Consider the following 136,029-nt stretch of genomic DNA (forward strand, 5'->3'; position numbering starts at 1 on the left):
TTCATAAATGTTTTGTATCGGGACTATATTGTATTGAGGAAAATACTGTTCACTTGAAGAGAAGTAGTCAATGTTAGCTATAATGCGCACAATCTTCTTTTGCAACATGTAGACCTTCTTAGTGTTGCCTTTAGTTGTTGTCAACCACACCAAATTGCAATAGTTAATGTAGGAGAAGAACAGCGCCTGATATATTTGAAGTTTAGTGTGCACTGGAAGTAATGAGCGGCAGCGAGATAAGGCCCCGGTTGTTTTACTGAGTTTTGCGCAGATATTGGTGATGTGCGAGTCCCATGTTAATGAATCGGAAAACGTCAGTCCTAGAATCTTATGTTCTTTTACAACTGAAATTTCTTCACCATCACAGTGAAGAGTGGTAGCCAAGCTTACTACTTTATTTCTTGGCCGAAAAATAATTACTTTTGTTTTTGCCGGATTAATTTTCAATCGGTTATTCTTTGACCAGAAAACCAATCTTTCGAGCAAGTCGTTACATTGTGTTGCAAGACTGTTTTCTTCTGGGCCAGATAAAAGAATGCTACTATCATCAGCATAAATAATAAATTTTCCCTCTAACCCAGTCGTCACAATGTCATTAATATATACATTAAAAAGGAACGGCCCTAAAATACTACCCTGTGGAACTCCAGTTGCAATGGGCAAAAAAGAGGACTGTCTGTTACCTAAGTGTACGCACTGACTTCTGTCTCGAAGGTAAGATCTGATAAGGTTTAAAGGTGTTCCTCGAATTCTATACAAAAATAATTTATCTGAAAGGATGTCATGACTGAGTGAATCAAATGCCTTGGAAAAGTCAATAAATAGACCAAGAGTAAGCAACTTATTTTCAATATTCTCTAAGATGTTCTCTTTGAGAATCAGCAGAGCATGCTCTGTCGAGCGCCCCTTTCTAAAACCAAACTGGGCATCAGAAAAAAGCTTCATCTGGTCAAAAAATTCTGTCAACCTTACGGATAAAATTTTTTCGAACCCTTTTGAGAATATTGGTATAACAGATATTGGTCTGTAATTTTTAGTGTCATTTTTGTCGCCGCCTTTGTGTATGACAGTTACTCTAGACTTTTTCATTTCGTAAGGAAACTCGCCATCCTCAATGATCAAATTGAAAATGTGCGTGAGAACAGGAGCAATGGACGGTAATACATACTTTACAGGTTTGATTTGCAAATTATTTATGTCAAGAGCTTGGCTATTCTTAAGTTGCATGAATGTTCTTGAGACTTCTGCCTCTGTGACAGGGAGACAAACAAAACTGTTTATAGGGCTATTAATGTCAGGGGGTGAAAATGGGAGGCTATGATCTGTCGTTATGCTGTCGATAAATACTTGATTGAAGTGATCAGCTAGAGCTTGACCAGAAAGTTCACGATTATTAACTAATATCTTCTCAGGTGCGGTGTTCTTATTCCGAAGGCCAAGGACCTTATTTATGGCTTTCCAAGTGGCTTCTGGTTGATAATTGGTAATATCAGCGAAAATATGTTCAAAATATGCCGTCTTTGCACGCCGAAGCTCAGAATTCAATTTATTTCGAGAAGCCTTGAAATTTTCGAGCGCCATCTGCGTACGCGCATTTAGAAATGCATGAAAGAGCTTATTTTTCTTTCTTATCATGCGTAGGTGAACTGTGGTAGCCCACGGCTTTTTTATCTTTTTTGATGGACGGAAAGTTCTGAAGGGAAAGTGCGCAGCATATATTCTTACGAAAATTTCAAGGAAACTCGAGTAGGCGTCGTTTGCATTTCTTTTCAGAAATATAAAGGACCAGTCATATGTGCCAATGTCTTGCTCAAAAGATAACAGAGCTTCGTTTGAAATATATTGCATTGTAATGAAATCAGGGCGACTTTTGTTTGAGCTTGTAGGGGAACGATAAAACATAAAAACAGGGCAATGGTCACTGATATCTGCAGTGATCGTACCGGCAAGGGACACGGCTGTTTCAGTGTTTGTGATAAGTAAATCAAGGGTGGAAGATGAGGACACTGTAAGACGGGTGGGCGTTGTTATAACATTTGTGAAACCATTTGCACAAAGTCTTGTCTCAAAATCATGGACACTGGCATTGTCATCCTGCATATTCAAATTGAAATCTCCACCACAAATCAAGTGAAAGTTGTTCGTGCGCAGGTATTCTAGGAATTGGTCAAAAAATTCTATAAACACTCCGTACCTGCCATTGGGGGGACGATAAACAACAGCTAAAATCTCAAGATTATGTCGAAGAGTTACAATTTCATAATCGTTGGTGACACGGCAATTATCAGGTACAGTTTCGTAATTCAAATCGTCTTCAATGTAAATGGCTACTCCACCACCACGTCAGCTTTTGCGATTAATGGTGAAGTTTTTGTAACCGTCAATGCGAACCATATAACAACCATCATAATACCAAGTTTCTGTAACCATTATAATGTTATATTTGAAAGAGAACTGGGTCAGCAGATGGCTAATGTTATCTTCTTTATTTATTGCGGAGCGTGCATTAAAGTGTAATACAGAGTTATCAGAGGAGCAAGGCGGTTTTATACAGTGTGGAAGAACAAGTTCTTTGTAATCCATTAGGAAAGGAGCCGAGCGCTATATGTGCTTAGTGCGCGCAGATGTGCTTAGGTATCGGGAGACGGTGGTTTGTCTTCCTCGTGCGAGGAAGAAGAGTCGAGGGGCTGTGTAGAGACTATCTTGACAAGATCTTGCTCATGGGCTATATGAATGCTTTTTGAGGTGTCACTTTCTCGAGCGAATATTTTCCCATTTTGTGTCCAAACTGACTTCCAGTGCTGTTCTTTCTTACATTTTATTGTTATTCCAAGGAGTCGTTTCAGATAGGGGCAGAGGTGCTCATTAACGTAAATGGCAGCTTTGCTGTTGATTCCAATGTCTTCGTTGTTGATTCTAGCCTTTCTTGCTTTTTGAAGAGTAGTGTCACGTTTCGCCCGAGACTTGAACTTAACTACAATGTTTGGTGTGTCATGTTTACGGTTTGGTACTCGATGACAGGCTTCAATATCACAAACATTGATTGGCTCTTTGATGAGTTCGCCGATTTTGGTTAGAATTTCTGACACGTCCTCATTGTCAGTTTTTGCCACTCCTTGAATCTCCAGATTGGCGGATCTGGAAAATTGCTCCAAATGTACTAACTGCTTTTCTAACCCGACAGCCTTGGTTTCCACCGTAGAGCATTTAGCTTGCATCGCCTCATTCTCTGCTCTGAGCGTTGCGTTTTTTGCTATTTCAGCATTTAGCTTCTGTCTTAACTCTTCAATATCTTTATGTGCATACTCAAGACTGTCTGTCAAGTTTCTCTGTTCTGTTTTTAATTCCCGGATTTCGTTACGGAGATCTCTTTCAAGTGCTTCCCGCGCTATTTTCAATTCCAGCTTTATTTCCTCTTTTAGCTTCAAGAAATCATTTCTTATCTCTTCTTTACATTTTGCAAAGTCCTTTGTCATTGTAGGTCTTTGGTACGTGGAAACACGTCACTTAAAAACACAGCTTGGCAGCAGCGACGACAATAATAACACGAGGATAACAAAAAGTTGCTGAGCACCAACCTGTAGCAAAAATCCAGAGCAATGCTTAATCCCTGTTCACAGCGGCCGTCGCCACTGCCAAGTGATGCTCCGGGAGCCTCGACAGGCCTTTTTGTAGCTGGTGCGGTGACGTAGATGCTGACGTACAGATAGCCAATGTCGCTGTATCGTCGCTAACCGCCACGCTGCTGATGTAGATTGGTGCAGCTGATCCTTGTCCGAGCAGGCGCACACGGCTGGTCCTTGTCGTAGCTTTACGGTGACAATCTGTAGCAAAAATCCAGAGCAATGCTTCTACAAAATAGATGGTTTTCGAGTACTAGTGGTTCAAAATGTTTTAGATCAAAATGCCACCTAGTTCGGTAAACATGCCGGTTTAGAAACGATGTTATTTAAAGATTATTCGAAGGCGACGTCTCACACTTTGCGTGGTTGCTTGACACACCAAAATCAGTTTAGCATGCTGGTGTTAATATTTCGGAACCTGAAATGCATATTTGGACATCGTGTATTCGGCCTTAAGCTGCGGCTGCTCTATTGTATCTGTATTTCATTGATACGGTCCTCCCTCAGTTGGCATGCACACATCTCACAGCGAAAATGCGGTCTTGTTTGGACCGTATTTAGAACAATCATTTTAAGATAATTCTTCTTTGGTGCCAAGCAATATATCGTAGTTTCTCAAATTACTACTAATAATTAGAGCTTAGAGTTAGTATCTATCTCAAATGAGCTAACTAAGATAGCGACTGAGTCAGTCAAAATGTGAGGGACGCCAACACTAACGTCCACTTCCCAAAATCTTTTCCTCGAGCGCTGTATATTGGTCTGCTGTGACGCATGGTTATAACGTTTTCTAGGCGTGTGGTTTCCAATGGACGGCTGGATGGATGGATGGATGGATGGATGGATGGATGGATGGATGGATGGATGGATGGATGGATGGAACATAAAAGCCTTTCCTTTGAAACTGGGCGAAGAGCATATCCATCATGCTCGTGTTGTTTTCCTCCTATATATGTTGAATGCTATTATTTCGTCACACATTTCACCACTGAGGTTACAGTTTTATTTCATGTGAATGCAACTCGACCAGTGCTCCGACCGAAGAGATGTAGACTTTATAAGCAGTGAAAGCACTCGTGGTACATGGCCACTATATGGGTTGTGATGGCAAGGAGGCCATAAGGTAACAAGACGAGGTAAAAAATGTCCTGATGATGTCTGTGCTGTTAATGTAAGAGGGCTGACTTGTCCACTGATTGTACTGTTGGCTTGCCATCAAGAAAGGTTTTTACGAGTTCAAATGCGAAGTCTTAAATCCAACAGCGACAATGTAATGAGTGTTTTTTGCGCAATGTCGCAGTGCTGATACGCGCGACTCGCAGTCCATTTGCTATTGCAAAGCACCTCTAGAGACGTGACACCTTTGACAGTGTAAGGCACGATGGTAGACTGATGCCTGCGCTGGAGGAATAGAGATGAGCTAGAAAATGTCGACATAGAGATCTTCTGGATTAGCATGATAAAATATCTGATGGCACTGCCAAGAACCTTAATTGGCAAGAACACACTGCAAATCGTAATATAAAGCAGTACGAATACACACAAGCATAAATGGAATTTGAGCGACAAAGTGATTCTTTTGTTTATAAGCAATGATCTCCACTGTAGGCGGTGGTTTCCAAAATTTTCCAAAATCGATCGTTGTGAGGAGCTATTAGTGGAGTTGAGTTGAAATATGTCAGAAACGTGCGCTGCCTAAGTACCACCGTCTTTCGATGATGACTTTAGATGCGATGCAAAATGTAAGGACGCGGAACTGAGAAAATGCCTTAGGTGAATTCTACAGAGTTGACTTCAAATGACACAGCTTTAGGCGACATTCTAGAAGACCCGAATACAGTTTCAGGATGTTGTTACTTTATATGTTTAGGAAGAGGGCCGAAAATTACGAGGGTAAAATTTGTGGCACTGATCTCACAGATGGAGGAAACATCTGAGGGGCCGGACGTGTGGTGCGGTTTCCTTTCCTGTCAAGCAATTGTTATGATCCAAAGAGCCTGCAACTCGGGGTGAACGGGATAATTTTGTGATTAATAATTATATGGTGCCCTAATTTCCAGGCAATGGAAAGCTTCGTGAAGTATTTGTTCGTCGTAAAAGTGAGGCTCAAAGTGGCGACCAAGGTTGATAAATCGGTGTTGAGCTGAGACGTGCTCTTTACCGCCCGTCGCTATTTTGCCTCAATGGTTTGAACGAGACAATTTGGAGCAGCGTTTTCGCACAAAAATACCCTTCACGGCTAACGTGAACCTACGCAGAACAAAATCTTGCGCAATATTCTTCCCATGCCCAATTTGGAATACCTGATACTATCGAGCACTGATATCATCACCACGAGTTCAACTGCCACAAAGGCAGGGCGAATGCCTCTCCCATATACTTTCATTTCATTATAGATGCATTCAAGTAGAAATTAATGACTGCAGTAGACACAGGACAGAGAGAGGTGTCGGCACAGGTTGGTACTTGCAATTGAAATTTTGTTGAAAACATTGAAGGCTTTAATTAGCAGGTGGCATGTGTGATCTTACAATCACGGAAGAAAAGATGATGAGCCAAAAATCGACGCAGGATCTTTGGTGAACCAAACCACAATCACGCGCATGTGAAAAGCATCAAAAGTCGCGTCATATATGATACAGGCTGAACTTCGAAAATTAACCAAGTTAAGAAATTGAAAGGTTACGCCCCAAGTGTAAACAATATGTTGAAACTACTGCAGAAAGCACCTAAAAGCACATAAAAAAACAAAATAGACGTCGTGCCTTGCGCTGGGAATGATTCCGTTGCCTAGTGGCGTATGTGTCGTTTGCACAGGCTCAATTTTCTGCTGCGCAAAACGGCAACTGTAGAACACAAGGACAGCAAACTATACGAAATAATTAGCGGTGCTTGTTTTCTAGATATTTTTGTTGGCATGCGAAATTTGTCTCCCAGAATGATGACACATATGAGCTCGTGAACTTCTTATATAGTATTACCCATTCCATTAAATATAAATCTACTCAATCAGGAAACTGGATACGCAAGGGTTTGTTCAGGCATCGTGACGCGTTCTCTCCGAATCTGGCAACCAGAACAATGGTTTTGGTGCTAGTGCCGGTGTTTTGTCTCACTTGATTTACCAGTTTGGGCATGCCTGGATGAGGCAAACGCAATAAAGTGGCAGACAGCAGTAATGTTTCCAGCCAGAAAAGATCTGAAAAATCCCCACCGACCATTGCAAGCTACCAGGGAAACCTGGAATTTTTCCTTTATGTTGCAGAGAAGGGCTAACTACAGAAGCATTTTTTTCTTCATATAATGCTAAACCGTGGGGCGACCTCCCAGTGATGCTTATTATTACCAACGGTATTATTTTTGTATACCGACATTTCCGGTTCATTGCTTCAGTTCCAGAAGCTAGCCCGTTATTCCTAGATATAGCTCACACAATGCACAAAACAGACGAGTAATAAACCTTGACCGATAGTTATCTGAGGATTAACTGGACGCTGTAAACTGAAATATTCGTGGAAGAAAAAATGTTTTTTTTTGGGTATATGAACTTGTACATAAAAGTAAGCGCAGTTTACAATCATTACGAAGGAAAATCAGGCCTCGTAGAATCTTTTCTCTTCAGTGGCAAAAGAGATTTTCGATACGAAAGGCAAGAATGCACTATATGTGGAAACCTATGAGGCGGCGAGCAGCGGAGATAGCGACTTCACCTTTAAATTCAAACAGCAATAGCTGAGAGTTCCGGCTCTCAGGGCCACTCGTGTACCCGGCGCAAGCAAACCATGGCGTCTTTTGCGTGTCCAGCCGTGTTGGAGGCCTTGGATGTGGGTACAATATGTGGTCGTCCCTACCACCATGGCATCAACTGTAAGGCACAGTAAGCATCACACACGGGGAAGTAAATTGTCATTGTTATTCCACTTAACCACCGCGTAAATCACCAGAAATCCACCAGAGCTTTCTCGGTGAAACGTGCCAGCGCAGTTGGTTTATTTATCGCCCCTTGTTCATGTACTTATTGATTTCAAATCATTTCACACTGCTGCCTTTTTTAAGGTTGGTCTTAATACATCTGATTGTGTATTAAATTTATGTTTACTTGTTTTTATTTGTTCATTGAATAAAAATGGTTGGAGGAATAACCAATTTGATACATAAGCAAATTTCGACTTTTCTAATAAAACCAACAAGGTCTCAAAAGCATGCTTAGGATCCAGCTTCAGCATCTTATCAATGTCTAGGTCAAGAGATAGCTCTAGACATTAATAAGGTGCTGAAGCTGGGTCCTAAGCATACTTTTGAGCTTAGAGTTGATGAGGTTGAACAGGTGGCCATGTCACTCTGTATTGCAAATAGAGTTCACGATTCTGATAGGTCGCGCTGCGTCCATGAGTCTTGGAAGTGTTTGAGCATGCAAAAGAATGATTGAAGGGGAAACCGTGCCCTATTAACTATATTACCAAATGAATGGCCTCGAAAGACCACAGAGTTATACTATCAGATAAGGAGGAGTATTTTACTATTTTTTCTGAGAATCAGTTTCAAGAAAAAGCGGAGACTGCTCTTAAGAAGAAATTTAAAAGGTCTCCTATGAAAGTAACCAGGGTAAAAGAGAGGGCTATAGGTTTACTTGGTGGTCTTGGGCTTCAACGGATACGTGAACAGGTGAAACAATGCAAGCAATTACATTTGGAAGCATTATTCTCGGCAAAAACCAATAAACGAGATGTTCCGTTCAGAGCCAGCGTGTCTCAGAAGAGCACGTGGCAGTGCCTGGTCTCCAAATATTTGCAGAAACACCTTTCCTCGTTGACTTTATCAGACACCCTAACGCTACCCAACTCTGAAGCCCTTGTTGAATTCCTGAAAGAACACAACCAAAAAAAATGCTTTGGCTTCAGGATGGATGTCAAGGATTTATATTATAGCCTCCTCCATGACTGCCTCTTTAAGCGTGTTCAAATGTGCATTACTGAAGACAATATTGAATATGACTTCATTGACACCTCAGGTGTAAGTGTTGGAAGTTTCATCGAACTATTGAGGTTCTAACTGCAGTCCCCCTTCTTAGGCTGGAAGGACAAGCTGTATATGCAGAAGGCCGGAATATACATTGGGTCGAGTATTGCACCTGTCTTGAGTGACATCTTCTTAATGTTCGTGGACAGACACCTGAAGGATAACTTGGAGGGCCTACATCACCCCACCTTCAGGTATGTGGACGACTTTTTAGTATTCACAGACTTTGAAGGATTCAATCAACGAATGTGGGACTTTATTGATGTTTTTATTGAGTGTGGATCTGAGCTGGAATTTACTGTTGAACAACCAGTTGATGATCGGTTACAGTATTTATATTTATTGATTCAGTTCGGTGAGGATCATGTTTGTTGGGAATACAACCCGAAATCGGTGAGGTCCATGCTAAGTTCTTATTCGCGACTTCCAAATTAGTGAAGAGTGGGATGATGAAGACATGCTTGTTATATACGTCGAAGAAATCTTGCTACCGCAGCATGAGCACCAGTTTTGAAAGACAATTGACAAGAACTTCAAAGGTCGGCTATCGGGAGTCGGTTATTAATGAGGCCAGCTGCCGGTTACTGAAGAGCCTTAAAAGAACGCTCAGACAGAAATGCCTGCCTAGCATGGGTGAGGAGGAGAGGAAGGTTGCGGTGGTAATGCATGGGCACAGACTTTCACATGGCCTCAAACATGGAGGCAAGAGGTATGGTGTTGATGTGGCATTGACTCCGCCGCTCGAGATGAAGAGGATTTGCCCGGCTATTCAAAGGGAAAGAGAATCGAAGAAGCAAGAATGTGGGGTGAAACATAGAGACCCATTTGTCAGATACAAGGCTGTTGTTGTGTACAGGTTTCTACTATCTTGTGGAGCCTGTTATGTAGGACAAGCAGGACGCTGTATTAACAAGCAACTACTGGAACACCGGAACAACTTGGAAAGTGGCAAGGACAAAACGTTTCTGGTCTCACATTGCCTTTCCTGTGAAACAATGAAGGTGGAGAACAAGAAGTGTGCTCCCATGTTTGACCAGGTTAGGATTTGGTATCGCCAAAAAGAAAAGTTGACGAGAGAAATATTTGAAGCATATTTTATTTCAAGGGACAATAAGTGTGTCAGCAAGACTTCTCTTGCTCTTTCAAGGAAAGAGATTTCTTTTTTGAGTTACTTTTTGTGCAGCAGGAGAACCAAGGGGTTGTTTCACGTGAAGCTTCGTTTTCGTCATATTTGTTTTTATCTGGGCCTTGGAGTAAAAGCTTAGGCTGAGTTGAAAGTCAAGGTTTATAGCGTGGATGCCTTTTATCTTCACCTGTGTCTTGCTGTTCGAGCTGTTTAAATTAACAATGGATGTTTACCAATTCGCCCAACAAAGTATCTTGGTATGCCATGGAGGACGCAACGGCTCACCACTCACGCAACAAAATGTTCAAGTTTCATCACAATTGAACATAACTTCGCGTCCCAGCAGGCATTTGAGTCTCATATTAATAACAAAAACAGTTGCAACGGTATCAATTAGAGCTAATGTAGATAAGCCTCAAACGACTACACAAACTTCTGACACAAGAGGAGGAATATCTATATAGATCCAAGTTCCAGCGGCCTTACCTCCATCGGTCGCGCTGGTTAGATTTCCGCACGAGGTGATTAGGACCGGCGACGAGGTGACACTAAGAGCCGCGCGCGAAGCGCGGGAGGAGCAGTGATGGTGCGAGCCGACACCGGGGACGAATTACGATGGGTGATGTGCCGCAGTTCTTCAGAAGGAGACCAGTACGGAGTCATGTAGATGCACCCTGGTAAGCCGGTTGCACTAGGAACATTGTTGGCCTGTATCTGTGAGGGCAACGGCGGTGGCAGAATTTTGCGATATGGCCTCGATTCTCTAAGCGGAAGCAAACCAGAGGGGAGCAATCAACGGTACATGCTTGCGTTTTTCATCAGAGCGACCAAAGGTGTGTGTCTGGTGGTATTCACCGGCGCCGGGACCCAATGAAAAGACATCACGCCGTGCGTTCTTGTCATGAACAGGTGGCAGTCATTCATAGTACCATTGATACTGGTGCGACCTTGGAGCGTTGTGTTATCGAGAATAGCGAAGTTTGCGGTGCGTACCTGTCTGCTGCGTAGAATGAAGAAGACTCTCTAGACCGCTGCATAGGAGTAGACGTGTGATCAGAAGAAATTGCGTTGTACCGGGACAATCCTTCTCGTAATATCCGGCAGATAGTTGAGGCATGGGCAGGGGTTTCGAAAGTTGTGTCAATGGCGCTACATTTGTCACCGTGTCTAAGCGACTGAAAGTTGGTGTTATTCGGCGCATCTTCGATTTCTCAAATGTTCGGCAATGCCTTACGATATCGGCGACAGAGTTCAGGTTTTCCTTGCTGATAAGGACCGTGTTGATGTACCCGGCGAAGCCAATGAGAAAATATAAATTTTTGTTCTCGTCGGACATACGACGCGAGACGACCATGCACAGCTTCAGTATTACCTTGATATACTGATTACACATCTCACCAGAAAGTTGAGCCGAAAAGCCAAAGTCTGCTCATTCCTCTTCCTTTTCGCCGCGGAATCACCAATTAATTTTGATAATTCTTTCACAAAGCGAAGCCAGGATGTCAAGATATACTCTTCATTTGAATACCATGTGAGGGTCTTATCCGTGAACAAGAAAACAAGGTTCGCCAACTGGTCGTTATTTGTTACTTGTTATAGCGGCTCACTCGCTGATAGTGGTGAGCAATTCGTCCACGTCATGACCAGCTGTTCTCGGTAACGCTGCCAGGAACTAATGGAAGCAGGCCTAAGGGTGGCTTTTCCGTCCAGGGACATCTCGGACACGGAAGTTAGTAGGCCAGCAAGACGTCGACTCCGAAAAAGCCCGGGTTGGCCTGCTGTTAATTAGGATGTATCCAGCAAACCGCTACAGATGTAACGGCGCGAAACCTTGGCTCAGGACAGGGTAGCGCCTGACGTACGAAGAGAGATTTTATCGTTCATGTAGTCCATATAAAAATATTGCATACCGAATGGGGGGATTGGCTACGACCAGGCGTTGATTTCAGAATTTGAGATTCCTTTCTGCAGAACTGCGATTAGAAATTTGAGCAACTCCAGTTCACTGATAGTGAAACTTGTGAGTGGTCCATGGGCTTGCTGAACTCTAATTATTGAAGATAAAAAATAAACATTGAATATTAGGATTAAATAAATAATTAAACAACGATTACACAATTAGGAATACCAAACAGAATATCAAGAATAAAGGTCAAAGAATATAACCAGTTACGATAAAAAACGTTTTCATTCTAAGAGAAAATTTTCTACGGCAGAGCATACATTCCCATCGGCACGTCCCAGCGTAGAAGCGCCAATAGACAAAACAACCACTGATGACAAGCGCAAGCTAAGTTTTTGTAATGGCATTTCTAACAACCGCCTCTTTATTGATGTATATCGGCGACAAAAGAGCAAAAAATGTTATATTGTTTTTAGCTCATCACAATATCTGAATTTTGGAGAGATTGCAATACCAAGTGTGTAAAAATTAAAATTTAGCTGAGGAACTCGAGAACGAAGTCGCTTGAATGCAACCTCAGGTTTGCGAGACCGTCAGGCTTCACTTATCTAATTCAATAGAAGTGATGAAAATCATCCAGGGAAGTAAGCGCTGAGGTGCCAAATTTTCTCATTAAAATACGTAAGAAAACGGGCCGCAATGACGATCGCACAGATTGGAAGGAGGTCAAAGATTGGACACTCAGGGCTGCTTTAGCTAAAGAATCAGTATACGCTCATTCAAATGAAGATCCCTGTGAACATGGACTCAAGAAATCCTAAGCTAGTGGACATTAACAGGGATGAGATATTTCAATGTGCGAACTAACTGCGGCTCATTAAACGCAGATAGGAAAACGCTCACAGGTAATGAGTCCGTAAAAAATAAATCTGTTCAAAAGAATTCGCGAAGTGGTGCAGCGAAAGAACTACTGCTATTAAATCCGCAAAATAAATTGGGTTGAAATGTGGAAAACGGAGAGAAAACGACCAGTCGATGTAATGAGAAAAATGCCCACACCTGCCTTTTTTTCTTCACTCACCGAGGCATCGGTCGAAATTATAATATGCCAGCGAAAGGTTATCAAGTAGTCCCGTAGTACGCCGCTTCTAGAAGGGTGAAGGTAGTTATTTGGCATTGCGTGGATAAATGTCATCGACGATTATTTTCACAAATAATGTGACTGATCCCACCTGAATAATTTCGTACATTCGCACATTTAGTGGTCCCAGAAGAAATTCTACGAAACAAAATTGAGGAGACTGAACACGAGCCAACCTTACACCAAAGAATTTTCCTAGATGAGTAAAGAAGAGCGGCATATGCCGCTCCCAATTGCATATTTTAAGAATGCTTGAACCGTCAGAAGCCTAAACCGCGTGGGAAGAAATGGTAATCATGCTCAAGATATAAATCATCGATAGAAACAAACTTAGGGAGTCCCAAACAAAGACAAAGAGCTTCTCTCTCTCTAAGAGTCGGAGAGGACGGAGCTCATAAGCAGCGGCTCTAGAAAACAGGCCCAAGCCAATTTCTAAACTTCCCAAATATACATTTTATAAATCATCATAATAGCGTGTCTGCGGCAGCGGAGGTTGCTCAGCGTAAGAAGCATTCCAACAGCCCTGACTCTTTTCACTGCACCTCGCTCTATATGAGCCTGAAAAGTAAGACAGGGGTCATACGTAGCCGCGAGGTACTTTATAAAGCCCACCTGTGGCATCACGTTATGCTTAAGACAAGTTGATATCCGTTACCCATTGGCCGATGGCATCTAAATATGCCGGCAACAACCTGTAAAGGGAATATAAGTCACCCGCTGCTGCAAAGAAATATATGTCATCAGTATACAAATATGTAGACATCAGGATTGGTGGAATAGAACTGAGTAAAAGCTCGAAAAGCACGGGAGAGAGAACCGCACCATGAGGCACCCCTCGTGCTTGTTTGAATTTGGATGAGGATACTTCACGTTCACAGCTGTAAAATTTCCTCTCAGTCAGGAATGCTGACACCCAAGAAAAAAAGCAACTTCGCAAGCCTAGAAATTAGTCTGGGCAGAAGGAACCTATTTTCAACATTTTCATACGCTTTATTTACGTCCTGAGTAATAGGTGCAGCATATTGGTAGTGGCGGCGGACTAATCGGATCTGGCTTTCTAGATCTGTATGCGCATGCCATATTCACCAGCCCGGCCGAAAACAAATTTTACAGGAAGAAACCATTCCCTTTTCGGTAATAATAGGTATGACTATAGCACACGTTACAGCAATTTTATCAGATTTGATGTTAAAAAAATAGGTCTAATATTATCTAAGATTAGCCCTGCACTTTGGTTTTTAGGCACAGGGCAACTTTTGATAGATGCCAGAGTCCGGCGTCCATGCAGTGCTAATAGAGTGTTTTACGAGGTACAGTGCGTCATCGGATGAGTCGAGAAAAATTAGTTTAATCATCTCAGAGGTGACCCAGACTGGGACAAGAGCCGAAGCAGGTAATTGATTTATAATTTTGGAGAGCTCAGAAATCGAGACTTCAACAAAGCCGTCGTAATGATTACCCACTCTGAGTGTATGATGAACAACTGCAGAAAAGCGTCGCTTCAGACCTCCACCTATTTCTTCTAATGACTTTTCGAATTCCGCCGGGGTCAAGATAACTCAGCCCCCTCGCCCGCGACGCGGGCTGAGTTGCGATGTCGACCTCCAGTCTAGGCGTAGGGTGAAGAGGGCTTTAGCGCCTTCCCCTCCTGCGTTAAGGGTACGGCCGCTAGAAGAAAAACTATCCTGAGGCCACTGTAGAACTTGCATTGGAAAAATGCATAAGCCTCAGCGTCGCTGCCTTGTCCTTGGGATGTGACAGTTGGATTCCGCGAGTGACAGATACCGCTGCCCAGGAGGGGCTACAAAGCACCCTTTAAAGGTCGGCTGGAGAGTGAAAATCCCCGGCGTCTGCACATGAATGCATGCAGTAGGTGTGCATGCACTTCTTTCATTTGTGTTACGTACGAATTACAATAAATTTAAGGTGCTGAAAATGATTTCAGGGTTGCCAGGATGTGAAAAACGGCAAAATATAACCCATTGTCACGTCTCAGCGCGCTGCCAGTCGATATAACCAGCCGAGCGTCGTGCGAATTCAGAGAGCACTACAAAAACTGTACATGGAACTAAGCTGAGTACATGAAAGCACGAAACCGTGATAGGGATAGGCAGCGTATAGAACTGTTCTGGGACAGAAATAGTCCTTTCCGTTAGGTACTCTGCGCTGGCCATGCGTGGCCGCTTGGGTTGGCGCTCAATTCATGCGTGTCCCTGAACTTGTGATTTGATCCTGCGCTGTCTTGCTTTTCACACCTCGTTTAATAAAACTCACAATCGTACTTTTTGGAGATACAGAGTCTACATACTGGCAAATCTCAAAGACATCTTGAGCGAGGACTACATAAACGTTTGAATTATGTCGCTGCAAAAGTTTGCGATGCTCGTCGTTAGGCACAAATATCAGTGAAAGCGCGCGGACCTCGTTTCAGCGATTGACTGCCAATTGCCTTTACCTTGTGTGCTTGCAGCTCTCGAGCGAGAAAGGTTGCCTGTTGCCGCAGTTGGGGACTGTACATATTAGATAGCACTGTCAGCTCATGAACGCGCGGTGCATTAAAAGAGCAAAATGCCATTGTGGTGTTCTTGGAAAAACATCTGCGCCAAATGCCATCTGTTGCTGTCTCATCTTGAAATTGAGTGACTGCTTTCCGTTAAATAGCAATAGTTCTAGGGGAGCTCTATTTGGTTATTCCCATCTTTTTGTTGATTGACTTACGTGAAGGTTTTATTTGTACAGCTGCACTAAAAATAGCACAAGGGACCATTTCCGTCGCGATCAGTAATATACACGTATACATAGGTGGCTGTACCTCATGTATTTTAAGTATCAGCCGGCGAGTGGCCAGACAGGCGCGAAAGGCGTTTCGCTTGAACCAATACCTGTATACATCTGATCGCCCGTGCCACTCGCACCGTAGTCCCGTTTCGTGCAAAAAGAGAGCATTAGAGTCGAACAATGAAATTGCTAACGTATTCGTGGATCCATACTAACCATGCATCAATAGCGGTGGTGACAATGTTGGAGACGGAGATCGGGAAGATCGATGGCGCATGCGTTTAACATTTCGTCGGAAGGCAGAAGGAGCGCTTTTTTTATTGGTAAACGTGCCGTTTTTTTGTGAAAGCAACACTAATCGTCCTTTCAAGGCGTCAGCGTAGTCCCGGCGGTCACGATGTTTGACCTTTGACCTTTAGACGACCTCCGAAGATGACGCCAAGCTGGCAGGAGCTGCCAACTTGGGTCTCTCGTTTCACATGGGACGTTTGTGTTAGAATCATCCTGCTAGGACCCTGGCATTCACGTTACCCCTATAGGCCACTAGGGCACGCTCATATCGGTTGGTTAAAGCGGGGCTTTATATGTGGGTTGAGGAAGAAGAAAAAGAGAAGAAGAACGCTCGATGACCCACAGCTAATGCTTTCGCTCAATATTTTGTTCAGCAGCGTTGAACTCTTATAATTTTATTTATTTATATCCATGATACATAACGAGCCTTTTCACGTTCAAGAGGGGTAGAAAGGAGCGCGAGTCGACGTAGAACGCGCGTGAAATACACGCTGCATCACAGGCAGAGCGCCGCTCTACTGCTCAGTCAGGTTTTTCTTCGCCACCATGAAGCGGCGCCACTCTTTTCAAAACACCAAAGCAATGCTCCCACTGCGTCTTTACTTTCCTGTAAACCGAACGCCGGTGGACTTTGATGCGCTCAACGGAACACTCGACAAGGGGCGCGCAATGTACCATTTGCAGCAGCAAAGCTCAGGCCTTCGCATTTCTATATTGCAAATTCTGCATGCTGCCGGAATTCTTTAGTGTAGAGTTGATTTATTACCTCTCTTTACGCACTTTCTAATCCTTCCCTCTCATTTGTGCACGCAAATCACATCCTCTCCCGCTAGTTCACGTTCAAGTATTTCAAATTTCCCACAACCGGAAGTTGGACTTACGACAATGGAAGACCAGGACCACGTGACCCCCTTTGGACGTCCACATTACACCTGTAATTACCTAATTGAACCACATGCACCAAAGTTTTTCCCAGCGATATTTTTTCATCTATCTAATGCAACAATTATTTTTATTGTAACTTCATTAAAAAGTAATCGTGATGACAAATTGTGGTCATAGGAAACTGACAGGTGACAGCAACCCCTCATGTAATGTCCCATGTAATTTCCTCAGGGGTTCCTCCTATAGCCAGCAGTGAGCACCTGTTAAAGCAGATGTTTTTTGTGTACTGTGCGACACCACGGACCCCGAGTATCCACGCTTAGCCGTGAGTCGAATTGCCATGTCAGGGGAAAATGGGATTTCGGTTGTTGAGCTAACGCTGAGTGTTAGGATCTCTAAGGCTCCTCGGCAGTGGCAACACACCACTTTGGCCCGCACTTCGCATACACGGCAGTTCTAGGCTGACCCATCCGGGGAAAATCGGCAGTCGCCTTTTCCTACCCTCCTCTTCCTTCAATCTTTCGCTTTCCTATCTACTTTCTTACAACTGCCCTGTCTTCTAACTTCTGCCTTTCTTCCTTTCTACAGGCGGCGATGGTTAATCTTCTGTGGCTAACCACCCTTTGTTACGCCATATTAGGTTATAGCCAAGGTACGCCGCTGGCATAGGCATTACTTAATTTACGTCCCGGTCGCGTCCCTTTGTTGGACTTCATGATGGGTGGCCGACACCATGGCCGAACAATAAGCAAATTATACGGCTTGCCCCTCCTCACCAACTGATCGCCTTTCCACCAAAAAAGGGCGCGACGAGATGACACCGATGTTTTTCCTAAAAAGGCAATCAACTTCTCACGATTTCAGTGATTCATTCTGAAAACACACAGAAAAGCGCAAGAAATCTCCCCTTTTTTAGTGGAAAAAATCCTCACTGACATTATAGGACAAAGCTTTAAGATAAACTGGCAAGTGGTGACATCCTCCTCTAAATACACAGCAACCATCAGTATGAGAAACTGCCAGCCATCCTTCGCAGAGATCAACATGACAATCAGCCCACACCGTTCACTGCATACCGTCCGCGGATTAATATTCGAAAGGAACCTGAAATACCTCTGTGAAGAAGAACCGTTAGACAGAAGGAAAGAGCAGAATGTGACGAACGTCTATGGAGTCAAAATCAGGGTAGATGACAAGCAAATTTAAACAAAATCTATGGTACTTACTTTCGCGTCAAGCATCCTTACAGGATCAATCGATCGAGGTAGGCTATGCAAGAGTCAAAGTTAGGCCCTACATTCCCAACCCACGCTGATGCTTCAAGTGTCAGAAATACAGCTATTGCTCTCACAGTTGACGTGGGCAACTCACATGTGCAAAATGGGCTTCCTACGAACGCCCTACAAGCACCTGTGTAGTTCAGCCGCTTTCTGTGCAAACTGGGAAGGGAGCAATCCGGCTTATTCACGCTCATGTCCATCCTGAAAACGGAAAAAGAAATAGTGATACTGAAAGACACCGAATCATAACTTACGAAGAAGTACGAAAGCAGCTTTAGCTACCACAAAAGTCGCATGACTCCGTTGGGGCGCAGCATCACAGCAGTCGTCGGTGACTGCCCGGAAAACACACAGTGATTCACGGGCGACGCCATCTGTAACCCTGGTGGCTATAGCTAGCGCTACTCCACCACCACACACAAAGCTGTCTGCGCGAGTCTCCAGGTCAGCCGGCCCAAAGGCCTCGACCGATGAGGTGAAGTCTAAAACTAACAAACCTGTGCTTTTTGCACAGTCATCCACCGCATCTGAAGATGCGATGGACAGAACGTCTTCACCCCTGCTGGTTAGGCGGCAAAGCTCACGTGAGCGAAAAACAAGAGGAAACATCCCCATAACAGGTCTAAAGATTGCAATATCTTAGCTTTTCATCATATCCCCAAATACCATTTAATTATGTCGTTCCTAGTTGATTGACACTGTGGTAGATTTTAAATAATTACACTGATATAACAGGTATTCTAATCGCATTCTGCGTACTAGCACTTTATCTCTTGGAAAGTAATTTAGGATCAAAGAACAAAAACATTCTCACGAAGTGCCAGGTCTTTCGCTGCGACTGAGAAAACTCAAGCAAGCTATCTGGAGGCGCTGCTATCGTGGTCCAAGTTGGTGTGGCAACTAGAAAAAATAATCCTAAAACCTCGTACGAAGCACTTGTAGTCCCATGCTCCACTTCATAACTGTAAAAATATGTTCCATATACATTGAACCTCACCTAGCCAGCACATGTGATCGACTAAAAACACGTTTATACAACTACTAGAACCATTTCGTTTATTTGGGGATTTTAATGAACACTCGTCTTTATGGGGAAGCTCACAAACAAACGAAAGAGGCCGACTTTTAGAAGATTTTATTCTTTGCAGTTATATTTGCCACCTAAATACGGGCAAACCCACATATTGCACTCCAAGTATTGGTAAAATTAGCTAGCTAGATTTGTCTTTTTGTTCATCAAGTCTTTTTACCGATAATAAATGGGACGTTCTTAACTATTCTTATGGGAGCGATCAGCTTCCTGTCATTATCAGTCTACCGTCATCACAAAAAACGCGGAGTTGGAAGCTAGAATAACACGAATAGGCATATTCAAATAAAATGCGGGTCTAGAAAAAATATATTCTGATGACCTTGATGTGTAAAAACTAAATGAACTATTAACAACATGTAGTATTGAAGCAGCTCACCTAGCCATTCCACGGATTTCGGGAGTGGTACGACAGAGTCGTAAAGCTTGTTACACGAAGGAATGTAGACATGTAAAAAGGAACAAAATTGAGCATGGGAAATATTATGGCTCTACCCAACAAATGAAAGCCTTATAAAATTCAAGAAGGCGAAAGTTCAAGTGGGTATATCCGTCGCACGAGTGAAAAAATAATCATGGCAGAACTATGTGTCTTCCACCAGAAGCTGAATAACGTCTAAAAGAAAGTGAGGGAACAGGTTCGTAAAGTAAATGGCCACTTTTTCTCTGTCGAGATCCCCTTTCTCACAACCCTCGTGCCCAGACAAATACCAATAAACAAGCAGACATACTAGAGGAGCACCTCTCAGAGGTTTCTAGTTTCTTACACAATACAGACTCATTTCAAAAACACAAAAAAACGCTGAAAAACAAAAACTTCTCATGAGTGGCTAAATAAATGAACCTTGCAATAATGCATTACCCTTCAAAAAATCGGTAGACTGCTGGCCCCTGGTAAGTGGACTCACTAGGCCCTGATGAAATCGGCTACCAAATGCTTGCCCATCTCTCAGTATCTTCAATAGAGCCATTTCTCGAATTTTTCAATAAAATATGGATTTCTAGAAGAGCACCAGAGGCTTAGAAGAAAGCAATAGCTGTACGATTCCTTAACATTGCCCCAGTAGTTATAGGCCTACATAGATAATACGTTGTCTAGAAAAGCCCTTCGAACGTGTCCTAAATATTAGGTCAATGTTTATTTTTGAAGCGAGTAAACTTCTTGATATCCATCAGTGCGATTTCGAGAAAGCATGTTCAACTGCTGAGCATCGTGTTTGACTTGGACACAATCCAGGAAACGTTCATTCACAAACATTGCTTAGCTCATTGCTCTTTGACATGTAGAAGGGATGTGACACCGCGTGAAGGTCAGGTATTCTCCGTGATTTAGCAGATGTGGGCATCCTAAGACGATTTTACACTGTTTGAAAGATTTCCTGTTAGGCCATGCATTCCGTGTACGTCTAGGTTCAATGCTTTCCAGGTATTTTCTTCAAGAGAATGGAGCGCCGCAGAGGTGCATTTTAAACAAGGTTCTGTTTTGTTGTAAATATGAACTCTGTTGCCGTAGTAATCCCAAAATGTATCATATATTCAGTCTATGCCGACGGCCTTCAGATTGCATACACACCCTCGAGGTTGTCAACCTACGAGAAGCAAATTCAACTTACAATAAACAAACTAGGAACTTGAGCAGACAGAAATGTATTTGTTTTCCACGCTCAGAACAGTAGCTGTGTTTTCTAACCTAAAAGAAACCTTAAAATTGTTAACTTAAAATTCTGAACCATCACCTTGTAAATTTTTGAGCCATAAAATGAGCTTTATCTCAAATAAACTTTGCATGGGGAGGATGTAGGCTTTGTCTAAAGTGTAGTGCTCAGAGGGTCTGCTTCTCTGCCACTTCGTGCGGCTTGCAGCGGATTTCAAGTGTTCTGGATTTCAACATGATTGTCATATTTTTGCCCTACCCTCTTTATTGGAAGAATTTCCGCTAATGCTAAAGCAATGCCACTACGCGTGTTGAAGCAGACCCCCTGGACTCTACACTTGACAAAGGCTGCACATGTCGGTCTCTCGGAATTTCATTTTATTAAGCGGCAAACATATCGCCGGTAACATTTATAATTAGTGCCTCAAGCACTTGCCCGGTCTTCGTAATTTCACAACTTACGTCATGTGCACACTGCACCAGACTAAGTCAATTTTGGCGCATTGTAAGTAAATTAAAATAATTGTTAAAAATTGTCCTGTACTTTCTTCCTACATAAGGAATGAGAGGTCATTGAGGCTTAAGAACAACTGTCTGAACTGGATACCCCTTCAAGTATTGTCTCAGCAGAAGGCATCCGTATCTTTATTCAGTATTTGGAAGAAATACACCTTTTGCTGATTTCAAAATAAGCAACGTATAGAGAATGAGACGCTGGAAGAAGCAATGAGCTGCGCTCCGTGGAAGAAAAATGCCTCAAGCTTTCTGAAGAATAACAATAAACGAACGGTTGATCAGTTTACTCCGTCCGGTATATCATTCATCGCACGAAACAAAGCGCGAACAATTAAAGAATAATACTCTGTTATGTGTCGTTTTCCTATACGCTGCTAGGGCGTTAAACGAGTGCCTGCCGAGTACGGCCACTGAGAAGTGTGTTTTTGTATGTACCTGCTTTTGTTGCGATCGTCTCCTTCATTATAGTCCCTAAAAAATCAACCGAGCTTGAAACGCCGATTTTCTAATCCCTTGTGGGGACGAAATATCCCGCCACATCGACGGTGACTGTTTCAAGACTCGCACCCTCGAAAACTAACGAGCATACAATGTGCAGGCTTTCCTTGCGAGAATATTAGAAGACCCAGGGAGGCAAATATTGACGAAAGGTTTTGTTGGCGACTGAAACCGCAAGCCGCCAAATATCTTGCGCGTATTACTATCACACTTCCGATGCAAGAGTGTTAGTAAATCTATGTCGGCGTAGATCTGTGGCGGCACTTATTACAAACATTTCAAAACTCACAGCCTTAAAAAATTAGAGCACGCCTCTATACGCTTTCAAGCTATGAGTTAGTAACTCAATGTAGCAAATATTCATGATGATGTTCATCATCATATTCTGCGGGACAGTGCCCACTGCAGGGCGATGGCCTCTACCATAAACCTCCAATAACCCAGACATGTGTATCCACTTCACCTCCCGAACATCCTAACCACATACACCCGCCTGACTTATTGCCGCCTACTGTTTTCTTTCGCTTGCCTTTCCTTGAAATCAACTTTGTTACCCTAAGTTCCCATCTGTTATCTCTTCTTCGTACTGCATAACCAGCCCATCTCATTTCTTTTGATTTGGAATAGAATCACAATAACTCGGTTTATTTCTCTGACATACTATCCACGCTTCTTATTTCTTATTCTTGCCGTTTTCTGTTGCATATCTCTCTACTTTGTCCTCAACTTAAGTCGAACCGTTTAGTGTAGCCACATTTCAGCCTCATAGGTGTGCACAAGTAAGACGAAACTGTTATATACTTTACTCTTGAGCGATACTGCTAAGCTGCTTGCCTTACCTTTTGTTACCGCTTAATTACCCTTGGCGACCATCAGTCATTCTATCTTCGTACTCTATAACCTGGTCATGCACAATTCGCCTTCTTGTTTTTAATCGATATACTAGGTGTTGACATTCTGGTGACAAAGGTTGCCCTCAGACACTGACGGTGAGCGTCTACAATCAGTGGTTGGAGTGTGAGCTTGACTTGAACCTTGTTATAAGAGCGAAAGCTCGGGGCATGGTTTTGCATGGTTCAGCAAGGTTGTACACGGTTTGGCAGTGTGAATTAGGGGCATGCCCTTGTTTTGCTTTAAAAGTAAGGGCTATGGCGCCTCTAACGCCACCATTTTGTCTAGCAAGAACTCCAGTAATGTGTAAATGGCAGGGCGTTAGTAGATTTTTACGTAAAGATTGCACAAAGGAATCGATGGCGCAGTGTTAACTATGGAGGCCTCGAAACATTACGAGCAGGCGGCTAGCAAGCTTTCGATGCGTCAGTATTAATGTCATATATGTAAATATAGTCCTATAGCACAGGCAGCGAAGTCATGAATTCTTGCAGCCTGGCAAAAAATGCATGTGCCTATGGAAAGTAATGCTTCGCTGGAGATAATTGCCCTGATTCTTTACTCCTCTCTGAAGCATCGTAGCGTCGAAAAGGTTAGGAGCATGCCGTTGGCACGTGCTAGTTTACAGAAGCAGACACCGCTTCTTTTCCGCTCCATGGTTTAAGCCTCCTAGCATCCGAATGTCGCAACATTGCTTGAGACTTGGGGGTATTTGGCAGTTTACCAACATCTTGACCATTGCAGAGTCCTCTTTTGGCCTTCGCCATGAAGCATGTAAACATCAATAAGGAAGCAGGCATGAAGGTGTCTCCTTCTCTGACCATAAGGGTATAAAATGCATTCAGATGAAAATTTCGCCTGAAAGAAATGTCGATGCTAACAAATCTGGTCACTTCAGGTAGCGTCAGTGGATTTTCTGCGGCCAAATAAATGCTTCTGCAGCGTGCATTATTCTATTAATCGGGTGTGAAGGCTATGGCCCTAAAATGGTCTCAAAGATGCACACGGATAATCGCTATTGACCTGGTGACTAAAAGTCGGCATTTCAAATTCGATTTATTTATTTGTCAATACAGAGAAAGGAGAATATCACAAAGAACGCAATTGCACGCACGAGTACACTTCGAAACGACCGCACTAAACAGGCGCTTTTTTAATGTCCTAGCTAGGTACATGAAAACGACGTTTGATGGAGTTTATTTTACGAATCATTCTCACTTTGCTTCGTGCAATGAACGATGAACCTGAAGAAATAAACTGATCATTCGGTCGTTTCTGTTTATTGTTTGCAAGCCTTGACGCGTTTCCTTTGCGCAGTATGCCGCTCATTGCTTCTTTCTCCTTCCGATTCTCTCTATGTCGTTTATTCTGAAATAATCTCAGTGAGTATGTTTTTTTACAAATACTAAACACCTATAGCAATGCCCTGTACCTAAATCAAATAAAAAAGCACCATTTACTGCAGACAAATATGCTTATGGTTTAATGGCCTCTATCATTCCTGTTGGAAGAAAAAAGCACAGAGTATTCCCTATAATTTTTTGCTTATTAACGTTGAACAGAAATTCTCTAAATTTCTTAAATACCCGCTACACAATAAGTGCAATTACGTTAGTTTAGAGACGAGGCAAGTTAAGTGAGCGACGCCCTAATTATAAATATTAGCGATCTACCTTAACCGCTCAACTCGAGTGGATACCTCGAAATTCGACCGTCCGCTAAAAATATACGAAATTGCTGGAGATTTATCCGATTCCTCTCCACGCTGGGCAAAGTTTGTTACGAAACACAGCACATAGGCAAAAGCTAATGGCTGGTTTTCTCACAAACGGCTGATCACAAAAGGTTGATTACAAAACAAACAGAAATGGCTGAAGTAATCGGTCGTATCATCAAAACCCTAAAACAGGTCATATTAAATCATCTGCATTCTAGCCAAAAGTACCTCATATATGGCGATCCCTATCGAAAAAAAAAGTTTCTTTCAGCCTAAAGAACCCTCACATCGTAAACCTACAACGTTCTATAGTTCACATCCACAACTCCAACAACAGCTCCGCCAAATCTATCACAAAGCGTTTGTCAACGATGAGGGTTTACATTTTCTATGGATAGCAAAGCATGTCAGCATTGCTATAGAACCATCCATGAGGCAGTGGTCGTCTTACCTTCGTACAATGAGGACCTTGAAGGTAATTTATCTATCATTACGACAAAATTGCTTGCTTAGTATGCTGGCGAGGGAGCTCGTACTTTCAGTGTGGAACCAGAGTGATTTCTGCTGCCGTCCGCCTAGCGCATGGGGCCATTGCGAGTATCTCCGCCTTTCACCTGCAAACCTCCACGCGAGGTTACATTACCAGTTATTTTATTTTACTGGCAGTGCCATCCTTCGTATTGGAAAGCAAAATAGCGCACTTCAAAACACAGACACAGGAAGGGAACGACAACACAGCGCTGTGTTATCGTTCCCTTCCTATGTCTGTGTTTTGAAGTGCGCTATTTTGCTTTCCAAGATGTTTTACCAACTAGCCCGTTCTTCCACCCTTTGCAAGTACCATCCTTCGTATCATGGCCATTCAGAAGCGGACAACAAAGCAAAACAGGGACCAAGATACTGCACAACGAATAATATAGCTTTTGTAAGAACTAGAAGAGGAGAGGCACGTCTCATACTTTAATATTGATGCGGTAGTACGCGAAAAGAAGGAATAAGAAGTTGTTCTGGGGTCGGAACGCTACTTATATATCTCTGCGGGTTTTCGGAATTTGTGCAATATATAGGTAGGTGTCGCTCTTTTTCACCACGACGATCAACGAGGAGACCACTGGGCCTCCTTAGCAACCAGGCGATTGACAACAGTCGCCCAGAAGAGAGTGTATCATCCAAGCGACTCAGGCAGCCAGGACACTGATACATCTTAGGCGCTCAGTGACGAATCCTCAACCGACGACGACGGGTTCGTACTGGTTGTCACTAAAAAAGCAAAACGCCGACTGCGCCAACAAGCCGCCAACTCGTCCACATCGAGCACAGCTACGGTCATCACGGCGCGAAGTGTACCTGCAGACACGGCCTTATTTGCACCGCAAAATGAGACGGACAGCCTGAACCATCTAAGCAGGCAAGCTACCTCTATGTATCTGGAAAGTCTCGTATTGGGGGGGCCATCAAAGACGTGAGGATAAACCCTTACAAAAATATCCTTGCCATTGATGTCGCTGAGCGAAGCGCACTCGACAAATTAGCCGCAGTAACCAAACCCGTAAATATCAGCGTTCGACCTTTTGTTTCCAAGGCAGTGGGACCACGGCTGGCGTCATTTACAACATTGACATTGGCATCAGTGACGCTGACTTACATCAGCTGGTCAAGCCGATGACTGATAGCATTACCGTAGTACAATTTCAGTGCCTTGTAAAGTCAACATGCATCAAACCTACGTTCAAGGATGACTGCATACCAGCACATGTTGAGGTCGGGCACTTTCGACATTCAGTTCGATCATTCATTCCTAAACCATTACAATGCAGTAGATGCATGAAGATAGGCCACGCGAGCGCTGTGTGCAGCCACCCCATCGTGTGCCCCAGAGGTCCAGAGGCACACAGCGCTGATGCCTGCCGAGCGAACGCCCTGAAGTGTGCCAACTGCAGTGGAACCCACAACTCTTCTTTGCGAGACTGCCCTCGGCCAGAGACTCAGAGGCTAGTACTGAGGAAAATGGTGCTGGATGGTTCCACGCACAGAGAAGCCACTGCAAAGGTGCGACCGTTGAATAGAAAGCTCCAAGTTCTACTATGGCTCGTCCAACTCTGCGACCACCTACAGTGAATGCAGATTTCCCACCTTTTAGTGATGCTAGACGGAGCCTGCCGCAGCTCTTTGTCATCACTACCGAAGCCTTCAATGCGCACTAGGCCAGAAATGTTGCTGCCATCTAAACGTACAACACCTATAATTGAGCCAGCACAACGACAAGACTCTGACAGCAGCCAAGCTCTGCAAGTGATATCATACTCACGTCCCTGATAAATGCCATGCGCAGTTTGCTGACGAGCCTGAACACGCCAGCAGCAAACAACGCTCTGCATGTACTGGACGCCGTACATTCAAATCTGGCCGCCTTACAAAATTAGGCGCCATGGCTCCCCCGCACTCACCTCTTCAGAAAAAAGTTGAACAAGCCATTATTTTTCAGTGGAATTCCCGTGGACTTCATTCTCGGATTTCAGATATTCAGCGCTATGTCTATGAAAATGAATTCCCTATTGTCGTTACTTGTGAACGAATATACATCGAAAATTGTGCGAATATCCGGTTGCGAGGCATTTTTTTCGCATTCGTGCACCAGAACTGGCAAAGTTATCATATATATTCGACATGAATTAACATACGTGCTTCATCCGGTTCCCAGTATGTTTGCATGACCGTGAAGAGACGCACCTTGACGTTCAAACTTGTGGCTGTGTACCTGGCGCCATCAAGCTGTTTTGACACCGAGAGGCTGAGTGACCTGATGGGAGTCACAAGTAGTCCATGGATTACCACAGGAGATTTCAATGCCCATCACCTTTTGTGGAGGTGTCAGGATGAACCTCAGGGGCAGAAAGCTCGTCTCCTTCGCCTCGGACCAAAATCTTCAATACCTTAATGACGAATCCCAGACGTATATTAGAGGAGTGAATTATAGCAGCTGCCTGGCTTTCATTTCATTTCTGCTGACTTTCATTTCACAATGCCTTACAAGACAGACGTGTCCGTTAGTTTTCAGATATTGAAACCCATGGCAGCGACCACATCCCGACCTACCTTACCATTACCAGCACCGTCAAATCTTCCTCAGCACCACGTGTGCGCTCATTGACTGGAAAGTTTTCAAGAAAGATATGGAAGATGCTTCCGTTGAAGAATTCTACACGGGTATCGAAGGAAAGATTAAGGAGACTATCGAAAGAGCAACCCGCTCCTTCAACCCTGTGGCGAACTACACGCATCTTGATACTGAATTACAGCGATTGCGATCGCTACGGCAGCGAGCAGAGCGTAGATACCGTCGCACGAATTTGCACCTTGACCTTCAGTATGCCAGGCGCATACAGAGAAAAATACAACGCAGCATTCAGACGCTTGAGAGATAACGCTGGCAGACGTTTTGCTCAACATTGGATCCACGGAAGTCCCTGTCACAAATTTGGAAGGTGATTCGTGGCCTCCGAACATCCCCTCAACATCACTACGCGTTCAAATCCCTCGCGCTGCACCAGCGACGCAGCGCGGTTGATGTAACCGAAGAATTCTGTGCACAGATGACTGACCTCCCAAACTCACCAGGAACGGAATATTGCTGTGATAAATAACAGTAGTACTTGTGAGTTGGCTAGTTGGCTATACGAGTCCGATGCCCTCCGGCGCTGCACGGTTATACACAGACACAATACACACACAAGAGAAATAAACCAAGACGTTAACACAATGATGATGCGCTGGCTACCAACTGCCTGTTTTTGTGGTATGAAAAAGAATGCATCACAAAAAACGTGGGGTTACAATATGAAGAAGACGTAAACAACAGATTCAGCAAAAACTGCGATGAAATTCAGAATTAAAAAATTAAATCAAAATAAAACGAAAATAATGACAAATTAGGTCTAACATTTTGTCACATTGTCAAAACGTCTTGTCACGTTGTCCAAACGGAGAAGTATCACTTCCTTGCAGTTGAGCGCCCCCGACGGAACGAACGCATTATCTGTGTTAACGTCTTGGTTTTATCTTCTTGTGTGTGTATTGCGTTTGTGAATAACCATGCAGCACCGGTGATTGTCAAAATGCTGCGATGTTCCACCATCGAGAGATTCTCGTATGGATCTGTTATTTTCTTTAGAAGAACTCGACGCCACGCTTGCTTGTTGCAGACGTCCGTCATCGCCGGGGCCCGACGGTGTGACGTACGCCGCGCTTGCCAACCTTGGCTAGGAGGCTCGTCGGCCTCTTTTGAACCTTTACAGCACGTCATAGAGCGACGGCAGCGTTCCCCTTGACTTGAAGACCAGCCGACTCATTCCACTGCTGAAACCCGGCAAATCACCCCTCTAGCTTTCATCATATCGTCCGATAGCACTTGCCAGCTGTGTTGGTAAAGTTATGGAAAGAATGCTGCTCACATGCATTGAGTGGTACAAGGAGAGATACCAAGTGTATCCAGGCTTCATGTCCATATTTCGACGTGGCCGTTCGTCCATCGACAACGTGGTTGACCTCGTCACATCCGTTCAGGTGCAAACAAATTTGAAAAGATTGACTGTGGCGTTGTTTTTGAACATTAAGGGCGCCTACGACCATATTAGACACAAGGCTATTATGGAGCATTGCAAACCGCTTAGACTGGAGGCCATATGGTCAGCTGGATCTCAACTATTTATCAGAGAGGTCGCTTTTTATTCAGACTCAGGACGGACCAACCTTTTTACACCGGTGCTGACGCGGAGTCCCACAGGATGGGGTGTTGAGCCCAACCCTGTTCAACCTTGCTCTCGTCGGCCTGGTCTATTTGCTGCCGAAATATGCTCAGATGACCATCTATGCTGATGACATCTGTATTTGGGCGTCAAGTCAGCCCCAAGTCCATGCAAGACTTCAAAGGGCAGCATCAATCGTGACGTCTTACCTACATTTCCAGGGCCTTAGCATTTCAAGTGAGAAATGCTCTCTTGTGGCCTTCACACTAAACCCAATGTCACACTATACTATATCTATAACGGGAAAGCCATTCCCTATGACAGAAGCCATCGCTTCCTGGGAGCTGTCCTCAACAGGAATCTCTCGTGGAGCCCATATCTGAATAACATAAAAAAGAGACTACTTACCATTGTCCATGTTCCCTCCTCGAAAAGTAAAGACGCAGTATACTGTACTAATGGGCGACTTCAATGCCAAGGTAGGGAAAAAGCAGGCAGGAGGCCAGGCAATAGGTTACTATGGCATTGGCTCTAGGAATAGCAGGGGAGGGTTACTAGTTGAGTTTGCAGACCGCAATAACTTAACAATAATGAATACCTTCTTCAGCAAACGGAAGAACCAGAAATGGACATGGAAAAGTCCTAACGGGGAATTTAAAAATGGAATTGACTTCATAATGTGTTCCACCCCCGCCATTATGCAAGAGGTAGAGGTAATCGGGAAAGTGCGTGCAGTGACCACAGGATGGTGAGGTCCTGAATTAGCCTAAATCTGAAGAAGGAACGCGACATATTAGTAAAAAAGAAACCCATCAATGAATTAGTGGTGAGGAGGGGAGGGCAGAAGAGTTCAGGATCTCGTTACAAAATAGATATTCAGCTCTAAACGAGGATGGCGAAGCAATGAACAATAATTTCAGAGATATCATTACTGAATGTGCGGCAGAAGTAGGCGGTAGGATAGTTAGAGAGGATACGGGTAAGCTGTCTAAGGAGACGAAAGATTTGATTTAAAAACGCTAAAGTATGAAAGCTTCCAATCCAACAGACCAGATTGAATTGGCCGAGATATCAAAGATAATCAATAAGCGCAAGGTGGCCGATATAAGAAAGTATAACATGGAGAAAATTGAGCATGCTGTAAAGAATGGGGGAAACCTTAAAGCGGTAAAGAAGAAATTGAGCATAGGCAAAAACCAGATGTGCGCGATAAGGGACAAGGAGGGCACCGTCATCACGAATATGGACAAGATAGTCAAAGTAGCCGAGGAGTTCTATACACATCTCTACAGTAGCCAAAGTAGTCAGGACCGCAAGGAGATTGGCGGCAGGGAAAAACAGTCAGGCGTTCCACCAGTGACGAAGGACGAGGTCAAGAAAGCATTAGAAACTATAAAAAGGGGAAAATCAGCTGGAGAGGATCAGATAACAACAGATTTGCTTGAAGGACAGGGGGAAGTCATGTTAGAAAAGCTGGCCACCCTGTATGCGCAGTGCCCGGTGTCATCGACGATACCGGAACCATGGAAGAATGCAAACATTATCCTCATTCACAAGAAAGGGGACTCTAAGGACCTTAAAAAGTACAGACCAATCAGCTTACTGTCTGTTACGTATAAGGTATTTTATAAGGTAATGGCTAATAGAATCAAGACAACCTTAGACTGCAATCAAGCAAAGGATCAAGCAGGTTTTTGGAAACGGTACTCTACTATCGATTATTACAATACCATCAACCAGGTGATAGAAAAATGCTCGGAATATAACCAGCCCTTATACATAGCATTCATTGATTAGGATAAAGCATTTGACTCAGTTGAAACCTCGGCGGTGATGCAGGCATTGCGAAATCAGGGGGTAGACGAGCCGTACGTGAAAGTGCTGGAAGATCTATATAGTGGCTGCGCAGCAACCATAGTTCTGCATAAAGAAAGTAACAAAATTCCCATAAAGAAAGGTGTCAGGCAAGGCGACACAATCTCCCCAGTAGAATTCACAGCTTGCTTAGAGGAAGTATTCAGAGACTTGGAATGGGAGCAGTTAGGGATAAGGGTAGATGGAGAATACCTCAATTATCTGCGATTTGCTGATGACATTGCCTTGCTAAGCAACTCGGGGGATGAACTGCAAGTAATGATTGATGACCTAGGCAGGAAACGTAGAAAGATAGGCTTGAAAATCATTATACAGACGACTAAGGTATTATTCAACAGCCTCCCGAAGGAACAGCAGTTTACGTTAGGTAGCGAAGCACTGGGAGAAGTAGGCGAGTATGCGTACTTAGGACAGGTAGTAACCGCAGATCCGGACCATGAAAAGGAAATAACAAGAAGAATAAGATTGGGATGGAGCGCATTTGGCAAGCACTCGCAGATTATGTCTAGCAGCTTACCGGTATCGCTCAAGAGGAAAGTATACAACAGTTGCATCTTACCTGTACTCACCTATGAGGCTGAAATGTGGAGGCTAACCAAGAGAGTTCTACTTAAGTTGAGGACAACCCAGAGGGCTATGGAACGAAAAATGGTTGGGGTAACATTAAGAGATAAGAAGCGTGCAGAGTGGGTCAGAGAAATAACTCAAGTTACCGACATTCTAGTGGAAATTAAGAAGAAGAAATGGACATGGGCAGGACATGCAGTGCGAAGAGAGGATAACCGAATGTCGATTAGGGTAACTGAATTCCAAGGGAAAGAAAGCGTAGCAGGGGGCGGCAGAAAGTTAGGTGGGCGGATGAGGTTAGGAAGTTCGCAGGGGTCAAGTGGATGCAGCTAGCACAGAACCGGCTAAGTGAAGAAATATGGGAGAGGCCTTCGCCCTGCAGTGGGTATAGTCAGGCTGATGATGATGATGTTCTCTCATTCCTCTGGGGAATGTCATCGGGCGCATCAGTATACTCGATGCTACACATTTATCGATCATTATTTATGGGGTACATACGGTACAGCCTTCCGATATTCAACAACATCGCAAAGATCAACAATCGAACTCTGTAAAGTGTGCGAGCGCATGCTCTCCGCATCTGCCTCGGTTTGCCTAAATGCACCTCAACGGTAGCAGCTGTTCATCTAGCTGGGGAACATCCTGTAACTAACTATGTTGCTGCCGATACCTGAGAACACACATTAGACACCTCGCACGAGTTCCCAATCACCACCTGGCAAATCTCCCGGCCACTAGACCACGTACTGCCTTTTCCAAAAGCATTCAAGCTCACTGCACTTATCTTCCCTCGCAGTTCACCCCTGCTTGACGACCATGCGCCCCCATATGGAGCCTACATGATCCCCAGATTCACGTATTAATTCCTGGCATAAAGAAGAAAGCTGGGATACCAATGCTTGCCTTGCAACAAATGACGCTGGAGTACCTTCCCTCGAAGCATAATCACCGAATACATGTTTACACGCCAATTTGTGTTGAACATTGTGTGAAGAAATAAAAGCCATGTTAATTATAATTTTCGCTCGTATATTTAGTATCAATGCTAAAAATTCGAATATAGATTATACGCGATAGAGCCTTTAACATCGCCTTCAGCAAGAGGAGCTGAACAGGCATCAAGGTATTTGTAGTCTTTGCAGATTAGGAAGACAAAGACTACCTCGACCAGGCAATGGTCTGAGCAGGAAGGAGAAAGTCGTAAAAATGAAAGTTGACGGCGAGGGTTCTTCCTAATCCATTCAAACGAAGCAGATGGCATACGATGAACCAGGAACTGCAGTGTCAAAACTGTAACGAAATTTCAGACATTATTCCAAGGTGTGGGCATGCCCCAGCTACAACTATTGAGAGAGGAATACAGAGTGTCGTTAGGTTTTAATGATCAGCCATAAAGGAGCCGAAAAGAAAGTAATCCATCTGGTGTGGACACTACTGAATCCCAAAGGATTCTAGCATGCTGAAAAGGGGAGGAAAATGACGGTGAAGCCTCTAGTTTTCTTTTTGCACCGAGCCCTGTAATAAAATTATTTTATTGACGAAGTTTTTCCTCTTCGATATTTGGTAAAATTTTTGTTTTTAGGTTGGTTTTCTTGGGAACGTTAGCCGCTCTCATTGTTTCATGATTCGGTGGACACCTGCACTAAATTAGTTCAATCCACGCCCCTTCATTCCGCAATTTTTAAATATTTTTAAAGCTTATTTCTGGGAAAATATGTGCTCAGTATCCTGCTCACGTAAGGTGTATCCAGACGAAGGATCACGGATTGCGCTCTCAATGGTCACGTGGTGTTGACCACGCACTCTCCGGCCAACGACAGCATCCACACAGCGGGCCAATATAGTAGCCAAGAAGCCGGACTGCGGGGAGGGCTCAAGGGATACACGTTTTGCCTCGTAGTTTAGTGATACGCTTGTAGCACACTGCTTTCCAATTTTAAAGCATTATGTCGCAATGGTGAGCAGGATGTGCATTCGGGCAGTATTAAGATACAGTACTGGCTTCGTCACATGGGCTCACCTAGATTACTAACAGCGTACCTACGCTTGACAGCGGCCCCGATAATTACTAAATCAACATGATCGGCCGGGTTAACCGTGGCCACGCTCAACAGACGCTCCCGAACTGAACCGCAGTTGCGCGAATGCCAGTTCACGGTTACAGTTGCAACCGTTGCCCCTTGGGCGATCGGCGCATATCGAAGCTGCCTTTAGAATTATCTGAGGTAATTATAACGCCGTGTGGGGCGGGGCTTTCGACTTGGGTGTCAATAGCACGCTCAAGCATCGTCTGATGCACTGTGCGTATACCTTTGCGCCTCCCACAAACTGTCACTAACGATACGGCAGTGACGGATAACCCTTCTCCAGCATGAATAGTGAGATAGTTTTATTAGGCGTGTCATAAGGGCGTATTCGAACTGACCGCTTAATGGGGATTGTTGACTAATACACAGTGACTGATATGTGTGAAAACAAGCAAGCTTCTGCTTGCAGCTGCATAATAGCGGCCGCCTGTGCTGCGCCGGCTCACTGGCCGGTCTTCGTGTAAGCTATAGCTTCGCTGCTAAGACCTCGCCGAAATGACTTTTCTTTTTTAAAGGGACAGTGGATATTCAATTTTCAATGTGCAGACCATTTAGTGTAGCGCTGGTGAAATGCAAGCATCATTCGCTATGCCTTCGATAAGAAACAATCTAGGCATAGCGACGACTAGGGCATAGCACGCGGGCAGCCGTCGTCTGCGCGATCGCAGCCGCCGCGTTCCGGCAAGGTCCCGGCGTTCTGTGTGGCGTTTCCTGTAGCTGTAACTGGGCTTTTCTGAGATTTTTCCGTAAACACACCGCTCAAAAGACTCGTGGGGTGTGCGACGAGGCAGGCGTGCGGCTTGGTCGTACCGTCGGGCGGCGCTCGAAGGGTGTATGAAAACGCCGTTTGACGCCCCTCTGACACTGCCGATGCTGCTTGATGGCCTTCAAAACGTGCTCAAAGTGCACTTAGTTGATGTGGACTAGCTCATGTGCTTTAATCGGGTGCAAACGAGCCTCCCCCATTCGCAGGACGCTGCCCTGTCCGTGGTCCGCGGCCAGAGAAAACTTCCCAGCCATTTATCGCTTGCTGCGGTTAGCGGTCTTATCGCGCATTTGTTAAAACGGAACTGGAACTTATTGTGATGCTTACTCTGCGGACATAAACAGGTCAGTGGTCCGTCGTCTGTATACACCTTTATTGGTGTGACCCACAGTTAGAGGAAAGTCACTCACGCTATGAGAAGAAGGTGAATATCCTTGCGAGTCAGCAAAGACGAAATACTACGTTAAGTCCCGAGTAGCAGAGCACGCGTTCTAAATATTGAGGGAACGTTAGGCCTTGCCTTAAAAGGTTATAGCTTGCAGCAGCTCGCCTTTTGTATCCTCGCTCGCATACATGAATTTTTCACTTGCTTAACCACTCACTTCTTAATTTGTGCAACCATTATCTCAAAGATATTCATCAACGCGCATGTGTATCCTACAATATTAGGTAAGGGGCTACGTGATATAGATATATAACGTAGATTAACGAAGCAGCTAGAATGTACCTGAATTGCCAAGGGAAAGCATATGACTCGGAATGAAAGGTTGCTGGAGGTTTAAATTCTGCTAACTCCCATCCTCCAATCTGAATTTGCATGCACGAGTAGGTTGGCCTTGCCAAATAAGCCATGTCATTTGGTCGCGCTGCATGACACAAGCGCATGATAAATCATTGACTGCCCATGTCAGCGACTAGTGGCACCTACCAGAGACCTGTCAGTAATATTTCGCTCATAATGCTGATGACGCCGACATACCATTTTCAGGAGAACGGCAACTTTAAACTTATCGCGTTAGAGCCCATCTATGTACGATAACTGCATTGTCCGCATCATTTTGCCACTGTCTCCTCTATGGTCACAACATCGAGGCAATGACCACACAAGAGAATGGAGCGATTCTGTCTATGGCGGGCTTCATAAGCCTAGCCGCATCGTCAACATTAATGAGAGGGTAGCAAAAATATTTCTTTTCATTTTATTTGTTCACCACCTATGCAGTACACCAGAGCCTGTTAGGCCCATAGGTGACGATAGTTGGTACACATAGTCTTATATACTTGGCAGCAGAAATAATATAATGTTGCTGAAAAAGGGACAATTTCCGGCTAGTGGAACACGAAAACAAAATAAGATTAGAAACCATGCAGCAACTATAAATTATCAAGAAACATATTTGCAAGAAATATCAGTTTGTGTATATTTTGACGTCAGCAGGAATTCTATTCCGCATCTTAGCATCGTAAAACTGCAAGAGGTGCTCCCTTAGACGTTTTGCGTTACAAGATCAAATAATTGTTGTTTACATTTCTGGGGCTAGAAGTTGGCAGAGTAAACATATCGATTGCAGGAGGATGACTGTTCCAAAAAACGTATGCACTATTTTACATATCTTTGAAATACATGCATAGTTGGAAGTATTTTCGGCTCTAGAAATAGTGCATGGCTTGCCTGTCGTTAGTTGGACGACGTGATAAAACGTAAATCCCTTTTCTGAGTGAGTGAGATGCATGGCTCCGAAGCTGCCCAGTGATTCAGCCCAAGCGCTTCGGGGAAGCGGCAGTGGAATTCGGATTCCCCCAACACCAAGACCAGATAAACAAACAGTGAATATGCATGCGACGACTGAACATGTCATCAGATGTGAAAAACATTGGAGATAATCAGGTTATTGCAATGAATGTATAAACGTGACCGTGAATAAAGGCGCATAGAATGTATAGAGAGTCTCTCTTTTATTACTAGCACCTTAGGGTAATTCAAAGTGATATCGGGAAACACTGTGCCCATTCTACTGGGCCGCCATTGGCAACATGGTATATGCAGTAGGATAACCACAAGGCTTTCGACAAGTACAATTTGGAATTTACAAAATGTCTTCGGTCATTTTTTTTCACATTTCAAGAATGCAAAGCATGATGATGCTGATTTTGAGCGCAAATTTTTTAAACGTATTTTTCAGTCAGGGCTATAACCTAACACAAATACAAGATATTGCCGCGTAACATTCAAAACTGTATTTGTTGTTTTTTTTTAACAGCCGCCGGCGTACAGCCTTATCACTCTGATTCTGTATCGCATATCAGTTCTGTATTCTTTGTTTGTTAATGCTCGATGTCGTGATTCGCACCTTTATCAGTTTTGTTGTAGCGTAAGATGCACCGAGATCTGTCTCGAAGATTGCGGCCACTCGTATGTATTTCTACAATGTTCCAGCTTGCGCTAGCAGCTGTTTACGACGTTATCTAGATTGTTCTGTGCAGCCTTTAAATTGAGCGTTGACGAGTGTGACGGGCATTCTTTGTTCAACGATCGACGAGCAGGTTTGTTGCTATCGCTGCCGCCGAGTTGCTTAGTTCTTTTGCGGGCGCAAGTCTGCCCAATAAAGAGTTCATTTCAGTACCATCAAGCCTGTGTCTTCTTTTGGTGTCAACGGCCTTGTAACCATTACGTGACAATATTTATTTCAGTGAAATTCTTTCAGTAAGCAGTTTATTTATTTATTTATTTGCAAGTACTGTAAGCCCTTCCGGGCTGTTACAGTCTGGGCAATGTACATTTAAGCGGCACAACAAATTTCCAAATCTTTCTCAAAAGTTTCTAAAGAACAAGTTTTTCAAATACGCTTCGGTCAAGGTTGTTCCATTCAATTATTGTTTTAGGCAGAAACGAAAATTTAAATACATCAACTCTTTGCACCTACGACATCACTGCAGAGGAATGATTAGTGGGAGATGACAGTCTCCCGGGCGGGCGCAAGTATAAGCTGGAATCCAAATTGAGTTTATTGTTATAAAGTTGATAAAGGAACTTGTCCCTAGCAATATTTCTACGAATAGCCAAGGTTTGTAGCTCAGCAAGTGAAATAAGTTCGGTTGCGGACTGTGTTCCTCGATAGCAAGAAAACACGAACCTCCCTGCTAATCTCTGAATCTGTTCAAGCTTATCTATGAGGTATTTCTGGTTTGGATCCCAAATTATGCTCGCGTATTCCAGACTTGGCCTTACCAATGATTTATAAACTTTTAGTTTAACAGCCGGTGGCGCATCTCTTAACTTTCGCCGTAGGAATCCAAGCTTTCGTTGAGCTGCTCTACAAATATTCTGTACATGATCACTCCAGTTCAAATCATGAGAAATCGTAACACCTAAATACTTTAACCCATTGGAACGTTTTATTTCAATGTTATTAATTATATACGGAAACACTAATGGGGTTTTCTTGTTTGACACAATCATAGTAATTGAGTTTTCAAAATTGATTTCCATGTCCCACTTAACACACCATTTATACACAACTTTTAAAGAGTCATTCAAAAGGACTTGGTCTTTCAGGCTTTTTATGCGACAGAATAATACAATGTCAGCAACAAATAGTCGAGCTTCAACGAGAGGGTGTATGTCCTTTACAATGTCATTTGTGTACAACAAAAATAATTGGAACCAAGAACGGACCCCTGCAAGAACACCGGATGACACTGGTGATGTTGACGAGTATACATCATCAATAACCACAACCTGTTCTCTGTTCAACAAGTAAGCCGGAATCCAACTGATAATTTGCACGTCGATACCGAACTCTTGCAGCTTGTGCAAAAATTTCGTATGACACACTCTGTGAAATGCCTTCGACAGGTCCACTGTAATCACATCAATTTGTTCTCTCGAGTCTATGGCTGTCGCAAAAGCATAATTAATTTCAAAAAGCTGTGTTATTGTTGATAGACGACTTCGGAAGCCATACTGCTTACTGTAAAAAAGTCTATTACTTTCAATGTATTCTACAAGATATTTACATATTATATGCTCAAGCATTTTGCAGGCACAACATGTGATAGATATTGAACGATAATTGGAAACAACAAATTTGTCGCCAAATTTGAAAACCGGAACAACTCTTGCTAACAGCCAGTCGCTCGGTACAGTGCAGTCACGTAACGGCGCTACGGATATCTTCTCTAAAAAATAGGAAACCCATTCACAGTAACGCTTCAAAAATTCATTAGGTATCTTATCAGGACCAGGTTATTTCCTAGAATCCAGCTTTAAGAGCAAGGATACTATACCTTCTCGTGATATGACAATACCATCACTGCAATGCCGGTCTGACGCTTTCATCGAAGGCTCCTCTCTTTTTGGAGTAAATACAGATACAAAGAAGCTATTAAAGGCTTCAGCGATTGACTTCGGTTCACAGCTTAAAGTGCTATTTATTAGCACTCCATTTATACCTTACTGGAGCCAGAGAGATATCTCCAAAATTTCTGCGGAGCGCTCTGTAGGTACTCCGCCAGCGTGGTAGAAAGGAAATGCGATTTGGCTTTCTTCAATTCCCTTCGCACTTGCGCACTGAGAGCTACACCTACACTGTCACGCCTGGGTTTCTTTTTGCGAGCACATTGTAGACGGCGTTTTAAGTGAATGATACTTCACGTGATCCACGGATTTTCTTTTCGTAACCGTTTTCTTTTCAGTGGAATAACTGCTTCAAACAATGCCTTACTGTTGAGATGAAATATTGCCACATGCTCTCGACACTATGATCTTGTGGCATTACATCAAAGGCAGATTCCAAGTAGTGAATAACTGAAATGTCATCAACCGTGTTGAAATTGTAAAGGTTTACCGTCCTGTTTTTAGAGGCGCATTTCTTGTTAATAATAATAGTAGCAAGTACAATTTTATGGTCTGGAATTCTATGGTAAATATCTATTTTATAATCAAAAGCTTCTCCTGACAAAAATATTAGATCCAACAACGGACAGTTTCCTTGAGTTCAGGTGGGTTTCTGGACTGTCTGAATGAGGCCGTACTTAGTCATAATCTCTAACATGGTGACACAATGAGACCGGTCGATAGCCCCTGGAACACGTGCATCCCAATCTACACCAGGTAAATTAAAGTCCACTACAAGTATGATTCTGATTCTATCATTGGTTACTATGCTTAGATGCTCATCAATCTTTTGGAGGTATTCGACAGCGCTTGCTGGATGCCTATAAATGACCCCGATTACTAGTTTCATGTCAGGTATAACTAGTTTACACCACACGCTTTCGTGGTCACTAATGAAGGGGAGGGGTTCATATTGATATTTGTCTTTGATGAGTAGCGCCACACCTCCTCTTTTTAGTATAAAAGAGAAATGCGCAATAATTTAGACAGGACACAGGAAGAAACACAACTATTGTATGTGTTTCTTCCTGTGTCCTGTCTAAGTTATTGCGCATTTTTCTTTTATACTATGCAGAACCAACTAGCCCGACAACACGCTCTTCTGAACTTCTTCTTCTGACCTCCTCCTCTGTTTGATCTATCTATGCGGAGGACATTGTATGAGTTAGGAAACTCCTCTTCACTTCTAATATCGCCATGCAGCCATGTTTCTGTCACAGCAACAACGTGGGGATTGTGCAGTAGCATTAGGCACTCGAGGGATTCAGATTTGTTTAAAATACTTCGCGCATTTACGTTTAGTAATCTTAGTTCATGCTTTTTCTTGTGTCATTCCTGAGGGCTAGTTGGGTTTCCGTTGGTAGCCGACAGCTTCACACGAGAGTTTGTTTCCAAATCCCAGATGTACGCAGTGTTGTTGATAATCAGTATATCGTGCACAAGCTTCACTTTCGCCCCCTCGCGCTTATCACTCTGAGCTGATTAATAAGTTTCCTTTTCCGCAGAGAGTTGCCTGTGAATAATCGTCAGAAACACTTACGCCGGTATTTTTTAGTTTGCCGCAATTCTTAAAAATGGCTACTTTTTCACTGAAATCATATAGTCGCATGATAACTGGCCTGTTGTATCCAGTCTTTCTTCGCCCGAGTCTGTGTATCCTTTCCACTGACGTCACAGAGATGCCAAGCTTATCAGAAACAATTTCCCTTATCACTTTGGTTTCAATGTCTGCTTTTGTTTCTTTAGGATCTTCTAAGACACTAAATACAATAACATTATTGCGTCTCGATCTGTCTTCAATATAATGTAATTTTTGTTGCCGCTGGTGCACAGTGCGCTCAAGGTCACAAACGGCACTTTCAAGTTTCAGCAGTTTAGCACACTGGTCTGTGAATGATTCTAGTTTGTTCTCAATATCAGCCAGACAAGTTTTAAACTGAGCTTGTTTGTCTAAAATGAGTTGAAGCAATTCCTGCTTTGTTGGTCTCGGATTAGTTTCAATATCACCACAAGCCATAAGCATAATACGACACCACATGATAAGCAAGCATTCACGCAACTTCATTGGGAGCGGCAGCACAATCAGGCAAAGACAATTTGAACGAAAAGTTACCATATAAGAATAGTAACGAGCCTGCAAAGCAAGCCAAGCATGCTCAGGCAACATGGTCGCTGCGGTGCTGCCGCCCCCACTGAAGGCCGTCGGTTGCAGGGAATGCTTTATATGCTCGCTACCGGAAGATGCTGTAACGCAGTTGGAATTCCGCAGTTGGAATTACTTTTCAAGAACTGCTTGTAAATACATCTATAGGCAGAGCGAAACACTATATATTTTGTTTTGATGCTATTAGGCGTTAATGTGTTCATCTTCAGTCAAAGTGGCATGTTTATTAGTTCATTGTTATCGATGGCTCCTACAAACTTACTGTCGTGCGGGAAAAATTACCAGCAGTTTCGCCGACATACATATTGGTTGGTTTAGATCCACTGCTGTTTACCGGGTTTAGATTCACTGCTGTTTTCCCCTACGGGAAAAATAAATTGGGTCCTACCGACGATCATTGAAGAATTCCTGTTTGCGTCGTGTGGTACGAAGATGAAACGTTCTTTACGCAACCGTACAGTTGAAGTAGGTGGCGAAAACACCTGAGGTTGTTCATCTAAAACATACTGCTCTAATTTCTGCAACAAAACTGAATGCACCAGTCTATAAAATATCTTCTTAAGATCTAAAAAACAAAACTACTGATATGTTACCCCTATGCAAAAACGAGTACGGCAGTTTTATTACTGCGGTGAGCGTTGACCTCTGAAACCGAAAACCATGCTGCGAAGATGTAGTGAAATTGTTTTGACTTGGATAATTTTAGTCCAACATACTATTTTTTTTTTTCAAAACAGCATGGTGCAGTGGTTATGGCACTCGACTACTGTGCCCATAGATGCGGTATCGAATCCCGGCTGTGGCGGCCGCTTTTCGGTGGAGGCGACAAGCAAGGCGCCCGTGTGCTGTGCGATGTCAGTGAACGTTAAAGAATTCCAGGCGGTCGAATTTCGTGGAACCCCCCGCTACTGCGTCTCTCATATTATGAGTCGCTTAAAACTCTCCAACCAGACCGAAGGAAACAGTATTTAAAATACTTCATCCGATAAGGGTCGGTAGCTACCAGGGTCGTTCACATCCCCTCCTGTATAGGTCAGGATGACGCTTGCTATATTTAAGATATCCGGCTATATACTTGCTTTCATAGCCTATAACTTTGCCATTATCGGGGCTAGAACATCATACTGTGTTTAATAATCTTTACGGTCACCCATGCAGCCACATCCAGGAGCTTTATTGTTCGGCATACCAGAGACTATTGTAGCAATTTCCACATCACTGGTGTCATCAAGCACACAACTGCTTTATGCTACAGAATCATCTGTAACAGTTCAAGGTAAGGCTTCCGTGCTAGGTAGTTGTACTGCAATGTTTACTGAATACTTATTATTTTTTCCAGCTTTGTTACCATCAGCAAATCAAGTCGTGTGAATGTCGAGGTGGTTTTCCTCTTATGCTATTAACAACCGATAATTTTTCGTCTTTCCTTGCGTATGTTGTGTGAATGGGGTAATATCGTTTTTTTTTTCTTTTACGTATACTAGCGACCACTCCGTTTCACTATCCAGTCTGAAATGCAATACCAAGAGACAAGTTTGCTGCAATTGTTTCAAGCACAAGCTTCATGCAGGAGGTATTCAAGTGACGTCACGTTCGCCATTTTGTGGTGCAAAGCAGAACTTCAGCAGTCCAAGCCACAACGGATAACGATGAGTAGATGTGATTAAAGCCTTTCGCCGCGCTTCATGCATCTCAAAATGGCCGCCACTGTGATGTAGGTGTCTGCTAACTATAATATACAGTAATGTAAAAATTTTAAGTTCAAGCTGACACTAGCCTGAGACAAATAAACAAAGACAAAAGACGACTCCATCATCTTCCACCTACAACAATGGTAGAAAATATGTGACGGCATCCAGCGACAATTGTGTATTTCATACACGTGATCATTTCTCGGTATTTTTAACCCTTAGCAACTGAAGAACAGCTGATCGCAAACCATGCGGGAGCCTTCTCCGTCACGGTAACATAAAATAATGAAGCCCTATTATCTGAACTAAACTAAATCATAAACACGTCATTAAAAATGTAAAAAAGTATTAATTCCTGTCATGCTTCGCTGCCTTTAATACTCGTTTGGATGCAGAGAGCATGCATAAGACGCCCATTTTAGTTACGCATACTCAAAATTACTTAGCGATACGCTAAGAAACTTTTGACAATTTTTTAAGCATTATCTGTAGGGGCTCAATCATCGCAGGGTGACGCTACGGGCAGATTCGCATAATTTTTCGGGCAGAACGAACAGCTCGAAAGTAGAATTTTGTGCCTTTGAGCAGTCTGCACTCTGAGCCAACACGCTTTGCCCGCGCTCGCCTTCTTTCGCGCTGGCATTAGCTGAAAGCTGCTTGTCGCGCGCGCCCTGACAGCAGAGCGAAAGAGCTTTGTCCGCGATTTTGGCGCTCGCACTTGGATTTCCATTGTTGGTTTGTTTGTGGGGTTTGACGTCCCAATGCGACTCAAGCTACGAAAGACGCCGTAGTGAAGTTCGCAGCGTGTGAACATAGTGCGATGCGACGCATCTAGGTTTCGTAAGCAAAAACCTTCCCGTTTGTTATCGAAGGAAGACATGGGCCAGATTGACTGAAGACTTTGACCGCTTGTTTGTTCGCGGCGCATGAATCTCCCAGGACACGACGGTATGGTGCTGTATGTTCTCGTTCAAGCCGATGAGGTTTAAAAGTTTGAAGGTTTGCAGGTTTATTTCCACAACTTAAGTTGCGAGGACAGCCAGGGAAAAAGCTGTATAGACAGATTGAGGGGTCCTGGCTTCCTCGCACAGTGTAGCAGTGACGGCGGCGGAGTACAACATCAAACAAAACGTGAGGAAAAAAACAACACGTATATTCGGTCCACAGAATGAGACATGTACGTTCAGTATGCACTACATTGGGGTTGTACAGTACGAAAGTACAGAAACATTTGGGAACGAACATTTGAGCGCCAGGAACAGTGTCCAATTTTTGTTTTCGGTAAATCAGCTGAGCTCAGCTGTGTCTCTCAAATCACAAACAACAGCGCGAGCGTGTTCGCGCCTTTAAATGTTCACCTTGTCTGCAACCAGATACAGGTGCATAGCAGAATAAAAAGAAGGCAGAAAGTTATCCGCTTCAGTGCTCATCATATAAATAATTATGTTCTCTTTAAGATGTAGTCTATCTTTGCTTCATAGTCCACCACCTAACAATGACAAAGTGCCTGAAGCCGGCACTTACTCACCACCTGACTGTCGTGTAATCGTAGCCGGTGTTGCCATAACTCATGATCCTAGTTAGGGTATTTTACATACGAGCTGCTATTTAATATGTCTATTGATGCGGAATCCTCGGAAGCGGCCACCCCTTTAGGTGCCCAATAAGTGGAAACTGTACTCTAATACCTTCAGCCGTCACGGCTGAAGGAATTACATAGGGCGGGGGAGAGGAGGTACAGACAATTAACTAAACTTAGACACACCACCGATATAAGAAACCAAGAATAAGTATGAATTTTGAAGGAAACTATTCTTTTCATATAGTTAAGATGCCACTGTCAATGCCAAAAACATTACTGAACAATCATCAAGTGTCCCATAGGATAGAATGATAGGATTTGAATCTGATCTTTCGGCGAATTACGTCGTTCCAATAATTACAGTACTCGATTCTGTTCTGAGTAATAAACGTGATGACTCCATCACCTAGAAACGATCCATGCGTCCTGGAAAATATGAGCAACAATATATTACAAATATTTCTTACTGACCGCATAACTGAACTGAAAATTTTTATCTCATATTTTTACTCATATTTTTCTCCCTTCCAAAACGTACTACAACAATTAGGAACGCACTGCTTCATTGTAGATGCGACATCAGAGGGTTATCTACCATGCAACCTGTATGGTAGACATGAAAAAATAGAGAACAACGGGAACGGAAAAATGCGCTGCCGTTTTTTTCCATGGCTTACCGTCACCTTTGATAGCTGCACATTTTCACTTTTTGTTTTTGTGTAATACGATGTAGAGTTTTAACATCTGCATTGGAGATGCGAAAGGTAACCGTATTGGCTAGCTTCGCGCTGAATGTTGCTTAGGCCAAACGAGTGTTTATCAGTCACGAGAGCTTCGTTCTTGATTTATTTTTACCATTTGTTTACGGGAATCGAAAGAGACTGCCAGCGACCCATATTCTCATTTGTGTTCTTTAGAGTGAAGGCGCTTTGTGAAACAGTGGAGCATAGTATCCTCTGCTTTAGCATCGCTTTACCTGAGAAGAGCAAATAACCATTTCAATACATGCTACGGCACTGGCTTAAATGACTATGCAGCGGTGTCAAACACACACACGTACACAACACACACACACACACACACACACAACACCCTATAAATAAAATATACTCCTTTTGTGCTGTGCAATATTGTTTAAGACAAAAAATGGCAAAACGGTGTTGTGAATAACAACAGTGGCTCAGTGGTTAGGGCTTTCGACTGCTGAATAAAAAGTCGGGCATTCGATCAGTGATGGCCGCGCGTCGATGGAGGTGAAGAGGAAGGCTCCAGTGTGGTATGCAATGTCAGCGAACGTTAAAGCACCCCAGGCGGTCGAAATGTGCGGAACACTCGATTAAGGTGTACCTCACAGCCAATGCCAATTTGGGGCGCTAAATTTCGTATGCCATACGGAAACTTAGGTTTTATGCTCCAGCTAGCATTCCTCTGCTGGCGTTTGTTTCGTAGGCATATGCGACAATGTACGTGCAGGACTTAAAAAAAATGTATCATGCGTGCTATGCAGGCGCAAAGACCTGACTGGCGCTATAGGTATATTTTCCAGGCATTAAAAAACGATCCTAACGAAGTGCTGTTTAAGTACTACAAAACATACATGCAGAGTGCACAACCATGCATTGCACAACGGGGTGGTGACTGGTGCGCACCCCCCCGACAAACAGCCTAATTGGTTAGGTTCGCTCAGCTGAGAGGAAGCATAAAGAGCGCATTGGAAGTAGAATTATATGTGAACCATAAAAAAAGAGTAATGCTTGCAACAGTTTGAAAATGGTTTCTCCACTTCAATGCACCGAAACGGCAGCCTTAGCGCTGCTGCGTGCTAGAACCAAAGCAACTAACGTGAATTTCAATTTAAATTAGAAAAACCACGCATCGAATTCAACCCTACGACAAGGCAAAAGCTGCAATACAGCCATGGTGCGAAAATACCTTTGGCGAAATTGTCTAGCGTCCACAGTTAGACTCAGATGTGTCACTGTCACCTTGATCATATATATACGGCATCCCCCATGGCCTATAAGTTCCATCGAGATGTTAAAGTATGGTAGAATTAATGAAGAAGTCTATTTTGAGTTATATTTATTTCAATTCAGCAAAGTTCTCCTTCGCGTTTGTGGATAACAGAAAGTCCGCTGCAAAGCAGGGCAGTTACCTAACTACTCAGCAATTTCGCTGCGCTGAACATTTTGGAGTACGTAAGTCGTATTACTTATTGCCTTGCTCAGTACTAATTGCTAATTGCCTTGCTAAGTAACTCGGGGGATGAACTACAAATAATGATTGATGACCTAGACAGGAAAAGCAGAAAGGTAGGCTTGAAAATCAATATGCAGACGACTAAGGTAATATTCAAGAGCCTGGGAAGGAACAGGAGTTTACGGTAGGTAGCGATGCACTGGAAGTAGTAGGCGAATATGTCTACTTAGGACAGGTAGTAACAGCAGACCATGAAAAGGAAATGACAAGAAAAATACGTTTTGCATGGAGCGCATTTGGCAAGCACCAGATTATGACTAGCAGCTTACCGGTATTGCTCAAGAGGAAAGTATACAACAGTTGCATCTTACCTGTACTCACCTATGGGGTTTTTAACGTGGAGGCTAACCAAAAGGGATCTACTTAAGTTGAGGACAACGAAGAAGGCTATGGACGAAAAATGGTAGGTGAAACATTAAGAGATAGGAAGCGTGCAGAGTGGGTGAGAGAAATAACTCAAGCTACTGACATTCTAGTGGAAATCAAGAAGAATAAATGGGCATGGGCAGGACATGTAGTGCGAAGAGAGGATAACCGATGGTCGCTTAGGGTAGCAAACTGGATTCCTAGAGAAGGAAAGCGTAGCAGGGGGCGGCAGAAAGTTAGGTGTGCGGATGAGGTTAAGAAGTTCGCAGGGGTCAAGTGGATGCAGCTAGCACAGAATCGGGTTAATTGGAGAAATATGGGAGAGGCCTTCGCCCTGCAGTGGGTATAGTGAGGCTGATGATGAAGTCGAAGTCGCGTTAGCACATTTGTGGTAGCAGATGCTATTGACGGGCTTATGATAACTACCTAAGCACATGCCCTTTTAGGGGTGCGCATAAGCAAAGCACTGAACACATGTAACTTGTAATGCAGATTTTGGTGGAGTAGACGTTTGTTGGGAGTCTTCAAGCTCTGGCTCCTTTTTGGGGTACGGTTGATCGCTGCGCGAGTAGAAGCAAAGGTACTTCTGCTCAGAGAAACCTAAATCGACGTCACGCGGTTTTCAAGAGATTGAGCCAAGCAGAGGACACGCACTCCTGCAGACCAAGTTTATTCCGCTGGATTTCGGCGCGAAAATTTAATACCTTGTAGGGCAAAAGCCGCACAGTATTCACGTATGGCGGGTTTCATTACCTCTGTCGGACACCTTCAGCTTAGAGCTAGTGGAATTTCGAAATGCTTTATGGTTGTGCGCTCTTTTAACCATTACGAATAAGTGTTATTGGATCCCTCATGACCATTTTATTAGATTTTATGCGCTAGGCTTTGAGAATAATCATAGCAGAAAAAAGATTTTATTGCAGTTAGAAAGAGCTCACATTTGCGGGTAACAATCCTTAAGACAGTTTCATGTACAGATCAACAGCAAAATGTGTTTTTGTTAAGTAATAAATACACAAAAAAATATCTCTCAAGGAATCCGCTTTATCAGATGCTTCTTTTACTTCTCTAGTTACGAAGTTGTAAATTGTATGTTTGAGGATATGTGACAAGCGATTACTCATATTCAGTAGCGTATTTCATTCGTTGACGTCAATTCAACAGTGATCAGTTGCTGGTATTTCTACCCACCATATAGTAGCGTCGAACATCGGTATCTGCGAAGACCGCATTTCGAATCTACAGCATAAGAGTGCTGTTTAGTTTGTGTAGACACGGATATGCATTAAGAAGCATAAATCAGTACTCATTCAGCTAAGTTCTCTTGCTCATGTCATTTCGTTCGGTTAACTTCTTTTACGTTTTCCTCCGCCTCAACGTCGTCATTAATACCTGCAGTGGAGGCTGCAGCGCAGTGACGAAGAAGTGACTACTTTTGATGGTGAGTGTTACTGCGTGTTGCTTCTTTTAGCGATAATTTGCCATCTTTACCTTAGTTTTTATATGCGATTTAAACTTTCATTAGCATGAAGGAGTTCTATTTACGATCTTTATCGTACTTTTGTTAGATTAGCTGGCGTTTAAATTGGTGACGTTCTTGGCTAGCATGAAAAATAGGCAGCGTTTCACGTATATGTACCGGCTACCGAGATGGCGTACTGGTCTCACGCATTGGATAGTGACGCTGATCAATTTGCCCAAGCCAAAGATTGAAAACCATCGGCCTGGGCAATTATTCCCGGGGCTACTTGCAGCACGTTTCATGGCAACCAGCGGAAAATTGAATAACGCAGGTACTAATGCTTCTGCGCTAAAATTATTACGCAATTAGAACCTTGTTTTTGAAAAATGTGCGAAATACAACGAAGAAACAATAAAGGACGGGTGCTGTCTAGTCGTCTATATTGCACGCTGTGTTTTGCACTGTTTTCACAAAATGTCCTACAACTATCCATTTTAAAATACACTGTCATTCAGCAATATTATGCAACAAGTCTATTAAAGCTGAAACAGCATTCGCTTTATTTTCGTAAGCCCAGCTCTGGTAGTGTTTAGCATTGCATTGATTTCAATACGTCGACATTTATTTACCTCTTCTCTGCTTCCACTATTGGTGCATATTTATTTCAGGATTCACAGGCAAGAGAGGAAATGTTTTCAACTAAGTGTTTAGTAATCATCGTTTTCATTTCTATTATATTTTTTCTCCTCTTAAATATCTTGTCAATACAATCATAACTCATTATTTAAGATTTCTAAAGCCTTCTCTAAGCTAATGTCTAGATTCAAATGATTTAGCGCACAGCTATTGTGGGCACGAGAGTTTCGTTTTCTTTCGCGCCACATTCTGAAGGACGCCTTTCTCCAGAAATTTGACGCCCCCGGCTTTCGCAATAGCTGTTCTACCAGCATATTGAGGAAAAGCCGATTCATCTCTGAAGCCTCCAGGACCATGCTGCAGTAGCGCTCTTGTCTCTATCACAAAACCGCATTGTAGAGCCGGATTTAGAGGGGCTGCCTTATTTGGGAGCGCTTTTGTGACTTGTATTGAACCCTTTGGAAAAGTTTCATCCTATGTCTTGCGTTTCGCAAAATAGAAGCCGACTTGGCCTAGAAAATAATAAATTTTTATATTATTTAAGATAATATAAGCATTATCTTAAAAGCATATGTGGAACCCAGTCGAAAAAAAAACTACAGAACTGTGTCAAAAATACGACAAAATATCGTGTAGTGCTGTCGTAACCATCAGATTATTCTGTAGCTCTGTAGTACTTTTCCGTAATTTTGTAGTTTTTCTGTAGTATATTTCTGTTGTCTGTAGTTCTGTAGCACTTTTTTGTTGTAACTACAGAAATTTCTGATGTTACTACAGAATGTTCTGTTGTCACAACAGGTTTCCCGTCAAAAACCGCACAGAAATTCTGTCGTAACATCAGAAAATTTTCCGTAGATTTTTCCGACTGGGATTTTTTGTTTGTTTTGTGCAGTAGCGCTACTGCTGCTCCATTCATCAAAATATAATTGGGCACCAGAACTGGACCTCAGTTGCGGCGAGAGGAGCCAGATGCCCTGGCTTCTTCTTTTTCGCACTTCCGGCGTACGGAGCCGGCGGTGCTCGCTTCGTCTGCTTCTCCGCTTCTACTTCGCACACCTGCTTCGTTGTTGTGTTCTTCACACATCCGCCAAACTTTATTCTTACAGTTACACATTTCCACAATTATACAACACTACCTGACACAGTGCAATACGGCCTTCCAGGTTCATGCCTACCCGTTCCCTCAATCGTCTCTGCTGCCCATCTGGCTCGCCTCCTGGGACCGCCCCCTTGAAAATGCTCTCGATAACACCAACTGTCGCTCCGAACGTCCCAAATACCCGGCTGTAGTGTCCTTGAAATTCTAAGACAGCCACGAAGCAGTTAAACTGCAGCGTACCCTAATTGGCATACTTAATCTAGCTTTCGTTCTATCAGCTAGGTTCAGCCGGGTGGAACCCAGCAGTGAACGCCTGCAACCTCCCCATAAGCAAAACCGCCACCGCTCGCTTCCATCAAGGCTTTACAGACAATAAGTTCAGATACCTATGCCAAGTCTTCGACAGCCCGTGTTTCTAGCGCGATATTAACCCGTTCAGTGGCCCCATAATTCCCACGCTTCCTGGATTTAAGCTAACAATCGACATTCGGATCAGTAGCGTTGTATAGCGAACCCTCTATGATTTTCTTTTTTGTTCAATCATATCACTGGAACAGCAATATATAAGGTCATACATAATCATGTATTCACAGACACCACATGCAATATCTGGCTGTTCAAATCTCACCCCATTTTGTTCCACTTCGGTGATGCACCATTTGAACGTCTCTTCATTCCTCCACCAATATTTTCATTTTAATGTGAAAGCGCTGCTTGATGAAATAAATTAGAAAAGAAAATTGCAAGATTGAGTGCCGGCTTTGTGATGAAGGCTAAAGCTGGCGCGCGCAATGCGCTTCCGCGACGGCTGCAGCGCCGCAGTTTAGAGACTCGCTGACGCCGCGATTATGAAGCACGCGAGTCCGCTGCAGGAGCATGCGTAAAGGCTCTGCTCTTGATTTTGTCGCTTCGGAGTGATTAGACTCGCGCTGAATTTTTCGTCAGTATCGTATTGCGTGTATTTTCAATTTTAATCAATATTGTAAATCCGGGTGTCGAAAACGTAATGGTAAGGCCTATTATTAGAGCATATAGTGGCCGAGCTTCTGCTTACGTGGGCTTGAAAAACTTGTTAATATTTCAAAATCCCGTTGCCCCGCACGTTAAGCTGCCCTCTGAGAGTGGAAGGAATCGTCTTATTCTTTTAACATGGCCTTTTGATTTGTTTTCAATACAAAGCTTTGTTCACGGCCGTGCATGGCTAGTCGCTCGCGCCTTGTGGGTGGATTCGCTTTTTCGCGCGGGCTGCTTCGGTTTGTTGTGCTCACGGATACTGATGTCAGTCTGATGTCTAATCTTTTGAAGTGTAAATGCGAGTTCTTCGCCCATATATTGGCCACATGGAGCAATTATATCTGTTTACAGTCGTACGCTGATACATAATAACGATGCGTCAAATTCCGTGATTACGTTACCACTTGCCCTGCGTTTTTTTTTTTTTTGTCTTGGCGCGAACGAAACACGACTGCCCTTTTTGTTGATAGCACAAATGATTACGTAAGTGTTTTATTCCTTTCGTTTTCTCCTGGACGCCTAACCAACTAGAGTACTTGCATTCTCTCACATTCGTAGTTCGCTTGCGCCATGGACCTGCGCACCGGTTGCTCTACTGCGATTTCTCTGTTAGTGAAACCTGCTCCTGCATATTTCTTTGTTGTATTTATTTAAAAGGATCTCTACTCATTAATAAACAAGACATGTGAACCTACGCAAAGGGGAAATTTTAGGTTTTCACAAACTATAGAGGTTATTTTGGGAACTTGAAATGGAAAATATCGACTTGAAAAGATCATGCTTTGCCAGAAATGCAACCATAAACGGCTTAGAGCAAAATACTGCAATTCGTAATTTTAGCTATGCCTTAATCCTATTTTCTACCGACTGGAGTGGGTGCTGAACGATCAGGCAGTTGTAAAAATAAATTCTAGACACCTAAATGTCGAGCCCTAATTATTGCTGCCGCATAGCTTATCACAATCTCCGCGAACAGGAAGTAAAGACAAGAAACCCAAAGATAAGGCTAATAATTTATTTTGTGATGAGAGCACTCGACCAAATAAGAAATATAAACAGTTATATAAATGACCCAGCCAGAGAGACATAAATGTTGTGTATGTAGAGTGGGGTCTAAGCATTATAGATAACATGTGAAAGCAAAGCGTCAAGAGAGATGCAAGCCACGATTTATAGATTAAACTTGGAGCAAACATTTCGATTATCGCAGTCTGCTTTACCTTTCGCAAGAAACACAAAAAAGTTTTAAACCACGAAACAGGCGAGCAAGCAAGAGTAGTGAAAAGCTGATGTGTACGGTGGTGGTATAACATGTAAAACAAAGCACTGAATAGCAAATTGACGCCAGCCTCAGTGTAGCTGCTACAGATGTCATCCATATAATCGGGCTCGCTTAACCAGTGTCTGCTACAACAGATGAGGAGGAGTAGTTAACGTCCTCTCCAGCAGGTGTACATTTTGCAGGCCGTCTTGCATGGAGTTTACACGGCTTCCGATGAGCTGCATGAATAACACAACAAGGTTTATCGTTTTTGAATCTCTGGAAATCGTGAGTAACACACTCCCGTACAATAATTACGTATGAATTCAAAGAGCATGGTCAAAGCTGTAAACTTTAACAAGCAGCGTCCATCCTATCAATTTCTGTAGAACTCTTCCTCCCCAAAGTAGTGCTAATGAAAGATACAATGAAAGATCTGGTGAACTGAAACTGATACAAGCAAATACATTTAAAAACATTATCCAGTTATTCAAGGCGCTTGAAATAATGTTTTCAAATATGTTTCTGCAGATTAGCGAGCTTCGCACGTTTCCAAACAATGCGAAAGCTATGACGAATATCGATTCAGAAAGGCATGGAAACTTCTGCGTAAAATAATGTTGGCTGACTGCATGTTTACATGTGGCAGATTATGCTTAGGTATTTCCCTTCGCCACATATAGGAAGCACCGTCGGGAATGAATGTTTCAGCTAACGGGCTCCAAACAGCGTAGAGAAAATATACCCGCAAACATAACATCAACTACATCACTTGCGATTTTTACGGTGCAATATATATGAATATAAAACAGTCAACTGGAAACATTGACATGAGAGCCTCGAGACATTGACCAAAAACAATCGACACTCGACTCTACATCGGCTAGGACACAACATGGCTACTAGCGTGCTCAGACGTTTGCCACCTAGCTCATTTGTCGGGCACGCGCAGTGTGGTAACGACTGCAAGTGCGCCAAAAGTCAGGCAGAAAACCTGGAACGAGCGGCTACAATAAAGCGACCCCCCCCCCCCCCCACCCGCAAGGCACAACGATTTATTCGCAACTGGCTGTGACTGGCGCTGTGACTTGTTCCCGATGTCGCTGACCGATTGGATTCGTGAGGTTTCTTGAGATATGAGGCCACTCCACAGAACATGAGCGGACCGGAAGCTGCTACCATGAGACTTTCGAATTGCTGTTGTGATCTGTTTTCTGTATCCTGTCTTAACTTTCCACTTCTATGATGTTGACAAATGCTTGCCCTTGAGAGGGATGATGACCTCTCACGTACTTGTTTACTGAGGTGGGGACTGCGTGTCAAACACGCGCCTTGCGTTGAATACGTAGAAAGCGGTAATGACGTACATAATTAAAATTCTGTTGTTAAGGCTCACTAGCACCTATACATGTAGTCGTGTGCACGTAGAAAAAATTGTCCAGAACAATGGAAAGTTAGCTGTGTGGTTTAGCCTCGATGAAACCTAGTATGAAGCGATAGATTATAAGGCCATCCGTGTTGCCCGTCGCTCACATTTTGCAGCATCATCGCGGTGGCGTTCCGCAAGGCGCTCCTAACGTTGTTCCACCGTTTCCGCAAATCTATTGGCTTCAGCTCCTTCTCTTCTCCCCAAACTTTCAGCTTGCAACACAGTGTCCTTCGGATCGCCAGGTACAGCCAACCAATGATCGTAACGAGCACGGCTGCTCAGTTGCTCTCCCTCCGAATACATGGCGCAGCTCCGGTCGAGGCACGCGGTTTGCCTTATATATATACACGAGATTGACGTCAGTGATAGTGTCTCGCCACGCAGCTGCAAACGCGTTAAGCTACTTCCCACGTCTGTTTACCTGTCACCGCTGACCTTGACCTCGGGTTTCAACATAGCTACCTGAAGTGGCTGTGATTTAGGTTCTAAGTGTAGCTCTCTGCTCTTTGAAAGTCATCGGAAGCACAGGGCGACCTTGGCTTTACATGCGTATTTATGCTATCGCTTCGAAACACGTGAAATCTCTCCCATACTCATTCCCGTACCTATATGCTTCTTATGCAGCAGCGGTGAACACAGTATACTGTATTTATTTGAAAATATTGCCCATTAAGAGTAAGCTGTCTTGCAACTTACCTCGCCGATATATAAGCTTTCAGTTGCTTCCCGTCGACCACGATTCACTTGGGCTTCCCACCTCCTTCTCCCCTTTGAGTCGCCGACGGAAGGGAAAACAACTTAGTACTTCAGGGGTACTTTAGCTCGTAAGTCACGAGGTCTAACACTCTCAATCAAGTACAACCGCCAGCGAGTGCACGCAGCCTGAAACAACGCAAGCTTAGCTGCTTGCACCAAGTAAGTGCGGCCGCTCCGAGCATCTGCCGCAGTTCAAAATGGCGCCGCAGCGAGTATGAGGTGGCGTAAGGCCGGTCAAAAGATAGCACTATTCTAAACGGCGGCGCTGACATCGCGGCACCCTAGCTTTTCCCTAGCCGTGTGCCACCACGTGACCACTGACTTCTTTATTAAATGTGTATTTACATTATCTTTGCTAGGATTTGGCTAGTTAGGTAATATTATGTGCAGACTAAAAAGCAAAATTCAGTTTACTATGCAAGTGGCCTAGTTGTTCATACCAGCAGCAAGTGTTCGGCCGGTATTCGTGAGTTCAGTTTTGTTTTTGTGTTAGATATTTTGCATAGACTTCCTGTAGTGTCGGACAGGGGCTATTGCCCTAGGCGGCATATATTGAAGCACGGGCTTGCTAGTCATTTGGTTTGTGCCTGTATATATTTTGCATATAATAGCCTGCATATATACAGCCAGCAGGGCGGCAGAAAATTGGGTGGGTGGATGAGGTTAAGAAGGTCGCAGGGGTCAAGTGGATGCAGCTAGCATAGAACCGGGTTAACTGCAGAAATATGGGAGAAGCCTTCGCCCTGCTGTGGGTATAGCCAAGCTGATGATGATGATATAGGCTGTATATATTTTGATAGGATACTCTGCTATCGATCATATCCATATTATCAAACAGGTGATAGAAAAATGCTCGGAATATAACCAGGCCTCATACATAGCAACATAGCATTCATTATTACTAAAAAGCATTTGACTTAGTAGAAGCCTCGGTGGTAATGCATGCATTGCGTGCTTCTCCAAATACGGAGAGCGAGAATTCCTTCTCCCTCTCCTAACAGTGGCGTAATGTGCGGACTTGTTCTCCATTCTCAATTCTACCTTGAAGAAGGACGGTCCACCGTCCCAAACTGTTGGAATAAAATAGATAATCGGGAAAGTTGTGTGACATCCTGTTTGAATTTAACTCTGGCCCATTAGTAACAAGCAAACCATGTCTATATATATATATATATATTTTACGGACGATAAGGATGAAGAATCGGGCAGTGGCGCGGGCAGGAGCGCTCGCGCTAGGACTGCCGCGAATTTTCATTAAACGTCATCTACCATCGCCATCGGTCATGTTCTGTCTCCTGTCTTCATCGGCTTGCCGCTTCGTAACATTTGGTTGGAGGTGCAGCGTACGACATCCCCATCCTCGCCTTGGAGCATCGAGGCCATCTTCAAGCCGGGACCATCACCGAGGGCCCGGGGACATCGCCGAGCAGCTTCGCCCCAGCCCTTCAAGCCCAGACCTGAACACCTACCACCGCCCAGCCCCCAGCCCGGACCTGAAGACAAGGAGAACAGACCAATCAGAACTGAGATGAAGGACCCGAAAGACCCGAATGACCCGAAGGAACCGATGGACACGAACACGCAACCCCCGCCAAAGCTGCCCGACGTGACCTCGAGCCGTCGGTCCCATGGACTCTGGTGACGGATGGTTGACAGCTCCAAGGGAGGCGGATCACCCACGCATCAGACATCGTACCGGCAAGCCGTTCTATTCTTCCTTCTTCCTCTTCTTCTTCAAGCATCCAGAAAAGCCCATCATCACGCCATAAAATCATTCATCAGCATCATCATCAGCCTGACTATACCCACTGCAGGGCGAAGGCCTCTCCCATATTTCTCCACTTAACCCGGTTCTGTCCTAGCTGCATCCACTTGACCCCTGCGAACTTCTTAATCTCATCCGCCCACCTAACTTTCTGCCGCCCCTGCTACGCTTTCCTTTCCTTGGAATCCAGTTTGTTACCCTAAGCGACCATCGATTATCCTCTCTTCGCACTACATGTCCTGCCCATGTCCATTTCTTCTTCTTAATTTCCACTAGAATGTCGGTAACTTGAGTTATTTCTCTGACCCACTCTGCACGCTTCTTATCTCTTAATGTTACCCCAACCATTTTTCGTTCCATAGCCCTCTGGGTTGTCCTCAACTTAAGTAGAACTCTCTTGGTTAGCCTCCACGTTTCAGCGCCATAGGTGAGTACAGGTAAGATGCAACTGTTATATACTTTCCTCTTTAACGATACCGGTAAGCTGCTAGACATAATCTGCGAGTGCTTGCCAAATGCGCTCCATGGCAATCTTATTCTTCTTGTTATTTCCTTTTCATGGTCCGGATCTGCGGTTACTATCTGTCCTAAGTAGACATATTCGCCAACTACTTCCAGTACTTCGCTACTTAATGTAAACTGCTGTTCCTTCCCGAGGCTGTTGAACATTACCTTAGTCTTCTGCATATTGATTTTCAAGCCTACCTTTCTACTTTTCCTGTCTAGGTCATCAATCATTATTTGTAGTTCATCTCCCGAGTTGCTTAGCAAGGCAATGTCATCAGCAAATCGCAGATTACTGAGGTATTCTCCATCTACCCTTATCCCTAACTGCTCCCATTCCAAGTCTCTGAATACTTCCTCTAAACAAGCTGTGAATAGTACTGGGGAGATTGTGTCTCCTTGCCTAACACCTTTCTTTATGAGAATTTTGTTACTTTCTTTATGCAGAACTATGGTTGCTGTGCAGCCACTATATATATCTTCGAGCACTTTCACAGACGGCTCGTCTACCCCCTGATTTCGCAATGCCTGGATCACCACCGAGGTTTCAACTGAGTCAAATGCTTTTTCGTAATCAATGAATGATATGTATAAGGGCTGGTTATATTCCGAGCATTTTTCTATCACCTGATTGATGGTATGGATATGATCGATAGTTGAGTACCGTTTCCGAAACCCTGCTTCATCCTTTGCTTGATTGCAGCCTAAGGTTGTCCTGATTCTATTAGCGATTACCTTAGTAAATACCTTATGCGTAACAGACAGTAAGCTGATTGGTCTGTAATTTTTAAGGTCCTTAGAGTCACCTTTCTTATGAATGAGGATAATGTTTGCATTCTTCCATGGTTCCGGTAAAGTCGATGACACCAGGCACTGCGTATACAAGGTGGCCAGTTTTTCTAACACGATAACCCCCCGTCCTTCAGCAAATCCGTAGATATCTGATTCTGTCCAGCTGATTTCCCCCTTTTCATAGTTTCTAATGGTTTCTTGACCTCGTCCTTCGTCACTGGTGGAACGTCTGAATGTTTGTCCCTACCGCCAATCTCATTACGGTCCTGACTTCTTTGGCTACTGTAGAGATTTGTATAGGACTCCTCGGCTACTTTGACTATCTTATCCATATTCGTGATTACGTTGCCCGCCTTGTCCCTTATCGCATACATCGGGTTTTTGCCTATGCCCAATTTCTTCTTTACCGCTTTAAGGCTTCCCCCGTTCTTTATAGCATGCTCAATTTTCTCCATGTTATACTTCCTTATATCGGCCACCGTGCGCTTATTGATTAGCTTTGATATCTCGGCCAATTCAATCCGGTCTGTTGGATATGAAGCTTTCATTCTCTGGCGTTTTTTAATCAAATCTTTCGTCTTCTTAGACAGCTTACCGGTATCCTCTCTAACTCTCCTACCGCCTACTTCTACCGCGCACTCCGTAATGATATCGCTGAAATTATTGTTCCTTGCTTCTAGGGTAATGCCGCCATCCTCGGTTAGAGCTGAAGACCTATTCTGTAGCGAGATCCTGAACTCTTCTGCCCTCCCCCTCACCATTAATTCGTTGATGGGTTTCTTTCTTACTAATCTCTTGCGTTCCTTCTTCAGATTTAGGCTAATTCGGGACCTCACCATCCTGTCGTCACTGCATCGCACTTTCCCGATTACCTCTACATCTTGCATAATGGCGGGGGTCGAACACATTATGAAGTCGATTTCATTTTTAGTCTCTCCGTTCGGACTTTTCCATGTTCATTTCCAGTTCTTCCGTTTGCTGAAGAAGGTATTCATGATTCGTAATTTATTGCGCTCTGCAAACTCAACTAGTAACTCTCCCCTGCTGTTCCTAGAACCAATGCCAAGTCGCCTATTGCCTTGTCTCCTGCCTACTTTTTCCCTACCTTGGCATTGAAGTCGCCCATTAGTACAGTATAATGCGTCTTTACTTTTCGCATTGCTGATTCTACATCTTCGTAGAAGCTTTCAACTGCCTGGTCATCATAACTACATGTAGGTGCATAGGCCTGTACAACCTTCAGTTTATACCGCTTATTAAGCCTAATTACGATGCCTGCCACCCTCTCATTAATACTATAGAATTCATTGATATTACCCGCTATATACTTATTGACAAGGAAACCTACTCCTAGTTCTCGCCTCTCCGGTAAACCTCGATAGCGCAGTACATGCCCATCCTTCATTACAGTATATGCCTCATTCGGCCTCCTAACCTCACTAAGCCCCATGACATCCCATTTTATTCCTTCTAGTTCCTGTAAGAGCACTGCTAAACTAACTTCACTAGCTTGGGTTCTAGCATGGTTCTAGCTATAGGGTTCTAGCAGGGTTCTAGCTAGGGTTCTAGCATAAAATCATTAACATCGCTAAACTTTTTGTCCACGATCGGGACGATCGCTCGGTGGCCCCGGGTCATGTTACGGACGACAAGAAAGAAGAAGCGGGCAGTGGCGCGGGCAAGAGCGCTCGCGCTAGGCCCGCCGCGAACATTCATTAAACGTCAACTACCATCGCCATCGGTCATGTTCTGTCTCCTGTCTTCATCGGCTTGCCGCTTCGTAACAATATATATATATATATATATATATATATATATATATATATTGCCAGGGGGCGCTCGGCGCGAAAGACGTTGAAGTGGCGCTTGGAGCAAAAGACGAAGTGGATCGGCTCCGGACTGGCAGAACGTACCTAAACCTTGGACCATGGTATTCCACCTGTACCGGCTCTGTTAACCTAGCCCCAGTCGCCAATACCGTGACAAATCTGGTGGAGGTCAGGTCTGATGCCCCGTACCCCTCCGCTAAGCAGGAGTGCTGGTTATATATTCGAGGAAACGCCTGTTCACCGCACCAGCCGCAGGCAACGAGGCCTACCACCTGAGGTTTCCCCATCGGCCATGCCTACCGGCAGCCAGGACGTCGTCGCAATGCCTGGAGCGGAACCTACTTACGTGACGTTTCAGAACCCCCGCGTACCAAACACCTTTCACGGGGACACCTATGAAGACGTCGACGACTGGTTGCAGCACTACGAAAGGGTAGCTACCTTCAACCTCTGGGATGACGCCGCCCGGCTTCGCAACGTCTACTTCAGCCTTGAGGATTGCGCTCGGACATGGTTCGAGAACCATGAAGACCTGCTGTCTTCCTGGAGCGAGTTCAAGCGTGATCTTGCGGCTACTTACGGTAGCTCAGATCGCCGCGAACGGGCCTAACGTACTCTCCAATCTCGGGTTCAAATGCCTAACGAAACCGTCGCGGCATATATCGAAGACATGACACGCCTCTTCATGCGGGCAGACCCTACAATGTCCGAGGACAAAAAGCTGCGCTACCTCATGCTTGGTGTCAAAGAGCAGCTTTTTGCTGGCCTCGTGCGCAGCCCCCCGAAAACTGTCGCAGAATTCCTTGCAGAAACATCCACGATAGAAAAAGTGCTTCAGCAGCGAGCTTCGGCACAGAAGCGTACCGTCCACACAACCTCCGTCTCTGCCGAGTTACCATCGCACGGCATGAACGCATCGGCGCTACGGGAGCTCGTACGTTCGATTGTGCGCTACGAAATCAGACTGCTGTATGGCGCACCTCAACCAGCTTCTACCCCCATTGCAAGCGTTGTCCGCGATGAAGTGCAGCAAGCGCTCCGGCCTCCGTTTCCAAGCGGTGAACCTCACCCTGCTCCTCCTCGTGCGCCACCTGAGTGTCAGCACCCCCCATATGCCAAGGTGCTACAATACTCTCCACCCCAGTCGCCGACCCTCATTCCTGCTAACGTAGCTGCACCGACAACACCGGCCCCCGTGATCCAGTACGCAACGGATTCCCGACCGTCCAGACGGAAAGCAGACGAGTGGCGTACCCCCGACCGACAGCCTTTATGCTTTCACTGCGGCGAACCGGGTCATGTCTATCGGCGCTGCCCCTACCGTCGACTGGGCCTCGAAGGTTTTTCCGACAATTTTCCGCGGCCTCGCTACTACGAACGGCCCCGAGCCGTTGAAGATTTCGTCAATGACCAGCGCCGTGGTGTTCCGTCTCGTCTGCGGCAATCTCGATCACCGTCCCCCAGGGCTCGCCCTTCGCCATCTGCTGCGAGGTCCCCATGGGCAGCGCAGGGCCGATTGCCCAGCCCCCAGCGGGAAAACTGAAACCAGCGACCTTCGGGGGTAGGCTCGCTGGACATCGCTGCGCGGGAGACCCCCCCATCGACGCGGACACGGAAAGACTACGCATCAACATTAGAAAAGTCCGCGGTTGCCGATTATAACGCTACCTCGTCGCCAACACAACGCGCCCGCAACGACGACGAATTGCCGGTGGAACCGACGGCGCACCAGCGCACCCTCAACAACGACGAATTGCCGGCGGAACAGATGACGCGACAACGCACCCGATACGACGACGAATTGCCGGTGGAACGGACACCGCAACAACGCGCCTACAACGACGAATTGCCGGTGAAGCATACCGCTGTACACTGACGCAGAGCCCTCAAACACTCAGGAGCCTAATATATCGCGAGCAGCTTTCGTTGGACATACCAGTAATACTGGATGGTCCCCATGTTCGAGCTTTGTTGGATACTGGCGCTGATTATTCTATTTTGAGCAGCCAGTTTGCCGCGATTCTCAAGAAGGTTTTGACTCCGTGGACTGGCACACAGGTTCGCACTGCGGGTGGTCATCTGGTTACTCCTCTAGGCATGTGCACGGCCAGGGTTCTAGTTCAAGAGTCGACATTTGTGGTAAGATGCCTCGTTCTGAAAAGCTGCTCACGTGACCTAATTCTGGACGTAGATTGTCTTCATGAATATGGCGCAATTATTGACCTCCGGGATTTTAAGGTCATGTTTTCTACTGAGAAAGCAGTGGCCCTCAGCAGTACACAGCGAGCACTCAATGTGCTTCGAGTTTATGCGGACAGTGTCACGCTGCCACCCCGAACCAGCACATCGTTAATGTCAAATGCAATGCACTTCACGATGGTGACGCAATAGCCGAAACTAACGTCTCGTTACTGTTGACGCAGGGAGTCTGCGTGGCTCGCAGTTTGATCCATCTTAACTGAGGGCAATCCAAGGTACTTGTTACCGATTTTTCGCACGAGTATCGACACCTTTTTCGAAACACTTCCGTAGCTTTCGCGGAACGCATATCTGAAGTCTCCGAGTGCTTGTCCACAGAAACCGTGCCACCGCCCACATCCCTCGACAACCTCGATATTAGCTCAGAGCTATCGGTGAGCCAGCGTGAACAGCTGCTTTCATTGTTACTCGAATTCAGAGAGTGTTTTGCATCATCGTCAAAAGTGAATGAAACTCCCATTGCGAAGCACCAGACCGCGACGTTCGATGATGTGCGCCCAATCCACCAGCACCCCTACTGCGTCTCTTCGACCGAGCGCGAAGTTATTAAGGCACAAGTTAAACAAATGCTCGAAGATGATGTTATCCAGCCTTCAAATAGCCCATGATCCTCCCCAGTCGTTCTAGTTAAAAAGAAAGACTGCACGTTACGTTTTTGCGTCGATTACCGCAAGCTAAACGCCGTAACAAAGAAGGATGTTTACCCCTTGCCGCACATTGACGACTCTCTCGACCGCCTTTGGCGTGCGAAGTACTTTTCGTCCATGCATCTAAAAAGTGGCTACTGGCAGATTGAGGTAGACGAGCGAGATCGTGAGAAGACGGCCTTTGTCGCACCCGACGGCCTATACAAGTTTAAAGTTCTACCTTTTGGACTTTGTTCCGCGCCGGCCAAATTACAGCGGATGATGGACACTGTCCTCGCCGGGCTTAAATGGCAGTGTTATCTAGTCTACCTAGATGACGTGGTGGTCTTCACAGAATCGTTTGCACGACATCTTGAGTGCCTGCGGTCAGTACTCAAAGCCTTTCGATCCACTAACTTGACACTTAAGCCACAGAAATGTCACTTTGGCTACCGAGAGCTTAAATTCCTCGGTCATGTAGTAAGCGCTACCGGCGTGAAGCCCGACCCTGACAGGCTTACTGCTGTTGCGGAATTTCCGATTCCACGTGACAAGAAAGCTGTTCGTAGATTTCTCGGCTTGTGCAGTTATTACCGGCGTTTTATCAATAACTTCGCTGATCTGGCTGAACCGCTGACTGGGCTCACCCGGGGAGACACCTCTTTTGCTTGGAGTCACGAGCAAGAAGCGGCTTTTGCCGAGCTGCGTCTCCGTCTCCAACCGCCGCCTATTCTAGCCCATTTCGATGAGCACGGTGAGACAGAAATCCACATCGACGCCAGTAACATTGGCCTTGGGATGGTTCTCGTGCAACGTCAAGAGGGTGTTGAACGAGTCGTCGCCTATGTCAGCCGTACGTTATCCCGCGCCGAGATGAATTATTCAAATACTGAGAAGAAATGCCTCGCCATAATTTGGGCTGCTGCGAAATTTCGCCTCTACCTTTATGGTCGCCCATTTAAATTAGTCACTAACCACCATTCCTTGTGTTGGCTGGCCAACCTACGTCACCCATGCGGCTGCCTGGTGCGATGGAGCCTGCGCCTACAGGTGTTCGACCTCACTATAGTCTAAAGTCCGGACATAAGCATGAAGATGCTGACGTGCTCTCTCGTGCGCCCGTCGAGTTCGCTTCACCGCACACGGGTGACGCTGGCAGTTTTCTAGGAGCTGTTAATGCTTCAGATATGTCTTATCAGCAGCGTGCTGATCCAGAGTTACGAGCCCTGATGATTATTTAGAAGGTCAGCCAGCCACCACACGTAACTGCTTTTCTCGGAGTTTTCTGCCTGAGATGTGGTGTGCTCTATAAGCACAACTCTAGATCAGAGTTGAAAACCTACCACCTCGTGGTACCTGCAGCTCTGCGAGAGGAAATCCTTTCCGCGTGCCACGATGAACCAACTTCAGGCCACTTGGGCTATTCTCGCACACTTGTATAGAATACGACCGAAATTATACTGGCCCAACCTTGCCATTGTTGTTAAGCGCTGTCAAGAGCTGTCGGCGATGACAGCGTCGGAAGGTTCCGTAATCAAAGCCTGCAGGCCACCTCGTGCCCATAATACCACCACGCGCACCGTTTGATTAAGTCGGCATGGACCTTCTCGGTCCTTTTCCTTGATCCTCCGAAAGCAACCGTTGGATAATCATCGCTGCAGACTATCTGACTCGCTATGCCGAGACCAAAGCGGTACCTAGTGGTAGAGCATCTGAAGTTGCCCATTTTTTTTGTACACCAGATCATGCTGCGGCACAGTGCTCGGACCTGTATTATTACTGACGGAGGGACTGCGTTTACTTCACAAATGATGGTCGAAGTTTTTCATCTCAGCGGTAAGGCGCATCGAAAAGCTACTGCTTACCATCTGCAGACCAACGGGCTGACGGAAAGGCTTAATAAGACCACCGCGGACATGCTAGCGATGTATTTAGACGCCCAGCACAAGACTTGGGATGCTATCCTACCATATGTGACATTAGCGTAAAATACGGCAGTTCAAGAGACGACACGCTTAACACCGTATCGCCTCGTTTACGGCAGGGAGGTTCGGACGATGCTGGACGCAATGCTTCCTTGCGAAACAGGTAGCGAGATTTCTACCGACGCCGAGCACTTTGCCCAAGATGCTGGGCAAGCACGCCAAATAGTACGAGTCCACATCGCCCAGCAACAGAACAAGGGTTCACACCGGTACAACCTCCGCCACAAGCAAGCTTCCTACAACACCGGGGACCAGGGGGGTGGGGGGGTGGAATCCTGTTCGACGCCGTGGCGTATCAGAAAAGCTGATTTGCCGTTACTTCGGACCATATAAAATCTTGCAGCGCCTCAGCGACGTTAACTATGAGGTGCTCCCAGATGGCCTAGAGCAGAGAGGCCGTCGGCTACCTCGTCTAGAGACAGTTCATGTCTTACGCATGAAGCCGTATTTTGCGCGGTAACTGAAAAACGGCATCTCATCTGCAAAGTTTTTTTTTTCGTTTGCTTTTGTCTGCACGTGTGCCGTGCGCGTTACGTTTAAAGAGGGAGGAATGCCAGGGGGCGCTCGGAGCGAAAGACGAAGTGAATAGGCTCCGCACATGCAGGAGATATCTAGAGTTCGGACCGTGTAATTTCACCTGCTCCGGCTCCGTTAAGCTTGCCCCAGTCACCAACATCGTGACAAAATCGTCCCGATGATTCGTTAATTGACTGTGACATGTTGCACTGTTTTAAAGGGCAGAACACTTTTATCTAACACTTATTTTGACCAGGGCCTTGGAATAAAGCTCAGTAGTACTTGCGAGCGGGCTAGTTGGCTATACGACCCCGAAGACCTCCGGCGCTGCATGGTTATACACAAAAAACAATACAAACACAAGAGAATTAAACCAGGACGTTAACACAGATGATGCGCTCGCTACCAACTGCCAGTTTGTGCGGTACGAAAAAGAAGAAAGCTTCACACAAAACGTGGGGTTACATTATGAAGAAGTAAACAAAAATTCAGAAAAAAATGCGAAGAAATTCAGAATGAAAAGCATTAAATGAAAATAAAACGAAAATGATGACAAATTAGGTCTAACGTCTTGTCACATTGTCCAAACGGAGAATTATCACCTCCTTGCTGTTGAGCGCCACCGACGGAACACTCACGCATTCCCCTTCTTCTCCCGAAATCACCTTGAATGCTTCAATTATCTGTCTTTTAAAACTGTCTTTTGCGCCTGCCAGTACCTTGGTTTCGGTAAACCTTGGTACACAATGGGTGCCCCTCAAGTCCTGTTGATCGTCTTCCGTTTTACAACTGGAGCAATGGGTCGCCAGGTTTCCTGGAGCAGACAATGCGACACACGAATTTCTGTGTTCCCTTAGCCTTTCATTGGTGCATCAGCCTGTTTGCCGATGCATCAATGAAAGGCTAAGGGAACAAGTTGGTAGCGAGCGCATTATCTGTGTTAACGTCCTCGTTTAATTCTCTTGTGTATGTATCGTTTTTTGTGTATAACCATGCAGCACCGGAGGTCTTTGGAGCCTTGGAATAATTTTTGTTAAAGGAATACGTTCCGCGGCTTGCAACAAACGACGTATGATCATCACTGGTTGGTCTTTACTATAAATGCACCGCTCGTATAACTGCCCTGAGAACCATACAATCTTTTTCAGCACACTGGGAAAGAAGGCAAGGCCAAGACGACAAGGCAAGGTATGCCGTGTATGGAGTTTATTCTCATGGCGAACAGAGGCGCATCCCACAGGTGGCCCCGCGGGGAAATGACGATGGTATGTAGAAGTGAAAGAAGATTGATGGAATGATCACAACATAGCAAAAATATAGAAAAAAAGGAGCACATTCATTACCTGAATGCCTTTGTTCAACGCAATAAAGAAGCAAACTAAATAATTTTTGGAAACCCCTCCATCACACTTCCATTTTGATACGCTCACCTGCGCTTAAACGAGTTCAAAGAAAGTGCAGCCGCTACGAAGTTAGTATCCTCAAGAGTGCAGCTGTGTCAAGGGTTATCAGTCCCGTGATACATCTCCACTAAACAAAAGAAACAAGTTTTTCATTTTTATGACAGTGGTTTGTTGACCCGAAACAAACCCTTTTTGGGCTTCGTATAAAAGCTCCCTGAAATTTCGGAATTTGCTTTCCGATTGCCTCCTTTGGCGATTCCAGAAGAGGTAAGTCAGGTGCAAACTCCCGCTCATCCTTTAGGGTTTGTCTGCGTGTCACCTCTCCACTTTTTGTGCGTAAGGTTCAACTGAGAATTAGTACAGATAGTTAAAAAGAGGGGGAATTTTCACCGCATCGACTATCCTCCTTATCCCTTATGTTCAGAAGTCGTCCTTTGTATGTAGCTACACGCAACGAACTTAGCGTCGACGCCACTATACATTCTTTTATCGCCTGCCTGCATACACCTCTGCCAAAAAAGTTCATAATTTGAAACATGCAAGTACATTGCCCTAGTTGCCGGCTATTTATCGACCTGTTCATTTTCGAAGGCCCGAGTTTTGTGGGGCGGTCTTGGCTCTTTGTTTTTATCCCTTCGCACCAACAATGACCACACTTCTGGTGAGTGCGGAACGCTTGCCCACGATGCCGAGTATAGGAAATCACAGCAAATAAGGCACTCCGATGACCGTGGAATTTTCTGCACGAATGCGCTGGAGCGGCTATCACTCGTAGTGTCCTGCTAGGCTTTCTCATCTGAAATGAATGCTAAGGCAGATAAACGAGGCTTCGCTCTTAAATGTCTTTCTTCTGTTATCTCAAATGCCTACGTAAATGTGGCCCACTCACCCACTCAGTGTTTCAAGCTGGTCATCACACGTGTTTTGTATTTTTCATTTTTGGCCGCGAATGTTACTGAATACTGAACAAATTCAAAATGCCTTTAAACCTAATGTGAAGAAGTCATGCGACTCAGATAACATTTCTAAGGTAATTCTGAAGTGCTATGCAGAGTGGGTCGCTCACTATATACATGTTTTGTTCAAGAGATCTCTGACAGATATTCCGAATAACTGGGGAACCGCAAAAGTGAAATATCATCATAAAATTGGAAGAAATGATCCCCCTCCAGCATCCTTACCTTGAACAACTTGCAAGCTTCTACAACGTATCATTTGTCGCTACATAACTGAATTTCTTGACAAAAATGAATTGTTGCATAGCGTACCAACACAGTTTCAAAAAAGGTTCATCAAAAGGCACTAACTTGTTGAAACGGTGAATGCCATCGCAACTTTAATAAAGAAAAACAGGCGAATGCAATATTCATGGATTTTTTCAAAGCCTTTGGTAAAGTTTCACCCAAAAAGTAAATGTATAAATTAGACAAAATACTCAGAAAAATGCGCTGCTGGTCAAATGGCTTTTCGCTCATGTTACCGATAGGAAACAATGCGTAAACTTTAATAAACACACTTCTGACATTCCAACAGTAGATTTCGGCGTTCCCCAGGGCTCGATACTTAGTCCTCTAATTTTCTTGATAGTTATTAGTGGCATTGGCCGCGATATCTCTGTTAAAATCAAACTTTATGCTGAATATTGTGTGATTTACTGTGAGAGTCATAGCATTATCGATCAATGTATGTTAAACAAAGCTCTTCAATATATAACTGCATGGTGTGAATCCGGGCAAACGCAATTAATTTTCAAATACCCGTTTCTAAGATAATCACACATGATCGCAATCTTTCGAAATTTGCATGCATTGTTAACGATATCTATCTCTTTGAATTGATTGCTTATAAATATCTCCGGCTATGAATTACCAGTGACTTCAACTAGATTAAGCACTTTGACAGTGTAACTGCAACTGCTAACTTTAAACTGTTTTGTTTGAGACGAGCTCTAAAACTTTCTCTACCTTTAGTTCGTCTTCTTGAATATAAATCAAATATCCTTCTTGCTTTACATTATGCTTCCATTATCTGGGACCCTTATATGAAATCTAATAATAATAATATAAAAAGTACAGAGAAAGGGGGTAAGATTTATTTACAACTGCTTTAAGAGAACTTCAGTTAGTGATTTATTTACTAGAGCTAACTTGCCATAAATAAGTCAAAGAAATCGTCTCAATCGAGTAATGTTCTATTTTAAATTAATTAAAGTTTATTACAAAACCAAACTTTCCAAAATAATCTTCTTTATTAAATATGCAAAAAGGAAAAGACATGCTTTAGAAATAACTCCATTTCAGACGCGTGATAACCATTTAAGTAGTCTTTTTTTCCAAGAACGGCAACTGACTGTAATATTCAATGAAGTATTGCAACCATCAATGGTATCATTTTCTTCCCTACTTAGGTAATAGTGTTTTATTAAGACTCTGCTTTGTTACGAGTTTTGCTTCAACCTGCCATTGTTCGTTTCTACATTGCCATTGCTCTGTGTCCGATATTTTATTTCCCCACTAAGCTCAAATCCCAAAATATGGGATTGTAGTATCTATGAAATCATAATTAAATAAATAAAATTTGGTTTGCACTCAGTGGCTTATTATGTTTTTTTTTAAGAGAATAAATACATTTTCATTATAGATCATATCAACATAAATCACTTAGGCAATAGTTCATCACATTTGATGACTACATCAATTGCTTGGAAAGGTATGGACTAGAGACACTAATTACTGCACCCCTCAATACTTGGATAAAAATTCCGGCACAATAATCAGTCACGCTCTAAGGAACCTATTGTCTCCGCCAGATGCATTCATCATACGAATTAAAACCAGTGATCATTGCCCTATTGCTCTCTGTGCGCACTTAGGTGGTTCTCGCCAGGGGACCCGTTGTCTTAAAATCCATTTTAACAAGACAAAATTCTAAGAAGTCATTACTAGCGCCAATCAATCTAAAGTCAGATCCATCCAAACCGTACAAACATGCTACCTTAAGTTCTCTCTATACTGAACACTGGAACACGTCTATAGTTCCATACCGAAAGAATTATTCACCGCCGTGTATCTTTGGCTGCCTCCACATTTACTGAGTAGTCTAAAAACGGAGGAAAGAAAACCTGTGCCGCAAAACTAAAAAACTACCATTCTACTAGCCACTGGATGACTATTACAGAAAGTATCTAAATGCGCATCAAGAACTGTTAAAACGGCCGAAACAAAAATTACTATGAAAATGAGATCGCAGAAGCAGGCATTACAATAAGAGACAGTGGCCCATTTTTAATTTAATTCTAAGATACCCTTTCAAAAGCGCTGTAAGCGAAGTACGTCATGAAGGAAAAATATTCGCTAGCTCTTAATATATTGCACATGCATTAAAAGTATTATTTGCCAACCTACCTCAGAAAATTACATGATACATGTTTCGAGTCGTCGTCACGTTTCACAATCGTTTTTTCTCTTTTCCCTACATCATCATATGAGTTATTTGCAACTGTTTTAATTCTAAAATCTACACAGGCCAATATCAATCCTTCTGTTATTGAGATAAGCAATAGAAAAACTGATTGTAAGCGCATTTGGTAGCAGTGCAATGCATTGCTACCAAGGCATTTGAGGTTCGCCCAGGATCTTGTAATAATTTGGCTTTAGTAGCACTTACTGATTAGTAAGTGCGACTAAAGAATGAAATTTGACAACGGAAGGTTAGTTCCAGGTCTTTATCGACTTTGCTAAAACGTTCAATACCATTGATCGTGACATTCCTTTCAGAAAACTTTCTTCGCAAGGCATTAACGGTACGCCCTAGATTAAGTGAAATGTTGTTCACTTAACCTAGCACAAGTAGTGTCTATATGATCTGTTCATTCCAAACCAAAGATCTATAATATAGGTGTTCCCCTAGGCTCCATCCTCGGTCCCGTTCTACCTTAAGTTGTATTCATGATTTGCCATCAATTCTTTCATCGCCACCGCTGTGTTTACTCTCATAATAGTAATAACGGACTTAAGGACAAACCGAACCAAAATTTAGCTAAATTAAAACAAAAAGATTCAGCTCCAAAAAAAATCACTTTAAAACTGAGTACATGGCTTTTTGCTTGCAAAAAAAAACCATCGAGACACGATAAGTCCAGCTTTCGTCACTCGTGAAAATATGAGCAATTATAAGAATTGAGTTTTGAGCGTGACTCATTTTTGAAGTTCACTGCTAATATTAGGCAAATTAAACAGATCTTCACACGGCTAGCGGATTCCTCTAAAATCTTGAAACTACTTCAGCAATTTAACGCTAGCCAAGCTTTATTACACCTTCATCCACAGTCTTCTCAATTGCTGTATTAGCCCCTGGGGACTACGTACAATACTCACCTACCGCATTTTAAGCAGATAGGGAATGAGCTATTCAATTCATTAGAAATAGTCATTAGCATACTCATGTATCCCAAGATTTTGATGAATTGCATGTTTTTCATATTATTTTCTAATAAAGTTTAGTTTGGGCATCGCTGCATTCCAGCTTGTTTTAAACACTATTTTGCTTTATGGCACATTACTAGTCATTAAAATCCAAACATCATGCGTATTTTCATTGTAGAGCTCTTTGCTACCAGTTCTACCCATTATCAATGCTAAACAGACCATTGTATTTCCATCGATTAACCATAGCAATGCCTTTCTTTCACCGTTATACACTCAGCGTCTCTTTATTTTTCAAACATTAGTTCCATTACGTCATTTGTACTCAAATCTAACCTACTAATTCCCCTTTCCGTTTTTTAAACATGGGATGCCTTTATTTGTGCAGTTCTTTGTTGTGCTAATATTTCAGCTTTATATGTTCTTCCTTGCTCTTACATTGCTGTGTATATTGACTACTCCTGTTATTGCTTGTTCTTTAAGAGTATTTGATGTTTATTTCTTTCAAATTTGATAATGACTAATTTTTAGTACTTTCGCACTAGAGATCCCACTTTAGCATACCGCTTCGGCACCTCTTTCTGTAATAGCTTGCTTTTTGCGTTGTATTATTTTACTGATAATAAACTTGAAACTAGTAAAATGAATAATATGTATGTTGCTTATAAGTGCAAGTATACTCTGAGTAAGTATTATGCTGAAGTGCTTCCGTAGTAAAATGCAGCCACTTTATTGCAGTGTTTTTGGAGCATCGCTTGCCTTTAGCTTGCGGCTTTCTCAGTGTACATTCGTGATCAAAAGTGGTATACAGCACAATGCCGAAGGCAGACCTCGAGAAACCTGCATTTCAACACCTTCTAGCATCAACAAGTGCCTCATTGCAGCAACTGACTATCTTATCCAAGGCCGAAACAAAAGCCCTGCTTAATGGTACCGTGTACAAGTCAACCTGCTTAGTGTCGAACAAATTCTCCTGTGACACGGCGCCTGTGAAGTGCTCATCAAAGACAGAAGAACAATATTGACGGCTTAGTTTTTGTAAGCATCTTGAACTATAGCCAGGCAAGCCACCGGAGAATAACTACGTAGCATCCGCGGACCACATGACATAGAGAGCATCTAAAAAAAAAATATCCCGGACATGCTAGCCACCATGACTGCCCTCGACGCAGTGATTCTGCGCGCAGTAGATACCGCGTGTAGTCGCCGCCTACCTTCACCGCGTGGATGCTTGCCTGGCTGCGCATTAAAGACCACTAATATAGCAGCATCCGAAGCTGTAACTCGCGATGACATGAAGCAGATTACAAGCCGGGAGACCAAGTTTGGGCATTGACGCTGATTCGTCGCAGGGGACTGAGTGAAGAGCTTTTCCGAAATATCCTATAGCCGATACTGGGGCTTTCACCACGCTGGAACACTTGACTACGAAGTCACTCTCGACAGCGCTACAGCCTTCCACCAGCGACGCGCGCACATCAGTCATGCATGTTGTACGGCTGAGGCCCTTTTACACGTGCTAAACAGCCTTGATGTTTTTGTTTATATTCCTTCTGTTTTGGAAGCGTACAGTGTATGCTGTGTACGGGGTAATAATGCCTCTTACAGAACCACTGTATTCTTTTTTTGTTGCTGCTGACATGCCGCCAAATAATTTTTTTTTTGCGGCAGCTAGAACGGTATTTTGCTCTTTGATTGTTCACGGCCAGTGTCGCACATAGCGGAGATGGACTACCCTTAAAGGTTGTCGGAAATCGTGACCGCTCGCACATTCTTCTCAACTTTTTAACAGCTTTGACTGGTTTGTCTAGGTGTTTTTCAGCCGACTTTAAATTGATTTTGCCGAGAGCCACGGTGGTTCATAGTTCATTTCCACTCCCAATACGTAATTATTTTCGAGTGCAAGTCAGCTCAAAAAACTGTTAATTTGTTGCAACGCAAGGCTAATAAGGCTAATAAGGTAATAATGCCTCTTACAGAACCACTGTATTCTTTTTTTGTTGCTGCTGACATGCCGCCAAATAATTTTTTTTTGCGGCAGCTAGAACGGTATTTTGCTCTTTGATTGTTCACGGCCAGTGTCGCACATAGCGGAGATGGACTACCCTTAAAGGTTGTCGGAAATCGTGACCGCTCGCACATTCTTCTCAACTTTTTAACAGCTTTGACTGGTTTGTCTAGGTGTTTTTCAGCCGACTTTAAATTGATTTTGCCGAGAGCCACGGTGGTTCATAGTTCATTTCCACTCCCAATACGTAATTATTTTCGAGTGCAAGTCAGCTCAAAAAACTGTTAATTTGTTGCAACGCAAGGCTATCAGTTTGCTGTTTTCAGCATGGTCACCACCACGTGACATAATAGATCTCCAGATGCGAAACTCCTTTTGAATGTTTTGAGAATGATTTGCGGTCGACTGTTACTCTGGCAAGGGTCGTTTTGCGAAAGAGGTTCCCCTGCGGGGCTCGCTCTTCCTTGCAGGCCCCCTAGGGTCTTACTGAGGGAGTGGAGAGGCCTCTACATCGACGGAAATAAAGTTACCTTGAACTTGAACTTCAGCATGAAACTGCGCATACTCGTTAGTGTGCATACATGTGGTTGGATGAGGAGCAGCATGCGCTATGCGTATCATATTACCAGGGAAGCATACATTGTTGTTAGCAAGCGCATTAACAATTGTCTACAGTAAAACTGAACTCCTCACCCACTGCATTAAACCTCAAAAAGAGTTGAGACACCACTTACTAAAGAAGAATGATCGAAAATTCATGTCTGTGAGACGTAGTGGCCATGGATGCTTTTCTCCACGTATGATACCCGCTATTCTTGTTTCACATCGCTACCGCGGGGCTGAAAGGAAGGAATTCCTAGAAAACAAGAGCGATATTTATTCTTCATTTTAACACTGAGCTTGAAGCAGTGTGTCAAATTGATGATAGCGAATTTATATGTGAATTGTAAGCTTAATAAAGCACATGTTTCCTATAAAAAGAAAATGCTGTCTCTCCGGTAACGACCCTTCAAAATTCATATTCCTCAATAATTGCACGTATCCGCACTAAGGCCCGTTTCTAAAAATTCCTTACCTACACTACGCGATCGTGGTCACACAAATATACCCACGCAGCCAAGTACATATCTCACCCAACCTAAGAAAAAAAATAGTTTTTTTTTCTACTCCACCGAATAGCATTGAAAAGGAAGTCACGCATGGAAGCGCTTGCGGAAAATGTAAGAAGATCGTCAGCTAGCGGGTCAGTTCATTCAAGCGGTCTTTTTTCACACCTCTTCCAGAATTTATTCTCTTGCTTATTCCAAATAGCGCCTAGGAGTAAGCCGCTTCGCTTGTGAGGGCGTTGAGGCTTTTCCCCTGCTTTGAGTTGTCGATGCTGCCGCCTATGAATTGATTTCGTTCCCAAGGGAAGGAGGCTGACTATGCCTCGTGGTCTAACTTAGTGATGTACCCTCCGTGCATCTAGCGTTGAATGCGTGATCTTGACACTGTCTCAAAATTTGATATAGAAGAAGAAATATTATAGTAAAAAAATATATATTACCTCTTTTCAGAAACAAATGACGAAATTCAACCTGTGGGTGGCTACTTTAATTTGGGCGTATGGAGTCTTCGCTGGAATGTGTGATGAAACAAGCGCATCCGTTGGTGAGATGGTCCAAATTACGTACATCTTGTGAGCGATCTTTAAATGTAAACTTTTAGGCACAAAAGCGATTTTTGAGGAAAACCAGTACCGTCGAAGGGAGAAATTTTACATCACGAAAAAGGTAACCATGCATTCTAGCTGTCTAGTAAGATATCTGATATGCTTAGCATTCGTTATTAAAGAAATGCTTGTGAGGTTTGTTAAATACATCTGGCACTTCAGTGCTAACAATATCGCTATAATATTTTTCTCGCTATGATACAGGGAGGGTGAAACAATGATGCGCGGCATCTCTCTACGCCGTGTAGTATGCCGAAAAATGCATCACTTTTTTGCACTAGTGTCACATTATCATCACTGCCACGCCCACGGCTTGTAGCTGCAGCGAGGAACAATCTTGGTGGTGCCACCTCTTTATATGATTCTAACTAGCTTCTAAAACCATAATTCGCGCTGCTGAGGAGTACAGCACAATCGAATGTTATCGAAGACGTTATTAAAGTATATCTCCTGAGGCCACACAGTGTATTATTTCTGTATACTTAATTATACACCTTAGAAACTATTGCAACTTCAACATTCGTATCTAAGTAAGTAAATTTGAAGTCCTTGTTTCAGCATATGTACTGTCACGGAAGCATGTAGCAACTGCCTAATCTTTGCAACATTAAAAACGCTGGCGTATCATCAACAGGTGAGAAATGTCAATATATAAGCACTGAAGTTAATTCGAAAAGAAAAGCATGACAGACGGTAATCGGCGCTTAAAGAGTGAGGAATAAGGTTTATTCAGTATGTATGTATGTATGTATGTATGTATGTATGTATGTATGTATGTATGTATGTATGTATGTATGTATGTATGTATGTATGTATGTATGTATGTATGTATGTATGTATGTATGTATGTATGTATGTATGTATGTATCTACGTATGTATGTATGCATGTATGTATGCATGTATGTATGTATGTATGTATGTATGTATGTATGTATGTATGTATGTATGTATGTATGTATGTATGTATGTATGTATGTATGTATGTATGTATGTATGTATGTATGTATGTATGTATGTATGTATGTATGTATGTATGTATGTACGGACGCCTCTGTCAAAAGTTTTGAGTCCAGACCCACGTTTTGCTTCTGAGCCACACCATGCGGCTAGTAATGCACCCCTAGTTTAATGGTCCAGTGTAGAACAAGAGAAAGCAGGTGGCCGCACAGTATGAAAGAGCACTGAACAAGAGTAGAGGGGGAGCCTCAGATCGCAAGCCGAGCCAACGTTGCGACAAGCGGACTTTCATCGCCTGGGCCCAGACAAAGACGAATCTACTAGTTGAAACTTTCGCTCGGCTATCGAACTGAGGCTCCCCTACTCTAGCTCAGTGGTCTTTCTTATTCCCAGTTTAGGAAATTCATGACAGCAAGATGTTTGGCGTCAAAGTACTCAGTTGGGTTGGACTTCCACGAGGTATAAAGAGTACATCTCGGCCCATTAAGCTACTCCGTATAAAAGTGACCCACTAAAAGCCTAAGAAACTATTTGGCTTTAAGCTTGTCATAAAGACTATGTGTGTACGCATGCATTGTATATGTATGTATGTATGTATGTATGTATGTATGTATGTATGTATGTATGTATGTATGTATGTATGTACGTTTGTATGTATGCATGCATGCATGCATGCATGCATGCATGTATGTATGTATGTATGTATGTATGTATGTTTGTATGTATGTATGTATGTATGTATGTATGTATGTATGTATGTATGTATGTATGTATGTATGTATGTATGTATGTATGTATGTATGTATGTATGTATGTATGTATGTATGTATGTATGTATGTATGTATGTATGTATGTATGTATGTATGTATGTTATGGGAGTTCCAATTCTCCTCATCAGTCTCCTCAGGAACCTGTATGAAGGGCAAGAGCTCACAGTAAGAACTGGGCATTGCCTTACTGATTGGTTTCCGATTGATAAAGGAGTGAGACAAGGCTGCATACTGTCGCCCTGCCTATTTAACCTATATGTTGAGTGCATCATGAGAAAGACCGGTCTGGTCGAGTCTTCAGCTGGAGGGAAGATTGCTGGAAAACGTATCAACAACCTTAGATATGCGGATGATACCACTTTAACGGCAGAAAGTGAAGTGGAACTCAATAGACTTCTGATGCGCGTACAAGAAAAGAGTGAGAAGTTGGGGCTTAAACTGAACATTAAAAAGACAAAGATCATGAGGTATTGCCCTCTCAAGTCCTGGAGCATCAATGGACAAGAAGTGGAAGCTGTAACAGATTTTCTCTTGGGCTCCAAGATTACTCCGGAAGGAGACTGCAGCCTAGAAATTACGAGACGCCTGCTTCTGGGAAAGAGAGCCATGGCTAGCCTTGACCGCCTAGTAAAGAGCAGAGACATTAGACTGCCAATCAAGATCCGTATAAATCGCACTATGGTCTTACCAGTTGTGATGTGTGGATGCGAGAGTTGGACTGTGAAGAAGGCTGACCGCCGAAGAATTGCCGCTTTAGAATTGTGGCGCTGGCGGACACTCTTGAGAGATCCTTGGACTGCCAGAAGAACAAATCAGTTGATATTGTCGACCATAAACCCTGGCTGCTCATTGGAAGGTTAAATTCTAAAGTTAAAGCTCAGCTACTTTGGTCATCTGATGAGAAGAGAGGAGTCGCTGGAGAAAGATTTGACGTTGGCAAAGGTTGAGGGCCACCGGAGAAGGGGTAGGCAGCGAAGGCGATGGTTAGATGGCATCCTCGAGGCGCTGCAGATGAAGTTATGTGATGTTAGGAAGATAGTGAGAGACCGAAAAGCGAGGTGTGATATGGTCCATAGGGCCGCGAAGAGTCGGACATGACTGAACGACTGAACTGACTGATTTATGTATGTATGTATGTATGTATGTATGTATGTATGTATGTATGTATGTATGTATGTATGTATGTATGTATGTATGTATGTATGTATGTATGTATGTATGTATGTATGTATGTATGTATGTATGTGTGTGTATGTATGTATGTATGTATGTATGTATGCATGTATGTATGTACGTATGTACGTACGTACGTACGTATGTATGTACGTATGTATGTATGTATGTATGTATGTATGTATGTATGTATGTATGTATGTATGTATGTATGTATGTATGTATGTATGTATGTATGTATGTATGTATGTATGTATGTATGTATGTATGTATGTATGTATGTATGTATGTATGTATGTATGTATGTATGTATGTATGTATGTATGTATGTATGTATGTATGCATGCACGTATGTATCTATGCGTGTATGTATGTACCTATGTATGTATGCATGTATGTATGCAAGTATGTAGGTACGGACGCCTCTGTCATAGTTTTGAGTCCAGACCCACGTTTTGCTTCTGAGCCACACCGTGCAGTTAGTAATGAATTCCTAGTTTAATGGTCCAGGAATAAACAAGAGAAAGTAGGTGGCAGCACAGTGTGAAAGAGCACTGAACAAGAGTAGAAGGGAAGCCTCAGATCGCAAGCCGAGCCAATGTTGTGACAAGCGAACTTTTCTTCGCTAGGCCCAGACAAAGACGAATGTACTAGTTGAAACTTTCGCTCGGCTATCGATCTGAGGCTGCCCTACTCTAGCTCAGTAGTCTTTCATATTACCAGTTTAGGAAATTCATGACAGCAAGATGTTTGACGTCAACCTTCTCAATTGGGTTGGACTACTACGAGGTATCAAGATTACATATCGGCCCAACAAGCCACTCTGTATAAAGAAAACCCACTAAATGCCTAAGAAACCCTTTGGCTTTAATCTTGTGATAAAGACTATGTGTGTGTGTATGCATGCATGCATTAGGGATGTATGTATGTATGTATGTATGTATGTATGTATGTATGTATGTATGTATGTATGTATGTATGTATGTATGTATGTATGTATGTATGTATGTATGTATGTATGTATGTATGTATGTATGTATGTATGTATGTATGTGTGTGTGTATGTGTGTGTATGTATGTATGTATGTATGTATGTATGTATGTATGTATGTATGTATGTATGTATGTATGTATGTATGTATGTATGTATGTATGTATGTATGTATGTATGTACCTACGTACGCACGTATGTATGTATGTGTGCACTCATGATTGTATGTATGTACCTACGTACGCACGTATGTATGCATGTGTGCATTTATGTTTGTATGTACGTGTGTATATATGTATCGACTACATGTGCCATTGTTTTGTATCATTGATTCATTATTTCTAGCCTTCCATTTGACCACCATGATCCTTTTTGTTGAAAAACTTTATGCGCTTAGTAGCACAGTTATGAAGACATTCTTAGTGACTCCTCCGCGTAGCTAGCGAAACAGCCTGCCAAGTGCTGTAGGCATCAAGTGGTCCTTATCTGTTCCCCGATTGTTTGAGATCGGGAGTTGAAAAGAGGATTTTGATCAAGTGACTGGGCCTTCTCCATCACATATAGCCGGTTGGCAGGCCCATGGATTTTCTTGTCTTCCTTCGTACAGTTAATGAAAAACTATTTCTACATACCGACTGGCACTTTGCATTTAATATGACGTCAAAGCGGAACAAGCAGCGATAACTGCGACCGCGGTATCTAATTGACTACAAGTAGGCTGAGATCATTTACCTTAAAAATACCTGAGGATATCATGCTTCAAAAAAAGTATCAGTTGTTATAAGCGCTTGATCTTCACTGAAGACTTCTGTCATAAGAGAAGCCTCAAATAGATTATTATCAGCAGTCATGCCGAAAACCAATCAAAACTGCCAGCGATTCGACATCACCATCGCGTGTTCTGCATCAGTGCTGTCAACAACGGGCTCAACGGTAAAACTATGGATCTAAAAGCTTCAAATGCCTCTTGACTCTACGGCTCGTCCATTTTTCACGTTTTGGTTTTCGCGGGAAAATATTCAAGCGATGCCGTAAAAACATAAGCATGCAAACCTTCAGAAGGTTGAGACATCGCAGTTAATACGAGTATTATGCGTCCGGTGCACGTAATTATGGCACATCTTATCATATTGTAAATGTCAGCTATGGGGCATTTATTTTAATAGGGACAGTAATCCCGTTTGCATGCATGCGATAAATGAAACTAACTATTCAGGTCAGCGGCGTGAACAAAGCAATGACTTCAACTAACAAAAAATGAATGCTCACATCTGTCCTATAACGTTCAAATGTGCAGCATATGAATTTTATTCATAAAAGGACCTTAACCACAGCTCTAAAGCCAACAATCATAATTATAACGTTTGAAATATGCCTTTTTTAAGTTCTGGTAAAGTCATGAGGCTTCGTATCTTCGGCGAGCCGAAACAAGATAATTTGGTGCGACTGCAAGATGTTCGCCGACCGCGCCCAACGTAGTGTGTGATTTGCACGCACATTCCAAAAACTTCTAGCCAGAATCCTGTTATATATGTCAAATGCAATGGTCGGTAATTGGAGAAATCCGTCGGTAATTAGAGAAATCTTTTCTGACGGCATTCATTCAAAAGAGTTAGGCCGACCACAATTGTTAGACTTTAGCGAAAGTATCACATTTAGAGAAACAAATACGTTATCTCAAAATAGTATATGCCATACAAAAAGGAGCTCAACCTAACAAAAGGCGCTTACCTCTTTCCTGACCATTGCTATTTTCTGCATTTCTCAAACAGCGGTAATATTCAGCCACAAAAAATAGTGCTAGATTATATAAAATATTTATAGGTTGCAAGATCTATGTCTTTGTGAGATAATACTGCCTTTTTTCTGTACCTGATAATATTTCGGATGTCTCTACGCAGATTCCACTCTGACGGATTCTGAATTCTGTTCTTCATTGTGCAACGGGCAGGGTGAGGTTCCATTTGGCATACTTTACATGTTTCTGAAACACTATGCTTTAAGACCTAAATAAAAATGAAAATATATTAAGCAGCTGAGAAGCGGCAGATATGCTCCCGAAAGAAAATTTGACGCTGGCTGCAGTTCGTTGAAAAAAAAATTCTGATAAAGTCGCAAAACCGACTTTAATGTGCCGTTCGTGTTATCAAAAATGGCTTCTGCGAATGAATAATAAGGAGGATGGCAGAAAGCTAAAAAAAAATAAAAGTCTGCTTAGTTTTTTATTTCAATAATTTCAGTAGTTTTATGGCCCTTGTCATAAGCGTCTTTCCTAGACTGTTGCAGGTGACGTGTGCTAATGCCTGTATTAATTCCTTGAAATATGATTAGCGGCGTGAGCAATGTTTTCTACACGGTGCGTCGTGGGAGAAAGAAATGGCTGTGGAGCGTATGCAATCATAACCAAAACTAAACTTTACGAGAACCAACGAAAGTAAACGTAAACAACTTGAACAATAAGGGCAAATAAATAAATCTGGGCGGGGCACGTTGAACATTAAAATGGAAGTTTAATTTGCGGGACCGAATACCGTTAATTGAATATGTTTCTACACCTTCGTGAGTATTTTCTTCGCGGAAGTAGTATATTTTGGTGCTTGTGTTGGTATATCAGTCCCGCACTTTACCTTTGTTGCTGATATCAAGTACCATGTGATGTCATCAGTGGGGACCAGCCTATTGTTCGCAGCTGGGTTCTACTCTGGGCAACCTACATAGGCTGGTCAAGAAGACGAGTCAAACTGCGTGTTCGAGTGTCTTCCTTTCAGACTCCAAATCATTGCGCTTTTCGAATAATGATGTGGTATAACCTAAATTCACTGAAACTCTGTCCTTAATATGTTCCCGCTCACAAAACTCAAATTCGTGGGAATTTCTTTCCGGCAGTTGAAAACCGCAACTTCGTTCTGGCGCATAATAGTATTTTTACAACTTCAGTGATTCAAGCTCAGCTGCCCGTCAACTACTTAACATGTTACACTAATTCTGCTCTTTGAATGCGTCAAGCGTAGCATTATTATGCTTTAAGAATGACCCAACTAAAACGGTTTAAGTGTTTACTGTCAGGCTATGTGAAACATCTGTCACCACTCAGCCACAGATTAGAGTAATAATTGGAAATATAAATGGTATATTCGCGCGTGATGTCTAGAAATCCGTAAAGTGTGGCTCGCATGGGCTTTTTTTGCACGTGAAATCGCTCCTCGCGCCATACGCCCGCGCTAGCGTCGACGAATTAGGTCTCGCATGGTCAACAGCCGAACGCCGTTTTTTTTGCCACCCAGCTGCGCGAAAACCTGTTCTCCCTGGAATGCCTCGATGCGCACTCCGGGTCCGGGCGCGCGCATCCAGTTCTCCCTGACGCCGCGAGCTTTGAGCAGTGGTTTTCTGTCTTACGATTGGGTAATGTGTGCCAAGAAAACGTACAAATTCATCACTTCACCTATGTCCACTGACACGGCAAGCACCACATTAACAGCATTTGAACACAGCGTGGACAGCCACATGTGGTACTAGCAGACGGCGCACCTTAGTCTTCACCGAAATCCTCCTCCTGCAACAAACCTGGGCCACCATGACTTGTAAATGCTACAAAACTGACCCCATAACAATGCGTTGAGCGAGCGATGCACAGTTCTCCAGACGGCTCCTTTCTATGGAAACTCCTCCCTGCCATTACAATTTCTGATTTTATTGAGCAGCAACCCTCGATAGACATTTAGTGAGGAAGCGAGCGCTTCTCAGCTTACTACCCATGGAGGAAGAAAAAAACTAGGAGGGAGCGCGCGCAGCCTCCACAAGCGAACCTCCTCTGACGCCGCTTCCTTCTCTCTCTTGCGCGAAATTATTCTTGGGAATTTAGCCAACATAGTTGCCAGACTCAAAAGCAGCAGAGTACATGCTATTTTTTAGTGACTGGATGTCCCCGCGGAAAGCCTACCGGAGTGGTCTGCCGAAAGTTGTGCGTCTCGTCGCAACACATAAGTTACTTTGTTTACAATTGTTGCGTTGTACTCCGTGTTTTTAGCACACTAGGGAGAACTGCAGGTAGCCTTTTCATCTTTGGTTTCGTCACGGAGACTACGAATTCGACATAACATTACATGCCTGGGGAACTGGCTTCAGCGTAACAATGTGTATTTGAGGTCTGCATTTCCTAAATGAACCAAACGATTTTCATCTCGAACAATACATGCACATGCCCTGACAAACAAACGTTTCGTTTCTCGAGGAGTGCGCATAACAGGATACTCACCGTTGGAGCGACAGCCCCGAGAGGCATATCCGTGTAGTTCTTGCATCCCGGCACGCAGCATTTCATATGGCAGTACTTTTTGTTGGGCTAGTTGGTTTGAATTCATGCTTGCGGGACTCAGCGCACAAAGACAGAGCACAAGAACACAAGGGACGACAGGACGAAGCGATTATTAGCGCTTCGTCCCCTCGTCTTGTTCTCGCGTGCTTCGTCTTTGTGCATCGAGCCCCGCAAGCATTTCATATGGCGCAGCTGCTGAGGGGACCCAGCCATACTTAGCGAAATACACAGGTGCACTGCGCGGCGGCGGCAGCCCCCACGCTATCAGCCCGTCTAAAAGTCAAAACTTCCATCCATCGCCTGCTCGCAGCGCGCGCCTCAGGTTTCTGGTGCAAGCGTCGCGTAGCGAAGGCCACGCGAAAGCATTCCTTCGGAGCGAAGCGTGCGAAACCGCAACCGAAACCAGCTACTGGCTACCGCTTGCCGTGTCACGTGACGGCTAATTTCCCATGATTCTTTCCATTATATTTTTAATGACTAGGCTTCACGTTTCCGCCGCGGCGCTCCCTCCTAGTTTTTTCCTTCCTCCATGTTACTACCCCACGCTGTACACTCGTGCTTTCTTCCCGTTTCGTTATTTTGTAACGCGTTTGTTTCCTTCTTAGAACGTATACTGAATTTTCTAAGGTTCTGGTTCCGCTTTCCGTGTCTTCTTTCCTTCGCCGTAGTGTCCGGAGACTATGGTGCTCAGAGGATGCTTGCAAAAACTTCATTGGAGCCGTATTGTTCGGAGATGACGGTGCTCAGAGGATGCTTGCAAAAACATCACTGGAGGCAATGAATAAGAGTGGGGTCTGAGGTATGCTGACACGTCAAACAGTTCATTAGCGAGATTTGAAATAGAGGAACCCATAATGCCAGGGGGTGGGGCGATTGCGAGGTGACAATGACCCACCCCCGCGCAGTGGTGCGATAAAAGGGGCGAGGAGTGAGGCAGTCTCTCTTAGCATGCACACTTGCATTCTCCTGTTTTACTATACCACCAACCGGAAGGGTAGTTTTTCCTCGTGCAACAAACAGTGTGCGACTGCGATTGGAAAATGCCGTAAATCTGACCCCCTCGGCAATGCGCCGAGCATGCGTCTCATTTGCTATTCTCCGGAGCAGGTGCCTTTCATAGAGGCGCTCCTCGTTGCCATTACAATTTCTACTTTTTTGATCTTGTGTATAGTTAGTTCACTATGGTCTTGATCAGCTACCTTCCAGAGACATTAAGCACAATAACGGGGATAGGAGGCGTCCCCGAAGAGGACACACGGGAGAAGTGCGGCTTCTTCAATGCCGCAGTCGAGTTCAGCAGCTGCATCAGATCCACCACCATAAACGATGCGCATGTGACGAACGGCTTCTTTCGCGAGCCGCGCTCGCAACTCCTTCGAACTGTGGGGCTTCGTCCAGAATCACGTGACTGCCGCTCAGGCGCTCATTGGCTTTCTGATGCCTTCTCCTGTCGGCTGCGCGTCGTCGCCGTTTTTTTTTTTTTTTCAGTTCAGTCGGAAGAAGCTGGCGTTTTGCTTGTATGCTTGGTATGCTTGGATATACGTAGCGAAAAGCAGTGACTACCTTGTGATCAGAAAAAGGTAATTTCTCCAGTCTTTTGCGTTATTCGCCAGCAGCTGAATTCTCCTTGGCTTCCATGTTGAGCGCGTTTAAGTTCACCGGCGTTGTGTAATTCGTTTATAGGAAAGGAAGGGCGCAGCATCTGTCACTCGGGGAAGGCAAGAAGCGCCGCCCGGCGGCGTTGGAGCACACTCGTTCCCAGTTGGTCCCCACAGCTGACGGCAGACGTGAAGGCTGACATCACGTGGTTTGCGCATGCGCAGCTGTGACGTTTATTGCGAAAGCAATACTACGCCAGGTCTAACCACTCGTCGCTGTTTGTCGTGTCCGTGTCCATGCCCATGGTCGCCTGGCAGGAGCTGCCAGCTTAGGTCTCTCTTCTGCGGGCGCCATACAGGAGTTGTTAAGTGCTTTCGCATTAAAATAGCCAACTCTCTGCAGACTCCATACACATAAACATTCGAGCCAAATTCCGTCGCATAAGCAGCATTACAAAACTGGGACATTAACAAAACGTCGAAAATAAACATGATCAAGAACTTTTCACTTTCGTTGCATTCAAGAAAGTAATCATTGGCTTACCAAATGTCTTGCTTGCTCGGTGAGGTCTGCATTGTTTCAAGCTACCAAGGCAGGCTATTTATTGCTTCGGTGGTACCAGGAAACCACACCAAAGCTTGCGCTAGGTACACTGTTAACTTCATGGACATTTTCACCTGTATACCACCTGCCCAGCGAATGTCACAGCAATCTCCCTCTTAGTTTTGAGTTTCATCTCACATGATGCGGGCTTTCGGCTGGCCCTTGACGCCTTACATATTGCTGCTTTGGAAATGGTTGTGTCTATCACTTCATATACGTACCCGCAATAACTGACACAGCTACACAGTACGACATGCAGTATCAGTCGCACAGTTCTCAGTGTACTGTCTTTTGGACAATTCGTTACGCTTTCCTCTATGCTTTCGCGGTGCCATATTGGGTGTACCTGGTGCTGCCTCTACCAAGGGCACTGGCGCAGTCTAATAGCAGGAATTAGAAGGAAATTAATTATGTTAGAAGTAAAAGTACTGCTGTAATGTAACTTTTAAGGCAACTAAATGACAAGAAATGAAAAGTGAAGAGTATATGATTTGGTTTTTTTTGTAAGGCTTTAGCGTCGCCAGGCGACTCAGGCCATGAGAGACGCCGTAAAGCGGACTCCGAAAATTTTGACCACCTGGAGTTCTTTAACGCTCAGTGCTGTTGCACAGAACACGGACGCCACTCCATTTCGTCTCCATCGAAACGAAGCCATACAAGAAAAGAAAATAAATTACTGAAAAAAGAAAAAAACTTAGAAAAAATTTCATCAGAACGTTACGGCTGCCATGCGTCACTAGTGGATGTTTCACTTCTGAGATTCTTTGAAATGATCAATGAACGCAAGCATCGTCTTGCGAGTTTGGACCATTCCATGGGAATTTTCAACTGCCGTGTCAGGTGCCCTTGCTACAAAAACAAAATCAGTTGCTGTAGTGCACGGATACGCTCTTTCACTTAGTTTTGCGCTCTGTCAGAGTGCCCGTCTTCGTTCAAGTGCTTGCGGATCAAAAATACGTGCCTTTTCAGCTCACTAATAGTAGCATATTGTATCCCACAGCGTTTAGATTGCTTTACCGATAAGTTATTTTATGAATTTATGAATATAGTACCAATGTTCTTGTTTTTCTCACACTAGTACTCATCCGCCTTCGAGCATTCCGTTTTTGTAGCCTAGGAATTCCTATTGACTCTCACTTGGTTTCTCGTCCTGGGTGGATTCATTGGCATGATTCTCGTTTTCTGTTGTGAAGGTCAACGCTGCTAAATTTTACTTATAGAAATTGCAACTAAGCAACGCTGCTAGGAAACGAAACTCAACTCAACGAAATTAGGCACTGAACACTGAAACTATTCGCGTTTTTGTCCCTTACTAGACCTAGCTTCACAACTGTAAGTATTTCCTGTTTATGCAAATAAATAACCAAGTTCAAACATTCGGGAAACCAAGGCGGGCCTGCGATTGCGTATATTTGCGTTTGGCGTTAATGGTATCTGATAGTGGAATGAAAGAATGGTGAATATTGATTGCAAAAGTATTGATTAGCGTTTTACCATGGTACGTTGAACAAGGTAGTTGTAACCTGGAGCATATAAGTCACAATAAATATATACTGTTTTATCTACAAGTGTTGTACTTGTCGCGTTCCGACATGACTGGATCTGTGTGATCAGTAGCGCTGGTGATGATGACAATCTTCACATGTTAACCATGCTCACTTCGGGTCTAGAAGACTGCGTGCCGCTCATGGAGGAAAGAAACAACTTAGGAGAGGTCCTTGCCATTCCCAATGCATTAGAGGAAGTGTGGCGGAAGTGACGCCAAAATATAGGGTTAGCGAAGTCGGGCCATTAGCAACAGATTGCTATGAATACTCGGGCCACTAGCAACAGCATTGCTAGTGGCCCGTCAGGTACGTCAGCGGCGCGGAGATAGAAAACGCGGAGGGTAAAGGAGGAGGAGAGACACTGAAGCATCCGGTCGCGGCGCGGCCGCGCCGCCTTAAAAAAAGGGACGTCAGGGCCTCTCCTAAGTTCTTTCCTTTCTCCATTGTGCAGCTTTAAACAATACCCCATTATATTCAGTTCTGTACTCCCATGTGACTTTTGTCTCTATGCAGCAAAAGCTATAGGCCGGCAGCGCTTTATCCTACAGCGTAGTAATATACAGTCAATGCAGAAGTTTCACTGATCACGGTCTGGAATATTGCACTATTAAGGAACAATTCATGCTTCTTTACATCACGTTTATACAACAATACTAGCTAGTTCAGCGTTCAGTTCAGTTCAGTCGTTCAGTCGTCTCCGACTCTTCGTGACCCTATGGACCATGTCACACCACGCTTTCCGGTCTCTCACTATCTTCCTAACATCACATAACTTCATCTGCAGCGCATCGAGGATGCCATCTAACCATCGCATTCGCTGCCTACCCCTTCTCCGGCGACCCTCAACCTTTCCCAACATCAAATCTTTCTCCAGCGACTCCACTCTTCTCATCAGATGACCAAAGTATCTGAGCTTTAACTTTAGAATTTGACCCTCCAATGATCAGTCAGGGTTTATGGTCGACAATATCGACTGATTTGATCTTCTGGCAGTCCAAGGAACTCTCAAGAGTCTCCGCCAGCACCACAATTCAAACGCGTCAATTATTCGGCGGTCAGCCTTCACAGTCCAACTCTCGCATCCACACATCACAACTGGAAAGACCATAGCACGAGTTATACGGATCTTGGTTGGCAGACTAATGTCCCTGCTCTTTACTAGGCGGTCAAGGCTAACCATTGCTCTCTTTCCCAGAAGCAGGCGTCTCCTAATTTCATGGCTGCAGTCTCCTTCCGAGGTAATCTTGGAGCCCAAGAAGAGAAAATCTGTCACAGCTTCCACTTCTTGTCCCTTGATGCTCCACGACTTGATAGGGCAACACGCCAAGATGTTTGTCTTTTTATTGTTCAGTTTAAGCCCAAACGTCTCACTGCCTTCTTGTACGCGCATCAGACGTCTCTTGAGTTCCACTTTACTTTCTGCCATTAAAGTGGTATCATCCGCATATCTAAGGTTGTTGATACGTTTTCCAGCAATCTTCACTCCAGCTGAAGACTAGCCCAGACCAGCCTTCCTCATGATGCCCTCTGCATATAGGTTAAATAGGCAGGGCGACAGTATGCAGCCTTGCCTCACTCCTTTCCCAATCGGCAACCAATCAGTAAGGCTATGCCGAGTTCTGACTTTGGTCTCTTGCCCTTCATACAGGTTCCTGAGGAGACAGATGACGTGAATTCGAACTCCCATCTCTTGGAGAGCTTGCCACAATCTGCTGTGATCTACGCAGTCAAACGCTTTCGCATAATCAATAAAGCAGAAGTAGATGGGTTTCTTGAACTCTCTTACTTTTTCCATGATCCAGCGAAGGTGGGAAATTTGGTCTCTAGTTCCCCTGCCCTTGCGAAACCCAGCTTGCACGTCTGGAAGCTCCCGATCCACATACTGCTGCAGCCTACATTGGAGGACTTTCAACATCAACTTATACCTTGCTAACATGCGAAATAAGCGCGATCGTGCGGTAGTTGGAACAATCTTTGGCACTGCCTTTCTTTGGAATGGGGATGTAAACTGACCTCCTCCAATCCTGTTTCCACTGCATGGTTGTGCGAATCTTCTGACATAATGCATGCAGAATGTTAACAGCATCGTGGTTGAGGTTTTGAAGCAACTCAGCTGGAACACCATCAATTCCGCTAGCTTTGTTCTTAGCAAGGCTGGCTAAGGCCCATTCAACTTCAATCTTCAGGATGCCCGGCTCGAGATCAGTAATCACAACCGTCTTGTGTTGGGTTTGCACATCCGGGTCCTTCTTGCACAGTTCTTCTGTGTATTCTTGCCACCTCTTCTCTATCTCTGAGGCTTCAGTGAGGTCCTTGCCTCGTTTGTCCTTTATCACGCCCAGCTTAGCACAGAAGCTTCCTTTGATACCTTTGATTGTCTTATACAGAGCTCTTGTGTTCCTTAATTGGCTGTTGCCTTCAACTGCTTTTCACTGTATGTTCAGGAAGGCATTCTTATTTCTCCTTGATATTTTCTGAAAATCCGCATTGCGAACCTTGTATCTTTTTCTTTCCCCATAACTTTTGGCATCCTCCTTTCTTCAGCTATTTGCAAAGCCTCTTCAGATAACCAGTTTGCTTTCTTGCAATTCGTTTGCTTTTGAACTACCTTACTAGCAACTTCTTGTATTATATCACGAAGATCAGTCCACATCTCTTCAGGCTCTCTGTCTTCTAGATCTAATTTTTGAAATCAATTCCTCACTTCCACAGCATAGTTTGAAGGAATTTCATCCAAAGCATACCTAAAAGGCCTTCTAGTATTCTGCATTTTCCTCAATCGAAGCTTAATTTTGGCAACAAGAAGCTGATGATCGGTGCCACAATCGACCCCAGGCCTTGTTTTTATTGCTTGTATAGCGCTTCTCTATCTCTGCCGGCAAAGAATATAATCGATCTGATTCCTGTACAGACCGTCCGGTGGAGTCCATGTGGACAGGCGCCTCTTGTGCTGTTTAAAATGAGTATTCGCTATGGTCAGGTTGTTTTCTTGACAAAACTCTACTAGCCTCTGACCAGCTTCATTTAGCTCGCCAAGACCGAACCTGCCTATAATTGCGGATATTTCTTCACTCCCGACCTTAGCATTCCAGTCTCCTATGAGAAAAACGACGTCTGATGATGGGGTGCGGTCTAAAAGGCATTGTAGGTCCGCATAAAATCTCAACGTCAGCTTCTTCAGCAGTAGTGGTCGGTGCATAGACTTGGATAACTGTTATGTTGAAAGGGTGACCTTGGATCCGAAGTGAAATCATTCGGTCGTTTTTGGGGTTGTACCCTAGCACTGCTTTGCCCATCCTTCTGTTTACTATGAGAGCGACCCCATTCCTTCTCTTGGATTCGTGCCCACAATAAAATACATAATGGTCGCCGGAGTTAAATTCTTCCATTCCGGTCCACTTGAGCTCGCTGATACCCAAGGTATCAATGTTCAATCTGTCTATTTCTCGCTTGACGACATCCAGTTTACCCTGCGTCATAGATCTTACATTCCATGTTGCTATGTGATATATCTCCTTGCAACGTCGGACTTTCCGGTCGCTTCCCGACACATCCACAACTGAGCGTCCTTTCGCTTTAACCCAGCCGCTTCATTCGTCCTGGAGCTACTAGGAATCGCCCTTCGTTCATTCCCAGTAACATGTTGGACGCCTTCCAACCTGGGGGGCTCGTCTTCCAGCGCCATATCATTAATGGTATTGTGGCTGGCCATATTGTTTTCTTGGCAGGAAATACCGGAGTGGGTTGCCATTGCCTTCTCCAGTGAATCACATTTTGTCGGAACTCTCTGCCGTGACCTGTCTATCTTGGGTGGCCCTACACAGCAGAGCTCACGACTTCATCGAGTTTCGCAAGCCCCTCCGCCACGACAAGGCAGTGAACCATGAAGGGGAGTTCAGCGTTAGTGTAGTGCATTTGAAAATTAGTGCAGCACGTCGTGCAAACGCGAGAGCTGCGCCATCCATCAGGATTCCCGCAAAGCGTATGGTTGCTGCTTCGACAGCCCACAATACCAACGCCAAGCGCAAGCTTAGTGCCTTGCTAGACTTCACGTAGGAGTCGGGCGCCCTCAACCTCACTTAACCCACCCCGTTCCCCTCTAGGCCTCAGGTCATCCTCATGAGTAAAAGTTTATGAATGAATGAATGCTTTATCTATACTGACACTTTCTGTAGGCTTTTGCAAAAGGCTTGTTTCGACAACGTGCGCAGCTCTAGACGCAACTTGAGATACTCATTAGCCGTGAATTTATTAATAGAGGCATTCAATGTTCTCAAATAACAAATAAACACATTTTGCCTCGCTGGCGGCTCGAAGACAATTATTTGCAGTAAAGGCAGAACTGAAATCGAAACCATAACTGAGGCGAATGTATGCCAGAACTATTTTTTGTATTAACACATGACGGGACAGCTACCCGGCATAGCTTTCACAGCATTGCCACTAAAAATCCTCTAGAATCATAGGGCATCATTAAAATTTAAATTTTAATCTTTTAACTTTTTCTTTAACCTTACCGCAGGTCTATATGGTTGTTGCGTAACTTCAGGAAATATTGTTGGGGCAGCTCTCACTTGGAGTGAGTAGATGTCAGCCCATGAATTCTATGAGTCTGAGGTGATCACTCGGCTCGACGGTGAAAGGCCTCGCTCTCATTTTCACAAGTGATGTGTGCAGCAGCTACCGTTCCTGAGATACATAGCCGGGGTCTTTGCGACAACTTACTTATTATTATATTTAGGGCAATATACACAACGCATCCTACATAATGAAACACGCAGCTGAACGACAATGCGTAGAGTCCTGCAAGTAAATTTCATCATATCTGAGGACCAACTCGCTTAACTTTCTACTGTATTACCGAAATCATAAGCAGCGAGTTCACGTTCATGCTGCACCGTGGCTCCAGTTCTAACAGTCCAAATTCAAAAGAAGAGCAAGGGCAGCATTGCTGCCATGGAGGACGTTCCATATTGCCAGCGGGGAGCCTTTGTACCAACGCTGTCCGCATTATAGATGATTCATCCCAATGCGATCTTGTACGACAAAGTGTTTGTCATCTTTGCGCTGGGATTGTAACTTTAGTTGAGATGCGGCGGACCTGCTCATACTGCGCCAATGTCCATAGTCTGATGCATAGACGTCCACTACGCAAACAGCCTCATATCTAATACAACACAAGAACTATAGGACGCTAGGTAAAATAGCTGCGGCATAGCGAATGCGATTCTATTAACAAGGACATGTTTCTTACACCTCACAGTTCTACAACCTACTACGAACAAATTGCTCAATTTGTAGTCTACCTTTTCGGGTTCCGCTACCGCTTCTGTTTAGGTCATTGTGTAAGATAGCAGTGCCTAATTAATTAATCGTCTGTCAGTCAATGCGATTAGATATCCTTCTTGGTACACAAACAGCAGAAAATATGTGCACATGAGAAATGCGTAAAATAAATTAGGCCGTGAAAACACGTACCTCTTTTCATGCAAACTGCAAATAGAATCATGCTTTCCAGCTGGTGAAGAGCTTCCACGTGAAGCAGAAAATGAAGCAACTTCAGCGTGTGAAAACTTCTACCAACACGTGTGTTCTAAGAAAAAAATTCAAAAGAAAAAAGCTGCCGTGGAGCATTCCCAATCCCGTGATATTAGCCAGGACTGGCTGGAGAAAGAACTCTACGAAAAAGTAAAGAGTAAGTATACTATTCATTTTTCGATTTTTTATCTGTATAAAGTTTAATCATGCAGCCACAAAACAATATTTCTTAATACCTAAAATTTTCTTTCCATATATTGTCTGATGTCTATGCACGCTATAATAGAACTAAGGTGGTCGAAAGTTTCGGAGCCCTTCACTACGGTGGGCCACAATGTTTGAATCATTCTTGGATGCTAAACTGATAGCATTCGCTATTGCCTAATGTTTTTCTTTATTGATACAGTGCAATGTCAGAGCATGTTAAAGCTGGTGTAATTTATTCAGAGCTCTATTATACGGCGTTACCATAACATGAGTCGCTTTTAGACGTTAAAGAGCTCCTGAAACGCTACTTGCGCTAGCATTCAAATGTAATAGAAGCACAGAGGATGGCCTTATATATATTTCAATCAAATGTTATAGCATTAGGTGGAGCGTAAAATTCACTAATAAAAAAAGTGCTCCGGGCGACCGCTCGCGACTGATCCAGGCGGCACATCACCGCGAGCAGCCCGCGCAGATCACCCATTTGACTTCGCATGGGGTTGCTGGGTGCGCTCGCAAATTGGACACTCTCAAGCGCGGGCGGGGAAGAGCTTCTCGGGGCCGTCGCGACTTGTTTGCTTCTTTTTGTTTTTGATCACCTGCGTCTGTTGAGTAGAGAAGGAGAGAAGGAGCATCATTTTTGATCACCTATAAAATTAGAGGTAATAAAAGTGGCTTAAATATGTTATCTTTATGGTGACGATTGATAGGATGCCTACTGCTATTGCACGTTTTTTAGTTTTTGTAAGCAGCTCGTTATGGGCTCATTAAGTCTATAAACACTTCCTGAATCTCTTTCACTATGTACGTTTACTAGATTGTTCGCAAAAAGCCGTTTGTCTATAGAAATGTTCCTGAGCACCCCAGTGCGGCTTCTCTCATAGCCAAGATTGCTTTTAGATGTTAAATCCAAAATGTACAACACGAAACGCAGTTCCTTGTTTCGAATATAATTAGGACCCAGGAAAGGAAAGGCGCAGTACTTGTCACTTATTTCTGTGGATACCCGTGCGGCGCCGTAAAGGAAGGGAGGAAGGTGGGAGTAAAAGTGGAAAGAGAGAAATGGTGCCGTAGTGGAGGGCTCCAGAGAAATTTCCTCGGTGGCTGCGTTTCTTAACCCCCTGGCGATCTTTTAAAGTGCAATGATATTGCACAGCACACGGACGACGCTGCGTTTTGCCTCCATAAAAACGCAGCTGCCGGTGGTCGGGAATGAATTCCAGTGCTCCGGCACAGTACAGCATCACCACAGCGGTGCTCTGTTTCCAGTCGGGCCTTATATAGAGATGAGTAAACAAAATATTGGCGCGAAAATGTCATCATTTCAGTATAATGTCAGGTTGAATAAGCCGGCAGTTAGTACGATAATCGCAAAGCAACAGGTCAACAGAAAGTATCAACGGTAGAATGAGAGAGGGACGATGAATGCGTAGTATCAAAGAGAAGTGAGCAGGGTTTGGGAGCAGCCTCAGTTCGAAAACCAAGCCAACGTTTTCAAAAGCCAAGGGAACTTGCCTTTGCCTGGGCAGACGAAACCAAGTTACACTTATCGAACTGTTGCTTTGGTTTGCGAACTAGTCTTCCCTTTCCGCCGTTGTTTAGTTTGATTTTGTAATGTTTAAAGAGATGGGGATACAAAAAAATTAGTTTTGATTTAACTCTGGTTAACCCTAGTTGAATTGCGATAGCCACGGCGGAAGCTTTTTTACTTGCTACATTATTACCCTATCACGCCCTATCAGTGTAAGGAGCTACATTATTGGCGACACTTAAGCCAATCCTTAAGAGTATGACGCAATCGCGTAAGTTACGTCTTCTTCTTCTTTAAAACATATCGAGCGTACGAACTACAACATACGTCGCTGTGCGCCATGCCTCCAAAAACGGAGCTATAGACGATATTTGAAATGCAGAGCGCCACCTCCTAGCCCTGCGACAACTGCGCCCGCCTTGTCAGCTTGGTCACGAAAACAAAACCGCTGCTCTGCGTTAGCTGCACAGCTACGCTTCGTGTGAAAAATGAAGTCTTGGTGCAGTTTTGGGCTGCTCCATTCACTCTGTGAAAACACAATGGTGCGTGTCGAAACCAGGCACATATGAACATTTGTGTAATATTTTTTACTGAGGACGAATGTTCACCATACGCTTTGCGATCTATCACACCAATGCCGTCCAATACACATTGTTTACTTCCTGCGCTGAATTTCTGCAAACATTTGCTGGCGTTTTCGTTAAAATGCGATAAAGAATATGTTATATTGTCACGTTGGCAAAAAGCCGTGTGAGTGCTGAAGAGACGGTAACGCAGAGATCCAGTGTTGGAGTAGTCCAGAGAAGTCCGGTCAAAGCGCGAAACGATGACTTCGTTGTCTTCTGCTCTTCTTCATAGTGCTCTTCGCACAAGCATCATTTGCTCCCCCGTTGTTGAAGCATCGACCCGATTTTCGAGAAATTCACGGACTCAGAGAAATTCATGGACCCTCGCATTATATGGTTTGAGGCGAACCACATGGACCATCTCCAGACGTGCGGTACGTCTTGATCGTGGGGCGCCATGATCAACAACTTCGTAGTTGATAGCGCCAACGTGGCGCAGAATTCGGTAAGGACCGAAATAGCGACGCAAGAGTTTTTCGCTAACTCAGCGTCGTCGAAATGGAGACCGAATTCAGACAAGATCACCCGTCTGATATTCAACCTTCGGGTGCAGTAGGTTGTAGTGCTGCGCGTCCTGTACCTGCTGGTCATGGATGCGCAGCTTAGAGAATTTGCGGATAGCTTCGGCATATTGCAAAATGTACGCACCGTTTTCATCGGGGTGGTCGTTGACATGTGGCAGCATGAAGTCGACGATTCTGGTGACAATTGTCGAACTCAAACAAGAATAAAAAAAGTCATATTGGTGGTTTCTTAGACGGCTGTATTACAAGCAGGTAGGATTGCGCCCCACGTTTTCTTTGAACGTCCACGTATATTGAAATCATGTCGGCAAGCATCCTGTTTAAACGTTTGGTTAATTCGTTTGTTTCGGGATGGTAGGAAGTAGTCCTGCGGTCACGTGTGTGACTGAAGTCAAGACTATGCTGCATACGCTCAGGAAAAAAGCCACCACCTCGGTTATGATCATAACCCGAGGAGCACTGTGGCGCATGACGATTTGCAGTCCAAAGAATTTCGCGACTTCAATAACGGTTCCCCTCGTCTCCGCGTAACGTTCCGGGTAGTCGGAGGCGACTATTAACCACTTTTGGCAGGACGTAGAGATAATCGATAGAGGTAGAGAATAGTCGAAGAAAACGCGTAGGTTCGTAGGGCCGACAAGCTTGTAATGGCGACTGTCGGGGGCAAAATTCTTCAACACCACGTCGTCGCGTAGACGAAGATAATATAAAGCGAGGCGGTAGGCGTCATGAAATTTGCCACTAGCACTTTGCAGATAATCGATTATTGCTTGATGATGAGGGCGGTGCGTTGTTGCGCGCAGAAGTGTGTACAGCTGACTCCTTTGACGAAGGTGTCATCCTCGCCTGCGTCGGTCGGGGCTGGTTTACGGGAGCCCGAGAAAGACAATCTGTGTTCACGTGTTTACGGCCGGATATGCAGGTCACTCTGATATCATATTCCTGTAGGCGCAGACTCTATCGTGCAAGGCACCCCGATGGATTATTAATACTGGATAACCAGCAAAGTGGGTGATGATTTGTTATTACATTGAAAGGTTTCCCATACAGGTATGGTCACAACTTCCCCACCGGATGGCGAGGCATTCTTTCTCAGTAGTAGAATAATTGCCATCGGTCTTCGACAATGAACGACTTGTGTTGGCAAGTACCCGTTGTTGACATTTTTGACCCGAACTAGGATAGCGCCCAAACAAAAATACTCGCATCGTTGTGTACCTCCGCATCAGCGTATCCAGCAAAGTGCACCAGATTCGATGGTGACTGAAGGCGACGTTAAAAGTTCTAAAATGCCTGCTACTGAGGCGTTTCCCATTGGAACTCTACATCTACCTTGGTGGGATACGTAAGGGGCGCAGCGACTTTGGAGAAGTTTGCTCAAAGCGGCGGTATTATGCACATAACCCGAGGCAGCGCCGAATTTCCTTCTAGTCTCGTGGAGGCGGAAAAATGTTTATGACAGCAGTTTTCTGAAGATCGGAAAGGACTCCTTCCTTGCTGACTACGTGGCCTCAAAACTTCAATTCTTCGAAGGCGAAGGGACATTTGTCAGCCCTTAAAGTACGGCCGAAAAATTTTATACCTTTCAGTACCACCTCGAGGCGACGCATGTGCTCTGCAAAAGTTGGGGCGAAGAAAATAACATCTTACAGATATAAGAGACACGTGTGACATTTCAAGTCGGCGAGGACAATGTCTATAAGCCTTTGAAAGGTCGCTGGCTCGGAGCAAAGCCGAACGGTAAGACCTGAAACTCGTGCAACCCGTCTGGAGTGAAAATGCACTCTTCTCTACCCAGATTTAAGGTCCATGGAACAAAAATAGTTAATGATGCATAGGCGATCTTAAGCGTCGTCTCATACCGGACAGGGGCCAAACATCCATTTTAGTAGAATTCTGTAATCGTCGCTAGTCAACAAAGAATCGCATTGATCTGTCTTTGTTCTTTAAAATAACGACAGGCGCCACCCAGGGGCTCTGATATGGTCGAATAAAGTAGCGATCAGGCATTTCCTTCAGTCGTAGTTGTGGCAGGCTCTTTAGATGAGACACTATAGGGTGACTGTCGGAAGGGTTTTATTATATTGTTCATAATTATATGATATTTTTTTTACAAGGCGTGCTTGATGGACGGATGCAGTGACGAGAACACAGTTTTGTAGCAATTGAGGAGGTTCCTCAGGTTGTCTTACTCCTTTTGCGGCAGGGCCAGGTTCTCGATCTTTAGGTTGGCGACTTCCTTTTGTTCCGCCTGAGAATCACAAGTAAAACTGCAAGCAGTTAAGGGGAAAGCAGAAAACAGATTCGACATCATTCTCTGTCAAAAACGACCCACTGAGATTGCAGGTCGATGATGGCGCCGTCTTCCGTGAGGAAGTCCATACCAAATATACCCAGTATTCCGCTAGCACAACAAACGTCGCCATGCAGTTTGGCCGTTATACTGTCACTATCGCTGTTGAATATTCCTTATGCCGCCTCCAGCTACTGCAGTCTTCACGGCACGACCGACATCTGGGCCATCCCACTGACACCGGGGGATTGACGTATACGCTCTGGAATCGCAGATTCTTCTCCGCGGGGTACGGCTGTGTGCGCGTGTGTTGTGTGGTGTGGTTGGTGGGTGGCGCACGAGAGGGATGCTCGTACACGTGCTCCCTTCAAGTGGAAGACAGACACTCAGCGTTTCCGGAGCAGTGCGGTTGTTCATTGAGACGCTCTCCGACCAGTGTCATAGTGAGTGCAGTTTGGAGAATTAAAAGTCATGTTGTTGTCTTAAAAGTTCTCCCTAAAGTCATTGAATTACTAACAAGGTGTACTTAATTGTGCTTTAGTGATGCGTATCTGTGGGCCGTCACAAGCTGTCTCAGCCTTTTTTAAAGCAGGGGCAAATGTGATCCACTGAGTATGGAATAATCGGCCCCAGTATCCACTATAGAAGTTACGGTGATGCTGTCAACTGACAGGTCTAAATCTGCTGGCGGTGGCGTCTCGCTGCAGTAAAATTGAGGTGTCCGGTCTCGGCTGCGATGCGTCGAAGAGATGTGGTGTCATTAAAGGCAGTGGTGTTACGAAGTTGGTCGGGTTGTCAGCTTGCACTTTTTTGGGGCTGCTCATTAATCGTCGCACAAAAGAAAGTAACAAAATTCCCATAAAAAAGCAGTTAGGCAAGGCGACACTATCTCCCCAGTATTATACGCAGCTTGCTTTGAGGAAGTATTCAGAGACTTGGAATGGGAGCAGTTAGGGATTAGGGTAGATGGAGAATACTTCAGTGATTTGCGTTTGCTGATTACATTGCCTTGCTAACCAAATCGGAGGATGAATTGCAATAAATGATTGATGACCTAGACAGCAAAAGTGAAAAGGTAGGCTTGATAATCAATATCCAGAAAACTAAGGTAATATTCAACAGCCTCGGAAAGGAAGAGCAGTTTACATTAGGTAGCGAAGTACTGGAAGTAGTAGGCGATTATGTCTACTTAGGACAGGTAGTAACCGCAGATCCGGACCATGAAAAAGAAATAACAAGAAGAATAGGATTGGAATGTAGCGCAATTGGCAAGCACTCACAGAATATGGCTAGCAGCTTACCGATATCGCTCAAGAGGAAAGTATACAACAGTTGCATCTTACCTGTACTCACCTATGGGGCTAAAACGTGGAGGCTAACCAAGAGGGTTCTACTTAGGTTGAGGGCAACCCAGAGGGATATGGAAAAAAAATGGTAGGGGTAACATTAAGAGATAGAAAGCGTGCAAGGTAGGCAGGAGAAATAACTCACGTTACCGACATTCTAGCGGAAATTAAGAAGAAGAAATGGAAATGGGCAGGACATGTAGTGCGAAGAGAGGATAACCGATGGTCGCTGAGGGTAACAAACTGGATTCCAAGAGAAGGAAAACGTAGCAGGGGGCAGCAGAACGTTATGTGGGCGGATGAGGTTAAGAGGTTCGCAGGAGTCAAGTGGATGCAGCTAGCACAGAACCGGGTTAATTGGAGAAATACAAGAGAGGTCTTCGCCCTGCAGTGGGTATAGTCCGGCTGATGATGAGGAGGATGTTAATTGTCGTCGTCTCTGGGTTGTTCGGCGTCGGGAAAGTAAATTGCGTCGTTGGAGAGTCTTGACGTTTTCGCCGTCTAGCAGCCACATCTCCAGAGGCTGCGGCGTCTAGTTTCTCTAACAGGGATTTCTACTCTGCCCCGCAGCTCGGAGGAATCCTAGCGGCGGGGCAAAGGTGATTGGTGGCGCTGGACTCAGCGCGGGTTAGAAAGGTAATCGGCAATCTCAGTGAGCACTCTCCCGGCAGGGACAGCGAGCACTAAAGGGGAATACGCGAAGGCGCTATTTGTACGGGCATCTACGCCAGACATGCACCGCTTCACCCCAATAGTAGCTCAGCAGCCGGTAGTGTGCCATTCACCAGATGTCAGTTCTGCGGCTCTTGGTTCGCTGGACGAAAGTCGAATGGAAGGTGACATTTAGGGAGCAGACGGCACAGGTGCTTCGTGACGTGGTGTTGAAGGCGGTAGAAAACTGCTTGCGAGGATAGCTTAACTCATTGTAGGTAGTTGTGGAGGGCTTCCGAAAATCAGTGAGGCACCCAATGCTTATTGTACTTCTTTGCGAACAGCGTAGGTGACCGATGGAACTGGCAGCTCTGCCGGCATAGGCAAGAATTTCGCCAGCTCTTCGCGCACAGTGGCTAAAATGGTCTCAAGCAGTGAGTCCTAATGCCACGGTGGATCCCTGAGTACATGTGGATAGCATCGGCATAGTCGTGCACTCGTACTCCCGTGATCTCAAGTCTAGAGCTCTCTCGATGGAAGGAGCTTCGATGACGAAAGCATCCACGGTCACTAGCCGATGGCGAACCAGGCTAGCGAAAAGCTATTCCTTCCCACCTGTCATCAATAATTGCACATTTCGCTTTTCCGACATGTGTAAACCTTCGCGGTGGACCAGGAGCTTTGTCTCCTCCGCATAGACCATCACACTTTCGTTTGGATGCTGGATGCCATTCTGCAGTAGAATATCGGCCGTTTGTTTTCAAAATGTGCTAATAAGTGCCTACAAAAATTTTGCTTTGAACGTGTCCCATATATGCAGGCGAACTCATAGTTGACATACGTAACCCAAGAATGCTCCAGGGCAAACTAGACATGGCACATCTCCGCGTTAGGCTCCAAGGCATTAAAGGTGGCCACCCGGTCGAACTGGTCCAGCCAGTCTTCAGTGTCTTCAAGGGGAAGACTATGAAAACGAAAGGAGTCTCGCTGGCGAAGCAGGATATTGGCAGCTATCTCTTGTGGGCTCGTAGTGACTGTGTTCTTGTAGACTAGATCTGCAAGCGGGCCGAATAGGCCCCGTATTTTCCGGCTGCCCTTGTGAACAGCCATTTCTACCACATAGTCGGTAACTCAGAGAGCTGGTGTTAGCGTAAGCAAGGGATGTTTGGTCCAAGCGCGAAACCCAGACTTCGCCGTCTTCTGCTCTTCTATATTGAAGTTTTCACGCTGGCATCAATATGTTATCTCTAAACGTAAGAGGAGCCAACTCGCATGTTATTTACACTGCGGCAGAGCATATCTACCCGGCGTACATCGTTGAAGCTCAAGATTGAAGTCCGGCCGACGCAAAGAACAATTTTAGTTCATTTACAGCAAAATCGGGCCCATACGCTCTCAGTGAGCCACAGCCACAAACCTCGTCTGGTTAGATCTTGAGCTATTGCACTCGAAACCACGCGCTGATTCATGCCTAGTCCGCGGCGTGTTCAACGCAAAGAAACTTATGTGCGGAGTTTCATTTACGTTAACGTTATTCACTCTATTCACATTTAAAAACTGTTTGATTTGTTATTTTATCATGCTAATATAAAAAGCATTTCCAAGTACGAGAGAATTTTGAAAACGCTCAAGGAGTCCAGTTTTGTTACTTTTGCGGCACGCGGCGACGACTTGCTCAGGAACAAAGCCATCCTCATGCTTTGTACAACCTGGTATTCATCAAATTAAATATTGAAGCTACAAAATTATGCGCACTTTTCACCTGCACACACTGTTGCGGCCAAACAGCAACTACCCTAGGCTAATTTGTTTAGCGTGATTTTCACGGTAGTAGGGAAGATCACCGAAACTTTATAATTAGCAGCTAAATCAAAGAAACAACTCCAGTGTCGCTATAAATGCTGCAAATAATATCTGGTTGGGCAAGGCATTAAGCTAAGCACACAAATCAACACAAAAACTCCCCTGTGTCTTAACTGTGACGCTGAACAGTTAACCTGCTTTGTAAGCTGTACTTTGAAAGAACCGCTTTCTATGAAACGGGTCCGCGAGCCACGCTCTCGCATGATGAGTGACAAATCCAGCTTCTCCTAAAAGCCCTGGTTAATAGCGGATAGATTGATCAGTATGACAAGAATTTCATAATATCATTGCCATGAAGAAAATGCATTGCATAGCTGGGTGGTCGAACACAGGGAAGTTTTGTATTACAGTGACGAGTTCATTCGTGAAAACAAAGCAAAAAAAAGTATTAAAAGTGCTACTAATTTCATAATCAGGATTAGAGTTATTCTCTTTATCGAGTGCATAGATTTTTTCCGAAAGTTAATAATTTTTCGAAAATTTCTTGGGTTGGGATGCAGCACAGAGGTTAATACAAAAGTAAAACTGAACGTTCCGTTTTGCTCAATAAGAATAAGAAGGCTTTCTAGGCAGAATAATATTTTCCCATGCACTTACTTGTTCTGGTGTTTTGCTATTCGAAAGTATTTTTTTTCTTGTTGAGGTGTTTCAGTTCCGTATTAAACCGAGGTGACGACGTCTTCCCTTTAATACTGATTGTAATGACGTGCTTATTTATTACTGCATGCATTGAGAGTTTGTTTCAGTTCCGTATTAAACCGAGGTGACGACGTCTTCTCTTTAATACTGATTGTAATGACGTGCTTATTTATTACTGCATGCATTGAGAGTTTGAAAAAAGAACAGTTTGTTCCTACTGAATGGCTTTAAAAATTGACGGATAATCTCGCCCAAAAACTGGAGCTCGACGTTTATTGCGGCTTAGTTCCCTTTGTCGTAAAAAGGGAGTCTTTTTTGCTTTCTTGAGTCCTTGCAGTTGGCAAGAAAATGCAGTTTCGGTTACACAGTGGTCACTAAGCCGAGATAAATGATGGCGTGGGGAAACGTTATCAACATGTGAAGGTACGAGGAGGTCGGTAATGTTTCAAGAATGGTCGTTTTGCCCAGTAGGCCGTTTTGCCTAACAAACGCCGATGATACTTGGTGGTACGAAGCATGGTACTGAATGAAAATTATTTCAAGAGGCGATGCAAGTTCATCCTTAGAACAGCAATATAAATGCTGAGCTCCGATAATTAAACCCCGTGCTCCTATGTTTACCCTATCGCGTTGTAAAATATCAAAGTCGGGAAAGAGGGAAAGTATCTCAGAGTCATTTATGGGCGATTTTAGCCATGCCTGCCCAGGCGGCAGAAGTGAGTTATGAAGGGGGGGAGGGGGCGATGGGTCCGATGTAGGCAATTCAGGATAGCCCCAGTGGGCTCAACGTGGGTGCTGCAACGGTAGCCGACCAAGGCCTCAAGTGGACTGCCGACATAGCCGCGATGGGCCCCACTTGGGACTGATGCAGACAGTCGTTTCGGGTCTCCTGACACCTTTCCCATATTGCATGAAGAGCCGTTCCCGCCAACTCCCCCCCTTCCCCCTTGATGAGCCTACTTTAATTTGACAGATTGGTGCAGCCGCTCTGGATAAACATTTCTTTTTTTTTTTATTTTGGTCAGCCCCTCAGACATTGACATAGGAGCGATGCGGGTTCTATGGCGCAAGCCGCACTTGGGCTTGCCCACATTATTCTCAGAGGGATCCGACGCAGATAATTGATGGAAAGCCCTAGTTCAAGTTCTGCCACCGAATATTTACGGACATAATAAGGCAATTATTTCAATACATGTGCGCACTTTCTAAATAGCTACAACACTAAATTTTACAATAATTTATATTGTTAGGGTTTATTTACAGAGTGATTCTGCACCTTAGCCTGATGTGCCAACTAACAGATGGTGAGCCTCTTCTTCTTCTTCCTCTATTCCGGAGAGCCTCTTTTTGCACTTCCTTCTCTTCTGTGCGCATGCCTGACATTTCCCCCTTCGCAGACGAAGCCCCTGGGCTGTCAGAGTCCCGAGCGAGAGTGGCGGCGCTTCAATCTTGCGACTTGAACTACCTGTGTTTTCCGAGAGGGGCGACCGTGGGAACATTGGCGAGACACGACGTAATTCAACTCATTGATGCGTTTGAGCACAATAAATGGGCCTGTGTAGTGCGACAACAGCTTCTGGGACAAACCACGCTTGCGGAGAGGTGTCCAGAGCCACAATAAGTCGCCGGGAAGGTAGGAGACATCCTGATGCCTGCGATCGTAGCGCTGCTTAGAGCGGTCGTGCGAGGCCAGAGTGCGTAATCGGGCGACCCGACGAGCCTCTTCAGCGCGGCAGAGGGTGCTCGAAACAGACGGCTCGCTGTCGAGAGAGATTGGCAAAATGGTGTCAAGAGAACGTCGAAGCGGACGGGCGTAGATGAGGAAAAATGGACTATAAGAAGTTGTCTCATGCTTCGAGGTGTTATAGGCGTAAGTAATGAAAGGAAGCACGTCATCCCAGTTCTTGTGCCGCGAGTCAACATACATCGCAAGCATGTTTGTCAGTGTCCGGTTTGTACGTTCGACGAGGCCATTTGTCTGGGGATGGTACGGCGTAGAGTGACGCAACTGGCAAGTACAATAGCGCAGAAGCTGTTCCACAACATCTGCCGTAAACTGGCGGCCTCGGTCACTGATAATTACACGAGGAGGCCCATGACGGAGGACGACAGCGTGAAGAAGAAAGAACTAGACGTCAGCGGCGGTGGCGGAAGAGATGGCGGCAGTTTCATAGTAACGCGTGAGATGATCAACGCACACGATGAGCCAGCGATTGCCTTTGGACGAGCGGGGAAACGGGCCTATGAGGTCAACACCCACGTGCTCATATGGTGTGGTCGGTGGTGTCACCGGATGTAAGTGGCCCGGCGGAGAAGTCGTGGGGAGCTTGAACCGCTGGCACTGGACGCAGGAGTTCACGTAACGCTGAGTCGTTCGACGCATATTTGGCCAATAGAAACGTTCCTTAATGCGCGTAAGAGTCATGGCAAACCCCAAGTGCCCAGCTGTAACGTCATCGTGCATAGAGTATAGAACAGAGGAATAGAGGCTAGCCGGAACGACTAGTAGAAAGCGTGCACCGCGAGACGAGTAATTTTTTCGATACAGCAATCCATCGCGAATGCAAAAAGGATTTGCAGATGCCGAATCACGAGCTTTTTCAATAAGTGCTACCAAGTCTTGATCTTTTCGTTGTTCTCGCTGGAAAGTGGCAAGATCCGGAAATTGTACGGAAACGGCGGCAAGATAGTCGTCAAAGTTGTCATCGCCGAGGGTAGTTGCGAGAGGCAGCCGCGAGAGGCAATCAGCGTCAGCGTGTTGGCGGCCACTTTTGTACGACACTGTAAAGTTGAACTCCTGAAGTCGTAATGCCCAGCGGGCCAACCGACCGCAGGGGTCGCGTAGATTCACCAGCCAGCAAACGAATGATGATCGGTGATGACTGTAAAGGAGCGTCCATAAAGGTACGAGCGAAACCGCTGTACGCCAAAAACGACGGCAAGGCACTCTGGCTCCGTCACGGTATAGTTGCGTTCAGACTTGCTAAGGGTGCGACTTGCGTAAGCGACAACGTGTTGGTTTCCGTCATGCCGTTGTATGAGGACAGCACCCACGCCGATGCCACTTGCGTCAGTGTGGAGTTCAGTGGGAGCTGTCGGGCTGAAATGACGCAGTATAGGCCGCGAGGTAAGAAGAAACTTGAGCTGGCGAAACGCAGAATCACATTCAGCAGTCCATTTGAAAGGAATATCTTTCTGCAAGAGGCATGTGAGGAGGTAGGCTACGTCAGCAAACTTAGGGATGAAGCGTCGAAAGTAAGAGCAAAGTCCCAGCACCTCCACCACACTGTTAGGGTTTATTTACAGAGTGATTCTACACCTTAGCCCGATGTGCCAACTAACAGATGGTGAGCCTCTTCTTCTTCTTCTTCCTCTATTCCGGAGAGCTTCTTTTTGCACTTCCTTCTCCTCTTCTGTGCGCATGCCTGACAATATCATTATTCCAGCCTAAATTACTTCATGTTGAATCTTGTTCAGGCGGTGGAGATGCGTGTTCTGAACCGTAATATTGCGCTGAGAGTTGCAGGCTGTCCACGGAAACCATATAAGGAGCAACAGTGACCAATGAGTACGCTTCGGTATTTTTAGCGTAATTTGCATGATCGCGAAAAAAGGCAAACGCAAAGGAAATCAAATGGTGTAACACCAGCCTTAACACCGCCAAAGCATTGATTCGTCACAAGTTTGATACCACATGATGTACCAATTTTGTGTGACATATAGTAGTTCAAAATACAAAATTGCAGCGGCGATGCTCTTTCGACCAATCTAGCTGTAAATGCGGTCGCGTCTAGCAAATGTCGTGATGCCTTGTGCAATATGCGCGCTTTCTTTTCCTCAAAGAGATACTTGAAGTTGAAGACCCTTCAGTATCTACCGACGGAAGCACAGATAAGCGCGAAGATGGCACGTCAAACTCTGTTAAAGTTCATGCAAAGCTGCTGTACAAAGAATGCACGAAAGGTATGTGTTCAATGCTTTGCCATACCTCAATTTTAGAATACTCCATTAGATTGCGCTTTCTTTTGAGATACTTCAAAGGTGTTTGTCAATCCGAATACAACGGTATTAGGATTAGTTACATCGGGTTGAAAAATATATAACATGAAAATGCTTGCATCAGTTATTTGTACCTCTAACTGAAAAAAATACAGGTCACATCTTTCAAATTATGTTGAATCAGACAGCAAGCCAGACGTGAAGTTCCACGGTAAAAATGTAGAGATGCAAGCAGATAAACCCAAGCAGGGGTTATCAAGATTACAATGCCCGGTAACGCTAAAAAAGGTGCTTTTCCTATTGATTTCTCAGAGCTCCAGACATTATGAGTGGAAGAGGCGGTGTACCTATACTTCACATCCTATCCATGCTATTTTTCAGCCACATCTTAAAGAATAGGGCAAGAAGCAACCTGTGGACTCCAGCCGCGTTGCTTCAAAAAACATAAACCTAGCGACGGCCCCACAACCTTTTATAAATTGTAATAACGCATTTAAGAATATTATATTATTACGCGAAGCACTCGTAACAACGACGGGAACACGCTGACTCTCGATATATATTCCGCGGTACTCGAAACAATGCATGCTGTCACGCTGATGTAGCATATAGCGGCTCTGACAGGACTCTAGTTATGACGGCCTCAGCCTATCAGATGCAGCGCTTAGCACATTAAGGCAAATGACAAAGGAAAAAAACTTGGAGGAAACGTAAATAATATTAGTTGTGATAATGCGGAAGCATTACATGCTCGTGAGGTACAGCCTTTGTCAAAAGTGTAGAGCCCGGGGGTGTGCTTTTGAGTCAAATAGCGGCGCTAATCTAGCGTTAGTGAAGGTCCTTCCCATTGGAGAGGGTAGGAAAAAAATCATCTCACCATCGAGAGATTCGGAATACTGGAGATGCATTACGAGCCGCACTCAGCGGCTCAGAAGCAAACCCTCTGGGCCCTACACTTTTGACAAAGACTGTACCATGCACGCCCACACTAAACCAGGCATGTTTTGAAAAAGCCTGGCAGGCATTATTTTTAAATGCGAAGCATTCCCCGAGTTCACATATTCTGATGTCAGTATAGTTTCGGGGAAATGGTAAAAGGTTATCTTGCTGAGTGCAACAACTGATGAAGAGGAGGACGTAGACAAGATACACCGTTTTCTAGGTGGAGCGTAGATATAGCAGGAAGAGGAGTTCATCAGGATGACAGCTTATTTCCTTAAAGTAACATATTACAAGCGAGAAGACTCCACAGGCAATGCAGGCCAAGGATGGCAAAGAAATTATGTCTAGTACCCTAATATGTGCTCAGAGCAGCTAAAGTATGCATGCTGATGCACGTCCCACAGTACCTAGCGTAGTCGTCGAATATTACTAGTACTTAAAATGTTTTGGGACATAGTTTCTAAAGCAACTTTTTCAATGGGGATGCTGGAGCTGGGGCTTATCGTCTTCAACTAATCTTATGACATATCTCTAGACCTCTGTTGCAGAAACTACAAAATTATTTATTACTGAGCAGCTCATCTAGCTTTTAATTAAACGACAACAACATCTGAATAAATGGATTAGTATTCATAAGATATAAAACAATAATGGAAGATGCTGTAAAAATGGTTTCAGGCACAATTTCATCTTTAATTTTGTGCAGCCCCGAGACTATTAGTCCTTTTATAGTTATATATGTGAAAAGAAGTTCGTTATTCCAGCAGCTACTTCTTTGATGCAAAAATGGACACAGTTGTCTATTTCACGGAACCCAAGTCTCTACTTAGCCTAGGGGATTGAAGCGTGTGGTGCTAACATCTTCCTGCCATAGCTAAGCCCATGTCTGGCCTGGCCTGTAAGTCCAGGCCACTCCGTGGCTAGAGCGGGAACGCAACGCGGTTGAGGCCGCACCCCTCTGCAGAAACAGAGGGGACATAGAGACGGACCAGTTACCAGTTAAAGAGGAGCAGGTCTGCCTGGTGACATAGTTTGTTCCGCGCAACGTTTGGCTGGTCACTCGCAGGGGTTGTTTCCGCCTGTAACTGAGCGGATTGCAGCCTTTGGCTATGATTTTTTTTAGAAGTAAGACTAGAACACTTGCGCGCTCTTGTAGTTCTGTCAATAGGAGGCCACGTTGGTAAATTCTCAGGTGGTAGACTGTGACCTCGGAGATCGGCCTCTGAGGAAGTCTAACTCTCTAAAATGGGTTCCACTGTTCTGCTTGTGGGCCACTTTGGCGGGCCCCATTGAAGACTGCAGCCTTAAGCGATGATGTCGCTACCGATAAACGCGATTATGGATAAAGCTGGGGAACCAACGACTCCCTGTCATCTAAGTAAATAAGCCGCCTCACTTGGAGGTGATTGCTCCAAGGTTGCGAAAAATAAGAGCAGGTTCGCCGGCCGCTATAGTCCAGGGATGGGCTGCACCGGCTGTATCTTGCAAGGTCGCGCCAGTGGAAACCCGGCGGATTTATGTCTTCAGGGTAGGGCAACCCTGTGTGATCCAGCCTATGAAGATGCGTGGGGGCGCTATTAGAAACTGTCTTCACTCTCCCGAGAAACGATTTGATCTACGGACATCTCAGTAGGCAAAGATAATTAAGAAAAATTAAAGCAGGAGAGATGCAAGAACCATTCGTACTTCTGTTAGTATTACCGCTGTGAAACCAATGGGGGTGGTGGATGACGCATCCACTCGAGCTGCCGGTACGTAGGCGGCAGGTCCTGGATCCCGCAAAGGTACCGGTGTCAAAACTAAGACTGTTATGAAAAATTGATAGAATCGGGCTCTTGCTTGGAGAGCGGCATGAATTTACTGAAGTCGGAGGCGCTACGGCGTGCGGCACGGGTGCTGGTCATGAAAAGGCACCACAATAGTTGCTAACCTGACTGCCCGCGCAGGTGCGTTGGACCCACACACCATGAACGCAGCGGCAGTAGCAGACAGGCCCGCCAGGTGCGGTGGGAGAGCGGCCATGATTGTTTGACGGCTGACGGCTCGCTACTTGAGCGTTGACAGGCATGGGAGTCAGTCATTTGGCGGACTTAGTGCCTGGGAAGCGGCTCGGCCTGAGTGATTCCATGTAAGCCCAGGAGATCTTGTTTGTCGCGCTTAACGTTTAATAAACTGTTGCTCGAAAACGCATCCTTCATCTGATATGGAAAAAATATATATATTTACGGCTGCGAGCAGGTTTTCAACCTGCGGCGTTACTAGCTGCTCAGCTTCGCTGGCCGCTGCATGGGCCACTCGCAATCGCTATTGCCAAACAGACATCACGTTTGACTTTCGGTTCTGAGGGGTATTCTTTGGATGTTACCTTTATTATCTTTGTAGCATTCTCGGTGGCATGCAATTATTCAGATACACAATGTGATATCAAAGAAAGCTCATGATAATTGCAAAAAAGCAAGCTGTATATAACATGAGGAGGTGTGCGAAATTCTTTTCTATTCCGGTTATTTTTTTATGCTTTTCTGTGACCAAATCTCAGTAGGGGAAACGAGAGTGCATATTCTCTTTGTTCATGTATGCTGGCGGCTGTTTGGGGAACATATTCAGAAGTGCAGAAATTTGCGTATGAATGCAGATGTTTATATTAATACCAATTTTATTGTCACCTACCATTTGAAGGTAGACATAATAGCACGACAAAAAGACGAGAGCAGTATGAGGTTATTGTAGCCTAAATTATTTCAAATGTAGGTTACTTACGCGCTAGCATGAATTTGAATTTTGTAAGTAAAAATGAATAAGCATGTTCAGATGCTTTATTCAATGAAGTTATTTTTATCCTAAACTTTTTCCTTGTGTGCGAGCTCATTGTTTTTGTTTACTTTCGTGGTTTCTATTTATTTCCGCTCCTCATAAAGGCTAGGCACTATTATCAACCCTTTACGAGCTTACAATAAATTTGTCACAAATAGTTATCTTTATTTCTACAACGGTATTTTGGTTCCGCTTTTGCTACCATCGTTCTTCAGAATATCGATAAATCCTTCTTTGATGCTCCATCAGCCCCGTTCATGTCTTATAAATGCATGCATGTATGTGGTTATCGCGTCGTATCTTGCATACGGCACAATGTGGACGCTCTTCTTCGCTCCATCTTAATGATTGGGTTTTGTGTATTTTTATGTGACGCCCTTAGATTGAAGAGTTTGGCTCCAATCGATGTAAGGGCGCAGTCGGAAGTAAGCGCCTATAGTGCCCATTCTGTGTTTCTTCGTGATCCTAACATTTTGGCTCTTCCCTAACAAAGGACATGTCTAAACTTACCAGCTTAAATAGAGTAATAGTTCTAATCTTCAAGGTGATAAAAGGAAATTTAGTGATGTCATCACTCAAGGACAACTCTTCAACTATGAACCTTACATACGTTGCAGCTAGCCAATAAAAGTAATGCGTGTGGCACCACTACAGGCCGATTTTGCATGCCAAACATGCTCCGCAGAAATAATTTTGAAGCTCATTTCACAGCCTGAGCTATGCCCCGAATTGATTTGGAAACAGTTGGCTCTTCGTCGTTTTTTACAACACCCACTAACTATGATGTGGGATCTTTAAAAACAACAAGTGCAATGTTCAGGCAAGGTTTAGCAAAATCTCTACACAACTGCAGCGCTGCGCAAGCTGAAAATGAGTATAAATTGAAATAAATTATTCTCAGGGTCTCTTACGGGTACCTAAACGTCATCATTTTCCAAGCCGTTATTGGAGCGTCAGTGATGAGCGCGGGCCAAAAAAGCATTAACTTGTCCGCCTCTCGCGCTGACAGGTACAATGACCATAGGTCGCGCAACGCTTTGCGTTATCCAATTTTTGCGCGGCCGCATTTCGTTCACTATAGAGTGACCGAAATGCTTAAGTTTGTGGTGAAGACTTCAGTTACTGAAGATCCGAGCTGCCGTTTCCCGTGTCGCTTTTTTTTACAAAGGAGAATTGCTGTACGGATATATCTATCGCACCATTTTTTGTGATCAGGTACGTACTTTCAGGTCCATTTTTATACAAAGCACTCACGGAATTCTTTATCTTAATGATGAACTGCAGCCAAGGTAGCGTGATCAGAAAGCGAAAAATCATGACCAAGCTCGTAGCGATGGTCAATTTTTTCGAGCTTTCCAGCCCTTGTGTGTTAGCGCTGGTGTACTGCCTCCTCCAAACTTACTTTCAGGCTTACTGATGGTGAGGCGCCCATTTACAGCTACCTTCCCTTTCCAACTCTGCTTTTGCTATTAACATAACACATTGTAATTACAGAGATCTTCGTGCCAGCTACATAACGCCAATCTTCGTGTTTACCTGGGTAAGCAAGAGTAGTTACCCGCCATAGTAGCCCTCCAAAACCAGCGATAGGAACCACACTTACAAACAATACGATCTTTCGTCAGGAATGCGTTTTTTTTTTGTTGCGCGTACAAAAATTATGCAGGTACGTTTGTCGGTCTGGGTCTCCAAATTTCCTGTTCATAGTTTCTGGTGGCTCTTCTACCTCTTCGCAAACAGGGCCCACGCATCTACGATGTCAATGTAAACTATTCCCCTTAATTGCGAAACATTTCTTCCATGGAACTCTCCAGCGGGTCAGCTCACTTCCAATTGTAGCTATCTATAGCGTCTCCAGTCGGGTCTGGCGTTACCGTCGCCGAGAAAATAGAGAGCTCAGGTTTTCGGTGTTATATTCGCGCTAAGCTTCATTCTTCACACTGACCCATCCATTCAAACCGACTTGATAATTTTGTTTCAAAAGGCAGCTGCTCGGAGTCCTTTCCTCAAAATATTTAACATACAGATACGCTAAGCATTGAGGAAACCCTCGGCAGCCAGCCCTGCAAATTCAATGCAACGATCCGAAGTCTCTTAATCTCCTAATTCACAACACAATTCCGATTTCCAAACAGGAAGAAGTTAGCAAAATTTAGACAAAACAACGTTCATTACAGCGCAGCGTTACATCTTATCGTCCCAACAATGGGTTTCACCCTTTCGATTCACAGCAACTCAGAATCAGCTCTTAGACGTAATCTCTGACTTCGACTATCACTTCCTCCACATATGGGAAGTACGACAGTGCCTCTTCCGCTGATGGCGCAGGCAGAAGCAACAGAAATCTTCGTGGTTGAATTTTCAACTTCGCCCATAGAGTGGCTGAGCACGCGGCCCAGGTCCCCTACTCTAAATCATGGTAAGGGTAGCATGGTTGCGTGGCAGATGGGGCGCCTCTTTCATCTCGATTTTGATCCTACTGAGAGGCGTAGAGAAACTCAAACACATCTTCAGTATGGAGTCCATACTTGAACTGGACACACTAGACACCTCGCGCAAACACTAAGAGACATTTATGTGTGGACCACACATGACGCTTCAATCAGTTCAACTCCTTAAGCAAAATACCTCCTAGTTTTCATTCCCCAGTATTGCAAGTCAGACACTACACTGCCTGAAGTCCGCGAGTTGGCGGACCAGGTTGGTTATATGGCCAGCCGGGGTCGTAACTAAAGAAAAGGGTTGTGACAGTAAAGATGGCTTGCGTCCGGGAAATACTGCCATAACTTGTCGAATTTTGCATTCGCGTCCGTACTTTCGCCTGCAGGAAGTAAGATAGAGATGTCGTCTAACTCTCTCCTCCAAAAACTATTAAGCGTTTCCTTCAACTCACGGTGAAAAACTCCACGAGCGTCTCTTGGGGCTGCTAATGGTGAACAGGTTCAAGAAATTGCGAAAAGTTCACCTAGTAATCAATATTCGCGTTTGTCACAGACGGCGTGCCATCTCAGTTTTTTTACCCGACTCCATATCTAACACACAACACTTATGAAAGATCGGGTCGCATTCTACGTGCGTTCTTTTTCCCCCAAAATGACATGCGAAGACTATGATGGCCATTGGCTGGCGCCGGTGCAATTTCTCTCCAAGAATTATGGTTACAATCTAGCCTTCACTGCATGGATGCTTTCGGTCCACACCAGGGGAGATGGTACACGCCCACAGTCGTTCACGAAACTAAAAGAGTCAGTTTCAAAAGTTCAAGCACGCTCGTATCTCATGCGGAGGAGGTCGGTACAGCATTAGTGGCGTCCCACTCCTTCTCAATATGTATTTCCGACTCGCGCGGAGCCTGTCGGAACGTATAACACGGCTGTAACCCTAATCCAGCCTACTGAATGTTTCTCATTAGCTCCAACATTGATGACCCAGCTCATCGATACATTATTTTGGATCCTGCTTACAGGAAGCTGAAACGACTCTGTCGATGCTGTCGACCACCCGGTCTCTCTCCAAGAAGTTCATTCCCGTCCGGCCAGTGCCCTGACCCTTTAACAACTCACACGTTGAAAGCTATCATCCGTTACTTCCAATCTAGCCGCAGCCGTTACTCCTGTCCTTGTAAATGCATTTTAAATATGGATGAGCGACTATTTTTCCGCATCCATAAGAACACGTTGGTGTATCCGGTAGCTCTAAAACATTTTGACCCTTCTTTCTTCTGCAGATGCTCACACTGTGGTGCGATGTCTGCGAATATATATCACAAAGTGTGGGTCTACCTCTCAAATATCGCTGTCCTTCCTCAGCTGAACCGAACTGGGATACTGAGAGGCAACCTTGCTCAGCTGCTCTCACCTACAGGCGCAATGGTCCTTGTCGGTTGAGCCGCCTGACAGCAGACGTCACTAGTGTCCCGAATCAGGAACCTCCACCAAGTGCTTGTAAAGGCCGTGCGTATATAATTACTTTCTACCCCCAGCACAGATAAAGAATATTAAAAAGCTCAGCTTTCAGGAAATGGCCGATTTATGTGACCGCTGAGAAACACTACTGCATAGTCCTGGCTTGTAGAGCAAGCAGGATTTAGTCGTCTTTTCATTTCGTTGCAAAGTGATCACAAAACACAATATCCGAAGTGAGATGAATAATTTTAATTTAGTCCCGAACAATTCTCATCTTTGTCTCTTTCTGCGCTTTTTATAACGACATATAAGTGTTGTTGCCGCTATTTGTTGACATGAGTAATTTGGATGTGCGAACAGTGTTTTGTCAAGGATAATGACTACATTATTATCACACTGTTCCTTAGTACATTGTTAATGTTTGTACTTTTTCAGAAGCATCGCATCGAACTGAAACGATTAAAGAAGCTATTCTTTCAATGCTGAAGACGTTTGGCATTGAGAACTGGCCCGTGTTAGAGCGTACTGCGAAGACATATAAAGAAGTATTGAAAAAATCCGGCTTCAGAGCTTTGTCGACCATAACTGCTGTGCCTTTCAGGGAGAATGAGAACTACAGGTTGTCAGTAAGTAATGATACATGCGGAAACCCGTTTTCTTTAGTATGCATGTTTGCTATGCTAGGTAAATAGATAAACGACAGAAGCTTTCAAATGCAAGTAGTGGATTCATCTAACCTGTGCTGAAAACAAAATCCCACAAACAGAAAATGTTTAACTAAATTAAAATACGTGAGTTTTTTATTATGTAGCAAATGGTTAACTAATACACAATACGTGAGTAAAGAAGTGACCGTGAAACTTACACGAAGGACGAAGCCAGAAGACACATAAGATGATTGCAGGCGCTATTACCAACCCGAATGGCCAGGCGTTACTGCATGGGGGCCTAATGCCCGTACAGGTGCCTAGAGAAAGAAGTGCTGCCAGGTCGTTATATAAAAGACGTATTTTAATTAATCAACGACTAACTGAGACGTCAAGCATAAAGTTTAGAAAGAGAAATACATGAATGTTCAAAGTCGGCAGACAGTGAATGAAATAGCCGTAAAGCTCACTCGAATCTGCTTACTGGAAGGAATCTCATACATACGCCATGAGCTGTGCGCAGTATTATAGCATAAACAAATAGTACTGCAGCAGTGCAGAAGTCAGATGGGGTAAATTGAACTGAGCTAAGGTTCTGAAATGGGGGGTCAGTTCGGCTATAGAAAAAGGAGAGGATAAGCTTTCCGCGAGCAGGTTTGACGCCAAGGGAAACGGTCAAGTAGCAGATGTTGAACCGTGACGAAGTGTTTTTTTTTTTATAATACGGAGCAGAACAGTGAAAAAAAATTGGAGACCTACCATTTTCAGCCGTAGAAATTATCCTGAAGTGATATGAATTATAACGAGAATTAAATGCTCAAAAAGCACGGAGGGAGGGGAGAAGCTATCCTTTCTGCAAGGGATGGGTAGAGCCCCAGTTTATTTTCGTTAAGGCGAAGGTTCAATAATAGCCTTATCAACGAAACCTCGGTAACTCTTCTGCGCTACCACAAATTATGCGCTATCTGTGGCCAAGTTGGAGAGCTACTACCGCGAGGTTGGTCAGCTGCTTCATTAGCACAAATAATTTCCCTCAACAGCGATGATGTTCAAGCGTTTGTAGATTAAACCTTTGCCAGCAATCCCACTGTTTCACGGCAAAGTGCAAAGCTAGAGAAGGGCACAGATACCCAGGGCTTTGTAGATGGCAGATGTAAGCATAATTCTAAGCCTGGAGAGGTTGTGATCATCAGTAACCGGAGTCCAGTCTTGCTTACAACGTGCATAGGGAAGCTGATGGAGAAGGCGGTACAGGTGTGGTTTTCGTCGCATATCGAATATCAAGCTGTCGGATAGGTATTGGGGATTTATACTCACTTGCCAACCCAGGACGCAATTGAAGGCAGATGTTATCGATTCTCAATGAAGCCACAACAGCAGGGCGATACTGGCGCTGGTTCTTAAGGGTATATTTGACAACTTGAAACAATCCAAGATTCTACAAAATCTACTCACTGCGGAAAGTGCACCTTTATTCTGTCAAGGATCTCTTGCATAATATGCAAGAGGACATCAAGATTTACGCCATGAGGTCCGTTCCGATACCCATGGCCATAAGAGAGATGCCTCAGGGAGCGCTCCTTGCCCTACTGCTCTTGGACATTTCCCTCATGCCCCTGGAGGAAACTTAATCCACGTCCAGGGTGTCCTGTCTGCAACTCACAAAAAGAGGCAGATATTCACCACTTGTGGGTTTGCCCGGCAGTGAAGCCCACGAGAGTTCTGCACCTGACAGCAGTGGACCTTTCGCAGAACAACCCATCTTATATTGCTTCGACGCAGGAGCCTTATCATCGTTCCCTCTTGAACTTGATTAGAACAGCCCACCTTTTTTTTCTTTCATTTATTTCGCCTTTTATTTTCTTTTTACATATTTCTTTAAGCCCTGAGGCAATAAAAAACATTACTAAAACAACTTAATGACATGAAGAGAATATGCCACGCTCATTATGCGGATGCCATAGATACGGGCAACGGATAGCAACTCGGCACAGATGAATGCGGCCCTGCCAGAGGCGGTCACTGTAGTTCAGAACTATGGGGTTTTCTGCACCGGTGAAAATATCGATCCACTAAACAGCTTTACTTGAGGTGGAGGTGATAAAATTTTGGGGCTGCTTAACAATAAGAACGTGAATGCAGCAGCGATCACCAAGCCCCGAACGGTGTATACAGACAAGTCATCTATATCATACCTTGGATCACATCCAGGAAGAATTGTATGCAAGATGAGGATACTTTTAGGGTAATAAAGCCTTAGTGAACGTGGACCTGTACCTTCGTATAAGGAAGGCTAATTTAAACCAGTTATCATTCTAGTGGCTTATAAAAAGACATTCGGGCTCATTATGCGTCCGTCTCAGCTGCTTGAGGTGGTTCGTTCGAAATCCGCTGCTGGACACCCACCGGTAAAAATGGGTACATGCGTCCACCGGCCTGGCGCCCGGCTCTCACAGGGGTGTGCGCTTTGAAAAGGATGCGCAAACACCGCTGCGCTCCTTCTTGCGCAAAATAGTTTCAAACAGTTCAGCCTGCAAAGGTGGTTCGAGTTACCGTGTTTCACGGGGTTTAAAACTGAAAACGAGTCGTGTCCTGCACACGCCAAAACTTAGAAAAGCATCTACGGTGCGTTTGCTAAAACTGGGGGTACACAATACGGCTGGGTATTTTTAGGCAGTTGATGCGATTGGCCACAACTAAGACGGGCCGCAGGATGTTGGACGATTTGAACATTTCCTTCCTGCCACAAGTGGCGCTGGGGCGAGCGGACGGACGGACGGACAGACAGACAGGCAGGCAGGCAGACAGACAGACAGACAGACAGACAGACAGACAGACAGACAGACAGACAGACAGACAGACAGACAGACAGACAGACAGACAGACAGACAGACAGACAGACAGACAGACAGACAGACAGACAGACAGACAGACAGACAGACAGACAGACAGACAGACAGACAGACAGACAGACAGACAGACAGACAGACAGACAGACAGACAGACAGACAGACAGACAGACAGACAGACAGACAGACAGACAGACAGACAGACAGACAGACAGACAGACAGACAGACAGACAGACAGACAGACAGACAGACAGACAGACAGACAGACAGACAGACAGACAGACAGACAGACAGACAGACAGACAGACAGACAGACAGACAGACAGACAGACAGACAGACAGACAGACAGACAGACAGACAGACAGACAGACAGACAGACAGACAGACAGACAGACAGACAGACAGACAGACAGACAGACAGACAGACAGACAGACAGACAGACAGACAGACAGACAGACAGACAGACAGACAGACAGACAGACAGACAGACAGACAGACAGACATTCAGACAGACAGACAGACAGACAGACATTCAGAGAGACAGACAGACAGACAGACAGACGGACGGACGGACGGACGGACAGACAGACAGACAGACGGAAGGGGATTAAAGAGGGGAATAGAAAGGGGACATGGATTACAGTCAGAATTTGTCACACAAGCCGATGGTTCTGTATGCATTGAAGGCAGTCGGCTGCCGTGGCCACATACGAAGGATCGTATCCGCCATTAAAGGACGAGGATCGAGGCGGTCAAGCGCACAACGCAACTTATGTCACCTGTACAGAAGGAGCTGATATTCATGCAGGTCACCGGACAGGTAAAGGAAATTGAACTTAAATTTAAATTTAAAGAAAAACAGGTAAAGGACACCCTCCCGCCCGATGTTTCGTTCCCGACATCCCACTATGTCCTACATTACTAATTTACTGTCCCCCTCCCAGTTAACAACATATTCCGAGATATCGTCGTAATGTTATGGTATTAATAATCAGGGAAGTGTCAGTTTTGATGGCTCGAAATTATATCCTTTATAATCCAGATATATTATTCCCACTATTGAGCCAGAGGCCCTTTCGGAGCAGTGCAAATTTTGTGGCAAGAAGACAAACCTATGCCACATATTTTGGGTTTGGTAGAAGATTAGCAGTATTGACATAATAAATAGTCTACTGTGGGAGAGCTTGGAGCCGATCCTATCCAGTTCGCACTTCGTTGAAAGAGTGCGGACAGCGGCATTTACCAATCGTATCTCGAACTAGACACCCAAACAGCCTTCCTCTTGTCTCAATTGTTGCTCTAAATAAAAGCTTTCATCATCATCACAGTAGCGTAGTTCCCGATGTTTACGAATAACCGAACGTTGACACTGGCTTGTGGCTCAGTGCTTTTTGGAAGTGGGTCAAGTGAAGGTAGCTTCTGTTCTAGAATTCTTCTTGAAGAGTGAGAGTAGTTGTCTTGCTGTCGCTCCCTAAGTTTTTTCCTTGCTAGCACAGTTCCTACAGCAGCATTTCTAACACGGTGCCTTCCTCTCATAGGTCCTGGTACGAAGGGTACAGTGCACTTCTTTTTGTAGCTTTTGAGCTGCTAAGGTGAGCTGTTGTATTGCGTGAATGGGACTTAAGAGATAAGGAAGAGCCAAGGCGACAGAGCAGGATGCTCAGAGAAGTCATTTTCATCCTTGTTTTTAGAATGTTTTTTTAATATCTTTGAATATTTTCTGGATAAGCAGGGTGCCAATGCTATGGAACAAGTAGTTAAAACGAGCACGAAGGTCTACTGGCTCGTCTGAGTTGGCTACAGCTGCAATTTTGTGGCAGGGATTTTGAGTGACACTTTCTATATGAGAAAAATAGATGACTCGATGAGGGCAAAATAGCTTTAGTTTAACAAATGCACCTTATTAGGGAAGCAGATCAACTAGAAGTGATGGATGAGTAGGTGCACGCTCCGGATCTTCATAGACCCGGCTTGGAGTGCTCCACATCCTGGACAGCTGTTGTGCACCCGCTCCATCTTGAAGGGGGCTACTGCCGTCGAGGTGATAAAAAGGCATCGTGCTGTATTAGACCGAAGTGCGAAATATATTTGTGCAAGAGCATTACCCGGAAAACTAGCTTAACAGCGCATGGTTTGCACCATACGCCACTGGTGGCAGGTACACTATGATGGTGCTTGATATTTGTGACTTGGACGTGCTAGGGAAGAATATGTCAGGCCAAAGTACAATGCAGAACTGATGATTACGCGGACAGAGCTTATTTTATAATGATGTCCCACCGAACAGCCACTCCGGGATGCTTATTACGTTGACCGATTTTTAATTTCTATTCATGATTTGGAAGGGAAGACAACTCCTTCTGAGGGCAGAGTGTTCAGATGAACTGCGAGAGGCAGGAAAGCGGCGGAGCAGTCGATCTCACTCATCGAAGTGGAATCGTAGGAAGACATTCCAGATCCCAGGTCTATTAAGGCTGAACGTTGCGTCAGCGTGGACGCTCCGGATGGTCATGCAGCTGCTATCAACGAAGCTAAATAATGCACAAACGTAAAGAGCACTTATGTTCTGCCATGCTAACAAAACCTTGCCTGTGACGGGTGTTTTCAGCCGGGCTTTTTCAATAAGCATTCCGACAACTTGGTTATTAACAAGAGTGGAAGCGTGGGCGAGTTGGTGATGGTTCGATTGGTGCATAGCGCTAAAAAGACAAGGACACAGCGAGACACACAGGACGGGCGCTAAACATAGCGCCCGTCCTGTGTGTCTCGCTGTGTCCTTGTCTTTTTAGCGCTATGCACCAATCGAATCTTGGTTATTAATTTGTCATTAGGGGCGTCTTCGTCACCCTGTTGAATTGAATGTGCTGTGGCAGTTAAACATGTGAAAAAAATATGCATGTAAAGTACACGCACAACACTCAGAGGCAAGAGGCTCGCATGAAGCACTTTCCCATGTGTTGAGAAGTGTTTATTAGCCCCCTGTTTTCGGCGATGTACCTGCGGCATCATCATTGCGAAAACAACGCTCTCGCTAATATTCCTTCAGGAAAAGTACAGAAACAAAGGATGTGGTACGATGAACACAACAACAGGCCAACAATGTTTGAATACAACGAAATTAGAAACACAACTACTTATTTGTTACGTTTGCTGAGTCGGTTGACAGCTAGGCTTTTACCTATCGTCTAGCGTAGCGCGAGAGGTTGCGAACTCAGTATATCCTGGACTGACATCATTCAGGAATCATTGTGTTGTGTTTATGCTTGAATTTTAAGTGATGTTTGCAAAAAAAACGGCAATAAGTGTTAAAGAATCGATGCGCAGCCACACACAAGGGCTGTTTGCTTAGGTGTGGCATATTGTGTGCAAATGAAATATAAAGGACAATAACGAATACTCCTAATAAATAATACTACTAGTAAAGAATATTAATAATACATTTATTATATTGCATAGGTCTTGTCATATGGGTGCTGCTACCAAACACATCAAGATTGTTTTACTGCAAAGTAGAATTCCTTAAAGCTACTAATGCGCCCAACCGCTACTACTTTCTCCATAGTTTAGTAGAAGCACGTTTACCTTTTCTTAAATCTAGTTTGAAAACAGAAGTAGGAATAGGAAAACGAAATCAACAAATTGCGTTAACTGCATCTACTACGTCTAAGCGCGCTAAAACAGTTAATGCAAACTGCGTGAGTACTTATGCAACCGTGGATATAGGTTATTTCAGAATACAGGAAACAACAACCACAAATGTCGACGGTGTGATCCGAACCAATGGCTTTCAAATTTCTCATCTTGCGCTCTGCCGACAGAACTATACAACGGCTGTTCAATCATTCACTTCATTGCGAATTTGGATTACGTGTAAACTATCAAAGAAAGTATTCGCCAGCGCCGCCTTTTTCCATATGGGCGAAAGCGCAACGTCCAGTAATACGGAGAGTGTCAAGTAACAGCGGGATCTATCGGGAAGGGGGGGGGGGGGGGGGGAGGGGGGCTGTGTAACAACCCTTTTACACTACCTTTGAAGTTGTAGAGATGAATCACAGACACACTCGCTTTCGGGTCTCCACAAATATATTTGTCAGGATCCGCTAAGCCTGCGGAAATGGGACAGCGAAGCGCCGGCATTCAGTCCTGCTGCCACGGAGAACAAATTGCGAGTGCTTGGCAGGTGGGCTGACAGTGTTGTCTTCGTTGGAGGCGGAACCACGATGGCATGCCACAAAGTCAAGGGAACCAGACTGGAAGCCCCCGTTAGAAGTGCTCACCAACCAAATAAACAGAAAATGAGGGGCTTCGTCATGAGTTTGTTAGGAGCGAATGGCCACCCCCCCAAAAAAAAGCATAGCATAGGGGACGTTCTGTGCGTAATAATGTGAACTAATTATGTAGTTACGAGGATAATCAAATAAGGATATAGTAATAAAACATGACATTGCGCGTGTGGGTTCAGAAACCAGGAAATCCTAATTTCACATCCGGAATTCTATGGCTGTTCAATATTGCACGTTCTAAGGTATTCATTCATAGAGGCTGAAGTGCAACATCCTATGATGAGGCGAGCTTTAAGTAGGAACGGGATCTAACGGGGAGGGCGAGAGCTGTGCAATAGCTATTTTGCGCTACCTCTGAAGTCAAAGCCTCGCGATTCTGAGTCCTCGTTTAAGCTGATCAGAAAACCATTGAAGAAAAACTCCGAGGCTTCTTCATAACATACATAAGAATGTACCAGACAACCACTTACACAAAAGGACGCCTCAAGAATTTCCTCGTGTTAATCAACGAGAAGTAATTATGTAATAAATTCTATTAGAAGGTTGAAAACTCGCCACATGTCACCGGTAGCAACGAACCCACATTCTCTGAATTTCATGTCCAGTGTTCTACCGACATGTCTACGGTGATGAATTTTCAAACGTTCGAATTCTTAGTTACACATGTCGTGCTAACCTATCCTTGAGAGTGATTGTCATCGCCTCCCACTCCATAGGGAGCGTAGGCGGCTCACACCGTCGCATCTACAGCCTCCCACAATCTCACACCTTCCAGTTTGGATCACATTCCTTTATCCCATCACGTATGATAGCAGGCACTGGCGGACACCCTCGAGGACCGGTGACACGTAATATAAATATATAAGGATGTGGAAGATCGAAAAGCCGTGTCCATAGAATAGTCGGCAGAGCACTAGCGCCAAAATACTGAGGTTCTGGGTTCCCTCTTAACGGCGGCAAGTGGTTACAGTTCTTCTACCTTGGAATCTATTACTTTTTATGATTATATTACTCAAATGACATTAATGCGAAGAAAGGTTACTTCGCTTTCCAGTTGATAAGCGCCTGTTGACTCCATTCTTATCCACAGTTCTTCAGAAAGTACACTTCGCCGTTGTGACCGAAAAATCACTCATTGAAAGGTAACAGGAGATAGATAACTTAACAGTGAACTGAGTAGCCTTCTGGTATTTGATATCGCAAAATCGGTTGACTTGGCAACCGCAGCCCAATCAGGCCCAGCGTTTGATACTGTATAAAAGAAAATGGATTCAAGCCTGCTATTACTCAGAGTGAAGGCCATGCCGCCGCTGTAGCTTGAGAAGCCCCTCGCGCATTTGCTGTGGTTTCAATTTCGTGTTCAATGACAGCGTTGTACCTATCGCTCTTAGTGTAGAATAAACTGCGTATATAATTACATTTCTATGTTATGATCTAGATGGTGGCCTGTGAAAAACTACTATTTTATCATCAGTCACATAGTTGTGTGCAGAACGGAAAGCTGTTTGAAAAGGCATACAAAGTGCGGTCAGATACGTTTTAAAATATATGCGGTACCGATAATAAAATTGCGGCACTGCACGAGCAGCGGTGTATAGTGTGCGCAGTGGAACGCGACGTGTTACTTGCGTCTTCAGAGCTGTAGCCGTTGACGGTATCCGTCGGGCCGGAATGCTTCTTTGCAAAACCCAAACAAGCTCGTAACAAGTGGCAACGAGGAAAAACGTCATTCAAGCAGTTCACGGTAATGTTCGATTGCTCTTCTGCGCACATGTGCTCGTTCTGCTACTGTTGTCAGCAGGCAAGAATTTCGTCACGCCAATGTTCAGCACCATCAAAGCGCTCGGCGGAGGAGACGAGACGCTGGGCCCTGCTACGTAGAGCGCCTTCAGGCTTTCTGTGTCGAATGACATTGCAGAAAAAAAACAATTGCCTTCTTGAGTTCTGAACAGAAAACGTATCCTCTCTTCCTCGACATCCTTATGCACGTCCATCCGCAGAAAAAATCCTGAAAGAAGTTCTTTCTATTCGGGGTGACCATTACTGCCCGACGTCATCTGCCGCCATGAAGTGTTTCAGGTTCAACACCGTGTTCTCATAAAAGGCGGGTCTGTCAGTAGTTTTGTAGCATCGTTCTAAAGCCTCTTCGAGCATTGCAACTTCGGAACTGAACTTAGCAACATCAAGGATCGCATCGTGTACGGCATCAATGACACAGCCGTGCAGGGGAGGCTTCTTCAGAAAGCCGGCCTAGCATTTGAAGATGCCGTAAAAAATGCACTTGCAATGCAAGCCGCGAGGAAAGATGCTGGCGGGATAGCGAACTCAACTAATGTGCGCTTTCCGCATATGAACTCGTGGCATCGAAAGGACATGTCACATGCTATCGCTGCGAGGACGCACACCTATTGTGCGTAGGCATGCACATCAGCTGTACATGCACTTACTGCGGGAAGCAGGGACACATCGCTCGACTGTACAATGCAAAGAAAAAAAACACGCTTAGTCGTGTAAGGGAAAGTTCACAAAGACGCACGCATCCGATTCTTAATCTCGCAAAACTTCGCTTGGAAAGGATCAAGTCAACACCGTTGACAGTGGAATTCCTGCCAATCCATTTGAAATGTGACTAGTCGACAGCGTCGCGCCTTCGCCACCCTTCACTGTAACCGTCAACGTTTGCGGTAAGGTACTTTGTATGGAGCTGGCCACCGGTGCAAGCATTTCTATCATGGAAGCAAAACGTCTTCAGGAGTTGCTATTGTCAGTACCTGTCATGAAGTCTGAAGTACTGCTTCCAAGCTACTCTGGCAAACTTAACCAGCCTAAGGTAAAGCTGATGTCACAGTGCAGTTCTGTGACAGAAAATCAGAACTACCTTTATTCCTGACGGGAGAACTTTTACCTGCACTGATAGGCCGAAACTGGATTCCAGAACTGAGCATTGAAGATTGCTCTCCCCAAATCAGAGTTTAATCCTGTTTTTGATATTGCAGGCAACGTTCGGGCATTGCCTGCAGTATTTAAGCGGAGCGTTGGAACTTTAAAGTGTACAAAAGCCACAATTCACGTTCAGAAAGTAGTTGTACTGAGGATTTTCAAGCCCCGATTATTACCCTTTCACCTCAAGAATGGGGTGTCTCAAGAACTTCAGCGCCTGCAGAGGGAAGGTATCTTGGAGCCAGTTGCTTTTTCGTCTTGGCTCCACCAATTGTTCCAGTGACTAAGAATACTGAACGCGTCAGGTTTTGCGGATACAGCAAGGTTACCATTTTTCCAGTTACTGTGTTGTAAAAGTACCTTATTCCGAGAATTGAGGGCCTCTGGGCCAGGCTGTCCGGAGGTGAAAAATTCACCAAGCTGGATTTGAGTAACAAAAAATAGCGCTTGATGAAGATTCATGAAATATGACACAGTCTCTACGGACAGGGGATTGTTTCAGTACACACGTCTGCCTTTCTGTGCGTCATCGACATCAGCCTTGTTTCAAGGGAAACGGAGAGCCTTTTCAGAGGACTGCCATATGTTGCAGTTATTTCAATGACATCCTTGTCACTGGCTCGAATGATATAGAGCACCTTCGCAACCTAAATGCTTTCCTTTCTCGAGTCTGGAATATTGGGCTTAAGTTGAAGCTCGACAACTGCCATTTTTCCTTTGAACAAGATGAATATCTTCAACACATAATAAGCGAACAACGGTTATCACTAAGTTTGAGCAATATATATGCTATCTTTTTTGCAATTGAACCTAGAAACAAAGTAATATTAATTTTTTGGGGACTTGTGAATTTGTACAGACGATTCCTACCAAACATTTCCGGAAGCCTCTGTCTTCTGCATTTGCTTCTCATAAACGAGAAGAAATTGGTATGAGGAAAAGGGCAAGAAAAAATGAAATGCAGGGAAGCAGTTAATAACGTCTGCCCCAGTCCCAGTGCATTTCAAGCCAGGGAAGCCACTGTGTCGCAACTGTGATGCCTTTTCGTTTGGGATTGACACAGTATTGGTAAACGGAATGTGATGGCCGAGCCCGTTGCTTTTGCATCCAGATGTTTGCCTCTATTAAATATTTCATCAGTTCTTGTGAGGCATTCCTATCATCGCTTACACGGTTCATAAAGCCTTTCTGAGGATACTGAGTGATAGCAAACCCATTCCAGTCAATCTTCACCACGACTAGTTAGGTGAGCATTGAAAATTTTTGCATTGAGTACAAGCTTGTGTGCAAGCCTGGTCAAAACATGAGTCATGAAGCTTCACTGAGTAGGTTGCCTTGCCAGTAAACAGCGTGAATGTGCCTACACCTGCTGAAATGTTAATTTTAAACACGCATATCCAGGACCGTTGTCACCTGCCGTTCTGGCACAGGCTAGAAAAATGATGGTCTCCTGAGCCGTGTACTTCTGTCTGTCAGGCGAGGGGAAGGCTGCAAGGAGAACCAAAGCGAAATCCATTCACACCAAGGAACAGTGAGCTCAGCTTTCAACAAGTTGCTCGCTTTGGGGTTCAAAAGTTGTTATGCCTAAACCTTTGCAAGCCAAAGTCCTAATTTTACTTCATGCTGGGCATTCTGGCATCGAGAAAAGCAAGAATATATGCCAGAAGCCATATCTGGTGGACTGAAATTGATGATGACATTCCTGAGAGCTAAAGAGCTCTGCATAAGGCCAAGCTTACCGGCGTACAGTTGAGCATATTGAGCATACGCCTTAGCCATTCCCACAGAGACACTCCTCAAGGCTTCACGTTAACTTTGGGGGTGCGTTCAAGGGTCGTACAATCGTAGTCATTGCTGACGCCTATCCGTAATGGGTAAGTTTTCCCATGGTGCCAACATCAGCGGGTACTGTTATCAATTAATTCCGAATAGCATTTGCACGACATAAACTGCAGGACCTCTGCAAATGAGAAATATCTGCAATTATTGATACGTTTCAGTTTCGGTTTATTTCCCACAAAAAGTACACGTAAAGGAAAAGATCGCATGCTTGTGCCTCAATACCATCCAGCTTAGAATGGTGCGGCAGAGCGTGTCATAAAGTCTGTCAATAACAAGATCAAGAAGTGGATCCGGTTCATTTCAAACCCAGAATTCATAGTCCTTGCTTCATTACAGAACCACACCACATGAAGTAATAGGCACAGCACAATGTCACATGCTGATTGGAAGAATGTTCAAGACATTTTGGGATGTTCTTCGCCCTAATATACGTACTTCAGTGCCGTTTTTCTCTATTGCCGAACGTGGGAGGAGACTACGTATTCACAAATAATTTTCGGCATTGGTCACTGTGGGTATCTGCACCTATCACAAGCTCCGCAGCTTAGACAGAAGCTACAGTCTCTCTTAGTGACGGTACTATCTCGCATGAGCACGAATATCACCTTCGACTTCAATCCCCGGAAGTATCTGAGCCAACTGATGCACCTCCTGGGGCGCAAGATGTCTACAGGCATCCACGAACGATGAGGTACACCGACTATACTCTTCTTGCAGACCCTGGGCTAGCCGATAATGACACAAGTGGCACAAAAAACGCTGCTATAAACTTGCCAAAGTCAACCTGCAGCACGCTTAAGTTGAGGGATAAGCACTAGAATCCACAAGCCCGTGCAGCGCTATAGTCCATGAAAAATATAAAGGGGGCGACCTGCTGCAGTATCCTTTCTTGTTTTGTTTTCACAGTCATTTCACGTGGCGCCACCATGAGGCAGTACCATATACTGGTGTGATAATAAAAATAGCAGCTTGAACGAGCAGTGGTGTGTTGCGTGTGCGCAGTGGAACGTAACCTGCGTCTCTCCACTTCGGAGTTGCAGCCGTTGAAGGCGTCCGCCGGGCTGAAACGCTTCTCGGCAAAACCCGAACATGCTTGTAACAATCAGAGCTGGGAGAGATTAGACCTATCCACTTAATAAGATTGCCGTCAGTCGGGAAAGAAGATGGCTCCTTCTGATTCTGCTAGCACCTAATATTTCTCTCCGATCAAAGGTAAGCACAATGGCCTACCAACAAAAACATCTGACTATGCCGGTCAGCCACATAGAGTGCTTAGTAAGCAATTCTGTTCCAGATATATATCTACCCTTTTTACACTCTTTCACTACACCGCAACAACATGGCGCCAGTATCGCAAAATTCAAGAAAAGTCCCTTTCTCTGTTCTGATTACTAGTTCCGATCAGTGGTTAGCCACTCCAAAATTCGAGTCATTTTCCACTACCACTATCATTACATTTGCAGATAGGGCACCTAATATCGCTTTATTTGCCTTCAATATCTGCAACTAGTATGTGAAATCATTTTAAGTTAACAATTTATTGTTGCTGAGAACGCCTGAGGTAGCACATTTTTCTCATGCCATTTTTACAGATGAATATACCATGGGCAAGGTTTGCGCCATATCCTAAAATTTTCACAGAACAAGGAAGACATGCATCGGCATTACAGTCCTATCGAAGGTTGATCCGCGCCGTATTGAGGATATTTTTTGGTGACCCGAACGAAGAAAAAATCCTAGAGGGCACGGCGGACACCAAAATGGTGAATTCTGAAAGCGATCAGGATGAAAATGAAGAAACAACTGCTGTACAAACGGTTACATCTGAAATTATTGAAGTTGAATCTGCGATTGCTCAAGTAAGTTATGCTTTTTCTGCCGATTCAGTGACCGCGAATGAGGCTAATTAAAATTATGCTTTCTTCTTATACGATTCGTATAAGAAGAATCGTATACACGATCCAGCTCTCAACACGTATGTGTTTTACAACTGCGATGCATTGGTTCCGGTGGCAATGATTTGTCACAGATTCATAAGTTGAACTTTAAGTGGTGTGCTGACTGGCTAACCAGAGTACAATAAGAAAGACATTTTAGCTTACAGCCAAAAGTTCAAAGTGTTCTGAATATGCCAAATTCGGAATGAATGCTATAAGATTTTTGAAAACATAGAACTCAGCTTAGTAGAAAATGGGTTCTTCGCATTGCAAAACAACCTATATCTGTGGCATCCTAATTAGTGTTGCATACACCGGAACTGAATCTTTATGTAGATTGTATGTTGGCGTTCCTCCTTCATGTAGGTTTCAAAATGAAGAAATAGTTTTGACAAGCCGCGGCATCAAGTATGAAATCGTGAAGCTCTTGAACTGTGGCCATAGAAAATGAACGCAAAACAGTGGGCAGGGAAGGGACTCTCCGCAAAGTCGTCGGTTAGAGGATATCAAAATGAATGTGTGGGCTACACTTATTGACACTACAGACAATAATTTACCGCGACTGGCCAATGAGCAGCCCATGGGACTCATTGTGAGCACTAGATATGTGAACAGTCGGTGTTTCTAGAGAAATCGTTTTTTCGCTCTCAATGTTAGCAACCAGCTCCAAAGATCGTGCCATAACGCATGTCGTAGTTCGTTTTCCTCCGCACTATCAAACAGCTCTTTAACTTAGAGGATAATGGTACAGGTTTTATTTTGATTTCCATGTAAGGGGATAGTACATGAGGCGGCGATGATATTACAAGATGAGATTCTGGGTAATAGTCTGGCGTGTGACGCAACTATATATAAGGAGGAACAACATTATGGAAATGGCGTTTCGTTACTAGCTTCCACATGTTGACAAACATCATCGAATAGACATGCTGTGTGATGCAGAGGTGACAGCTATGGTGCATCGATGCCACCGCCACCCTTAAGAGCAGTAAAATTTATTTTCCGCCTCATGCCACCTCTTTCTCACTACGACGCCAGTTTGGAGAACTGTGGTCGGTCGGAGCGATCACAGTTGCCTGGCGATAACAGTGGATATTCGGCTGTTCGAGGCAATGTGGCTGCGGTCGATTCAGGGATGGTTATATCTGTATGACAGTGTTCTAACTGTTGACTGGCGAGCTTGTCAAGTCCACCAAATTATTATGGAAGGCTATGTGCTAATGTGCACTTGGTCAGCGCATAAAATCCTACTGTTGCTTTCGCCTCTTCGGGAGTCAGAGTGAGGAGTTGGGGACCTCATGTAAAGAGAGACAGGGGAAAACTAACAGCTCTTACATCTGCAAGGGAAGTTGCAAAACACTATAGTCTTACAAAACCCTACTGTGAAACAAATACGAAACAGCCGCGAGCACGCTTAAACCAAATGCTTGATACCGTGACCTAGACAGATGCCAGAGTCACAGGAGCCGAGGCAGTGCCTCAGTATGTTTGCGGCGGCTGCCGATAGCTGGACCGCGTTTTTATGACTTGTCGCTTGCGTCGGAGTGAGGGCGGTGGCGACGGAGCAATCTCTGCTCGTCATTTTTGACTGAGGGCATACACAACGGCACAGAAAGTAGGTTGCAGCTTGCTTAGCTCCCAAAGTGCATTGCATGTGAAAGCTCGCGCCTTTCAAGTTTGGCCTGAAAGTCCAATAAGCTCAAAAAACGAGAGGTTCGCCTCAAGAAGCTGAGATATTGTAACGGGCAAACATATTTGTTTTTCATCCTTACACCTTGAACCAACGTTAGCGGTCCGCTCACTGTTTTCTATTTTTTTCTGCCAGGCGGCAGCTTTCGATCCAGAATTCGAAGCAGCGTGAGCACTCATATGCTACTTCGGGTTGCCGAAATAAGGAAACTGCAACCTGCCTTCTGTGCACTTCAGTTTGACCTCATCTACGACAGAAACGAGGTAACACAGGCCCGTAAAGACCGCGATTACTCCGAAAGCTAAAGAAATACATATTAATCGGCGCTCTCCGCTCCATCTATCATCAGCGCCGGAAACATTGCGAGGCAACTGTCTCGTTCACCAAGATACTTTGTTGGGCAAGTTGGTACTTATTCATTATTAATTTAAACATCGCGAACACGAAGACAAAGGACAAGATAAAAGAAAGCCACAGTACAAGCGCTAACTCACAAATATGCCTAAGACCTTTACTCCAAGGTCCAGGAAAAACAAACATGAAGAAAACGAAACAATCACGTGAAACAACCCCTGGGTTCACCTTCTGCACAAAAGGTAACTTAAAAAAGACACCTCTTTGCTTGAAAGAGCAAGAAAATTCTTGCTGACACACCTATTGTCCGTTGAAGTAAAATATGATTCCACTATCTCTCTCCTCATCTTCTCTTTGTGGCGATACAAAATCCTAACCTTGTCAAACTTAGGACAGCACTTCATCTTCTCCTTCTTCATTATTTCACATGAATGGCAATGTGATACCAGAAACGTTTTGTCCTTTCCACTTTCCAAGTTCTTCAGGTGTTCCTGTAGTCCCTTATTAATACATCGTCCTGTTTGTCCTACATAACAGGCTCCACAAGGCGTGGAAGCCTGTACACAACACCTGTCTTGCATCCAACACATGGGTTTCTATGTTTCACCCCACATTCTTGCTTCTTCGCTTCTCTTTCCCTTTGAATAGCCGGGCAAATCCTCTTCATCTTCAGCGGGGCGGTCAATGTGACGTCCACAACATACCTCTTGCTTACATTTTTGAGGCCATGTGAAATTCTGTGCACATACGGTACCCCCGCAACCTTCCTCTTCCTCTCACCCATGCTGGGCAGGGATTTCAGTCTGTGCGTTCTTTTAAGGCTCTTCAGCACCAGGCAACTGGCCTCCATTAATAACCGACTCCCGATAACCGGCCTTTGCAATTCTTGTTACTTGTCTTTCAAAACTCTTGCCCATGCCGTGGTAACAAGATTTCTTCAACGCATTTAATAAGCATGTGTTGATCATCCCATTCTTCACTAATTTGGAATGCCCCAAATTGGAGCTTAGCAAGGGCTTCATCGATCTCGGGTTGTATTCCCAACAGACATGATCACCGAATTGAATCAATAAATCTGAATACTGTAGCCGATCGTGCACTGGTTCTTCAACAGTAAATTCGAGCCCGGATCCACACTCAGTAAAAACATCCATAATGTCCCTCGTTCGTTGATTGAATCCTTCACAGTCTGTGAATACTAAAACGTCGTCCACATACCTGAAGGTGGAATGATGTAGGCCCTCCAAATTATCCCTCAGGTGTCTGTCCACGTACATTAAGAAGATGTCACTCAAGATTGGTGCAACACTCGACCCAATGCATACTCCAGCCTTCTGCGTATACAGCTTGTCCTTCCAGCCTATGAAGGTGGACTCCAGGTAGAACCTCAAAAGTTGAAGGAAACGTCCAACATTTACACCTGAGGCATCAATGAAGTCAAATTCATTATTGTCTTCAGTAATGCACATTTGAACATGCTTAAGGAGGCAGTCATGGGGGAAGCTATAATACAAATCCTTTACATCCATGCTGAAGCCAACACATTTTCTTGGGTTGTGATCTTTGAGGAATTCAACAAGGCCTTCAGAGTTTGGTAGCCTTAGGGGGTCTGATAAAGTCAACGAGGAAATGTGTTTCTGCAAATAATTGGAAACCAGGTGCTGCCACGTGCTCTTCTCAGATACGATGGCTCTGAACACATGCTTCCAAATGTCATTTCTTGCATTGTTTCACCTGTTCACGTATCCGTTCAAGCCCAAGATCACCTAGTAGAGCCATAGCCCTCGCTTTAATCATGGTCGCTTTCATAGGAAACCTTTTGAAATTCTTCACAACAGCAGCCTCCGCTTTTTCTTGAAACTGATGCTCAGAAAAAAATAGTAAAATACCTTTCTTTATCTGATAGCACAAATTTCAGGTCTCTCGAGGCCATCCATCTTTCAATATAGTTAATAGGGCACTGTTTCCCCTTTAATCCTTCTTTTGTGTGCTCTAACACTTCCAAGCACTCATGATCATGGTCACCTGGTCAGCCTCATCAACTCTAGGCTCAAAAGCATGCTTCAGCATCTTATCAATATCTAGAGGTATCTCTTCATCTGCGAAATTCAATACCTTGCCTTACTGATCTTCGGTCATCCTTTTTCGGGGAAGTCGAGGTGGAACCACTTTCCAAAGAAATTCCGTCAATCTTTCACTCAGGGCATTCCACTCTATGCACTTGCGACACGCACACTGCTTGCTATACGTGCACTCACACACGAGTCGTAGACAATCCTTGAAGTGGCGGTCTTGCCTCCACATCTCAGACACCAATATACGGCAGAGTCTCCTGCAATGGCCAGTAGACGACCCCAGGAACCCAAAGGTCTTCAGAAATTCTGGAGGCACTGTGCCGAGCTTGAGGTACCAAGAGGCCTTTCTTGCTTGGCAGACACAAACGGCGATGGCAGGCGCTAACCCCTCAGGGTCATTAAATGAAAGGTTCTGAAGGACACACGAAGAGCTTGTTCCACAAGAAATATGGCTTACCAAGATACTTCGTTGGGCGAGTTGGTACTTATTCATTATTAATTTAAACAGCGCGAACACGAAAATAAAGGACAAGATAAAAGAAAACCACAGTACAAGCGCCGACTCACAACTATGCCTAAGCCCTTTACTCCAAGGCTCAGAAAAAACAAACATGAAGAAAACAAAACAATCACGTGAAACATCCCCTGGGTTCACCTGCTGCACAAAAAGTCACTTAAAAAAGACACCTCTTTGCTTAAAAGAAGTGTCTTTGTCTATGGAGTTGTCTTTATGACATTTTAGAAATGAAATGATATATTCCTTTGGGTCACACAGGAAAAGTAAGGGCAAGTTTTACTGAGTAATCTGCTTCTCTTTCGCCTCATTAAAGCGATGATCACCCAAGCGTTTTCAGAAAATTGCGATGGCGTTTTATTGCCTTACGGCTAGGTGTCTACCTTCTTTGGCTAAAGAGTAAGGTAATTCATACCATAGTTGTTGCACAATGACAGTGACTGGCTTCAACTTGCCGCAGAGTACTTTGCTTTCAAAGCTACACCGTACTGCACAAAGCTTCTTGTTTGGTTTGTACTGTGTACCTTTCTTTTGTGCTGTTGTGTTGTGTTTGGTTTTATGACACATAAGAAAATAAGGCTCATTCCCTAAGAGCGAGGTTAACATGAAAATATTTTTTCAACAAAAGAAGAAATGAATGTGCTAAAATGTTAAGTTTGCGAAGGAACTTTCCTTCTTTGGGAAACTAAATAAACAAATGGTAATGTTATAATTGCACTTTATTCTAAAAGCAAGGAGAGATATAATGGGATGACACGATTTCATCATCATCATCATCATCATCATCAGCCTGATTATACCCACTGCAGGGCGAAGGCCTCTCCCATATTTTTCCACTTAACCCGGTTCTGTGCTAGCTGCATCCACTTGACCCCTGCGAACTTCTTAATCTCATCCGCCCACCTAACTTTCTGCCGCCCCCTGCTACGCTTTCCTTCCCTTGGAATCCAATTTGTTACCCTCAGCGACCATCGGTTATCCTCTCATCGCTCTACATGTCCTGCCCATGTCCATTTCTTCTTCCTAATTTCTACTAGAATGTCGGTAACTTGAGTTATTTCTCTGACCCACTCTGCACGCTTTCTATCTCTTAATGTTACCGCTACCATTTTTCGTTCCATAGCCCTCTGGGTTGTCCTTAACTTAAGTAGAACTCTCTTGGTTAGCCTCCACGTTTCAGCCCCATAGGTGAGTACAGGCAAGATGCAACTGTTGTATACTTTAATCTTGAGCGATACCGGTAAGCTGCTAGTCATAATCTGCGAGTGCTTGCCAAATGCGCTCCATCCCAATCGTATTCTTCTTGTTATTTCCTTTTCGTGGTCCGGATCTGCGGTTACTACCTGTCCTAAGTAGACATATTCGCCTACTACTCCCAGTATTTCGCTACCTAATGTAAACTGCTGTTCCATCCCGAGGCTGTTGAACATTACCTTAGTCTTCTGCATATTGATTTTCAAGCCTACCTTTCTACGTTTCCTGTCTAGGTCATCAATCATTATTTGCAGTTCATCCCCCGAGTTGCTTAGCAAGGCAATGTCATCAGCAAATCGCAGATTACTGAGGTATTCTCCATCTACCCTTATCCCTTACTGCTCCCATTCCAAGTCTCTGAATACTTCCTCTAAACAAGCTGTGAATAGTACTGGGGAGATTGTGTCTCCTTGCCTAACACCTTTCTTTATGGGAATTTTGTTACTTTCTTTATGCAGAACTATGGTTGCTGTGCAGCCACTATATATATCTTCCAGCACTTTCACGCACGGCTCGTCTACCCCTTGATTTCGCAATGCCTGCATCACCGCCGAGGTTTCAACTGAGTCAAATGCTTTTTTGTAATCAATGAATGCTATGTATAAGGGCTGGTTATATTCCGAGCATTTTTCTATCACCTGATTGATGGTATAGATATGATCGATAGTAGAGTACCGTTTCCGAAACCCTGCTTGATCCTTTCCTTGATTGCAGTCTAAGGTTGTCCTGATTCTATTAGCGATTACCTTAGTAAATACCTTATACGTAACAGACAGTAAGCTGAATGGTCTGTAATTTTTAAGGTCCTTAGAGTCCCCTTTCTTGTGAATGAAGATAATGTTTGCATTCTTCTATGGTTCCGGTACCGTCGATGACATCAGGAACTGCGTATAAAGGGTGGCCAATTTTTATAGCACGATATCCCCCCCGTCCTTCAGCAAATCTGTAGTTATCTGATCCTCTCCAGCTGATTTCCCCCTTTTCATAGTTTCTAGTGCTTTCTTGACCTCGTCCTTCGTCACTGGTGGAACGTCTGACTGTTTTTCCCTACCGCCAATCTCATTACGGTCCTGACTACTTTGGCTACTGTAGAGATCTATATAGAACTCCTTGGCTACTTTGACTATCTTTTCCATATTAGTGATGACGTTGCCCGCCTTGTCCTTTATCGCAACATCTGGTTTTTGCCTATGCCCTATTTCTTCTTTACCGCTTTAAGGCTTCCCCCGTTCTTTACAGTATGCTCAATTTTCTCCATGTTATACTTCCTTATATCGGCCACCTTGCGCTTATTGATTAGCTTCGATATCTCGGCCAATTCGATCTGGTCTGTTGGATTGGAAGCTTTCATGCTCTGGCGTTCCTTAATCAAATATTTCGTCTCCTTAGACAGCTTGCCGGTATCCTCTCTAACTATCCTACCGCCTACTTCTACCGCGCACTCAGTAATGATATCTCTGAAGTTATTGTTCCTTGCCTCTAGGGTAATGTCGCCATCCTCAGTTAGAGCTGAAAACCTATTCTGTAGCGAGATCCTGAACTCTTCTGCCCTCCCCCTTACCGCTAATTCGTCGATGGGTTTCTTTCTTACTAATCTGTTGCGTTCCTTCTTCAGATTTGGGCTAATTCGAGACCTCACACTCCTGTGGTCATTGCATCGCACTTTCCCGATTACCTCTACATCTTGCATAATGGCGGGGGTTGAACACATTATGAAGTCGACATCATTTTTAGTCTCTCCTTTAGGACTTTCCATGTCCATTTCCGGTTCTTCCGTTTGCTGAAGAAGGTATTCATGATTCGTAAGTTATTGCGCTCTGCAGACTCAACTAGTAACTCCCCCCTGCTATTCCTAGAACCAATGCCATAGTCACCTATTGCCTTGTCTCCTGCCTGTTTTTTCCCTACCTTGGCATTGAAATCGCCCATTAGTACAGTATACTGCGTCCTTACTTTTCGCATTGCCGATTCTACATCTTCATAGAAGCTTTCAATTGCCTGGTCATCATAACTACATGTAGGTGCATAGGCCTGTACAACCTTCAGTTTATCATCATCATCAGCAGCAGCCTAATTATACCCACTGCAGGGAGAAGGCCTCTCCCATATTTCTCCACTTAACCCGGTTCTGTGCTAGCTGCATCCACTTGCCCCCTGCGAACTTCTTAATCTCATCCGCCCACCTAACTTTCTGCAGCCCCCTGCTACGCTTTCCTTCCCTTGGAATCCAGTTTGTTACCCTCAGCGACCATCGGTTATCCTCTCTTCGCACTACATGTCCTGCCCATGTCCATTTCTTCTTCTTAATTTCTACTAGAATGTCGGTAACTTGAGTTATTTCTCTGACCCACTCTGCACGCTTTCTATCTCTTAATGTTACCCCTACCATTTTTCGTTCCATAGCCCTCTGGGTTGTC

At 44.3% G+C, this 136,029-nt stretch overlaps 1 protein-coding gene across 1 annotated transcript; it reads left to right on the forward strand.

Moving 5' to 3' along the window:
- The first annotated feature begins 48,079 nt into the window (after positions 1–48,079).
- On the forward strand, positions 48,080–115,502 carry LOC146174284 (uncharacterized). Its single transcript, XM_084585368.1, has 8 exons — positions 48,080–48,351; positions 65,992–66,108; positions 74,235–74,328; positions 80,184–80,234; positions 91,865–92,041; positions 105,408–105,527; positions 113,660–113,850; positions 115,356–115,502. Exons 1-8 carry the CDS (start codon positions 48,349–48,351, stop codon positions 115,500–115,502), a joined length of 900 nt encoding a protein of 299 aa, XP_084441494.1. The 5' UTR covers positions 48,080–48,348.
- Positions 115,503–136,029: the final 20,527 nt, after the last annotated feature.

The sequence above is a fragment of the Amblyomma maculatum genome, chromosome 11, assembly GCF_055883805.1.
Source record: "Amblyomma maculatum isolate TAMU_Amacu chromosome 11, ASM5588380v1, whole genome shotgun sequence".
Classification (NCBI taxonomy): domain Eukaryota; kingdom Metazoa; phylum Arthropoda; class Arachnida; order Ixodida; family Ixodidae; genus Amblyomma; species Amblyomma maculatum.

Excerpts from the sequence above, each read along its gene's own strand:
- LOC146174284 (XM_084585368.1), top strand. Across the intron at positions 105,528-113,659 it reads GTACAAAGAATGCACGAAAG|AAGCATCGCATCGAACTGAA; the intron begins GTATGTGTTCAA and ends GTACTTTTTCAG. Across the intron at positions 113,851-115,355 it reads ATGAGAACTACAGGTTGTCA|GATCTCTTGCATAATATGCA; the intron begins GTAAGTAATGAT and ends TATTCTGTCAAG.